This window comes from Emydura macquarii, unplaced genomic scaffold (genome assembly GCF_026122565.2).
Source record: "Emydura macquarii macquarii isolate MOO-44397 ecotype Brisbane River unplaced genomic scaffold, CSIRO-AGI_Emac_v2 contig_2661, whole genome shotgun sequence".
Classification (NCBI taxonomy): domain Eukaryota; kingdom Metazoa; phylum Chordata; order Testudines; family Chelidae; genus Emydura; species Emydura macquarii.
This window is the reverse complement of record NW_027132798.1, coordinates 123104-239344: the sequence shown is the minus strand read 5'-3', so window position 1 is coordinate 239344 and position 116241 is coordinate 123104. Positions and strand designations below refer to the sequence as shown.

At 66.2% G+C, this 116241-nt stretch overlaps 5 protein-coding genes across 12 annotated transcripts; 3 read left to right on the top strand and 2 right to left on the bottom strand.

The window, feature by feature from the left end:
* Positions 1-8466: 8466 nt before the first annotated feature.
* TRIM3 (tripartite motif containing 3) lies at positions 8467-33109 on the top strand. 3 transcript variants are annotated; one of them, XM_067564623.1, is made up of 12 exons: positions 8467-8568; positions 9544-9715; positions 18316-18550; positions 19392-19543; positions 19748-19928; positions 21964-22687; positions 27720-27823; positions 27913-28080; positions 28457-28637; positions 29712-29782; positions 30191-30331; positions 30645-33109. In XM_067564623.1, the coding sequence occupies exons 2-12, from the start codon at positions 9585-9587 to the stop codon at positions 30795-30797; spliced, it is 2241 nt and encodes a 746-aa protein (XP_067420724.1). In that variant the 5' UTR covers positions 8467-8568; positions 9544-9584; the 3' UTR covers positions 30798-33109. The 3 variants fall into 3 exon arrangements, with proteins under 3 accessions (XP_067420724.1, XP_067420725.1, XP_067420726.1); XM_067564624.1 differs by having other exon boundaries at positions 28457-28625; positions 30645-33064; XM_067564625.1 differs by lacking the exon at positions 8467-8568 and having other exon boundaries at positions 9580-9715; positions 18377-18550; positions 30645-33064.
* A 3472-nt stretch (positions 33110-36581) lies between these two features.
* HPX (hemopexin) lies at positions 36582-42431 on the top strand. 4 transcript variants are annotated; one of them, XM_067564627.1, is made up of 10 exons: positions 36582-36656; positions 37033-37103; positions 37695-37775; positions 38066-38208; positions 38475-38628; positions 38899-39111; positions 39505-39621; positions 40280-40410; positions 40819-40963; positions 41365-42431. In XM_067564627.1, exons 1-10 carry the CDS (start codon positions 36592-36594, stop codon positions 41589-41591), a joined length of 1347 nt encoding a protein of 448 aa, XP_067420728.1. In that variant the 5' UTR covers positions 36582-36591; the 3' UTR covers positions 41592-42431. The 4 variants fall into 4 exon arrangements, with proteins under 4 accessions (XP_067420728.1, XP_067420730.1, XP_067420731.1 ...); XM_067564629.1 differs by having other exon boundaries at positions 36589-36656; positions 37036-37103; XM_067564626.1 differs by lacking the exons at positions 36582-36656; positions 37033-37103 and having other exon boundaries at positions 37174-37775.
* Positions 42432-50263: 7832 nt separating this feature from the next.
* APBB1 (amyloid beta precursor protein binding family B member 1) lies at positions 50264-77355 on the top strand. Of its 3 annotated transcripts, XM_067564619.1 has the most exons (16): positions 50269-50291; positions 51935-52027; positions 53281-53435; positions 55872-56400; positions 63149-63354; positions 63872-63928; positions 70556-70641; positions 71139-71193; positions 71832-71969; positions 72246-72373; positions 73314-73428; positions 74365-74449; positions 74863-74946; positions 75131-75246; positions 76213-76389; positions 77188-77355. In XM_067564619.1, the coding sequence occupies exons 3-16, from the start codon at positions 53391-53393 to the stop codon at positions 77353-77355; spliced, it is 1989 nt and encodes a 662-aa protein (XP_067420720.1). In that variant the 5' UTR covers positions 50269-50291; positions 51935-52027; positions 53281-53390. The 3 variants fall into 3 exon arrangements, with proteins under 3 accessions (XP_067420722.1, XP_067420720.1, XP_067420721.1); XM_067564621.1 differs by lacking the exon at positions 53281-53435 and having other exon boundaries at positions 50264-50291; XM_067564620.1 differs by lacking the exon at positions 50269-50291 and having other exon boundaries at positions 51942-52044.
* On the bottom strand, positions 76391-82881 carry SMPD1 (sphingomyelin phosphodiesterase 1). The gene is given in 7 exon segments (XM_067564622.1): positions 76391-78498; positions 78599-78744; positions 79717-79793; positions 80178-80349; positions 80500-80888; positions 80891-81268; positions 82633-82881. Coding segments are annotated over 7 exon segments (1788 nt in total). The 5' UTR covers positions 82849-82881; the 3' UTR covers positions 76391-78088.
* Positions 82882-107892: 25011 nt separating this feature from the next.
* Positions 107893-114496, bottom strand: CCKBR (cholecystokinin B receptor). The gene is made up of 5 exons (XM_067564613.1): positions 114258-114496; positions 111202-111453; positions 110340-110607; positions 108737-108864; positions 107893-108396 (listed from the first exon to the last, which is right to left on the bottom strand). The coding sequence occupies exons 1-5, from the start codon at positions 114406-114408 to the stop codon at positions 107894-107896; spliced, it is 1302 nt and encodes a 433-aa protein (XP_067420714.1). The 5' UTR covers positions 114409-114496; the 3' UTR covers position 107893.
* Between the last annotated feature and the right edge of the window lie 1745 nt (positions 114497-116241).

Below are 116241 nucleotides of genomic sequence, written 5' to 3'. Positions count from 1 at the left end.
TGTCAGTACAGCCAGGCTGCATGGGCCCTGGAAGGTAGGTTTGCCCAAACACACCTCTTGTCTGTGTGGTTTTGGCAGGTTTCTGTGTGTCTGGGGTGAATTACCCGCCACCCCGCGCGCTTCCAATGGAGGAGCCCTGTCTGTGACCCACCAGGGGACACGTGCCCCAGCCACTGGCACAGGCAGTACAGGTGCTGTGCTGTGGGCTCCACACACCCCGCTCTGTGGGCCTGCAATATTCCCCTTCCTTGTTACACAGGCGTGCTCAGTCCCTGCTTCGTACACCGTGCCGCCGCCATGGAAACCGCGCACCCTGCTCACTGCTCCGCAGGCTGCTCACACAAGGCACATAGCCAGGTTGATAGTAACACGCCAGAGAAATTCATTTCCCAGAGCTTGAGAACAAGCGTCAACTGACAGCAGGGCTGCGGGCTTGGAAACGCGCGGTGAGGATGGAAAGAACCCCACAAAACACGATCTGCAGCCCGTGCGGATTAACACGGGCCTTTCCTGGCTAAGACGGCATTTCTCAGCCGCCGGTCCCGGCCAGAGAGCTGGGCTCCAGCGCTCGGACAGCGCTCTGTGCTGGAGCACCAGGAGGGGCAGTGCGTCTGCGCAGCCGGCATCCCAACCTGTTGTCTCAGCCCAGGGGCTGCTCTCCTAGGCTCTAGGCCCTGGATAATCACACAGGGGAGGGTGATCACAAGGCTGACGGAGGCTGATCGAGGGAACAAAAGGCTCAAACAGGTTGTGATGGGGCGTCGGCCCCACACTGGCCACTAAGGGGTTAATAGAGCCCTGGGCAGGCTGCGCAAAAAGCAGCCAATAGGAAGGGAGCTGTGAAGAGCAGCCAATCGGGGCCAGGCAGGCCCATATAAGAAGAGCTGCAGAGGGGCACTGGGCAGTCACTCCTGTCCCTGGAGCTCGAGGACTGGCAGGAGGCTAGGTGCATTGATGGCCATTAGGCAAGATGGCCAGGGATGCGACCCCTGCCCTGGGCGTTCCTAAACCTCTGACGGCCAGAGGCTGGGAGTGGACGACGGGCTGGATGACTTGATACATTGCCCTCTTCTGCTCATTCCTTCTGGAGTATCGGGCACGGGCCCCTTTCAGAAGACAGGCTGCTGGGCTAGATGGCCCCTGCTCTGTCCAGCTGTGGCAGTTCTCGTGCCGTGCCAGATCTCAGAACGTAGGTGTTAATAGGGAGACGTTGGCCGCTGTCGGGGACCCCCCGAGATCAGTGCTTGGTCCAGTGCTATTTAATGGTTTATCGCCCAGCTCAACGATGAAATACAGCCTTTGCTGGTCGTTTGCCACTGACACAGTTTGGTGGAACAGGAAACAATGAGGCAGACAGGATCCTGCTCCGGCGTTCTCTGACTCGCCCGGTCAATGGTCGTGATCCCACCCCAGGCACTGCAGTACAGCCCGATGCCAGGCTACGCGTCTGCCAGCCAAAGGGCAGGTTCTACCCCGAGGATGGCAGACGCTGTCTTGGCGCACAGAGATGCAGAGAGGGATTATGGGGTGATCCTAGATCAGCCCAGCCTGAGCCGCCATGCCATGCCAGGCCAGGGCAAGGCTGGCCTCCTGGTATAGAAGGGGATATCAAGTGGCTGGAGCGACGGAGGGGCTGGTCTCTGTAGGCTGCACTGGTAAGACGTACGGCTACTGGAATCCTGTGCCCCACTCTGGGGCCCACTCCTCAAGGATGAGGAAACACTGGAGGGAGTTCAAAGGAGGGAAAACCCCACAGCTGCAGATGAAGGAGCTCAGCCGAGTTCCCTGGCCGACGAGAAGCCGGAGGTGCCGTGATCACAATGGCTAGGCACTTACATGTGGGAAGGGATCGCACCCGGGGCAGTTCACAGCTGCCAAGGCCAGAAGGGCCCGAGTCTGTCTAGCCCAGGGGTCACAACCTGCCGCACGTTTGCCGAGAGTGGCAGGGGCACTGACTTTGAGCGGCACGCGGCGCCCTGGCCGGAGCCGCACCGCTCCACGCTCGCCGCCGACACAGCCGCTGGACGGGGCTGCAGACCGCCCCGCCGCCGCCACGGATTTAAACCGGTCCCTGATGGAGACGCCGGCCCCCTGTGGTTACCTGTGCCAGTGGCTGCCGTCCCGCGCTGGTAAACCTGGCTAAGTATTTCTAGGTTCAGCCTCGGCCCTGGGACGTGCGGGACCTGCTGCTGCAAGGCTGACGAGCCCCTTGTGGAAGCGCTGCTGCCCAGGTAGGTCCTTGAAGCTGGGGCCCGGTCACCCCTTCCCCGTCCCTTTGTTAAGCTGGATCGGCGCGTCGGCACTGCCCTGGAACACCCGCAGCTGCCTGGTGCGCGCGGGGCTGTGGAAGGTGGGGCAGACACTCGGCCTGGCGCTGGGGCCTGAGCTCGGGGACCCCACAGGCAGGGAGGGTCCGGCAGCTGCGGCTCCAGCCTGAGCCCAGCCGGCGCCCCCACTTGACAGCTGTGCCAGGGTCTCACGGCAGTGTGGACGTGCCCACGGAGCCCATCGCTATCGGGCGCTTCCCACACCTGGAGTCATTCTCTGAAGCTCCCCGGCTGAATGACTCGTGGGCAGCAGAGCCGGGCCCAGCACCCAGCAGGGCCGCCCCAGGTCCGGATCCGGCGGTGAACAGCCTCTGCTCCCACTGCACATTCCCGCTGGTGCACCCAGGGCCGCGTTGGCTCTCTTGGCAGCCGCGCAGCACCGAGCACTCGTGCTCTGCTGATTGCTCGCCACCCCCAAACCCTTCCCAGTGTCCCTGCTTCCAGGACAGAGGCCCTGGGCAGGAAGTCGTTGTTCCTACGGACGTGTGCGCAGTCACATTCCGCCTCCGTCACAGGCAGGTGGTTGGCTTGGCCCAGCGCATCGAGCAATCCAGCGTGCTCTGGATCAGTGACCTGGCCTCCTCGCTAGTTACCACTCCCCAGCCTCTGTGTCACCTGCAGACTTTGTCAGGGATCGTTTTACCTTTTCTTCCCGGTCACTGACACACTGTGAAATAGCCTGGGGCCAAGAGCAGAGCCTGTGGGACCCACTAGAAACACCCCTTCTAGCAGGGAAAGGAGTGAGATTTTAACAGCGCCAGCCTGGGACGCACAAACAGGGGAATCTTGAGTAGGAATAGGGGGATTCTCTCACCTCTGCATCGGCCCTGGGGCGACCATGGCTGGATCCTGCACCCAGCTCTGGGGCCCACAATTCAAGGAGGATGTGGCTACATTGAGAGGGTCCAGAGAGGAGCCACGAGGATGATGAATGGGTTAGAAACCTGCCTGAGCGTGACAGAGACGGGTAAGAGGTGCTTGCGCCCAGCGGTAAGTTCCTAGGTGCGCTCTTCAGCCTAGCAGAGAAAGACACAACCCGACCCAAGCCTTGGAAGTTGAAGCGAGACCGAGTCCGCCTGGAAATAAGGCCTACATTGTAACAGGGACTTTACCAGGGGTCACGGCTGTCAGGCTGGGTAGATGGGGGAGGAGAAGGGCATTTGTTATATTGTTTGACATCAGTGTGTCAGAATCATAACAACCCGTGTGAGACAGGTCATGTCAGGCACGGTTAGAGAGGCTGTCCTGTGCTAAGTCAGATGATGATACTTATGTTCATGTGTGATATGTGACATGGAAGTTGTAGATGTATTTGATGGATCTGTATTTCAAATTGTGCTGCCTGGGCAACACCCCAGACAGGATGGCGGCAGGACGATAGCCTGCATAATGGCCCATTGAGACACTCACGGATGCAAGGGACCCAGGAAGAAGCTAAAGGCAGACCTGAAGAGTTACCAGGATTGGCCCACGTGACTCCGGACTCTGTTTTAGTCCCTGTGACATTCCACAGGCTGCATGGCACAGGACAGAAGGTTTATAAAATCAAACCATGGAATCCATTTTGTCTTTGTTCCTGTCCAGCTGCAGACACACACCGACCTCTGGATCAATTCATCTTGCAACTGAACCAAAGGACTTAGACCCATCCATGTGTTGGACGTGTACCAGAGGAACTGTACAAGCCTGCAAGTCAGAGGGAACCTTTGTAGTAAAGAGCATAGAGAGTTTAAATAACTGGTCTCTTTGCTGGACCTAGTGCTGATCTGGGAGCCAGAGGCTGAAATGCAGTAAAGGGGCTGTGTGCATTTGTGTACTGGCTTCTGTGGGGATTCAGAAGTGCAGTTTGTGGCTGGTTGGGAAGTCTGGCTTCAGTGCCACCCACCAGTGCTGGGAGAATCTCCTCTCCGTCTGCAGCCAGCCCTGACCTTGGCATTCTCAGGTGGCTGCCCTGGGCACGGACGGGTCACAGCAGCGTGGTGGATTCTCCATCCCTGCCTCCAGACTGGCTGTTTTAACAGATCTGCCCTAGGCGTCACTGGGGGCAGGTCTCTGGCCGGTGCTATACAGAGGGTCAGACGAGATGATCACCGCGGGCCCCTCTAGCCCTAGAGTCTCTGGCTCTATGGGGCTGACCACTGCAGTCAGACAGACTCGGCCTGGAGGCTGCACCCAGGGTCCTTACACGGGGTGGTGACTCACCCACCCGCCGTCAGGGCTTGTAAAGTGAGATTGGAAATGGTTCTAAAAGCCGGGCTGTGACCCAGCTTCTGCTGGGACGGTCTGATTGGGCTAGAGAGGAAGTCAGAGGAGGCGATCGCCGTGGTTCCGGCTGGTCTTAGTCATCCATCTCCATGCCCGTCTTCCAGTCATCCCTCCTCCTCCACCTCCTGGCCATTCGCCCCCATCCTCAGACCTCTATCATGGAGCCAGGATCGGGGCTATGCCCCCCGCTCTGGAACACTCTGTTGGAGGGACCTTCTGTGGGCCAGACCCCCAGGCTCCTGTGCCCAGACCCCCAGGGTCCCACTCTCCCTCCAGGGCAGGCCACATGGTCTCACCAGCTCCTAGACGCAAGCCCTGGACTCCAGCCCTCCTGGGGCCCCCTGAGCTCTGCCCAGTGTGTCCAGCTGAGACGACGGACGGACCCTGGGAGAGACGGGGCCTTCTGCAGGGACCCACACACCCAGCTGGGAGCTGCAGCCAGCCAGGCTGTTTTCAAAACAGGCAGCTGGCCCAGCCCGGGACGACCACAGGGCAGCCCAGGGAAATGAAGGTTAAAGCCCTGTCCAAAGCACCAGCCAAGCTGCAGTGAGCGCCGTTTTCCGCTGCCCTTCCTCCAGCCATGCCCAGGCAGGAGCTCCTGGCCGCCGCCCAGGCCAAGCCTTTATTCCACCACCTCCCACCGCTGAGTGCTTGGCTCTCCAGCTGGGCTCTCTGCTCAGCCTCCCCTGGGTGCTGGGTGTCCGTGTCCGCATGACTGCGTTTGCCATTGTCTTCGCCGATTCCCCACTGAAATGGGGTGGGCCTCGGCCAGTCCTTTCCCGTGCCCCCTCCGGGCTCAGCCAGCTGGGTGACACCGCACGCACCTTTTCTCTTAGCCTGCCTGAGAGCAAACACAGTCCTTTTCCCCTGCACTGGGTAGCCATGCAATGTACGGGGGAAACTGAGGCACACATAGAAGTCATGAAAAGTATTACCCAAAACTCCCTCTTCGTCACACATCCATCCTCATGCGCGCCCCTCCAGCCACCCCCCTCCCTTCCCCATCGTACGCACCCTCCGGCCACTCCGCCGCCCCCCATCTGTCTCTGCACCCACGCAAGGTAGCCCATGGCTCCTGCGGCTGGTGCCCATCCCCTGGGCTGTGCCGCTCCCCATCTCCCCCGCTCTGACGGTTCAAGCCTCTCTGGCCCTTTGCCTGGGGGAGGCAGGTTTTGGCAGGTGGCTCAGGGCATGGCTGCTGCCAGGTGACCTGGGGACTCCCCACGGCAGCCGCCGCCCCGCTGCTCTCAGCCCAGGGCCCTGCTGCTCCCCTGAGGAATCGCTTGCATCCCACTCCCGGTTCTGCAGCCCCGTGGGCTGAGTCCACGTGCTTGGGGCACGAGCAGCAGCAGGAGGAGCAGGGCCCCGGGGGGAGCAGCTCCCTCCCCATCCCACGCTCCAGGGCCGTGGCCTGCAGCCAGGCCGGGACTGTGCCCGGGGCCGGGGGCAGCTGGGCGTGGGGGAGTCAGCCGTGGGGCTGCATCTCTGTGGGACGCCCTGAGTCGGGTGTAACCCAGCCAGCCCCGCGTAGGGGTTTCGCTGAGCCCCACCTGGCTGCCCAGCTCAGTTCGCGGTGGGACGGTCCCTGGCACCGCCATGAATCTGCACTCACAGCTGGGGCCTGCCGGAGCTGGGCTGGCTACCGGAGGGAGGGGACTGGCTCTCTGGGGAGGGAGCAGCGAGGACCCTGCGTTCTAGTCCAGCTTTGTCTGCGTCCCTTTCTTGCTCAGTGCCTCAGTGGGCGCTTGCTGTTGGGGGGCGAGCCCTGGCTGAGGGGGTGGGGGTGGGGCTGGGCAGGTGTGGGGCTGGGCGCTCACTGAGGGGCTGGTGTGGGGCTGGGCGCTCACGGCGAGGCTGGGTGGGTGTGGGGCTGGGCGCTCACGGCGAGGCTGGTGTGGCGCTTGGTGGGTGTGGGGCTGGGCACTCACGGAGGGGCTGGGTGTGGGGCTGGGCAGGTGTGGGGCTGGGTGCTCACTGAGGGGGATGGATGTGGGGCCAGGCGGGGGTGAGGCTGGGCTCTCACTGAGGGGATGGATGTGGGGCTGGGTGCTCGGGGCGATGGATGTAGCGGGTGGGTGTGGGGCTGGTGGTTGCTGAGGGCGGAGTGGGGCTGGATGTGGGGCTGGGCGTTCACGGAGGGACTGGGCAGTGGGTGAGGGGGATGGATGGGGGGGTGGGTGTGGGGCTGGATGCTGGGTGAGGGGCTGGTGTGGGGTCTGGACAGGTGTGGGGCTCGGTGTGGGGCTGGGTGCTTGCGGAGGGGCTGGGTGTGGGGCTGGGCTCTCACTGAGGGGATGGATGTGGGGCTGGGTGCTCGCGGCGAGGCTGGGTGGGTGTGGGTCTCGGTGTGGGGCTGGCGCTCCCCTCGGGGCCGGGCCGGGCGGTGCCTCCCGCTCCCAGGGCGCAGCCCACGGCCCCCGGCCCCGATCCGGCCCGGCCCGGCCCCTCCTTGCGCGCCCCGGGCCGGCCGGGGGCTGCGGGCGGTGCCAGCCTGGCGCGTCCCTCCGCTGCCGCCGCCGGGTCCGCGGGCTGCAGCCAGGGTGAGCGGGGCGCGCAGCATCCCCGGCCCGGCCCGGCCCGCGCGGGAGGCACCGGCAGCCGCAGGGCGAGGCCAGAGCAGCGCGGCAGGGATCGGGCCCCAGCCAGAGCCGGGGGGCTGGCACCGCCGGGGGGAGGGGATGGCACTGATCACCCTGCACTGGCGACCGGGGGGGTGACGCTTGGGAGCGGGGGGGGGCCGGCGGGGTGCGGGGCCTGGCACTGGATGTGGGGGGGGGCGCGGGGGGCGGGGCCTGGCGCTGGATGTGGGGGGTGCGGGGCCTGGCGCTGGATGTGGGGGGGTGGGGGGGCGGGGCCTGGCACTGGATGTGGGGGGCGGGGGGGCGGGGCCTGGCGCTGGATGTGGGGGGACCGGGGGGTGCGGGGCCTGGCGCTGGATGTGGGGGGCGGAGGGGGCGGGGCCTGGCGCTGGACGTGGGGGGACCGGGGGGTGCGGGGCCTGGCGCTCCGCGGTAGGGACAAGCCCGGCTCGGCGCTGGCCCGCCGTTCCCGGCGCTGGTGCCGTTGCTGCCCGGCCTGGCCCGGCCCGGCCCGTGGGTGCCCCCCGGGGGTGCACGTGCCCACCGCGATGGGGTCCCCAGCCGCGCCCTGGCCGTGCAGGCAGCTCCGCCCTGCCGGGACCCCGGGGCCGGCCCCGAGGGCCGTGAGTGGCAGCCCGTGTGGGTCCGGCGCCGGCCTCCGACCCGCTGTCCTGGGGGGAACGGCCTGGCTGCCCCCCCCCCGGCACCGCGCCCCCCATGGCCGTGGGGCGGGGCACAGGGGCGTTACACCCATGAGCCTCCTCAGCCAGATCCCGGCCCCACAGCTCCCCACCCCCCACAGCCAGATCCCGGCCCCACAGCTCCCCGCCCCCCACAGCCAGATCCCGGCCCCACAGCTCCCCGCCCCCCTCAGCCAGATCCCCGCTCCCCAGCCAGATCCTCCCCGCCCCCCTCAGCCAGATCCCGGCCCCCCACAGCTCCCCGCCCCCACAGCCAGATCCCCGCGCCCCACAGCTCCCCGCCCCCCTCAGCCAGCTGACCCCGCAGCCAAATGGTCCCCCACTGCTGGCCCCCACAGATCCCCGCCCCCCTCAGCCGGATCCCGGCCCCCCACTCCCCCCCCCTCAGCCAGATCCCGCCCCCCACCAGGCATCACCCCACTCGGCCCCCTGCTAGCCCCCCGCCACCTCCACTCGCCCCCCCGCTGGCCCCCCAGGCACCACCCAACCCCGCAAGGCCCCCCCCTCCACTCGCCCCCCCGCTGGCCCCCGGCGGCTCGCGGCGCGCACAGCGCCCCCTGGCGGACCGGCGGGGCGGGGCGGGCGGCGGCGGGGCGGGGCCGGCGCTGACGTCGGTCTCAGCTGCTGCCCGCACAATGGCCGGTCGGGCGGGGCGGCGGCTGGCCCGGGGAGCCTGCGGCGCGCGGAGCCTCTAGCGTGAGCGGGGGTGCGGGGCCGGGGCCGGGGCCGGGCCCGGCCGGGGGGGTAGGGTGTCCCGGGGGGGGGCGGGGTGCTCGGCCGGGGGGCGCGGGGCGGGGTCTGCGGAGGCAGCGCAGCGGGGTACGGGGGGCAGAGCTGGCCGTGGGGCGGGCGGCGCGGGGCAGGACGGTCCCTGGCCCCGGTCCCATCCCCGGCGCGGTCCCCGGGCTCCTGCCTCCTTCTGCGCTGCCCGTGCCCGAGCCCGTGCCCATCCCCGTGGTGTCTGGCCGCCCCCGGCCGGCAGCCCATCTCCCGCCCCGCCCCGCCCCGGCCCGGGTCCCATCCCCGGCGGGGTGGTGCTGAGCGGGCAGCGGGCCGTGCCGTGCCGGGCCGGGCCGGCCGTGCAGCAGCTACTGCGGTCTGCCCGGCGGGGGTGCGGTCTGCGCTGTGCCCCGGCTCCCCCCTGCCCCCGGCTCGGGACCGGCACTGGGACTGGGGGTGTCAGCGCTCGATGTCGGGTGACCCAGCGCGGGGTGCCGGCCGGGCCCGGCTGCCCCGTCAGCCCCTGGCTCTGCCAGCTCGGTGCTGGCCTCCTTGGGCTGGGCGTGGGCAGGCCCCATGGAGCCCGGGCCAGTCCGAGCCGTTTCTGGGTCCCCCCGGCCCCCGCTCTCGGACACAGCTGGAAGCAGGGCCCAGCAGGGCGAGGTGGACGGATGCTCCTGGCCCAGAGGACAGAGCTCTGCCTCCGGCACGCCCGGCCTGGCAGCGGCCCGGGAGGGGGGCCAGCTCCTGTGCCCCCCGGTGGTGGGGGGCGGGTGCTGGGGGCGCTCGGGGTGCCCCACGGCGAGGGGGCTCAGGGCAGGTGCTCAGTGCGGGGGCCTGGCCTGGCTAGTGCGCGCCCAGGGCAAGTGCTGGCAGTGGCTGTTTGCGGGGCCCGGCCCTGGGCTGGGGGGCCCTGGCTGGGGGGCCTGGCTCACCCCGCTCTGTCTGCAGGTCAGTCGCAGGCGGCCCGGCCTCGCTGCCCAGCTGGTGCCATGGCGAAGCGCGAGTCCAGCGCCAGCCCCGTGGTGCGGCAGATCGACAAGCAGTTCCTGGTCTGCAGCATCTGCCTGGACCGGTACCACAACCCCAAGGTGCTGCCCTGCCTGCACACCTTCTGTGAGAGGTGAGTGCTCCCGCCTGCCCCCCCCGGCCTGCCAGCCCCCCGTGCCCGCGCCCCCGCCTGCACACCTTCTGTGAGAGGTGAGTGCTCCCGCCTGCCCCCCCCCGGCCTGCCAGCCCCCCGTGCCCTCCCCCCCGCCTGCACACCTTCTGTGAGAGGTGAGTGCTCCCGCCTGCCCCCCCGGCCTGCCAGCCCCCGTGCCCTCCCCCCGCCTGCACACCTTCTGTGAGAGGTGAGTGCTCCCGCTCCCCCCCCGCCTGCCACCCCCCTGTGCCCCCCCCCCCTGCGTGCACACCTTCTGTGAGAGGTGAGGGCCCCCCCCCCCCCCCGGCCTGCCCCCCCCCCCCCCCCCCCCCCCCCTGCGTGCACACCTTCTGTGAGAGGTGAGTGCTCCCGCCTGCCCCCCCGGCCTGCCAGCCCCCCGTGCCCCCCCCCGCCTGCACACCTTCTGTGAGAGGTGAGCCCCCCCCGCCGGCCAGCCCCCCCCCGGCCTGCCAGCCCCCCGTGCCCCCCCCCTGCCTGCACACCTTCTGTGAGAGGTGAGCCCCCCCGCCTGCCCCCCCCCGGCCTGCCAGCCCCCCTGTGCTCCCCCGGCCTGCCGCCCCCCCCCCCGGCCTGCCACCCCCCCGTGCTCCCCCTGCCTGCACACCTTCTGTGAGAGGTGAGTGCTCCCCGCCTGCTGCCCCCCCCCACTCCCTGGCCTGCCATCCCCCACCCGGCCTGCCGCCCCATGTTCCCCCTGCCTGCACACCTTCTGTGAGAGGTGAGCCCCCCGGCCTGCCACCCCCCCCCCATGCTCCGCCCTGGCCTGCCGCCTCCCCGTGCTCCCCCTGCCTGCACACCCTCTGTGAGAGGTGAGCCCCCGGCCTGCCGACCTCCCATGCTTCCCCCCGCCTGCCTCCCCTCCCCCCAGATCCTGCCCCTCCTGCCGCCCCCCGTGTTCCCCCTGCCTGCACGCCTGTGAGAGGACAGTGCTTGACCTGCTGCTTTCCCCGAAGCTGCTGAAAAAGGGGTGTCGGGGCTGAACGCCCCCAGGCGGGGGCAGCACTGAGGCGGGGCAGCCACTCGGTTACTGGGATGCGGTTCCCCATCCGTAAACTGTCCAGGCCAGGCCAAGGGGCTGGAGGAGGCCAGAGGCCCTGGAGAGCGTCTGTCTGGAGTCAGAGCCCTGGGCTGAGCGGGAGGGTCCCCGGAGAGCAGCAGGGTGAGGGCCAGGAGGGCAGGGACGGGCCCTGCCTGCACCCGGTGCTGTGTCCCACTGGGGGGCTGGGGGGGGCAGGACGGGACCTGCCTGCACCCCGGTGCTGTGGCCCGGAGGTGCCATTCCTCCCCCGAGCTCCGGGTTCTGGTGCATTCTCCACTCAGCCCCGTGGAGCCCGCGGCTGCTGAGCGAGAGCTGAGCCCACGTGATGGTGCCCACCAGGTAGTTCGGGGCAGGGAACAGGGAGGCTGGCAGAGGAGTTGGGGGGGGCTGCTGGGATGGGAGCACCGGGGGCAGGGCCCTGCCCCATGCCTGGGACCCGGGCCACGAGAGCCACGATCCCACAGAGCCTGGTGGCGCGAAGGCAGGGCAGCGGGGCCGTGCTGAGACCAGCTCTGGCGCCCGGGGGTGCGGGCTGGACCTTGCTGATTGGCACTGGGCTCCTGGAGGCCGAGAAGCCAGGCGCGCCCTGCTCGCCGGCGCCATTTGTTCCTGGCGGTGAGCACCACGGCCAGCTGGGCTGGAAAAGGCCCCAGAACTGGCTCTGGTCCCCGCCGGGCAGCCACACCTGGTGACTGGCCTGCGCCGTCACCGCAGCTCTGCTCAGGACCGGCCCCTTGGCGCCTGCAAAAGGAGCCCGCCATGCCCGCCTCTAGCGTGGCAGCAGGCGAGGGGGGACGGGGAGACCCCGCCGTGCTGCTTTGGGGTGCTGTCCTGTGGCCGCTGCGCTAGCCCAGAGCCTTGGGGCCCCTTTCATGGCTGCAGCCTCTGTGCCACGAGCCAGCCAGACCCCCGGGGGTCCCGCTCTCCCTCCAGGCCTGGCCACGCGGCCTCTGAGACGCCTCCTGCTTCCCGCCCTGAGCTCTGTTCGCCAGTCCAGCTGAGACGGCCCCGGCTCAGAGCCGTGTCCCCGCACTCAGCTGTATTGCAGCGATGTCAGAGGAGAGCCGGCCGGCACGCGGCACAGGCAGTCCCGTTGTTCAGGCTCCGTCTCCCTTCGTCAGAGCCCGTGGGGGAGCCCCGACTCCGTCTAGCCCCCAACTCTTACCCCACCTCCCCCTTCCAGTCCTTGCTCCTCCGGCTGGGGTCTTGGCGGAGAGGTGGCGAATCCCTCTCCCGCTGGGGCGCTGGGTGCCGGTGTCCATGTGCTGGTGACTGGATTTGCCCTGCTCTTCTCTGGCTCTCCATTGATATGATCGTAAAGACCCATCCTGGCTCATACAACTGGGGGATGTTTGTACCCACGTCGCTGAGGCCACGTCTACACTGCAGAGTTTTGCAGATCCAAGTTATGTCGGCACCAGCACGTTGCCTGTGGATCCTTGCGCTGGCGCTGCACGTGCTCCCCAGGGTGCTGGTTTGATGCCCAGGGCTGTGTGCAGGGAGCCCACCGGCCGGCGCCGGGTCTTTAGGGAAACTTGGGCTATGCCCGGTGAGGCAGAAACGAGTCGTGCATGGATGACTGGGAGCAAGACATCAACTTCCCATAATGCAACCTTCTCCAGCCCATAATTTCATCTCCAGCCCCTGCTTTTTGCACCTGTTCTCGATTTCCCATGGTCCTGTGCCGCTGTCCGCCGTCTCACCGACGCACACGGCCTGCACGTCTCTGCGCAGTCCTCGGGTGGGTGCAGAGCTGCGGGGACGTGAGGGTGCCTCGGGGACGGGTGCCTGCAGGAGGTGGTGAGCGCCAGTTCCAGTGGCTGGCAGCACTCACGGAGCAGCTGCAGCTGGCGGAGCGGGCCCGAGAAGTGAGCAGTGGCTGGGGGGAGCGCCGAGCTCGGCCTGCAGGTTAGGGATGACGCGCGGCGGCTGCAGAGGGTTGGGATGCGGAAGGCCCCGTTTCTGGGTCTGCGCCAAGCCTGCGCCCGTGCAGGGACACCAGAGGGAGAGCTGCGCAGCCAGCGGAGAAGCGAGTGGCCATCGCAGGGCGGAAACTTGCAGCGCCGGATTGCTGCCGCTCAGTGGGAAATGGTTCAGGAGTTGGGACGATCCAGCCCGGGGGCTGTAGCCTGGCACGTGTGCAGGGCCATGGATGCAGGCTGTGGCTCTTGCCCGTGGGCAGGACATCGCGGATGGGTTTGCAGCTCGGGGGTTCCTACCCACGGCACGCACATCCCTGTTTTGGCACCCGCCCACCTTGCCACCGAGTACATCGGCGGAATGGGCTGCTTTCCTGTGGTTCTGCGAGCGCTGGAGCATCACCAGGGACGCTTCGCTGACGTCCGTGTGGGCTGGGCAGGGAAGATGCGTGGCCCTTGCCTCTCTAAGAACACCGGATTGGTCCGAAAGCTGCAAGCAGGGACCTCCTTTCCCGCCCGGCAGATTCCCATCGGCGGTGTTGAGATGCCAGTAGAGACCCTGGGGGACCAGGCCGCCCTCGACCCCCGGCTCACAAAGCTGTACACCGGCTGCCTCGAGAGTGCCGAGGAAAGGTGCAGCTGCCGGCTCAGCAGGTGCCGCATGCCGGTGGAGTGCGCTTTGGGAGATGCAAGGGGTGCTGGTGGTGTCTGCTCCCCAGATTAGGTCTCAGTGGAAGAAACTGTGACCCGTCCTTGCCCAGGGTAGCCAACTGATAATGCCAAGGTCAGGGCAGGCTGCAAAAGGAGAGCGGATTCTCCCCACGCTGGTGGGTGACACTGAAGCCTGGCTTCCCAACCAGCCACAAACTGCTTCTGATTTCCCCACACTGGATATCAAGAAGCCAGTCCACAAATGCCCACAGCCCCCTTCACTGCATTCCAGTTCCAGGCTCCCAAATCAGCACTAGGTCCAGTAAAGAGACCAGTTATTTAAACTCTCTGCTCTTTGCTAAAAAGGTTCCCTCTGACCCCAAGGGGTCAGCCACAGCACCAGATCAATATAAGTTTGGATCTTACCTAGAATACCACGCTGGCAGCCAATCCTTTAGTAACTAAAACTAAAGGTTTATTGTAAAAAGAAAGAAATAAACCATGAGGGAAATGTTAAAGGATTAGAGCAATCACATACATACAGAAGATTAAAAGTCCATACACATCAGGTTTCTGGAAGAATTGTGGATTTGCAGGCTTGTATAGTCCCCTCTGGTTCACATCCAGTACCTGGATGGATCTGAGTCCTTCGGTTCAGTTGCAAGATGAATTGATCCAGAGGTAGGTGTGTGTCTGCAGCTGGACAGGAGCAAAGACAAAATGGATTCTGATGGATTCTGTGGTTTGATCTTATAAACCCCTGTTGTCCCTGGCCATGCGGCCTGGGGAAAGTCACAAGAGTTAAAATGGAGTCCAGAGTCACGTGGGCCAATCCTGGTAACTCTTCAGGTCTGCCTGGGGTTTCTTCCTGGGCCCCTTGCCTCTGTGAGTGTCTTAATGGGCCATTAAGTGGGCTATTGTCTTGCCGCCATCCTGTCTGAGATGTTGCCCAGGCAGCACACTTTGAAATACAGAGGTCTCAGATATATCCAGCTTCCTCTTCACCCATCACACATGAACATAAGTATCATCATCTGACTTAGCACAGCGCAGCCTTCCTAACCGTGCCCGACATGGCGCATCTTAGGCGAAGATTTGTGATTTAGACACACTGATGTTAACCCACGTGACAAACGCTCCCCCTCCCCCCCACATGCCCAGCACGACAGAAACGTCCCAGTGGTTGGCGCCGCCTGCTGCAGCCTGCGCGGTAGGACCCAGCCCCTCCCCTGTGTAGCAGCTGTGGTGAGCAGCACACCTGCACTGAGCGCTGGCACCTCTCGCAGGGGTCGACGTGACCCTCCCGCCAGCGGCTCCAGGCCCCTCTCCGGGGGTGGGAGCCAGGCTCGGTCAGCCACGAAAGCTCCGGAACTGGGGGCGCTGGTACCAGCCTCGGTGCTGAGATTCGCCTGGCACTGACTAGTCAGCGGTGAGCCCTTCCTGCTGCCAGGCTGTGCCTTCACGGAGCCTCCTTCCTCTTGGCACTGGACCCGGCACCAGCGCCAGCAGCATCAGCACCAGCATCGCCTCCCCAGTGCTGCCGTTCCCGCTAGGCTCTGGTGGTGCGCTAGGCTGCGCTAGGCTCTGGTGGTGGACGAGCCACCCGCGGGTCTGGTCCGTCCCTCTCCAGTCGCACAGCATGGCCATCGTGGGGCCCGCCGGCCCTGGAGTGGAAGGGACCTCTGTCGCCATCGGCCTCGGGACCCGGCCTGCTGGAGCTGGGGGGAAATCCTGGCGAAGCGGCAGAGGTGATTCGGGGGATGCGCTTTCCACCATCAGCGACCTTCCCAGGCTGCTCTCGAGAACAGCTGGCGCCTCGGACGATCCAGGAGGGGACGCGCGAGCTGTCCAGTGCCCTCTGCTTCCCTGCGCCCGTGAGAATCAACCTCCCGCTCCAAGGACATGCTGGAGCCAGCAAAGGGCCCGAGGCAGCCCCGCCTGACTTCCCCACTCGGAGTCCTGCCCCGGGGGAGAACATTTCCACGCGTGTCCGAGCAGGCCCCTCCAGGAGAGTCGAAAGATGGGGCCCCCCTTGGGCGAAGGAGCGATGGCTCGCCCCTGCCACGTCGCATTGAAATCCTCCAGCCATGCTCCTGAAGAGTCACATCCGTCTCTCCTGCGGCGTGGCGAGGAGCTGAGACCACCGGGGAGGGGCAGATGGCAGCCGAGACAGCGTAGCGAGCGCCCGTGGCCAGTCGGAGCCGTACCCAGCGTCCCCGATCAGGCTCCCACACTTGGTCCCACAAGAGCAGGGTCCGGTTCTGTGGGTCGCTGCCCCGGCGGGTGGCTGGCTGAGCCCCATGGAGAGGGATTGCGCCACGCACGTTCAGGGGAGCCTGGCCAAGCACCAGGAGAACGTGCCCCTCTCACCTCGTCCTGGCCACGGACCCGGGACCAGACATCCAGCAGGGATATCGGCGTGTCGCCCGTGGCTGTCCTCCTCGGCGGGGCGTCCCTGCGGCTGCTCCTTAGCCTTGAGCCGAGATTTCGAGCTCGCTGGGTCTGTTCGGGCCGCGCGTGTACCCCGTGCGTCCTTGGGCGACCTGTACTTGGCTCGTCCATGCTGCCTCGGCCTGAGACACCCCGCCCGGCGTGTCCCCCCTCGCGGGCGCAGCTTCCTCCCTGCGTCCGCGCTGCGGCGTCTGGAGGATGTTGATGTGAGCTGGGTCAGGGAGATGTTGTTTTCCCTCTCTTCCCCCGGAGCCTTGTCTTCGCCTGGCGGGGAGACATCGAACGCTGCTCCCCTGCGGAGCGGCTCCACCCCGTCTGTGCCGTTGCGGGGGGAGTCCCACGTCTCCCAGAAGTCACCTCCTGTCTGCTCCTTACAGCCAGGGACCAGGGAGATGTGGCCGTGGAACGCGCCCGGCAGCCGCCCTCTGGGCCAGGGGTGAGGGTCAGGATTTTCTGGACGTCGTTTGTATGAATATGGGCCGGAGCCCCCTGGGCCGGGCTCTGCAACCCCTCGGGCGCAGCCAGGCAGGATCTACTGCGCGGAGTCTGCCCCCCCCCCGGGTCTCCCCACACCCGTGCAGCTGCCTCCTGACTCTGCCCCACAGGGTTCAGCTCCCTGCTCTGCCTGAGCTCCCCTGTGGGTCCCCCTGGACGGGACCCTGAGGAGCCCTACACGCCCCCAAAGGGGCCGGGCACCCGCCTGCAGCCAGGAGCGATTCCCGGCCAGCGCGGAGCCGGGGGTTATTCGATCCCAGGTCACAGCGTGGACGGACTTTGTCAGCAGCGTAGCTAGGAGTTACAGCAGCGACCTCCCGCAGAGTTTGAGCCCCACTCTCGGCCCTTCCTGCCCCCCAGCACCCCACAGAGGACTGGCCTCCTCCAGCCAGTCACCCCCCAGACCCGTCCTCTTGCCCCTCCCTCATCCTTTGTCTCCTGCCTGGGCAAGGTGGCCGCCACTCTTGGTCTCCACCTGCCACAACTGTCATAGCTGGTTGGGCCAGGGCAGGGGGTCCTGGCCAGGTCTGTGTACGTGTGGCTGGGGGGGCCGTCTGCCCTCCAGTGGCCTCTGCGATGATCACACCCCCGGGTCCCATCGCCGACACACAGGAGTAACATGGGGAAACTGAGGCACGCACCCAGCATTCAGAGAGAAGCCCAAGAATATCGTCACGTCATCACAGAATACCGTGCGTGCCTCAGTTTCCCTGTATGCAGTGTTATTAACGAGGCGGTGGGAGAGGGCTGTTTACTCTCTGCAGAGGCCCAGAGAGGCAGATGTGGCGGGTGCCCGGCTCTCGGGTTTGGAGCCCAGGTCAGTGGGGAGTCCCCGAAGGCAAAGCAAATCCCATCACTGGCCTCGGGCCCTCGGGGGCGTGTAGCCAGCAGTGCCCGTTCGGCCGGGCCGCCTCGTGGCCAGCTGCGGGGGTGTGCAGGCGAACTGCCCTCCGGGCCTTCTCCGGCCGGGCTTCCTGCGGGCTCAGCCCCAGCAGAGGGGAGCAGGACGCGTCTCAAAGTCCAGCTGTGGCCCGGGGTGAGTAACTCACCTCCTCCAAGCCGGGTCCCTGGGCTCCACTCAGGCGGCTCCGGGGCAGCGCCCGGGGGAGGTTGGAAGAGGGGCCGACCTGCAGCCAGCACCGCGGAGCCGGGCGCGCAGCCAGACCTGAGGCTTCGGTAGCGCCTGGGTGGCAAACAGCGGCTGGGCAGCGCTCCGGGCCGGGGCAGATGCTGCCTGCGATCGGGCTGGCGGCATCTCCCCCTGCGGCCTCCGCAGGGCAGGCAGCCGCTCTCCCGTTCGTTCGTTCGTTCGAAAACCTGGCAGGAGCCCAGAGACCGGCCCACCGAGGGCACGAGGGGTCCGGCGATCCCCTGCGCTGCCCAGTGGGGTCTGCTCCCCCCAGGCATTACACTGGGTCTGCTCCCCCCAGGCATTACACTGGTTCTGCTCCCCCGGTCTGCTCCCCCCGGGCATCGCACTGGGTCTGCTCCCCCGGTCTGCTCCCCCCGGGCAGTCCTGCCTGGGCACCCAGGGCCGGGGCGGGGCAGTCCTGCCTGGGCCGGGCTGGGGCGGGGGAGGGAATAGGGCCGGGCACAGAGGGGGGTCAGGTGCCAGCTGGGGGGCAGTCGCTGGGGGGTGACCGAAGACGATTGCCCTTGTAGTGATGTTCACTTTGTCTCCCTCTGCCTCGCCTGCCCCCCGCTCACGTGTCTGTCCGTCCGTCCGTCTGTCCCACGCCATTCACAGGCTGATGTCAGGCTCCTCTGTGGGAGCCCCCCACTGCCTGGCATGTCTGGATCCGCTCCCCACATCTGTCTGTCTGTCCTCATTCCCCCCCCCCCCCCGTCTGTCTGTCTGTCTGATCCACCCGGACTTCTCCCCATCCTCCAGAGCCTCTGCTTGTCCCGGTGCCAGCGATGGCCCCGCCGGCTCCCTGGCCCGGCCCGTGCCTCCCCAGCGCTCCAGGCGTCCTGACCCTCTCGCTGTCCCCGTTCTGCCCCAGGTGTCTCCAGAACTATATCCCACCCCAGAGCCTGACCCTCTCCTGCCCCGTGTGCCGCCAGACCTCCATCCTGCCCGAGCAGGGCGTGGCCGCGCTGCAGAACAACTTCTTCATCACCAACCTCATGGAGGTGCTGCAGCGCAACGGCGAGAGCAGCGGCCGCCCGGACGCCGCGCTGGACTCGGTCGGGGCCGTCACCGGCCAGCCGCTCTCCTGCCCCAACCACGAGGGCAAGGTGGGTTCCCGCTGGCGGGGGAGGGGGCCCGGGCGGGGGCCCTGGGGTGGAAGGGGACAGGGTGGCTGCGCTGGAGCTCCCCAGGGACCGGGCCCTTGAACCCCTCGGGGCGCAGCCAGGCAGGATCTAGCGCTCGGCGTCTGCCCCCCCCCCCGGGTCTCCCCACATCCCTGCCACCGCCTCCTGACTCTGCCCCACAGGGTCCAGCCCCCACGCTCCACCCGAGCTCCCCCTGCGGGACCCCCATGGATGGGTCCCGGGCAGTCCCTCCGGAGCTGGCACCTGCAGCCAGGCGCGATTCCCAGCCAGCAGAGCCGGGGTTATTAGCTCCCAGCTCACACGCGGCAGGACTTCACCAGCAGCGTAACTAGGAGTTACAGCAGCGACCCCGCAGAGCCCCGTTCTCGGGGGAACTCCTGCCGGGCCCCACCGGGACTGGCCCCTTCCCCCAGCCACCCCCAGCCCCGTCCCCCAGCCCCTCCCAGTCCTTCCTCTCCTTCCTGGGCCAGGTGGCCTCTGCTCCTCTGTCACAGCCTGTCACAACTGGTTGGCTGAGGCAGGGGTCCTGGCCAGGTCTCTGTACATGTGGCTGGGGGGGCCCGTCCGCCCTCCAGTGGCCTCTGCGATGATCACACCCCCGGGTCCCATCGTCCACACACACCGAGTAACGTGGGGAAACTGAGGCACAGCCAGAGAGAACCCCCGGAACATCTCCACTTCCTCCCCATGGCTCCACTTCCCGGGGGGCGTGGTGCCAGCCTGGCCGGACTCAGAGCGCGGGGGGCTCTCTGGCCCGGCGCCAGCCTGACCGTCCCTCCCCCCCCGGTCCCCCCGCCCCCAGGTGATGGAGTTCTACTGCGAGTCGTGCGAGACGGCCATGTGCCACGAGTGCACGGAGGGCGAGCACCGGGAGCACGTCACCGTGCCGCTGCGCAGCGTGGTGGAGCAGCACAAGGGCTCGCTGCAGCAGCAGCTCGACGCCATCAAGAGCAGGTACGGGGGGGGGGCACTTCTTGGAGTGGGGCTGGGGCAGGGTGAGAACCCCCTCGAGCCCCCCTCATTGGGGGGAAGGCGGGGCTGGGGGTTCCCAGCTGGGGGCCCCGGCAGCCTGTGGTGGTGGGGAGCTGCCCCCCTGACTCCTGGGGGGAGCTCTGGGGAGGGGCTGCCCCCCAGCTGACCGTCCCCCCTCCCCCCCAGGCTGCCCCAGCTGACGGCTGCCATGGGGCTGGTGACGGAGATCAGCAAACAGCTGGTGGAGCGCAAGAACGAGGCGGTGGGCGAGATCGGCAGCAGCTTCGCGGCGCTGGAGCAGGCCCTGCAGCAGCGCAAGGGGCTGCTCGTGCGCGACCTGGAGGCCGCCTGCGGCGCCAAGCAGAAGGTAACGCGGCCCCCGCCCCGCCCCGCCCTGCCCTGCCCCCCATGGCCCCTCACAGCCCCGTCCCACCCATCCAGCTCCCCATGGGCCCCCGGGGCCCCTGCATTTACACCCCATAGCCCCACCCCCGCAGAACACCTAGGGTCCATCCCGCCAGCTCCGCGGTGCTTCCTCGGCAGCGTTTCTCCACCTTCCTTGTTAGCGAGTCCCCCCGACTCCCCTCCCGGCCCTGCCCTGCCGGGTCAGCACCACCCTGCCCCCTCCCGGCCCTGCCAGAGTCCCACAGGGACGGTACCTAGAACCCCTGGGGGCGAAGCCCGGCAGGGCTCCAGTGGGGCGGCTCTCCCGAATCTGGCCCTGCAGCGTTCAGCCCCACTGCTCTGACTGAGCCCCCCTGTGGGTCCCCCTGGACGGGACCCTGGGGAGCCCTGAACACCCCCAGGAGCCAGGCACCCGCCTGCAGCCAGGCGTGATTCCCAGCCAGCGGGAGCCGGGGGTTATTAGCTCCCAGGAGCGGGGCAGACAGAACTTGGCAGCAGAGTCGAAAGAAGTGACACGGTCGATGGACCATCTGGGGCAGCCGCAGAGCCCCATTCCTGGGCTCCCCCAGGGACTGACTCCTCCCGCCAGCTGCCCCAGACACCCCTGCTGCCCCTCGCCCTCCTTTGTTCCTTTCCCACCTGGCCAGCTGCTCTTCGGCGCCTGGGGCTGGCCCGTGTGGGGCTGGGTGTAGCCACTGTCCGTGTGCAGGCGGCTAGAGTCAGCTACACCTGCCCTCTCGTGGCCACCACGCAGACCACACGCCCAAAACCCGGCCCCCAGTGCTTGAATAGTACCTAGGGAAACTGAGGCACATACCTCCACTTAGGAAGGAAGAATCCCATGCACAGCTGTAGACTGGGGACCGACGAGCTGGGCAGCAGTTTTGCAGAAAAGGACCTGGGGGTAACAGTGGATAAAAAGCTGGATATGAGTCAGCAGTGTGCCCTGGTTGTCAAGAAGGCTAATGGCATATTGGGCTGCATTAGTAGGAGCATTGCCAGCAGGTCACGGGAAGTGATTATTCCCCTCTATTCGGCATTGGTGAGGCCAGATTTGGAGTATTGTGTCCAGTTTTGGGCCCCCCACTACAACAAGGATGTGGACAAGTTGGAGAGAGTCCAGCGGAGGGCAACAAAAATGATGAGGGGGCTGGAGCACAGGACTTATGAGGAGAGGCTGAGGGAACTGGGCTTGTTTAGTCTGCAAAAGAGAAGAGTGAGGGGGGATTTGATAGCGGCCTTTAACTACCTGAAAGGGGGTTCTAGGGAGGATGGGGCTAGGCTGTTCTCAGTGGTGGCAGATGACAGAACAAGGAGCAACGGTCTCAAGTTGCAGGGCGGGAGGTCTAGGTTGGACATTAGGAAAAAGTTTTTCACTAGTAGGGTGTGAAGCACTGGAATGGGTTACCTAGGGAGGTGGTGGAATCTCCATCCTTAGAGATTTTTAAGCTGAGGCTTGACAAAGCCCTGGCTGGGATGATATAGCTGAGGTTAGTCCTGCTTTGAGCAGGGGGTTGGACTAGATGACCTCCTGAGGTCCCTTCCAACTCTAATCTTCTATGATTCTATGATTCTATACCGTATTAATTAACAACATTCCCACTTCATCACAGAGGCCGGGTCAGCGCCCCCCAAATTCCCTCAGCCCTGCGACACCGGGTCAATTCCCGCCCCTGTGGTGCCAGGTCAGACCTCCCCCCAGCCCCAATTCCCCTCCCCCCCAACCCCAGCCTTGCAACGCTGAGTCAGCGCCCCCCGCAGGTTCAGGCCCCGCCCCCGTGAGGCTGGGTCACTGGAGCAGCATTATCCCCCTGAGCAGCTTGTCATGGGGCATCCCCCGGCCTGGTCCGGCCCCCCCCAATCCTGGCTGTCTGCCCCCCGCCCTCCCTTCTGCACTGGGAGACTCCGCCCCCCCTGGTCCAGCCCCGCCCCCTCCTGGCCCCGCTGTCTGAGCTGTGCCCAGCCCCGCCCCGCCCTGCCCTGCCGCCCCCTCCCAGGTGCTGCAGGCCCAGCTGGATGCCCTGCGCCAGGGCCAGGAGAACATCCTGAGCAGCTGCAGCTTCACGGAGCAGGCGCTGCACCACGGCACAGAGACGGAGGTGTTGCTGGTGAAGAAGCAGATGAGCGAGCGGCTGAGCGCCCTGGCCAGCCAGGAGTTCCCCGAGCAGCCGCAGGAGAACCAGCAGCTGGACTACGTGGTGGAGACGGACGGCGTCCGCAAGTCCATCCTCAACCTGGGCGTGCTCATCACCACCAGCGCCATCGCCCACAAGACGGTGGCCACGGGCGAGGGGCTGCGGCACGCGGTGGTGGGGCAGCCCTCCTCCCTCACCATCACCACCAAGGACAAGGACGGGGAGCTGGTGCGCAGCGGCAGCGCCCAGCTGCAGGCCCAGGTGCGGGCGCCCGACGGCAGCCTGGCCACGGTGGAGGTGCTGGACAACAAGAACGGCACCTACGAGCTGCTCTACACCCCGCGGCAGGAGGGCGACTTCCTGCTCTCCATCCTGCTCTACGGCCAGCCCGTCCGGGGCAGCCCCTTCCGCGCCAAGGCCCTCAAGGCCTGCGACGTGCCCCCCTCGCCCGAGGACGTCAAGCGCCGCGTCAAGTCCCCCGGCGGCGGGCACGTGCGGCAGAAGGCCGTGCGCCGCCCCTCCAGCATGTACAGCAGCAGCAAGAAGAAGGAGAACCCCGTGGAGGACGAGCTCATCTTCCGCGTGGGTGAGCGCGGGGCTGGGGCTGGGGCGCGGGAGGAAGCGGGGGGCTGGGGCCGTGGGGAGGAGGGCGTTGCTGGGGGGCACCAACATGGGCGGGCGCGTGGGCCTCCTCTGCTCCCTTGAGGCAGCCCCGGAGTCAGCCCCGGCCCGCGCAGGGAGGGACAAACGCAGCACGGCCAAGGCAGGGAAGGAGGTGGGAGCGGCTGGGCCGTAGCGGAGCAGCCAGCAGCCGCCGTCCCACGAGTAACGCCCCGACGGCCGGTGTCGAGGGGGCCGGGGCCGGGGCTCCAGCAGGGAAGCACAAGTGAAGAATCACGTCGGCAGGTGTCAGGCGTTCGCGCCGACGCTTGCTGCACCCAGTGGGTGCCGGGGGGTGCGGGGGGGACACGTGACTGGTCACGTCTCCTCCCACGCCCAGCCTGCTGCTGCCGCGTTACCTGCGGGGGGCTCTGTCCTGCTGCCCCTGCTCTCCCTGCTCTGCAGCTGGGCCCAGGCGGGGAGCAGGAGGGAGCCGCTTCTAAGCCCAGCTGAAGCTGGCCCCTCCCGCCCGCTGCTCTGCAGCACAGTACTGCCGGCGAGAGAGCCTGGCTGGGCAGCCGAGGCCGAGTGAGCTGAGGAGTGGGGGGGGCTCGAGTTCTTTGCATCGGTCTTCACGGCTGAAGGTGTGCGGGAGATTTCAGGTGACGGATCTGAGGCACTGTCCCAGAGGGAGGTGTCAGTAGAGGAGGTTGTGGAACAAATGGATACATTAACCAGTGATAAGTCATCAGGGCCGGATGGTTCCACCCAAGAGTTCTGAAGGAACTCAGATGTGAAATTGCAGAGCTACCAACTGTGGGATGTAACCAGTCATTTAAATCAGCTTCTGCACCAGGTGACAGGTGGGTAGCTGATGTGACGCCAGTTTTTATAAACGGCTGCACAGGCGATCCTGGCAATTACAGGCCGGTGAGCTTCTAACTTCAGTACCAGGCAAATTGGTTGAAACTATCGTACAGAACAGAATGATCAGACACAGAGATAAACACGATTTGTTGGGGAAGAGTCCACATGGATGTTGTAAAGGAAATCATGCCTCACCAATCTACTAGAATTCTTTGAGGGGGTCAACAAGCATGTGGGCAAGGGTGATCCAGTGGACATAGTGTACTTAGATTTTCAGAAAGCCTTTGATGAGATCCCACACCAGAGGTTCTTAAGCAAAGTAAGCTGTCATAGGGTAAGAGGGAAGGTCTCTCCTGGATCAGTAACTGGTTAAAAGATAGGAAACAAAAGGCGGGAATAAATGGTCAGTGTTCAGAATGGAGAGGTAAATAGTGGTGTCCCCCGGGGTCTGTCCTGGGACCAGTGCTGTTCAACATATTCATCAATGATCTGGAAAAGGAGATAAACAGTGAGGTGGCAAAATTTGCAGATGATACAAAACTACTCAAGATGGTTAAGGCCAAAGCAGACTGCGAAGATGTACTGGGGGGATCTCAGAAAACTGGGTAACAAAATGGCAGATGCATTTCAATGTTGCTAAATGCAAAGTAATGCACTTTGGAAAACAGAATCCCAGCTACACGTATAAACGGATGGGGTCTGAGTTAGCTGTTACCACTCAAGAAAGATCTTGGAGTCAGTGTGGATAGTTCTCTGAAAACATCTACTTAATGTGCAGCGACAGTCAAAAAAGCTCACAGACTGTTGGGAATCATTAGGAAAGGGTTACATAATAAGACAGAAAATATCGTAATGCAGCTTTATAAATCCATGGCACGCCCACCTTGAATACTGCGTGCAGATCTGGTCGCCCCATCTCAAAAAAGATGTATTGGAATTGGAAAAGGTACAGAAAAGGGCAACAAAAATGATCAGGGGTCTGGAAAAGCTTCCCTATGAGGAGAGATTAATAACACTCGGACTTTTCTATAAAATCATGACTGGTGTAGAGAAAGTAAACAAGACAGTGTTATTTACTCCTTCTCATAACACAAGAACTAGGGGTCACCCACTGAAATGAATAGGCAGCAGGTTTAAAACAAACTAAAGGAAGTACAGTATTTCTTCACACAGTCAACCTGTGGAACTCCTTGCCAGAGGATGTTGTCAAGGCCAAGACTAGAGCAGGGTTCAGAAAAGAGCTAGATCAGTTCCTGGAGGACAGGTCCATCAATGGCTGTTAGCTCGGATAGGCAGGGGTGCAAAACCATGCTCTGAAGTGTCCTAGCCTCTGTTTGCAGAAGCTGGGAACAGCTGATGGGATGGGTCACTGCTGATCGCCCCGTTCTGTTTGTTCCCTGAGGCACCTGGCACTGGCCACGGCTGGCAGACGGATCCTGGGCGAGGTGGACCGTTGGTCTGCCCGCTCTCATGTTCTTCATGTGTGTTAGATGTCTGGACACAGCGTAGAGAGTCCTTAGCTACCCCAGAGAACAGAAAGTCACAGCAATGTCTGGTCAGCCAGAGCCCAGAGCGCCCTGACCCCTCTTTACTCCCAGTCCCAGCTTCTCCTGCCTCCCACACTTCACAGCCCCTCGCTCGCTCGCTCGCTCCTCCCTCCTCCGTCCACGTTCCCGGGCACACGCTGCACCTGCCCCTCCTCAGCCCTTCGTCCTCCAGCTGCTCACACCTGCTGGCTCCCTGCCCAGGTGGGCCGTGGTCGTTAGTTGCCAGGTGCCAAATGGCCGGGCAGTTGTCTTCTCGGACCCTCCATGGACACGGGGCCAGGCCCCAGACAGCCGGCGTCAGTCACACCTGTCAACCGCTGTGCCCCCCGCCTAATTAACCATGCAGCACATAGGGGAAACTGAGGCGCACACAGCATTCGTCCAGAATATTCTGACAGACTCCCACCCCGTCACATCTCTTCTCCCTTTGACACCGAGCCGCGCGGGGTCACATCAGCCGGTGAGCTGGGGACGTTCCCGCCCCCCCCCCCTGTCTTACCCACAGCTGGCCCCGCATCCTTCCCGGCCCTTGGCAGCTGTTCCACCCAGCACTTTCAAGGTCCCTGTAGCCTGACCGCTCCGGTCACCAGGCCGGGCACACACGGGGCGTTTTCGTGGGCCTGGCCCTTCGTTCACCCCAAAAGGTCTGGGTTTGAACGGGCCGGGACCTGCTGCTCCCTGCCCCCCTGGGCTGTCGGAGGGGGCAGGCCGTGAGCCCACATTCTGCCGTGGGGTGGCCGTCGGGGCCACAGCCTGGGGTGTTCTGATCCTTTGAGCGTTTGGTCCTAACCCAGCCCTGTGTGTGGGGCTCTGGTTTCCCTGGGGCTGGGGCCCTGCACCCAGCCTCACCACGTCCAGCCCCACTGCAGCTGGCCCACCCCAGGGCTGTGTGTGGCCCGGGAGCCCATCTCCCCTCTGGAGGTCAGCCAGCTGCCTTGCCCCCGGCCCGGCCTGTCCCGGTCTCCCCCGGGCTTCGGGCCCTCTAGGTGAAGAGACTCCACCAGGGCCACAGCCAGCCTCCGACCGGGCGTCTGGCACCAGCCGCTTTCCCCTTTCCCGGCGCCTCGCACCCTGTGTGAGGTAAAGCTGCCCTGCCGGTGTCTGCCGGCGCTCCTGGGTCCCAGCCGCACCGTGCTCGGCTCTGCCTCTGCTCCCCGGGGTAGGCAGCGTGCTCGCTGCCCTGGCTGTGTCACCACGTCCGAGCCGCTGTGGGGCTGGGCGGGGACCGTCCCTCGGGCCACTCGCAGGGCAGCCAGGGCTCCGGAGACAGCCAGGCAGGTGGCTTCAGCTCAGCCCTGCCTCTGTGTTACCAGCCGGGGGGGAGAGGGTTCCCCGCCTCCCGCCAGCCCCCGAAGGACCAGCCCCAGCATTAGCTCAGAGCGACGGGCTGCCCCACGGCGCACGGGCTGCGGCAGCCCCTTTGTCCCGGCCATTGGCCACGTTAACCCTTCGCAGGTCTGCGTGGCCCCGTTTCCTTACCCTTGGGGCATTGCGCCCACGGCCTCCCCCTGTGCCCGCGGCAATTACACCTCAGATCTTGGAGGGGTCTTGGGGGAGCTCTGCCCCTCGGCCACTCGCCCAGCTCGGGGTTTGCCTGAGCCCTGCTTCTGGGGCGCCTCCGGGGGTCCTCTGTCCGCAGACCCAGGCTCAGGCAGTCCCCTCGGGTCTGTCCGTCCCTGGGCCTACTGTCCAGAGAGTCACCGGCCACCCGCCTGCCCTGCCCATCTGGGGGCTCCTGCCCCATGCCGCGCTCTGAGCCGGGAGGGATGCCAGAGCTGTGGAGGATAGGTTTACATTCCGAATAATGCTGGGAGGTGTGAGCCGCGTTTCGATACCGGGGCCCGGCTTCCTGCAGCGGCAGGAGATCTCAGGGAGCGGCGCCGGGCCGTGGCCGGGGAGATGGGGTGACATCCACTAAGGACGAGTGCAAAGCAGGGACAGCCAGTCGCACCCGTACACGGTGGGAGCGCTCGCAAAGGGAGCTGGGTCGGCGTGGATCACAAGCCAGGTCCGAGCCGGCAGGGTCGCAGCAGTGCAGACAGGCAGGCGTCGCTCCGGGCTGCGTTAGCGGGCGAGTTGGACGCAAGACACGAGCCGTCCTCCGTCCGCTCTGTGCCGCGGGTGGGGCCGCACGGAGAGCTGTGCCCGCTGCCGGGCGCCACGGTTCAGGAAAGCCGTGACACGCTGCGGCAGGGCCAGAGAAGAGCAGCCCACGGATAACGTCTGGAGCGCGGGGCGGGATTGCAGAGCGGGATTGCAGAGCGGCTGCGATTAGCCGGGGGCGGGGGCGGGATAACAGCCAGAGGAGGGTGATGAATTGTTCTGCCCCGCTGGAGAGCGGACGAGCCGCAGCGGGTGTGAACTGCAGCCGGGCGGGATGGGCTGCGCGTTCGGAACACGGCCTGGCCGGCTGGGCACCGGGTTAACGGCCGAGGCCGGCTGTGGAGTCTCCGGCACTGGAGGGTTTCGAGGGCCGGGGCTGGGCTGGGTAACGCTTGGCCCTGCGTCAGCGCAGCGGGCTGGGCTCGACGGCCTCTCGAGGCCCTTCCAGTCCTAGGGGCTGTGCTGCTGGGCCGACGCCCCTCACCTGTGCTCTGCCTGCAGGGAGCCGAGGCCGGGAGAAGGGGGAATTCACCAACCTGCAGGGCATCGCCACCTCCAGCGCCGGGCGCATCGTGGTGGCCGACAGCAATAACCAGTGTGTGCAGGTAGGCGCCGGCCGGCCCCTGGCCCCTCCTGTGCCCAGCGTGTCCCCCACTGACGCCTTTGCTCTGCTCTGCTCCGCTCCGCCCGCCAGGTCTTCTCCAATGAGGGGCAGTTCCGGCTGCGCTTCGGCGTGCGGGGCCGCTCCCCCGGGCAGCTGCAGCGCCCCACCGGCGTGACGGTCGACATGAACGGCGACATCATCGTCGCGGATTATGACAACCGCTGGGTCAGCATCTTCTCCCCCGAGGGCAAGTTCAAGGTGAGAGGGCGGGGCCAGGGGCGGGGCCAAGGCAGAGATGTGAGGGGGCGGAGCCACTGGGTTCTCCCTGCCCCCCCCGGAACGAAGGGAGGAGACGGACAGAGCAGAGCAGATTTATCCCGGGGCAAAGAAACACTTGTAACGCTGCTCCCCAAGTGGCCTGTGGAACTCCTTGCCACCGGCTCCCCGGGGCAGCAGCTGAGCAGGACCCAGGCAGCCCCGCAGTGAGCTGGCAGGGGCCAGCTGTGGGGCAGGTTAGCGCTGGCACGCCAGCCTGGGGATGGAGGCGGCGTCCCCGTGCCAGAGGCGGGGGGCAGGGCTTGCCCAGGGTCCGGCCCGGGCCGCGCGCTCTAATGTCCCGCCCCTGTCGCTGCAGACGAAGATCGGGGCCGGGCGGCTGATGGGCCCCAAGGGCGTGGCCGTGGACCGCAACGGCCACATCATCGTGGTGGACAACAAGGCCTGCTGCGTCTTCATCTTCCAGGCCAGTGGCAAGCTGGTCACCAGGTTCGGCAGCCGCGGCGCGGCCGAGCGGCAGTTTGCAGGTACACTCGATGGTAATGCACGACCCGCAGGTCCTTACGTACTGCATGCCTTGGCTTCCTGCTGCGCCGGGCTGGCGCGGGCGGGCACCGCCCGGCCCTCGGCTGGGCTGCAGGGGCTGGAGCGACTGGCACGGGGCCGGAGCATCAGACCGGGGGCCAGGACTGCTGGGCGCTATCCCCGGCTGTGGGGCGGGGTGGTGGGGTGTAGTGGTTAGAGCAGGGGGGGCTGGGAGCCAGGACTGCTGGGCTCTATCCCCAGCTTGGGGGCAGTGGGGTGTAGTGGTTAGATGGGGGCTGGGAGCCAGGACTGCTGGGTTCTATCCCCAGACTGGGGGGCAGTGGGGTGTAGTGGTTTGAGCAGGGGGAGCAGGAGGGTGTAGTGGTTAGAGCAGGGGGCTGGGAGCCAGGACTGCTGGGCTCTATCCCCAGCTTGGGGGCAGTGGGGTGTAGTGGTTAGAGCAGGGGGGCAGTGGGGTGTAGTGGTTAGAGCAGGGGGGCAGTGGGGTGTAGTGGTTAGAGCAGGGGGGGCAGGGGGGTGTAGTGGTTAGATGGGGGCTGGGAGCCAGGACTGCTGGGTTCTATCCCCAGACTGGGGGGCAGTGGGGTGTAGTGGTTTGAGCAGGGGGAGCAGGGGGTGTAGTGGTTGAGCAGGGGGCTGGGAGCCAGGACTGCTGGGTTCTATCCCCAGACTGGGGGGCAGTGGGGTGCAGTGGTTTGAGCAGGGGGAGCAGGGGGGTGTAGTGGTTAGAGCAGGGGGCTGGGAGCCAGGACTGCTGGGTTCTATCCCCAGACTGGGGGGCAGTGGGGTGCAGTGGTTTGAGCAGGGGGAGCAGGGGGGTGTAGTGGTTAGAGCAGGGGGCTGGGAGCCAGGACTGCTGGGTTCTTTTCTCTCTGGGAATGGCCTGCTGCCCTCTGCTGTGCTCCGCAGCTGCCCCTCCTCCCACACCCACGCCAAGGCCGGGCTCTGTGTCCATCCAGCTTCCCTGGGCCTGCCTTGGGCACCCTGTGGCCAGGAGCGCAGGTGCTGGATGGGGGCCGGACCCGCCCCTGTGCTGACGCAGACCCCGGCTTTGCTTCTCCCCCCAGGGCCACACTTTGTCGCCGTGAACAACAAGAACGAGATCGTGGTGACCGACTTCCACAACCACTCGGTGAAGGTGAGAATGGGGCTGTGCCCCCCGGTCTGCCCCCGCCGGCCAGCCCCCCAGCCCCGCTCTCCCTCCTGCGCCTGGGCTCTGCCCCGCGCCGCAGCCAGGCCGGGCCCCTCTGCGGGGACCCACGCGCCCAGCCGGGCCCTGCCCTGCCTGCCGAAGCTTTTGCGGGGCGTCTGTGGGGCGTCGCCTCCCCTCTGCGTCCGTCCCTGGGAGAGCCCTGCCCTTACCCCAGCCGCCCGCCCGTCCGAGGCCCGCCGGGAGGTGCCTGTCCCTTGCTCCTGGGGGCCTGGCGGCCCTCCCGGTTCCAGCCCTGCCCCACAGCGGCTCTTGGCCCCTCTGCGCCCAGGGGCAGGGTGTGCAGGCGGAGCAGCGCCCCGGGCCGGCCGGGCTGACGAGCCCCGTCTCCCGCAGGTGTACAGCGCGGACGGCGAGTTTCTCTTCAAGTTTGGCTCGCACGGGGAGGGCAACGGCCAGTTCAACGCCCCCACCGGCGTGGCCGTCGACGGGACCGGCAACATCATCGTGGCCGACTGGGGCAACAGCCGAATCCAGGTAGGGAGCGAGGGCCCCAGCCGGCCCCGCAGCGGTGCCAGGGAGGGGGCAGGGACCCTGCAGGGCTGGCGGGGGGCTCGTGCCCCACGGCCGGTGTCCCCCCGCCCCGCACGCAGTGGCATTCCTGCGGCAGCGCCAGAGCAAGGCCCCGTCCGTCCCTGCCGCTGAGCTCCCCGCCTGCGTGTCTGGTGGCAGGGAGTTCCCCAGGCCCCGCCCCGCGGTGCCCAGCCCCGGGGCTGCTCGGCTGGTGTGGTTTTCTGGCGAGTGGCGCGGGCGGGCCCAGTCCTCGCTCTGCAGTGCCCTCTCTCCGCAGGTCTTCGACAGCGCCGGCTCCTTCCTGTCCTACATCAACACGCTGGCCGACCCGCTGTACGGGCCGCAGGGCCTGGCGCTCACCTCGGACGGACACGTGGTGGTGGCCGACTCCGGCAATCACTGTTTCAAGGCCTATCGCTACCTGCAGTAGCCGAGGGCAGGGGGGGACCCGGCCCAGAGACTGGCGCTGAGCGCTGGGCCCCCCAGGCTGCGGGGCGGGGGGTGGGTGACCCGCCCGTGGGGAAGGGCTGCCCAGCGAGGGCCAGCAGGGCCCCTGTTCTTGGGGGAGGCTGGGGGCCGCCTGCCCCCCGGGTCCCTTGCTGCAGCTTTCCAGGCGAGCCGCTCCAGGGGAATGGGGGGCTGGGGGCATTGTTCCACCTGCCTGAGCGCGGCCCCTTCCGCCCCTGCCCCGTCTCCCCCACAGCACCCGCCCGCTGCCTCTGTGCCCCCAGCGATGGCCCCCATATCCCACCAACGCCTGCCCCCCCAAGCCCGCCTGCTGCGCCCTGTGCCCCGCAACGCCCCCCACCCGTCCCCCTGTGCCCCACAACAATACCCACTGCCTGCTGTGCCCCCTGGGCCAGCCCCCCCAGGCCAGCCCTCCCCATGGCCTCCAGCAGCTCCTCCCCCCTGCGCCCCCCGACTCGTGCCTGCTCGCGTGGGTCGATCTGCACTTTATTTCTGGCTGGGGCCGGGCACCTGAGCTCAGCGCTGGGGGCCCGGGGAGGGGTTGTGCCCCCCCCGTCCACCCTCCCGGGGCTGCCTCCTCACCTGGGGGCCTGCAGGGCCCAGAGCAGTGGGCTGGCATGGGGCTGGGGCGTGGGGAGGGGACCAATGCCCGGGTCTTGGCCGGGACCTGCGCTGTCTGCTTGTTCTACGTGGGCGGGACGCGCCCCCCAGCCCTGCCCGCCGCGGCTGGCTGCCTGGCCTGGTGCTGTGCCCGGGACGTGGGGCGGGAGCCGGGGGCTGCCAGGCTCTGGTGTGTCGCGGGGGGGGCGTACCCCAGTCCCGCCGGGGCGCAAGGGGCCTTTGGCAGTGCCAGGGACAGCTCGGCTTCAGTGGGATCCCCCAATCCTGGCCAGCGCCAGCTGCACCCCAGCCTGTTCTGCTGGGAGGGGAGGCTGCCCCCCATCCAGGGAGCCCCATAGCAATATTCCAAGCAGGGCCCCCCCCCCCCCAAGAACCAGCCCCTCCCCTCCTGCCCCCAGCGCAGCGCTGCTCATCCAGCCTGGCCCCAATCTAAGCCCCCCAGCTTTCAGCCCCCCGCCCCAGGGGCCCAGCCAGCACCCCCAGGGGCCCGGGCGGGGCTGCTGTGCGCTAACGAACCATATGTACAAAATAAAGTATTCTGAAAATAACCGGGCCTGTCCCTGGGGGGCACAACCCCCATCAGCCGGGCGCAAGGGGGGGCTGAGGGCTCAGTGGGGCCCTAGGCTGCCACGAGTGGGGCAGGGGCTGGCCCTTAGCCCCCCAGGCTCATGGCCTCCCTGCCGCACCTGGCCTGGGCTGCCCCATCCATGGGGATGTGGACGCTGGGGGGGGCCCAATGACCTGCCGGGAGCTGAGTCACAGGAAGGACCGGACATGCGCTGCCTGGGCCGTGACCAGCTGGGTGGGACAGCCAGCACGGACCTTCTGCTGCGACCAGCCGGCTCCACAGCTGGGCCCCGCCTGGCTGCGTGGGCAGGGGCCGGGCACCTGGCGTGGGACAGGCTGGGAACGGCCCCCACAGTGGCTAGGGAACGCCTGAGCACTGGGGGGGTCACCACCCCTCCCCCCACTCCCATTCAGCCCCTGGCTCAATGCTGTCACCCCACTAGCTCCTGTGCCCCCACCCAGGCTGCCCCCCACTAGCCCTTCTGAACCCAGGCTGTCACCCTGCAGCAGCCCCGGTCTGTCCGTCTCCCCAGATCTCATCTCCCTGCCCGGCCCCGCAGGTGGGGCACTGTGAGACGCAGCCTCCGCCCCCTGCTCCGGCCCAGAGCCAGCTGCCCTCGTCTGGTGCCACAGCGACCCCTGGTGGGCGACAGGTGCAATTGCAGCGCGACCCCCTCACGGCGTCTCTTTGCTGCCCGGTTCTGAGCTGGACATGAATTCTGCACTTGTTCCCTGCCACAACGGGCTCAGCTACCCAAATACCACCACACACGGACCCGAGGTTGCTACCCCTGCATCGGGCTGCCAGGACGGGCTGGGCTGCAGCGAAGTCTCAAACAGGTGCTGGCTCGTGGCACAGCTGGACCCCCCGTCGCATGCCCCCATATTCCTCCACCCTCTTGTCCTCGTGTGCCCCCACCTCCTCGCGGTTCATGGCAGGGCCTGTGGCTCGGTTCCTCGGCGGTATCCATGGTGGCCTGCAGAGCGGCACAGGGGTCTCCGCCGAGGGCGGCACGAGCTCTGCGACAGCGACAGGTCTGCGGCTCTGCACTGGCCCCGTTGTTAGCCTCCCTGGACGCCTGGCGCAGCACCTCGGCTCCCCGCGGCGCTGCTGCTGGGTGCTGCTGGCCCTGTTCTCCGGCGTCCCCTGAGCACCCTGCGCGTAGAGGTTGCGGTTTCCACGGCGGGGCCGGAGCTGGGCCTGCACAGCCTTGTCTGCCCCCGGCCCAGGGACCCAGCATCGCCCGCCTGGCAGCAGCTGAAGCGAAGGTTACAGCAGCAACCAGCTGGGGACCCCCCGAGCCCCCTTCTTGGTCTCTCCTCTCAGGGATCCCCCACAGGGCCCTGACCCTCTCCCAGTCACCCCCAGATGCCCCCTGGCCCTTGTCTCTTCCCGGGCAAGGTGGCCTCCGGCCCCCCCCCCCCCCACCTGCTCTCCAGCATTGTGCATGGGTCTGGGCCTGGCCATTGTCTGGTGCAGCTGTGAGGAGGTGGGGATGTGCTTAATGATTCCTCTGAGTGCTGGGTGTGTGCCTCAGTTTCCCCATCTGTGTTGGTGATGGGACCCGGGGGTGTGATCATCGCAGAGGCCACTAGAGAGTGATTCCCCTCCCCCCCCAGCCACACGTCCGCAGACCTGGCCAGGACCCCCCGCCCTGGGACGGGGTGACAGGCTGCGGCAGGCAGAGACCAAGCAGGAGTGGTCATCTCGCCCAGGAAAGAGACAAAGGATGGGGGAGGGGCACAGGAGGTGTGTCTGGGGGTGGCTGGCTGGGGCCAGTCCCCTGTGAGGGGTCGGGGGGGCAGGGCCTGAGAATGGGGCTCGGGGGCTCCCCGGGTGTGGCTGCTGCAACCTTCGCTTCATCTGCTGCCAGCGTCTGTCTGCGGGTGACCCCGAGAACCAGTAACACCCCCCTCCTCCCCCGGCTCCTGCGCTGGCTGCCAATCGCTCCTGGCGGCAGGCGGGCGCCCGGCCCCTTTGGGGGCGTGTAGGGTCCCCAGGGTCCTGGCCAGGGGGACCCGCAGGGGGAGCTCGGGCAGAGCAGGGCGCTGAACACTGGGGGCCAGGCAGGAGGCGGCGGCACGGGTGTGTGCAGACCGGGGGGGCGGGAGGGCCCGACTCCGCAGGCTAGATCCTGCCTGGCTAGATCCCAGTTCCTGGGGACCCCGGCACAGCAGGGCGCTACAGGCAGCCGCACCGGCCCACGAGTGGTCGCTACAGAGATCAAATACCCCGACACCGAGCTACATGCGTAACACACCGGGGAAACTGAGGCACATCCGGACGCTCCAGAGACGACATTAAGAATTTCTCCCTCCGGCACCGACGTGAGCAGGGAGGAGAAGTGGCAGGTTCTGTACTGAGACCAGGCCTTCCCGAGACACGGCCAGGACTGACAGACTGACAGACGGACAGACAGCCAGGCCGGGGGCGCGTCCTGCCTCGTGCCGTGCTGATAACCACGCACCCGGCTCCCGACCCCAGCCTGCACCCGGCCGTGGCAGGGCCCAGGAATGTGAGCGCCCAAAGTCAACCCATGGAGCAGCCGGGGCGGGGGGCGGGGGGACATTCGGTCCCGGGCCAGGCCTGTTACCCCACCCGCCCTGGGGGGGGACGGGCCGGTCGCCGCGGTGAGGGGTGAGCCGGAACGGGCGGCAGCAGACGGCGGGAGCCCGAACGCAGCCCGGGGGCAGGAGGGCTGCGTGGCTGCCCGGGGGGGGGTGCTCCAGAGCGGGGGGGGATGCTCCGGTGGCTCCGGAACCCCCCCTCGCCCCCCCCGAGAAGAGCGGGGCTGTCGGTGAGCGATGCCGGGGGACGTTGGCGCTGCCGCCGCTCAGCGCGTTTGCGAAGGTGCGGGGCCGCGAAGTGCCGCCGGAGCCGCTGCCCGCGTCCGTCCGTCGCCAGCGGAGCCGAGCCCGGCCCGTGCCATGGCCCCGGCCCCGGCCCCCGCGGCCCGGCGGCGCACGCAGGCACCCAGCCCCTGGACGCGCCGCGGGAGCTCGCAGCCCTCGGGCGCTGTCTGGAGCTGGGGACCCGGCCCGGCCCGGCAGCTTGGCTCGGCGCCTGGCCCCACTCGCCAGCGGCTCGCCCGGCTCGCCCCAGGTCCGCCCAGGTCCGCCTCCCCGAGCGCCTGACTCCGGCCCGCGAGGGGTGAAAGCGGCCCCCGGCAGCCCCCCGCCGAAGGCAGAGCCTGGCACGTGGCACCTCCGGGCCCGTGTGCGCCCCGCGTCTAGACACCGGCACCGCGGGCAGCTACGGCTGCGGCTGCGTGGGTCAGAGCCTGCTGCCCCGGCGGTACCGGGCCCGGGCTCGTGCCGGGGAGCCCTGCGGCTCGTAGCCGGGACACGGGAGAGGGCTGTGCCGGTGACCCCGGCCGCCAGCACAAACGCAGCGCCGCTGCGCTCTGCGCCGGCCCGGCGCCGGGACTGCCCGCGGACAGCCGGTGGGCGAAGCACGAAGCCGCCCTGCCGCCGCCTGCCTCGGCCCGCGGGCCCCGCCACGGCGCACAGCCAGGCCGGGTGTGTCTCGCAGAGCTCCGGCCACCCCGCGGCGCCTGGCTGCCGTGAGGAAGCGGGCAGTCCTGTGGCCCCTGGGTGTGCCTCAGTTTCCCCGTATGTTGCATTGTTACCCGGGGGGGGGGGGACTGAGTTTGCTCTCAGGGCAGGTGAAGAGACACGGGGGGGGGGGGGGGCGGCACGTGCCTGTGTGGGTGCTGTGACGAGTCACTCCGCACCGGCCGGGCCGCAGGGCCAGGGCAGACGCCGGGTCCGGTCTCAGCAGGGGCGGAGCGAAGGCCCCGCTGACTCTGCCGCGGCGGGCGCTGACCCTGGGGCCGGGCTGCACTTTAGCCCCGGTCCATCCCCGCCCGGCCGTGGCCCTGAGCTGAGCAAACAGGAGCTGGGCCAGGGTCACTCCCCCGCCACGGGGCGCCCCCGGGGGAGCTGCTGGGAAAGAGACACGGCGCAGCCGGGAAAGTGCCCCCGCCCCTGCCCCCGCTCTGGTGCCCCTGCCCCCGCTCTGGTGCCCCTGCCCCCCGCTCTGCCCCTCTCCCCAGTGCCGCCCCCGATCCGGCTCGGGCCGCAGCTCCTCGGACCGGGGCCCTGCCCCCTGCACGATGTGCGCAACCCCCAGCCCTGGCCGGTGCCGCGGGGCATCTGCCCAGCAGGGACCCCGGGGCAGCCCTGGAGGGGGGGGGGAGTGACTGGGGTGCGGGGAGCCCCCCCGGCCCTGTAATCAGCCCTGCCCCCCGTCCCAGCGAGGCCCAGGGGCCAAGTCCTGGGACAGGCCGAGCTCGACCCCGGCCTGCGCGGCTCCGGGGGGCAGAGTCTCCCTAGCCTGCCGGGGGGAGGGGGGGGGGGGCAGGAGGCCTCGGTGCCTGGCTGTGGCGGCTGGATTGTGGGGTGTCTCTCGGCAGGGCAGGGCAGGGGGGTCCCGGTGTGCAGGGGTTAATGGGAGCTGTTCCCGGGCGGGGGGCGGGGGGCTGTGCGGTGGGTTGTGCAATGGCCCTGCCCCCGCCCTATATACGGGCAGGCTTGGCAGACACCGCCCAGAGCCCAGAACCGGCAGCATGCGCGGTACCGTCGCCGCCCTGGCCCTGTCCTGGGCACTGGCCCTGGGGCTCACCCGCCCCCTGTGAGTGCGGCCGCCGGGACACTGCGCACGGGCGCAGCTCGTGGGGGCGTGCCAGGCGCTGTGCACTCAGGGGCACTGCAGGGGGGCTGCGCGAGTGGGGCGGTGTGAGACGGGCACGCGTGCGGGTGGGGCTGGCACAAGCACTTGTGCGAGCAACGGGGCTGCTGGTGCACAGCAGGAGGGCGTTGGTGCGAGGGGCACGGGTGCCGGTGCAAGGGGCACGGGTGCCGGCGCACAGCAGAGGGCACGGGCGTTGGTGTGAGCAGCCGCCCAGCCGCCCCGTGTGGCTCCCGCCGGCAGTGGGGGGGGGGGGGGGACCGTGCTTCGCCCCACCCCAGCACCCCGCGGCCGGGAACCAAACCGCTTCTCTCCGCAGCAGCCATGGCGAGCCGGGGCAGGCCGGAGCGCGGGTGCACCACGGGGCTGAGCCCCAGCTGAACGACACGGGTGAGACGCCGCTGGGGGGCAGCGTGCGGCCGGGGTCGGGATGCGGGGGGGGGGGGGGTCAGGGACCCGCAGGCCCGGTGCCCTCGCCCGGCTCCGGACCAGCCCCGGGAAGCCCCCCCAGTGCGCCAGCCCCCTGGGGTCACTCTCTCGCTGGGGGCAGCCCCTCAGCTCCACCCCGCCCGGGACCGACCCCCAGAGCCCCCCCGTCGCGCTGGGCGCTCCCGGCAGCGAGTGCGCCTGGGGGGGCCCCGAGGGAGCCGCGCCCCCCCTGGACTGGCGCCGCCAGCGGGATTATCGCTGCCCCCGCAGCGGGGAAAGGCCGGGCTAGCGCCGGGGCCGGGACGCCACGGCAAAGCCCAGCTGGGTCGGTCCCGAGCCCAGAGCCCCCGACCCCGGCGACCGTGCCGCACATGGGGAAACTGAGGCACACGCAGCCTGATAAAAACTCCCACCCTGTAACGGGGGGATTCGGGTCCGTTCCTGGCTGTCGGTGGTCGGTGGCCGTGGCCGGGGATAGTTCCCGGGGGCCAGGATGGGGGGGGGGCTTCCTCCCCGCCCCCCATGTTGGGCCGGACTCTCTCTCCTCCCCAGAGGTGCTGCGCCGGTGCGCGGACGAGGGGGGCTTTGATGCCGTCACGCTGGACGAGCAGGGCCTGATGCTCTTCTTCAGAGGTAGGGGGGTCCCCGGCTCAGGGCTGGGGGGTGGGGCGGGGGTCCCCGGCTCAGGGCTGCGGGGGGGTGGGGCGGGGGTCCCCTCCCAGGCCCAGCCCGAGGAACCCAGCTCGGCGGGGATGGGGTGAGCGCAGGGCAGCTCCTGCAGCCGGGGCTCTGTGCTGAGGGGGGGGGGGCTGCAGGCTCAGCCCCGCATCTTCCCTCCCCCGACCCTGCACGTTCCCCGCCTCCCCCCACGCTGCCCCCCCCCCCCACCGCCCCCGCTCACGCTCCCTCGGCCTCGCCGGCAGGTGACCACGTCTGGAAGGGCTTCCACGGCCCGGCCCAGCCCATCAACGCCACCTGGCCCGAGATCCAGGGCCCCGTGGACGCCGCGCTCCGCATGCACCGCGAGAAGCAGCCCGACGCCCACCACAGCGTCTACCTCTTCCAGGTCCCAGCCCGCGGGCAGGGCAGGGCAGGGCGGGGCGGGGGGCCGCGGTAGGGGGCTGGCCGGGGAGCTCGGTGGGGCACGGGCTGCAGAGGGCAGTGGGGGGCTCCGTGGGGTGCTGTGGTCCGAGCGGGGCTGGGGCAGAGTCTCGGTCAGGGCGGGCCGGTGCCCGGGGTCCCCCCAGCTCTGGGGGCCAGGCCAGGCCTGTCTCCAGGCACCGCCTACGGGCGCCGGCCCCGGGGCCCGGGCTGAGCTGCGTGTGCCCACAGGGTGCCAGGGTCTGGGCATACGCGGGGGGCCGCCTGCGGCCCGGCTACCCCCGGCTCATCGGGGAGGAGTTCAAGGGGGTCCCTGAGGAGCTGGACGGCGCCCTGGAGTGTCACCCCGAGGATTGCCAGGGCGAGAGCCTGCTCTTCTTCAAGGGTAAGGGGCCGGGCTGGGGCAGAGGGGCAGCGGGGAGCTGGGCGGTCCGTGCGGGTGCCCAGGGGGCCGGGCTGGACATGTGACTGCGTGGTCGCTGAGCCGGGCCGTGCGGGGGCCGCGGGCGCTGAGCCGGGCCGTGCGGGGGCCGCGGGCGCTGAGCCGGGCCGTGCGGTGCTGGTCGCTGAGCCGGGCCGTGTGCGGGCTGCGGGCGCTGAGCCGGGCCGTGTGCGGGGGCCGCGGGCGCTGAGCGTCTGCGGTCTCTCCGCGCAGGGCAGGACGTGTTCTCCTACAACCTGGAGCTGGGGGTGGTGAAGCGGCGCTCCTGGCCCGAGGTCGCCAACTGCTCGGCGGCCGTGCACTGGCTGGGGCGTTACTACTGCTTCCGCGGCGCCCGCTTCCTGCGCTTCCAGCCCGCCACGGGCCAGGTGCCGCCCGGCTACCCCCGCGACGCCCGCGACTACTTCATGCGCTGCCCCGGGAGAGGTGAGCCCCCGCCACAGCCCCCGGCCGCCCCACAACCCCCGGCCAACCTGTGACCTGACCTCCTCCAGAACCCCCGGCCCACACACTGCCCCGGCCACCGCCCCCAGCCACCCTGTGACCCCCAAGTGCCCCGGCCCCCATGACCCCCAAGTGCCCGGGCCCCCATGACCCCCCAGCCACCCTGTGACCCCCAAGTGCCCGGGCCCCCATGACCCCCCAGCCATCCTGTGACCCCGAAACGCCCCGGCCCCCAGAGCCACTGACCACCCTGGGACCCCAACGGCCCCTGGTCCCCCCCAGCCAACTTGTGACCCCAGCAGTCCCCGACCCACCTGCCCGGCTGCCTGCCGCCTCCTGACTCCGGCTCTCTCCCCGCTCGCTCGGGGGCGGCAGGGCACGGGCACGAGACCCGCAGAAACGCCTCCCTCGTGGCCCTCAGGGACCCCTGCAGCGGCCTCCCCTTCCAGGCCTTCAGCACAGACGACGCCGGCCGCACCTACGCCTTCCGGGGTGAGTGGGAGCGACCGCGCCGGGGGGCAGAGGGCTCCCCGACCTGCTGCCCTTGGCCCCCCCACCTGCTGCCCTTGGCCCCCCCCCGGGGTCCCCGTGGCCCGTCCTCTGGGGTCGCCCTCCAGGGCCTCCCAGGGCCGGGTGCCCCGGGTCTGCAGGGGGGGAACTTGTCGGGCGTCCCCGCGGCTGGACGCTCCCCGGAGGCTGTCCCGGGTGCACAGGCTCCGGCCGTGCCCGGCCTGGGCCAGGCCCTCGGGGTGGCCCCTTTGGTGGCCGGGCCCCAGGACCCCACAGCTCACAGGGGCCGGCGACCCATCTCTCCCCGGCGCTCCCGGCCGCGAGTCCGGCGCAGCCAGGCGCGCTGGGGGGGCCTGTCCCGCACGGTGCGCTGCCCCCCCCCCCGGCAGCATTTGCAGCGAGCGGCTCCCGTGCAGACAGGGCCGGTCACCGGCTGCAGGCAGAGCTAGCAGCCTGGCCGGCCCCGGGCCATCGCCGATCCCCGGCCCGACCTCCCAGCCTCCCGCGCCCTGCCGGTGCATTGCCCCTGGCCGGCGCGGAGCCACGGCCCAGCCTGCCCGCCCCCCGCCGGCCCCTTTCCCCTGGCCCCCGCCCGCGCCGGGACAGCCCCTCACCCGGCCCGCTCCGCTCCGCTCCCCAGGGGGGCAGTACTTCCGCGTGGACGCCGGGCTGGACGGCTGGCACTCGTGGCCGCTCAACCACAGCTGGCCGGAGCTGCAGGGGGAGGTGGACAGCGCCTTCAGCTGGGACAAGAAGATCTACCTGATCCAGGTGACGGGCCGGGCGGGGCGGGGCCCGGGCCAGCCCAGCTGTGCTCAGCGCCCACGGGCCCGGCTCCGGGGCTGCTCGGCTGGCTCGGGGCTCCCCGGGGGGCTGAGCCTTGTCCCGGGGGGCGGGGTGCTCCCTGGGGGTGCTTGTCCCGGGGGGGGGGCTGTGTGCTCCCCAGGGTGAGGGCGGGGTGCCTGTCCCTGGGGGGGGGTGCTCCCGGGTGGGGCGGGGTGCTCCCTGGGGGGGCTCCCCAGGTTGGGGGTGGGGTGCCTGTCCCCGGGGGGGGTGGGTGCTCCCCGGGTGGGGCGGGGTGCTCCCTGGGGGGGCTCCCCAGGGTGGGGCTGGGTGCCTGCCCCGGGAGGGGCGGGGGGCTCGCGGGGGCTGAGGACCAGGTGTGTGCGCTGCCCGCAGGGCTCCCAGGTCTACATCTACCGGGCGGGGCAGGGCTACGCGCTGGTGCAGGGCTACCCCCGGCCGCTGCGGGACGAGCTGGGCGTCGAGGGCGCGGACGCCGCCTTCACCTGCCCCGGCTCCGCCGAGCTCTACGTCATCCGAGGTGCGGGCGGGGCGGGCCGGGGGCTGTGTCTGGGGGCAGGACGCCTGGGTCCCGGGGCGGGCGGGCCGGGGGTCCAGCGGTGGGGGGGGCAGGACGCCTGGGTCCCCCCGGCGCGGGGCGGGGTTGGGGGCTGTGGGGCTGTGTCTGGAGCGGGGGCAGGACGCCTGGGTCCCGGGGCGGGCGGGCCGGGGGTCCAGCGGTGGGGTGGGGGTGGGGGGGGGGCAGGACGCCGGGGTCCCCCCGGCGCGGGGCGGGGTTGGGGGCTGTGGGGCTGTGTCTGGAGCGGGGGCAGGACGCCGGGGTCCCGGGGCGGGCGGGCCGGGGGTCCCGCGGTGGGGTGGGGGCGTGGCGGTGGGCGTGGCTCCGCCGTGACGTAGCTCCCCGGCCCCCCCCCCCCGCAGGCAGCCAGATGCAGCGCGTGGACCTGCGGCAGAGCCCGCGGCGGCCCGAGCCGGCCCGGCCCATCCCCCACGCGCGGGTGGACAGCGCCACCTGCGGCGCCGACGGGGTGCGGCTGCTGCGCGGAGACACCTTCCACCACTACGTCAGCGCGGCCGAGCTGAGCGCGAGCAGCCGCCCCGCCCCCGCGCACAACGTCACCGCCGGACTCCTCGGCTGCCCCCACTGACGGGCCGGGCTCCGCCCCCGCCCCCGCCGAGATGGGACCGCCCAGCCGCCGCGCGCCCAGCCCTCACCCCCGGGAGAGAATCGGACCTTCCAGTCGCCACCACCCCGCCGTGCTCCGCGACCCCCCTCCGGGAACAAATGGCACCGTCAAGCTCCCCAACACCCCCTGGGAATTAATGGGACTTTCCAGCCGCCGCTCTCCCCGACCCCCCCGTGAATTAATGGAATCTGCTGCTGCCACCATGCTCCCGGAACACCCCCCCGAGAACCAATGGGACCTTCCAGCCCTCACGCTCCCCGAGTTCCCCCGGAAAAACAAATGGTACCGTCCAGCTGACATCTTCCCCAACCCCCCTCCGCCCATCATGAGATGGTCCCTCCCGCCCCGCCCCGCCCCGCGGGGTCTGGAGCCAATAAAGGCTGGTGACAGCGAGAGAGCCCCGCCCCCCGTGTGTGTGTGCTGTGACTGGGGGGGGGTGTTCCGGTACTGTTGGTGCGACGGCTGTGCGTGCCTCAGTTTCCCGCAGTGCCGGGCAGGATCTAGCGCTCGGCATCGGCCCCCCCCGGGTCTCCCCACACCCGCGCCGCCGCCCCTGGCTCTGCCGGCAGGGCCCAGCCCCCCGCTCCGCCCGCGCTCCCCCCGCGGACCCGCATGGATGGGTCCGGGCAGTCCCGCGAGCGGCACCTGCCGCCAGGCGCGATGCGCAGCCCGCGCGGAGCGGGTTATCGGAGCGGGGCTAGCGGCGCACCCGGGGCAGCACTGCGCCTGCGCCGTGTCCGGGAGTGACCGCAGCGACCCGCCGGGCCCCGCCCCCCGGGACTGGCCCCGCCCCCAGCCCAGCTGTGCCGTGCGGTGCGGTGCTGGCCGCGCCCTGGGGCGGGGCAGGAGCCCTGCGGGACAGCTCCCGCCCTCCCTCCCGCCCTCCGTGGCTGGCTGGGCCGCTGACCCGGCCCCGGCCCCGGCCCCGGCCCCGCTTGGTGGGGGCTGCGGGCAGACGGGCGCTCTGCAGCGACTGCCCTCGGGGCCCGGGTCACCTCGGCATCCGACCCCCCTGCTCCGTCGGGAGCCCCCCGCCCCGCGTCCCGGGATGGGACGCCTGGGCAGCCTCCTGCCCCCAAAGGGGTCCTGCCCCCCCCCGCAGTCAGCAGTGACTTCCCCGCGCGGTGCAGCCGGCCCAGAGCAGCTTCCTAGAGCCCTGGGCTCCCCCGTCCCGACCCCGGAGCCTGACGGGCTTCCAGCCGCCCCCTGCCCCCCACCCCCCTGCCCCCGTGTCGCTCCCGGGCAAGCCGGGCACCTGGCTGCAAGGTCCGAGGCCTTGTTCTGGGCGAAGCAGCAGCAGCGTACGCTAGGTGGCAGGTGTCACATGGGCACATGCCTGACATCCCTTCCAGACAGTGTCACGGCAGGCCTGCCCAGGGGCTGCTGTCCTGCCAGCCCCCGCCTCCGCCAGGCAGACGCAGAGCGGACGCTGCTTGGATTGCCAGCGCTGGGTCTGGCCAGGAATCGCTGAGCCACCGCCGGGGTGGTACCATCTACGTGGAGGGTTTTGTCGTCATGGCCCCACGGCTCTGCGGTTTGGCTGGGGGAGTTCTGTCTGCTGCGTGAGTGTTTGTCTGTCCATGGCTAAGCGGGCACCGCTGAAACCCATGAAGGCGCTGGGCTGGGCTGGGAGCGGTTACCGGGCCAGGATGGGGATTGCAGGACGGTGGTTTAAATGACTGGTCACGGTCCAGCTACGCAGGACCCGAGTTTTAACTCGATAAACAGTCCAAGGGGCAGGGCACCGAACTCCAGGCCACAGCCCAGGAGCGCAGGCCGGGCCAGCCACCCTGTGCAGAAGCTGGAGTCCCCAGATGATCTAACCCTGGCTGGCCACCAGGAGACGCGTCTGCCTTGCTGGGAGCGGAGCATCGGCTGCGCAGCATGGGCCTGTGCCGGGCACGGCAATAAACAGAGAACAAGGGGATTCCTGGGTAAGGTTCCTTGAGTGGTAAAAGATGCTGCAAACCCGCCGAGGATTGCACCCGGAGCCCTGCGGGCTGGGAAAGGGTGGGGCTGTCTTGCCCAGGTCATGCCTTGAGCCCTATGGCCTGGGGTAAAGCGGGGTGCCCTTGCGTGTGGGTAACACGGCCTCCCCCCCCCCTCTGGCCGGCTCCGTGCCAGGGATGGGCCCAGCCCGCAGGCGCCAGGCACAGAGTCGGCTGTTGGCGGGGCCCAGGCGGCCGTCCCCCTGCCCGCTAGGGGTCTCCGCGACATCACACGCCCTTGTCCCACCACTAGATACTTCTGTTACTCATAGGGGAAACTGAGGCACGAAGTATTCAGACGTAACATTTAGAACATCCCCACTCTGCCACACTGGGTCTGCGCAATGGTCCAGCTAGCCCAGGGTCCTGTCTTCTGTCAGGGCAACGCCAGAGGCTGGGGAGGGCATGAACAGAGCAGGGCAATTAATGAGGTTTCGGGACGCCCAGGGAGGGGCTGTGTCCCTGGCTCATAGCCGGTGCTGAACCTCCAGAACTGATCCAGCTCTTTCTTGAACCCGGCTATAGCTTTGGCCCTCACAACCTCCCCAGGCACCGAGCTTCCCGGGGTGACTGTGGTGGGTGCAGACGTACGCCCTTGTGTGCGGGTTTATCGTGAAGGGGAGGGGACCTGGGGGCCTGGCACACTGAAGGGGGCGCCCCAGGCGGCTCTTTGAAAGCTAAGGTGTAGCACTGGCCCTGTGGCTCCTTGTCGGGGCTTTGGAAATGCCTAGGACTAAAGCAAAGCCAAGGGGGCCGAGTGCCCAGGCCGGGAGGCGACGCGACATGACGGGAGGGGCAGAGAGGTGCCCGTGGGCAGATGCCTGAAGGGTCTGGGGCAGAGGATGCACGCCCGATGCCTCTTAGTAGCATGAGGCTTTATTGCCTCAGCCCAGAGGGTGGGAGGGTGCCCCCCAGACCAGGCCCCCCATCCCCACGCAGCCCCAGGGGTGCCACCCTTGCATTTTAGATGTTACCGACATGAAGAGCGGCTGCTGATTTTTTACTGCCGTAGCCGGCACAGCAACGGCACAGAGCGTGTCCTCGCCCGCATCGCTGCACCCGGGCCTGGGGAACTCCGCGTTGCTTTAGCTGCCGGTCACTGCTCAGCCGGGTTCCCGGGGCGCGGCACTAGCAGAGAACAGCCATGGCCAGCGGCGCGGGCCGTGCAGGTTTGTGGGACACGCGGTGGGTGTGAACGGCGCCAATCAGTGTCAAAGCACAAGAGGTTTTACTTCCACCCCATCTCATGGACATTTTCCTTTATTGGCGAGTCCCGGCCAGTGGCCGGCCGCACGTTTCTGCGCCCGTCCGTAGTCGCGCGGACTCAGCCGAAGATGCAGACGGTGCCGGAGGCCAGGCGGTGCCGGTACTCATGGAGCAGGCAGGCAGCCGGGGGGAAGTTGCTCCTCATCTCCAGCTTGCTGGGCACCACGTGGATGGTGACGCCTGGCCCGAGCCCCTCCCCCAGCTTCTGCAGCATGCGCTGGGCGAGGTAGCTGCGGGCCCGGTCTGGCTCGGCCTCCAGGCTGGCATAGACCTCGGGCGGGGGGTTGGGCAGCTTCCACTCCAGGTCCGCGATCAGCTGGTGGGTGCGGCCCTTGTCCAGCGAGGAGGGGCTCTCGCTGTAGCAGGCCACAACCTGGAGCCCGGAGGCCGCCTGGCCCGTGATGTAGCTGCCCTGGGCCAGCACCTCGTCCCCATCCGGGCCGCCCTGCGGCTCCCCGCCCCAGGCCATCACCGCCCAGCGCAGCCAGTCGTAGTTCTTCTCCAGCTTCCTGAGGATGCTGCCGGCCACCTCGGCCGGGCCGGGCAGCGCGGCCTGGGCCAGGACGCCGGCCACGTCCTCCCGCGCCTGCTCCTGGAAGTAGGCGGCGCACTGGCCCACGGCCTCCTTCATGCGCTGCTGCAGCGGCCCCAGGCGGGCGGCCCAGCGGCCCAGCAGCAGGGCCCCGTCGCGCCCGCTCAGCCCGGCCTGGCTCAGCAGGCACAGCAGCCCCGCGCCCACCACCAGGTTGAGCTTCTGGCAGAACTGCGTCATCTGCCGGCGGCGGGGCCGGTGCGCCTGCACGGCCTGCTCCAGCAGCGCCGGCCGCGCCGCCAGCAGCGAGACGCCCAGCACCCGCCGGCACAGCCCCTGCAGCTGCCGCTCCAGCTCATACTGGCTGCAGCAGTGCAGGAAGAGCTCCTTCTCGCGCGGGGCGTGGGCCGGGCCGGCCCGCACGGCTGCCCCCAGCTGCCCGTACACGGCGGCCACGCTGTCCTCGTAGCGCCCCACCTCCTCGTCGTCCAGCAGCCCCGGGCCCCCCGCCAGCTCCCGGTCCAGGAGCTCCAGCTCCCGCTGCACGAAGGCCAGCTCCTCGGGCGTGGCCGTGCCCTGCAGGTGCGCCACCACGCCCAGCACCAGCGAGCGAAGCGACTGCAGGTAGCCGTGGGGCTCCAGGAGCTGCCCAAAGAGAGCCATGCCGCGGTCCTGCGGGAGAGGGGCGCGGTCACGCACGGCCCGGGAGCCCCGCCTCCCAGGCGCCCCCGAGGGCAGGGCACGGGCTTGGGGGGAAGGTGGCAAGCAGCGGGGTGCGGTCTCCATCCTCAGAGGTGTTTAAGGCCCGGCTTGACCACGCCCTGGCGGGGATGGTTTAGTCGGGGCTGGCCCTGCTCTGAGCCGGGGCTGGACTAGATGAGCCGCCAAGGTCCCGTCCAACCCTCATCTTAGGAGTCTATGGCCCGGGGGTGCTGCGGGGAGGGCGTGGGAGGTGGGGCACGGGGACGCAGCAGGGAGCCCCGGGGTGGAGGAGGGGGGCCGTGTGCAATCCGGTGGTGCCAAGGGACCATGGGGGGAGGTGGTAGGTTGCAGCAGGGACCCTGAGGGACGGAGTGGGGCAGGAGGGGCTCTCACAGCACCCAGGGCCTGCTGGCTGAGCAGGGCTCTCTGGGGGGGGCTGCCCCCCGCCAGGCTACCCTGCTCGTCAGTGCTGCGACCCACAACCTCGCGCCAACCCCACGTTCGCTCCCACTGGGGCTGCTGGTTCGGGGGGGAGGGGCGCCTGGATCTCAGTCAGGCTGTGTGCAGGGCCCAGGACGCCGGGCCCCGATCTAGGGGTGCTGCAGAGCCTCTGCCTCGGCCGCCAGCCCCGCAAGAAGGCAGGACGTGGAGCCCGGGCGGCTCTTTGCCAGGCGCCCCCAGCCCCGGGGCAGGCGCTGGCTCCTGGGAGGCGCGAAGGGCCGGTCACAGGGAGCTGGTGCTGAAGGTGACCTCGGCCGAAGGCGCGTCCCTGTGCAAGGGGGGGGGGGGGGGGGGCAGCAGCGATGGTGAGGGCGTGGCGCTGGGATGGGTTTGCAAACAGCCCCAGGGAGCGGCCGCAGCGCGGACAGGCAAGGCAACGCTCACTGGGGCTCTGGGGGTCCCACAGGGCCTGGGGCTCCCCTTCTCCCTGTGCCCCCCAGCCCCACCTTGGGCAGAGCTTGCCCTGCTGGGACCAGGGAGCCCCCAGCCCCATGCCCGCATCCAGAGGGGGTCTCTGCCTCTGGGGGTACATGGGGGATGCAGCCTGTTCCCACCACTGCCGGGCCAGGGGGCAAGGGGCTGGGCTGGGCCGGGCCAGGGTCCCCAGGCTGCGAGCCTGCCGTCTCCTACCTGTTCCTGGTGCCCACGGGTGACGCTGCCTCTGGCTCCAGCGGCTGGACTGAGCAGCGGGCACCTTCACCGCTGATATCCCGGCCTTATCTACTGCGAGCTCACGTGGCGGGCACGGGGCAGGGCTGCCGAGACGAAGGGTAAATCCCAGCCCCTGGCTAGACGGTGCGGCTCCTGTCCCAGGGCGAGGGCTGCATGGAGCAGAGCGGAGCCGTCTCTGGCTCTCTCCCGGCTGGTCCCGGCTCCGCCTGGGGCTCCCTCCCTCAGCGAGCCATTGTGATCAGCCAGGCCGAGCGCAGCGTCTGCAGGCCTGAGACCTGCCCCCACGTTGCCAGCACCAGCTGTCCCCAGGGCAGTACCAGACGTGCCCCGCGCCGCACCGCGCTCCCGCCGGAGCTGGTCCCGGACGGATCTGGCCCTCCTGGGCCTGACACAGCTACCGCAAGACTGCCAGCAGCAGCGTCCCGGCCGGGTGGCCTGGCCCGGGGCTGCATTAAATGGGCTGTGTGGGACCAGACCCAGATTTCCCAGCGACCCGTCGGGACAGGCCCCACTTCAGTCCCAGCCACAGAAGCGGGGCCAGGCCTTTCGCAGCCACAGTCAGAGAGCTGCTCCCTGGAGAGGCACCGGCCAGCTGTGCCTGGGCCCCGAAACGGCTCTTTGGGAAACAGACCAACCTGACCCGCCTTCTGTGAAGAGGTGACTGGCTCTGTGGATGTGGGGAAAGCGGTGGATGTGATATACCTGGACTTTAGCAAAGCTTTTGATACGGTCTCTCACAGTATTCTTATCAGCAAGTTAAAGAAGTATGGGTTGGATGAATGGACTATAAAATGGATAGAGAACTGGCTAGAGCATAGGGCTCAACAAGTAGTGATCAATGGCTCCATGTCTAGCTGGCAGCCGGTCACAAGCGGAGTGCCCCAGGGGTCGGTCCTGGGGCTGGTTTTGTTCAACATCTTCATCAATGATCTGGAGGATGGGGTAGATTGCACCCTCAGCAAGTTTGCGGATGACACTAAGCTAGGAGGAGTGGTAGATACCCTGGAAGGTAGGGATAGGATACAGAGTGACCTAAACAAACTGGAGGATTGGGCCAAAAGAAATCTGATGAGGTTCAACAAGGACAAGTGCAGAGTCCTGCACTTAGGACAGAAGAATCCCATGCACAGCTACAGACTGGGGTCCGACGAGCTGGGCAGCAGCTCTGCAGAAAAGGACCTGGGGGTAACAGTGGATAAGAAGCTGGATATGAGTCAGCAGTGTGCCCTGGTTGCCAAGAAGGCTGATGGCATATTGGGCTGCATTAGTAGGAGCATTGCCAGCAGATCACGGGAAGTGATTATTTCCCTCTATTCAGCATTGGTGAGGCTGCATTTTGAGTATTGTGTCCAGTTTTGGGCCCCCCACTACAAAAAGGATGTGGAGAAGTTGGAGAGAGTCCAGCGGAGGGCAACAAAAATGATGAGGGGGCTGGAGCACAAGATTTATGAGGAGAGGCTGAGGGAACTAGGCTTGTTCAGTCTGCAGAAGAGAAGAATGAGGGGGGATTTGATAGCAGCCTTTAACTACCTGAAAGGGGGTTCCAGGGAGGATGGAGCTAGGCTGTTCTCAGTGGTGGCAGATGACAGAACAAGGAGCAACGGTCTCAAGTTGCAGGGGGGAGGTCTAGGTTGGATATTAGGAAAAAGTTTTTCCCTAGGAGGGTGGTGAAGCACTGGAATGGGTTACCTAGGGAGGTGGTGGAATCTCCATCCTTAGAGGTTTTTAAGGCCCAGCTTGACCAAGCCCTGGCTGGGATGGTTTAGTTGGGGCTGGTCCTGCTTTGAGCAGGGGTTGGACTAGACACCTCCTGGGTCCCTTCCAATCCTCATCTTCTAGGATTCTAAGTTCCTTCACGAGTCTCGGGAAGCAGGCGCTATCGGCCCCTCTGGTCCAAGCTCCAGGCCTGGGGTGCAGAGCCCAGGAAAGGGTTAACCGGGTTGCAGGAGCCATGTCAGCCACGGTGCCGGTGCCCGGCTGGGCGGTAGGGTTCAAGGGGGGAGCCCAGCCAGTTGGCCGGGAAGGGGAGCAGCTGGCCAGACGCTGCCAGGGCTGGGCAGGGCCCAGTAGCCCTGGCGGTAGCGCTCCCTCCCTCTGCCTGGCCATGCTTGGTCCCGAGCCCGGGAGCCCCCAGGTGCTGCCTCCCGGGCGCTGCAGGCCACTGAGCTGCCCCGGTGCCCGTGCTGAGCTGAACTCGCTACCCCGAAGCCACCTGGTGCGTGGCCGACCCCAGTGCTGAGCCCAGCCATGCACCTGCCGGGCACCTTGGGGCCGTCTGGTTTCTGGCTGGGCGGGGGAGGCTCTTTGGGGTGGGTTTGGCCTTCGTGCTTGTGTGACGGAGTGGGAAACGGCTGTGCCTCAGTTTCCCCACATGCTGCCTGGTTAAGTAGGGGTGCGGAAAGGCGCCTACGCTGGGGTGGGCTCTGACGGGTGACAGACCAGCACATGCCAGCACTGAGCCCGCTGGTGCCCATCTGCCCGGGGACCTCGTGGGGGGCTGGGGCACGGCCTGCCCTGGGGTGCCCCACGGCGCTGAGCCCCCTGCCCCTGACTCTCCTGCCCCCCGGCCACAGGGATGCCCCAGCGAGGGGCCTTGGGGCAGCGTCGGGGCCTGGCCAGGCGTGGGGAGCCCTGGGCCCCGGCACCCCCAAGGTCTGAGCCGGCAGCACCCCCCCAGAGAGCAAACTCCCCCCCGTCCCCGGCCCCCCCGATCCCCAGCCCCACCGCCCCCCAACTGCCCCATCCCCCCACCTGCCCCCCACTCCCTGCCCCCCCAAACTCTCCCTGGCCCCTGCCCCCACACCTGCCTCCCCTCCCAGCGCCCCCCAAACTTCCCCCTGCCCCACGGCCCCCCAACTGCCCCACATCCCCCCACCTAGCGCCCCCCAAACTCCCCCGGCCCCTCCCCCACCTGCCCGCGGGCGGGGCGAGTCTCTCGGAAACGGAAGCGGAAGTGGCGGCTCCTCCCCCCCCCCCCGCAGCCGAGCGGAGCCGCGGCAGGTACCGGCGGGGGGGGGCTGTGGGAGCCGGGCAGGGCCCCGTGACCCCCCCGTACGGCACCGCCGGGTCATGGGGGCCGGGCCGGGCCGGGCCACGCCACGCCACAAAGGACCCGACCCCAAACCCTGATCCCGGCCCAGCGGGGGGGCCCAGGCCGGGCTGGCGGGGGCTGTGGGTCGGGGCTGGGGGGCACTGGTAGGGCCGGGCTGGGCCGGGCTGGCGGGGGCTGTGGGTCGGGGCTGGGGGGCACTGGTAGGGCTGGGGGGCTCAGGGCCGGGCTGGCAGGCGCTGTGGGTCGGGGGTGGAGGGCACTGGCAGGGCTGGACTGGGCCAGGCTGGCAGGGGCTGTGGGTCGGGGGTGGGGGGCACTGGTAGGGCTGGGGAGCTCAGGGCCGGGCTGGCAGGCGCTGTGGGTCGGGGGTGGGGGCACTGGTAGGGCTGAGCTGGCAGGGGCTGTGGGTCGGGGGTGGGGGGCACTGGTAGGGCTGGGGAGCTCAGGGCCGGGCTGGCAGGGGCTGTGGGTCGGGGGTGGGGGCACTGGTAGGGCTGGGCTGGGCCGGGCTGGCAGGCGCTGGGGGTCGGGGGCGGGGGCACTGGTAGGGCTGGGGGCTCAGGGCCGGGCTGGCGCGGGTGGTAGGTCGGGGGCGGGGGGCACTGGTAGGGCTGGGCTGGGCTGGCAGGGGCTGTGGGTCGGGGGCGGGGGGCACTGGTAGGGCTGGGGGGCTCAGGGCCGGGCTGGCGCGGGCGGTAGGTCGGGGGCGGGGGGCACCGGCAGCAGCTGCCCGCAGCTGGCTCTGCAGTGAGCTCTCTGCGGAGCCGTGGTGCCCGTAGGCCGGGTGCAGACGGGCTGGCGAGGCCAGGCCAGGCCAGGCCAGGCGAGGGGAGGCCAGGCGGGCGCAGTCAGCGCGGTGCTGAGACTCGCCCGCTGCGGTGCAGTGCGGGGCAGTGCGGGGCGGGGGGACGCTGGTGCGTCGCTGGTTGTTGATGCTCAAACGTACACAGCCCAGAACAGGGCGAGCGAGAGGCGCAGAGTCTCCGCGTGGGATGGAGACTGTCGCCAGCACAGCCTGCCAAGGAGCCGGCAACCCCCAGGAAACGGGCAGCATTCGCAGCCCAGGGGTCCTGAGCGCCCATGGGGGGCAGGTCCCATCCCGGGGCTGCTGCGTAGGGCGGAGAGGGGACGGCTCCAGAGAGTTCCACTGCCCCAGTCCAGGATACAGTGTCTGCAGGGACCCCTAACCCAGCCTGGCGCTGAGACGCGGCCCCTCTGGGGCAGGGCGCGGGGACTGCCGATCACTGGAGGGGAAGCCCTGTGCCCCAGTGGCGGTGTGGGGCTGGGGATCACAGTCTGTAGGTATTTCTATGGGGAACAGAGATTTACTGATGGGCCCTGCAGCCGGCAGAGGAAGGTTTGAGCCGACACGTTCAGATGTGACAAGGGCGCCCATTGTCCCAGCGAGGAGAACTAACCACTGGGGTCGGGCTGGATTCTCCGCCTGACAAGCTGTGCATGAAGCCGGCAGGGATGTTTTCCAGAGGTCGGCTCAGCAACGCTGCTCACCACACTCCTGGGAATCTCAGCCCCGGGGTCTGTGGCTCCCCCTGAGTGACTCCCTGCCTCTCGCCCATTCCTCTGTCTCCAGGTCCTGGGATTTGGCCCCCAGCAACCCCCACGTGGACACGGATGTCTGGCTGCGCAGGGGTACATAGGATCCACCCCGGCCTCCAGCCATTGGGTAAGGGCACCGCCTGGGTGAGTGCTGTCGGCCTGCAGAGCGTGCATGGGGAGCCAGCGCGTCCCAGGAGGGCGGACGGGACGCCGGGTACATCCTAGAATCATAGAAGATGAGGGATGAAAGGGACCCAGGAGGTGTCTAGACCAACCCCCTGCTCAGAGCAGGACCAACCCCAATTAACCATCTCGGCCAGGGCTTGGTCAAGCCAGGCCTTAAAAACCTGTAAGGATGGAGATTCCACCACCTCCCCAGTAACCCATTCCAGTGCTTCACCACCCTAATGTCCAACCTAGCCCTCCCCCACTGCAACTTGAGACCATTGCTCCTTGTTCTGTCATCTGCCACCACTGAGAACAGCCTAGCTCCATCCTCCCTGGAACCCCCTTTCAGGTAGTTAAAGGCTGCTGTCAAATCCCCCCTCACTCTGCTCTTTTGCAGACTAAACAAGCCCAGTTCCCTCAGCCTCTCCTCATAAGTCCTGTGCTCCAGCCCCCTCATCATTTTGGTTGCTCTCCGCTGGACTCTCTCCAACTTGTCTACATCCTTTTTGTAGTGGGGGGCCCAAAACTGGACACAATACTCCAAACGCGGCCTCACCAATGCCGAATAGAGGGGAATAATCACTTCCCGTGACCTGCTGGCAATGCCCCTCCTAATGCAGCCCAATATTCCATTAGCCTTCTTGACAACCAGGGCACACTGCTGACTCATATCCAGCTTTTTATCCACTGTTACCCCCAGGTCCTTTTCTGCAGAACTGCTGCCCAGCTCGTCGGTCCCCAGTCTGTAGCTGTGCATGGGATTCTTCCGTCCAAAGTGCAGGACTCTGCACTTGTCCTTGTTGAACCTCATTAGATTTCTTTTGGCCCAATCCTCTAGTTTGTTTAGGTCACTCTGTATCCTATCCCTACCTTGCAGGGTATCTACCACTCCCCCCAGCTTAGTGTCGTCTGCAAACTTGCTGAGGGTGCAATCTACCCCATCCTCCAGATCATTAATGAAGATGTTGAACAAAACCGGCCCCAGGACCGACCCCTGGGGAACTCCGCTTGTGACCGGTTGTCAGCTAGACATGGAGCCATTGATCACTACTCGTTGAGCCCTATGCTCTAGCCAGTTCTCTATCCATTTTATAGTCAATTCATCCAACCCATACTTCTGTAACTTGCTGATAAGAATACTGTGAGAGACAGTATCAAAAGCTTTGCTAAAGTCAAGGTATATCACATCCACCGCCTTCCCTACATCCACAGAGCCAATCACCTCATCATAGAAAGCAATCAGGTCGGTCAGGCATGACTTGCCCTTGGAGAATCCGTGTTGACTGTTCCTGATCACCTTCCTCTCTTCCAAGTGCCTTGAAATGGATTCCTTGAGGACCTGTTCCATGATATTTCCAGGGATTGAGGTGAGGCTGAGCGGTCTGTAGTTCCCTGGATCCGTTTTCTTCCCTTGTTTGAAGATGGGCGCTAGATTTGCCTTTTTCCCTGGTAGGCCTGTGGGTCTGATCCAGCAGGGGTGGATGGGACACGGCTAGATGCTCATGGCTCTGACCCAGGAATGATGGGCTGTGAATGGAGTGATGTCAGATCAGAGGGAGGTCTCCAGTGGGTTCCCCAGGGATCTGTTCTGGGTGGGTTGTTTAACATGGTTATTAATGAGCCAGCTGTCAGAGCGCACACTGATCGAGTTTGCAGATGAGACAGAGCTGGGGGGGTTGCCAACGCTTTGGAGGGCAGAGTTAAAATTCAGAAGGATCTTGATCAATTGGAGAACAGGGCTGTAGAGAACACAATGAAATCCGACGAAGACCAATGGAAGGTGCGTCACTTGGGGAAGAAACACTGAACGCACAAATCCAGAGTGGGGGGAACTGGCTGGGCAGCGGCACAGCTGGGAGGGATCTGGGAGTTGTGGTGGATCAGCACCAGTCAGCAGTGTGCTGCTGTTGCGAAAAAAGCCAGTGCGGTTTTGGTTGCATGAAGAGAGGCAGAGCATGCCAGTCACGGGAGGGTTCGAAGTGCCGCAGAGCGGGTACAGAAGAAATCTCAGGGAGAACAGCGGCGCACTGGCACCGACGGCCTCGGGCGGTCAGGGAAGCTCCTTCACTGGAGGTGTGCAAAGCAGGCTGGACAGGCGGCTGTCCCGGGTGGTTTAGGCACACCGAACCCTGCCTCTTGGTGGGGTTAGACTAGCTGGCCCCTGTGGTCCCTTCTCACCCTGAGGGTCGGTGGTTCCAGGACGGGATGCCAGGCTAGATGGGCCCGTTGCCCAAGCTGAGACAGCGCTTCCAGGGTCCCTAGCAGGCTCAGGTCTCAGAGGTGCCTCTCATTGTGCACAGAGCCCGCAGGGCGAGCACCGGCAGAGTCGTCTGCGCCATGGTGACTGGCCCCCTGCACCGGCCCCTTGGCCTGGCTGTGGCTGCATTCAGCAGCTCCCCCATGGCTGGGTGTGTCTCCCAACTCCGTCGCAGCCCCCTCCCCTCGCCCAGGGAGCTGGGGTGGTCTGTGGCCCGGGAGGTGAGGAGCTGCCCCGAGGGGCTGTAGATGCCGTGGCGGCTGGCTGGCTGCGCCCCACCCCGGGATGGGACGGGAGTGGATGGGAGCCAGAGCCAGCCACGTTGCCCATGCCGGTGTTACCCAAATAACAAATATTACAGGATCTTATTAGGGGATAAGGCAACAAGCTGCATTTATTGTGAACACAGAAACTTCTGTAGATAGTTTCAAAGAAAAGAAAAGTATCAACACTGTAATAACATTAATATTGTGCTCTACTTAGTGAAATAGCATTAATAATAATGTAAACATAGGAAAACAGTATTAACATTATATCAATACTACAAATTACAGACACGTTTCAATTGATGCTTCCATTCACATTCACACACACTGACAGGCACACACAGATAGACACAGACAGACATACATAGGGATCTTCCAGATGTCATAGTTACCAGCCTTTTGGTGCTCATGATAGTCACTGGCCAGGTGACTAGAGCATGAGGATGAGGAGCAAGGTTCTGCCGATGCGCATCGGTACTCCTGGCTGATGTGATGTTGTAGATCCGAACCTCCAGCCTTCATCTTCTTGTCCCATTTTATAGGGAAAGGACCCCATGTCAGTCTGTGGGTTTTACATTGTCATGCTGCAACTGCATTCTTGGTGTGATCCTCAATCACCCACATTGTTGCAAGCCTGATCAGATTTTGTCCTTTGAAATGGGCTGGCTCCAAAGTCATCAGGGTGGGCTCCTCTTCGGCCATTTGATCATCTTTGCTTCTTTCTTTTTCCCTCAAGCGTTTTAGGTGAGGCTGGTGTTTTCTTCATGTCTGTTTCGATATCCCTTACTCAGACCAATTGTTCAATCACTCTTTTTGTCTACACCCAACTCAATTGCTCGGCCATTCACACTTCAGTCACTCAGGGCCAACTCCTAGCTGAAGAACTTACATATTATTTTTAGAGCAAACCTTATTTCATTTTTGACAGTGTCTTTCACAATTAGATAGATACATTACATTGCAGTGTGGCTTTTGTACTTAGAATAGGATTTTTACAAATATATTGGAAGCAGGTAAAATTAACAGATAAACTGGCCAGTGGACATAGTACAGACATTTACAAACAATCTTAAAATTATACAAAGTGCAGACAGACTTGAATTAACATTGAAAAGGGTAGAACAGCAAGAGTCAGTTTGAGGTTTTAGCTTTTGATTCAGACTGATGTACCTTCTGGTAGGAAGGGGGGCGTGTTTGTGGCTCTGTTCTTGCATATATTTCAAAAACAAGATTTTGGCCAACACCGGGTCTGCTTTCATGCTGGCATCTCTCCTTCCCAGGGTCCCCAGGCCATGTCGGGGGCACTGAGCGAGAGGCGCGACCTGGCCAATGACAACAGCTGCCTGGGTCTGAGCTTGGCGCTGCGGGCGCCCCACAACGAGCTGCTGCGTGGCAGCAGTCCCTGCGCCTGCCCCGCCCTGCAGAGCACCCCGCCTGGCCAGGAGCCCGCCAACGCCAAGTGGGTGAAGGACGGGCGGAACCAGCTGCGCAAGGCGGCTGAGCGGGACCAGAACCGCAACGAGCTCGGCCCGCCGGCCCTGGCGCAGGAGGTGTCGGTTGGCGACTCGCTCGGCAGGGGGTGCGGCGGGGCCCTGCTCGCTGAGGGCGCAGGCCAGGAGGAGGAGGAGGAGGACGCGGACGGTGACCCCGTCACGGCCGAGTCAGAGCAGAGCTCAGAGCATGCGCCTCGCGAGCACGGCAAGAGTGCCAGCCTGCTCTTTGGCACGCGCGCCAGCGCCAGCGACGAGGACTCCAGCTGGGCCACGCTGAGCCAGGGCAGCCCGGCCTGCAGCTCCCCCGACGACACAGGTAGGGCGGGGCCGGGGGCCACCCACTCTTCTCCGGGGCTGTCCCAGGGTGGACAGATGGGGGCGGAGCTTGGGGCGGAGCTCTGCATGAAGGGGCGGAGCTTTGCATGGATGGAGGGCATGGGGGTGTCTCGGATCCACAGGGTCTGGCTGTGTCCAGCCTGGGCCAGGCCCTTGGGGTGGCCCCTTTGGTGGCCGGGCCCCAGGACCCCACAGCTCACAAGGGCCAGCGACCCATCTCTCCCCGGGGCTCCCTGCCGCGAGTCCAGCCCAGCCAGGCGCGGCGGGGGGGCCTGTCCCACATGGTGCACTGCCCTCCCCCCTCCCCCCGGCAGCATTTGCAGTGACCGGCTCCTGTGCAGACAGGGCCCCATGGTCTAGTCACCAGGCTACAGGCTCGAGAGGCCGTGGCCAGGCCGGGGGAGGCCAGAGCTAACAGCGTGGCCAGGCCAGGGCTCTGGAGGGCGCTGGCGTAACAGGCTGAGAGGCCGGGGGGTGTTTGACTTGGTAGCACAGATGTTCAGACTGAGAACGAGAACAACCAAAAGTTACTGTGGCCACATGAAAGGGATTCAAGCCTGGCCCGCGGCAGGCCCGGACCGTGATTGTGCCAGGGAATTGCTATCCTGGCCTCTGCCGCCAGCGGGGTCCCGCAGGGCTCGGCTCTTGTACAGTGGAGAGTCGACGCGCACGTCTGCCAGCAAAGAGCGTCAGCCGCGCCGACAGGAGGGGGCCTCTCCTGGGAAGCCGGGGCTCCACGAAAGCGTTGGGGGTCGGGGGATAATCATGCTGCGGCCGGAAGGGCTAATGCCAGCCTGGGCGGTGCGACGGGAAGCGTGAGCAGGAGCAGGGAGGTGGGTCAGCTCCGTGCTGGGCGCCGGGTGCCGGGTCTAGGTCCCGGGCTCACAGTTCACGGAAATCGGGGTGGGCGGAGACGCGCCCGAGGCTGATGAGCGGGTTAGAAACCTGCCTTGGCGCAGGCTGCAGGGCGCACTCGCAGAGGAGCAAAGCGAAGCCGACGGGCCGGGGTGACGGACGTGGGAACACGCACGCTCAGCAGGGCTGAGACGAGCCAGCGGCTGGCAGAGAACTCGACAGACACAGCTTGGCAGTGGGGCACGTTAGTACTGGGAGGGCAATTAGCCGCCGGGCCAGGTTCCCGGGTCGCGCTGGACCCTCTGCCCTCTCGGGCTGTGCTCCAGAAACTGCCCTGGGCACTGGTGGGGGCCGGGCTCCGGCCTGTGACACCGGCTCAGCTTGGAGGGTCCCAATGATCCCATCTGACCTTGGCGTCTATGGATCTAGGGCACTTTGCCGCCTGCCCCCTTGGTTCTCCAGCTCGGGGCCTGGCTCTGTTGCCCTGCAGGGGCCTCCTGTGTGGCTGCTGGTTGCTGGGTGTGAACCTCCCGGCCGTGGGGTCCCACTGTCTGTGCGGACGCACCTGAGATCTGGGGCGGTTTTGGCCAGTCCTTAACACCCCCCTTATCCCACCCCGAACAGTGACGTGACCCCTCCCCCCGGTCCCTGCTCTGCCCCAGAGCAGCTTTTCACCCTCTGCACTCCCTGCCTAGCAGTGCAAAGCACAGGGGGAAACTGAGGCACACATCAACCTATTACTGTACCAGACTTCCCACGTCATCCCTGGGGGCCGAACTCTGGGCGTATGGACAGCGGGGGAGGGGGGTGCTGGGTGTGTGGGGGTTACACGCCCCGCTTACCGGGGTCATGCTGGCGCACCCAAGGCCAAGTGCCTGTAGTGGGATTGTTCCCAGGTTTGCAGACAGTGGCCAGGGCCCCCCAGCCCCGAGAGGCAGCGAGGTCCCTCTCCCCACTGCACATGGGGGGACAGTGTCAGGATTCCCAGGCTGCTCGGCGCCCTTCCTCGCCGGTGCGCTCTCTCTGGCCAGGGTTCGGCCCTTCGGCCCTGCTGCCTCCCGGCACCTCTGTGCTTTCTGCACGTCTCTCCGTGGGCCCCCTCAGGGAGTTCACTCGCTCTGGATCCCCGGGACCCCACACCCAGAGGGTGCAGGGCTGCCCCGCTCTCTGGCTGCAGGCCTCTCTGCCAGCGTAAAATGGGAGGTTATTGGCTGTGAACACAGCACAGGACGTTCGCAGGGGCCTCGGCCCTCAGCACCAGCCAGCTGGGTCTATCCCCAGCCGGGCGGCTCCAGCTTCTCGTGTCCCAGGCCAGCGCCCCTCCTTCCAGCCGACCCTCCGGGGTCACCGTCCCCAGCAGCCCCTCCTCCGGCTGTTGTCTCCTGTCCCAGGCACCAGCTCACCTGGCCCGGCCCTCCCCCCCGCTGAAACCAGCTGCTCAGCTCGCTGGGGTCCCGGCGGCTAGGCGAGGTCACACCTGGTCCTCGCACAAGAAAGCCCCTCTCCCTCCACCACGGTAAACATGCCGCACAGGGGGAAACTGAGGCACACACCCAGCGCTGGTGCAAATCATTAAGACAGTCCCCCCGCTGCGTGACAGGCAGGCCCAAGGCAGGGAGCGACTCGCCCAGTGTGGCCCAGTCTGTGTGGAGCCAGGAGAGAACCCAGGAGTCCTGGCTCCCAGTCCCCCAGCCGGGAGAGAACCCCCTGTGTGTCCCATCCCTCCCACCCGGAGAGAGAACCCAGGAGTCCTGGCTCCCAGCGCCCCAGCCGGGAGAGAACCCAGGCAGTCCCGTGGGGCGGGGGTTGGGGGGCAGCCGGGAGAGAACCCAGCGAGTGACCTGTGGGGTCCCAGTCCCCCAGCCCCCCGGAGAGAACCCGGAGCCGGCTCCCAGGGGCCCCCGCCGCCCCACGCCGGGAGAGAACCCAGGAGTCCTGGCTCCTTCGGCCTGCCCTGCGCAGCTCTGCCTGGCCCAGCACGACCCCGGCAGCCCGTGGGGCGGGGGTTGGGGGGCAGCGGGGGCTGTGAGCGCAGCGCGTGACCTTGTGGGGTGGGGCCGCCCCCCGCCCCCCGCGATGCTGCCTGGGGCGGAGCCGGCTCTGGGGGCCCCACGGGCTGCCCCACGTGACCACACAGCCCCAGCCTGTTGCTTAGCGACTGTCTGTGCTGGAAACAGCCCCCCCGCAGAGCGCCCCGGGTCGATGTCTAGGGCCCCCCACCGGGGGGCCCGCCCGTGCAGCAGCCTGCGCTGGAGAAGCCGGAGCCGGGGACCGGGCCGCGCAGAGACTGACGAGGTGCGGGGGGCTCGGGGCGGGGGGGCTGTGATGGGGGGCTCGGGGCCGTGGGTCGGCGTGGGGGTCCCGGGGGTCGATGTCTGGCGCAGCCGGAGCCCGGGGGCGCCGCGGGGGCAGCGGGTCGATGTCTAGGCTCCCGGGCCCGCACCGGGGGCAGGGTTGGGGGGCGGGTCGATGTCTAGGGCTCAGGGAGCACCGGGGGGCAGGGTTGGGGGGCGGGTCGATGTCTAGGGCTCAGGGAGCACCGGGGGGCAGGGTTGGGGGGCGGGTCGATGTCTAGGGCTCAGGGAGCACCGGGGGCAGGGTTGGGGGGCGGGTCGATGTCTAGGGCTCAGGGAGCACCGGGGGGCAGGGTTGGGGGGCGGGTCGATGTCTAGGGCTCAGGGAGCACCGGGGGGCAGGGTTGGGGGGCGGGTCGATGTCTAGGGCTCAGGGAGCACCGGGGGGCAGGGTTGGGGGGCGGGTCGATGTCTAGGGCTCAGGGAGCACCGGGGGGCAGGGTTGGGGGGCGGGTCGATGTCTAGGGCTCAGGGAGCACCGGGGGGCAGGGTTGGGGGGCGGGTCGATGTCTAGGGCTCAGGGAGCACCGGGGGGCAGGGTTGGGGGGCGGGTCGATGTCTAGGGCTCAGGGAGCACCGGGGGGCAGGGTTGGGGGGCGGGTCGATGTCTAGGGCTCAGGGAGCACCGGGGGGCAGGGTTGGGGGGCGGGTCGATGTCTAGGGCTCAGGCGCCGCGAGCTCCGGGGCCAGGGGCGGGCTGGGCGCAGCTGGCCGGGCTGTCGGCGGCTGTCCCCGCAGCTGTGCCCACGGGCGGTGCCGGTGCCAGGCGCAGCTCGCTTCGGCCCCGGCCCCGGCCCCGGCTGTGCTGGCTGCTGGCCCGGGCCGGAGCTGGCCGCCGCTCGGGGTGCCCAGGGAGCTGCCCCGGCAGGGGAGGCAGGCCAGGGGCTGGTCCCACCGCCCCCTCATGGGGGGCCCCGCGCCGGGCGGGCGTGGGCACAGCACACGGGCCGCGGCCTGGCCTGCGCTGCGTGTGCCGGCTGGGCTGGGGTCAGGGCCGGGCTCTGCCGGGGGCGCCCTGCGTGATCCTGGGGGCTGGGCTGGCTCCCCTCACCCCAGCCCCCCACCTCTGGCTGGCTGTGTAGACGGGGGAGGGGGCTCTGGACCAGCCCTGGGAGGCCCCCCCCAGAGCCCCAGCCCCCTCACTGGGGTCAGCCCCTCAGCTCCACCCCTCCGGGACCGACCCTCGGCGCTGTCAGCCCCCCCAGGTCACAGCGGGAGCTCCCGGCAGCGAGTGCACCCCCCGGCCTGTCTCTGGGCGCACTCGAGGGCCCCCACCTTTACCCTCCGTGGGCTCCAGGTGTAACCTGGTTCATTTAGGGCCCCCCTCCCCCCCACCCTTCTCGGTTCCTGGGGCTGGGGGCGTAACCTGGGTAAGTTAAGTGCCCAATTTAAGTACCTTGCTTGTAATATTTGTATGGCCCCTTGCGTGCCTCAGTTTCCCGGTGTGCTGCATTGTTTCCCAGTGGGGGAAGGGCGTGTTTGCTCTCAGGGCAGGCGAGGAGACCTCGGTGGGTGTCACCCCGTGTGGGTGGGATGAAAAGTTGTTGAAGAACCGGTCGGAACTGACCCAGATCAAGACGGGGCAGAGAGACCAAGCAGGTCCAGCGGCGCGGAGAACAGGGGCCTGGCAGGGGCAGGGGGGCTGCGCTGGCTGCTGGGGGGACAGACAGAAAAGGGGGTTCACGCTGGCCTGTCTCTGGGCTCACTGAAGGGCCCCTGTGCCGTCTGGGCGTCGTGGCAGAGCCCGCTGGGCGTGTGGGGACCCGTCTCTGCCGCAGCGCTGGGCAGAGCTCACGGAGGGACGCAGGGGCTGGGTCTCAGGAGGACGTGTGGCCTGCCCCGGAGGAAGGGAGGGACCCTTGGGGGTCTGGCCCACCAAAGGGGTCTCCCAGGGCCTGTTCCCAAGCTGGGGTGAGCCCTGGGCCCCCTCTGGCCTGTGCAACTCGCCGCCACCCCGGCACCCTCGGCCAGGAGCTGAGGAGGACCCAGGAAAGCCCTGGCATCTCTGCCACGCCGGCGAGGGCTTAGTAGCAGGGTCTGACCCCTGCCCAGGGCACTGGCCCCCCACCCCCCTGCCAGGCTCTGCGGGGTCCGAGATGGGAGCCCATGCAGGACCAGCCCGTGGGCCAACGCTGCTTTGTGTCTGCGCTGGCCCTGGGAGCAAGGCTGGGGGCTGGGCGGGCCATGGGGCAGAGGGAGGCAGCAAGACACACCCATGGCAGCCAGGCCCAGCGGGGGGCCAGTGGGTCAAAGCCGAGCAGCCCTGGCCCTGGCCTGTCCCCGTGGGCGGCAGGGAGCTGGTTGGGCCGTGCTGGGAAGGAGCCGGTGGCTGCGCCCCCTGCCCGAGGGACCCAGGGGGTCTGCTCCAGGTCCAGCTGCCAGTCTGCAGGGCGGGTAGCTGGGCGGGGCTGGCGGGCGGGCTGGGCGCCCTGCGGTGCAGATGTGGCAGGTCGTGGTGTCCCAGAGGGCTGGGGAGAAGCCGGTAGTTACCGAGGTAGCCGGAGCCGCTGCCCCTCTGGTCTTTGAGGGCAGCCCTCTGGCGTCAGGCCTTGCGCCCGCTCTCCTCCCTGGGGGCGCTGGGAGCGGATGGCTAGTGACCAGCCGGCAGCTTAGACCAAAGCAGGGGGCACGTTAGCCACGGGACCAAAGAGCCAGTCCACGGGCGTCCCAGCCGCTGGGCCGGTGCCCCGGCAGGCCCTGACTCAGCCAGCAGCAGGGCCTGGCTTCCCGGGCGCCCGCTCTCGGGACGGTGCCTTGGGCTGTGTCCGGTCCCGCCCGTGGCGTGGGCTCCACAACGAGGAGCCGGGTCCTGGAGCCAGCGGCTCAGCTGTCGCCCCCTAACGACCCTGGCCAGTTTGCATGGGGGAGACGGGGGCTTGGCTTGCCTTGTCCTGTGACCCCTCGCCCCAGCCCAGGGCAGGGCCAGACAGGCCGGCCCAGGAGCTGGGGGCGTGTGGAGGGCCAAGCGGGGACTGGGTTGTCCTGCGGCCGGATCGGGCTGGCACCCAGGGCTGCCCGCGGGGCTGTGCGGCAGGAACAGGCTCTGAGGCGTCTGACTCGGTGCCGCCCGACGCTCTGGTCACTGTAGCAGTCACTGAAATGGGGACCCGGGCCGGCCGGGCCCAGCGCTGGCTGACCGCTGTTCTCTGCGGGCCCCGCAGGGCAGGTCCCAGCCCAGAGCTAGCCGCAGCGCCGGCCATGGGCTGGGAACTCAGCGGGGGGAGGGGTCCCCAGGTGAGCTGGGCGCTGGGGAAGGCGGGCACCCCTCAGCATCGGGGGGCTCAGTCCAGCCAGACCCAGCTGGGAAGCCCGGGCCCGGCCCCCGGGGAGCAGCAACTCTGGAAAGGTCGGGGGGGGGCTGGGGGAAGCTCCCGGCCCCACTGCAGCACGGGGGTGCGATGGACGGGACGGGGTCGGCACCGCGGTGCAGCCTTAGCGAGACCATCCCCGGTCCAGGGCTGGTGCCTGGGCCTTGTCCTGCCCCGTCTCATCCTGACATCCCCTCGCCCCCCCACACAGACGCCATCTGGACCCACAAGGCCTTCGAGACGGACTCGGACCTGCCTGCCGGATGGGTGAGGGTGCAGGACGCCTCGGGCACCTACTACTGGCACATCCCCACGGGCACCACGCAGTGGGCGCCGCCCTCAGACCTGCGCCAGGGCGAGGGGGGCCGCGGACTGGACCGTGACTCCCAGGGGAACACGCCCTCCGAGGAGCAGCAGGTGAATGCCCCAGGACGCCCCCCCTCGGGGGACAGATGCTGCCGGCACCCCAGGCGGAGCCGTCCCTAGGATAGGGCGAATCAGGGTGACTGCCCCGGGCTGCACGCTTTGGGGGTGCGCTGGACCCAGTTGTGCGCTGGACCAGGCGGGAGGTGGGTGGGGCTCTCACACAGTGTGGTTTGCTCCGGGTCCCGCACCCTCATAGGGCTGGCCCTGCCCCAGGGATGCCCCCCTTCGGGGGTAGATGCTGCCAGTGCCCCAGGGACAACCCCTGCGTTGGGGGACAGAGATGCTGCCAGTGCCTGGTGGAGCCCCCCCAGCCCCCACACAGCAGAGAGAGATGCCCCTGGGAACCCTCCACTCTTTGGGGGCAGAGAGACACTCCTGGTGCTTGGGGATTCCCCTCCTCCTGGGGTGCAGAGAGAGAGGTCTCTGGGGGGCAGAGAGACACCCCAGGTCCCCCGGGGACAGGCCACTGCCCCTCCACTGGGTGGTTTCTCACTTGCTGTCTCTGCAGCTGACCTGGACGGGTTTCGTGGAGGCCGAGCGCTTTGAGGATCGCGACTGCTGGAAGGTAAGAGCCTGGTGCTGTCTGGAGCCCCAGGCCGGCCCTGTCCCAAAGAGGAGCTGCATGAGGCAGCCCTAGAACAAATACCAGGCCTGGTGCTGCCGGGGTGGAAGCTACCCGGCCACTGGCAAATACGGCAATACCCAGCCTCCAGAGAGTTCTGGGGATGTGCTGGGACGATGTTGTCTCAGGAGGTGACGGGGCAGCCTGTGTCCAAGTGGGGATTTTCTGCTTTTAAGGACAGGCTTTTTTCCAACCTGCCCTTAAAAACCTCCAGTGACGGAGACGGCCCAGCCTGCCTCGGCCATTTACTGCAGTGCTCAGCCACCCGGCCAGCCAGGACGTGTTTCCCACCCCGCCCTCGCGACAATGGAAGCCCGGTGCTTCATGTCCTGTCCTCAGAGGTTCGGAAGAGCTCCTCCTTGTAACAACCTTTTCTGTACTTGGAAACCATGGCCATGGCCCCTCTCAGGCTTCTCTTCTCCAGGCTAAACAAACCTAGGTCTCAGTCTTGCCTCATAGCTCCGCTTTTCTAGACCTTTCATTGTTCGTGTTGCTCTTCTCTGGACTGCCTGCAATTTGTCCACATGCTTCCGGAAATGTGGCACCCAGCACTGGACACAATTCTCCAGCTGAGGCCTAATCAGCACAGAGCAGAGCGGAAGAATTACAACTCGTGTCTTACTTACAAGACGCCGGCTAATCCACCCCAGAGGGAGGTTTGGTTTTTGGAGCAGTCTGACACTTTTGATTCATATTTAGCTTGTGATCCGCTCTGACCCTCAGATCCCTTTCTGCAGTGCTCCCTCCTAGGCAGCCATTGCCCATCGTGTACGTGTGCGACTGAGTGTCCGAGAATCCGAGAAGATGAGGGTTGGAAGGGACCCAGGCGGTATCTAGTCCAACCCCTGCTCAGAGAAGGACCATCCCCAACTAAACCATCCCAGCCAGGGCTTTCTCCAGCCGCAGCTTAAAAACTTCTAAAGATGGAGATTCCACCACCTCCCTAGTAACCCATTGCAGTGCTTCACCACCCTAATATTCACCCTAGACCTCCCCCCCTGCAACTTGAGACTGTTGCTCCTTGTTCTGACATCTGCCACCACTGAGAACAGCCTAGCTCCATCCTCCCTGGAACCCCCTTTCAGGTAGTTGAAGGCTGCTATCAAATCCCCCCTCATTCTTCTCTTCTGCAGACTAAACTAGCCCAGTTTCCTCAGCCTCTCCTCGTAAGTCCTGTGCTCCAGCCCCCTCATCATTTTTGTTGCCCTCCGCTGCACTCTCTCCAACTTGTCCACATCCTTGTTGTAGTGGGGGGCCCAAAACTGGACACAATATTCTAAATGCGGCCTCACCAATGCCGAATAGAGGGGAATAATCACTTCCTGCGATCTGCTGGCAATGCTCCTCCTAATGCAGCCCAATATGCCATTAGCCTTCTTGGCAACCAGGGCACACTGCTGACTCATATCCAGCTTCTTATCCACTGTAACCCCCAGGTCCTTTTCTGCAGAACTGCTGCCCAGCCTCGTCGGTCCCCAGTCTGTAGCTGTGCATGGGATTCTTCCGTCCTAAGTGCAGGACTCTGCACTTGTCCTTGCTGAACCTCATCAGATTTCTTTTGGCCCAATCCTCCAGTTTGTTTAGGTCCTTCTGTATCCTATCCCTACCTTCCAGGGTATCTACCACTCCCCCCATTTTAGTGTCATCTGCAAACTGGCTGAGGGTGCAATCTACCCCATCCTCCAGATCATTGATGAAGATGTTGAACAAAACCGGCCCCAGGACTGACCCCTGGGGCACTCTGCTTGTTACTGGCTGCCAGCTAGACATGGAGCTATTGATCACTGTCCTCCAAAGGTCTTGCATCACCTCCCAGCTTGGTGCCATGTTTTTAATGAAACTGCTGTATTGGCTAGTGCGGGAAACTGTGGGACGTCGGGACATTTGCCCTCCCAGGATGCAGTGATCTGCTCTTGGAATAGGTTGTGCAACCACCTTTCAGTGTCTGCGTCTAGCCCACGGTTCCCTAGTTTGCTCAGCAGAACGTCGCGTAGGACAGTGTCAAACACTGAACTAAAATCAAAAGATAGCACGTCCACCGCTAGCCCAGTAACCCTGTCAGAAGGGAATTAGGCTGGTCTGGCATGATTTGTTCTTGACCAGTCCATGCTGGCTGTTCCTCATTATTCTCTAGGTGCTCACAAGTGGGTTGATGAATAATTGGTTTCCAGGTGCCGAAGGTTGGCTGACTGGTCTCTTATTTCCCAGTTATTTCCCTCTTTGTCCCCCTCCCTAAAGAGGGCTACCGTGTTTGCCCTTCTCCAGTCCTCAGAGACCTCACCCTCCTCCGGGAATTCTAACGTTCCGAGATGCCTTCAGCCACTTCCTTAGGGGCCTCAGGCGACATCTAACACACCTAAATATTCTCCAACCAGTTCTTTCCTGATTTTGGCTTGTGTTCCTTCCTCCGGCTGGCCCCATTTACCCTTTTAGTGAAGACTGAAGCAAAAAAGGTGTTAAACACCCAGCCTCCTGGCTGTCAGTCACTTGGACTAATTTGGACTAAAGTCAAAACATGCAACAACCTGCTCGGAAAATTGGCCGGATCGACATGGGGCACCAACGCCCGAACGTTACAGCCGTCAGCTGGGCTGCAGTCACTCAGTGGCGGAGCACGATTCTCTCCCACGAAGACAAGCAACGTACAACTAAATCCCACCCGGTGTGTTACGAGCTGTCAGTACAGGAGGTTGTGGAACAAATGGATACATTAACCAGTAATCAGTCACCAGGACCAGATGGTTCCACCCAAGAGTTCTGAAGGAACTCAAATGTGAAATTGCAGAGCTACTAATGGGGGATGTAACCAGTCATTTAAATCAGCTTCTGCACCAGGTGACAGGTGGGTAGCTGATGTGATGCCTGTTTTTATAAACAGCTCCAGAGATGATCTCGGCAGTTGCAAGCCAGTGAGCCTAACTTCAGTACCAGGCAAATTGGTTGAAACTATCGTACAGAACAGAATTATCAGATACAGAGATGAACACGGTTTGTGGGGGAAGAGTCCACATGGATTTTGTAAGGGAAATCATGCCTCACCAATCTACTAGAATTCTTTGAGGGGGTCAACAAGCATGTGGACAAGGGAGATCCAGTGGACATAGTTGTGACCTGTCCCATGCCCAGGGCAGCCACCTGAAAATGCCAAGGTCAGGGCAGGCTGTAAAAGGGGAGCAGATTCTCCCAGCACTGGTGCGTGGCACTGAAGCCAGACTTCCCAACCCACCACAAACTGCGCTTCTGAATCCCCACAGAAGCCAGTACACAAATACACACAACCCCTTTACTGCATTTCAGCCTCTGGCTCCCAAATCAGCACTAGGTCCAGCAAAGAGACCAGTTATTTAAACTCTCTGATCTTTACTACAAAGGTTCCCTCTGACCCCCAGGGGTCAGCCACAGCACCAGAGCAATACAAGTTTGGATCTTACCTAAAACACCACGCTGGCAGCCAATCCTTTAGTAACTAAAACTAAAGGTTTATTGTAAACAGAAAGAAATAAACCATGAGAGAAATGTTAAAGAGTCAAAGCAAATCAGATACATACAGATGATTGAAAGTCCATACACATCAGGTTTCTAGAAGAGTTGTGGAGTTGCAGCTTGTACAGTCCCTCTGGCGTACCTCCAGCGTCTCAATGGGTCTTAGTCCTTCGGTTCAGTTGCAAGTGAATTGATCCAGAGGTAGGTGTGTGTCTGTAGCTGAACAGGAACAAAAGGCAAAATGGTTTCCCAGGCCTCTGCCTTATACACCTTCTGTCCTGGCCATGCTGTCTGTGGAATTTCACAGGAACCAAAATGGAGTCCAGAGTCACATGGGGAAGTCCTGGTGACTCATCAGGTGTATTTCCGGCTTCTCCCCCTGGGCCCCTTGCACCTGGGAATGTCTTAATGGGCCATTAAGCAGGCTATTGTTCTGCAGCCTTCCTATCTGAGTCGTTACCCAGACAGCACCATTTGAAATACAGATACATCAAATACATCTATAACTTCCATTTCACACCTCACACATGAACATAAGTGTTATCATCTGACTTAGCACAGTACAGCCTTTCTAACAGTTCCTGACATGGCCTGTCTCACACGGATTGTTATGATTTTGACATATCGATGTTAAACCATATAACAAATGCCCCCCCTCAAGCCAGCAGCGTGACAATAGTGTACGTAGATTTTCAGAAAGCCTTTGAGGAGATCCCTCACCAGAGGCACTTAAGCACAGTAAGCTGTCATGGGCTAAGAGGGAAGGTGTCTCCTGGGTCAGTAACTGGTTATAAGAGAGGAAACAAAGGGTAGGAATAAATGGTCAGTGTTCAGAATAGAGAGAGGAAAATGGCGTTCCTCAGGGGCCTCTCCTGGGACCAGTGCTGTTCAACATAGTCATAGATGATCTGGAAAAAAGGGGGTAAACAGTGAGATGGCAAAATTTGCAGATGATACAAAACTACTCCAGATAGTTAAGTCCAAAGCAGACTGCGAAGACATACTGGGGGGATCTCAGAAATCTGGGTGACTAGGTCACAAAATGGCAGATGCATTTCAATGTTGATAAATGCAAAGTAATGCACATTGGAAAACAGAATCCCAGCTACACATATAAACGGATGGGGTCTGAGTTAGCTGTTACCACTCAAGAAAGATCTTGGAGTCAGTGTGGATAGTTCTCTGAAAACATCTACTCAATGTGCAGCGACAGTCAAAAAAGCTCACAGACTGTTGGGAATCATTGGGAAAGGGATACATAATAAGACAGAAAATATCGTAATGCATCTTTATAAATCCATGGCATGCCCACCTTGAATACTGCGTGCAGATCTGGTCGCCCCATCTCAAAAAAGATGTATTGGAATTGGAAAAGGTACAGAAAAGGGTAACAAAAATGATCAGGGGTCTGGAAAAGCTTCCCTATGAGGAGAGATTAATAAAACTGGGACTTTTCAGCTTGGAAAAGAGATGACTAAGAGGGGATATGACAGTGATCTATAAAATCATGACTGGTGTAGAGAAAGTAAATAAGGAAGTGTTATTTACTCCTTCTCATAACACAAGAACTAGGGGTCACCCAATGAAATGAATAGGCAGCAGGTTTAAAAGGAACAAAAGGAAGTACAGTATTTCTTCACACAATGCACAGTCAACCTGTGGAACTCCTTGCCAGAGGATGTTGTGAAGGCCAAGACTATAAGGGGGCTCAGAAAAGAACTAGATCGGTTCAGGAGAACTGGTCCATCAATGGCTATTAGCCAGGATAGGCAGGCATTGCTGTTTGCCAGAGGCTGGGAGTGGTTGACGGGATGGATCACTTAATGCTTTCCTGTTCTGTTTATTCCCGCTGAAGAACCTGATCTGGAGGATGGGGTAGATTGCACCCTCAGGAAGTTTGCAGATGACACTAAGCTGGGGGGGCGGGGGGGGGGGGGGGTTGGTAGATATCCTGGAAGGTAGGGATAGGATACAGAGTGACCTCGAGAAATTGGCCAAAAGAAATCTGATGAGGTTCAAGGCAAGTGCAGAGTCCTGCACTTAGGACGGAAGAATCCCATGCACAGCTACAGACTGGGGACCGACGAGCTAGGCAGCAGTTCTGCAGAAAAGGACCTGGGGGTAACAGTGTATAAAAAGCTGGATATGAGTCAGCAGTGTGCCCTGGTTGCCAAGAAGGCTAATGGCATATTGGGCTGTATTAGTAGGAGCATTGCCAGCAGGTCACGGGAAGTGATTATTCCCCTCTATTCGGCATTGGTAAGGCCGCATTTAGAGTATTGTGTCCAGTTTTGGGCCCCCCCACTACAAAAAGGATGTGGAGAAGTTGGAGAGAGTCCAGCAGAGGGCAACAAAGATGATTAGGGGGCTGGAGCACAGGACTTATGAGGAGAGGCTGAGGGAACTGGGCTTGTTTAGTCTGCAGAAGAGAAGAATGAGGGGGGGGGGGATTTGATAGCAGCCTTTAACTACCTGAAAGGGGGTTCCAGGGAGGAAGGGGCTAGGCTGTTCTCAGTGGTGGCAGATGACGGAACAAGGAGCAACGGTCTCAAGTTGCAGGGCGGGAGGTCTAGGTTGGACATTAGGAAAACGTTTTTCACTAGGAGGGTGGTGAAGCACTGGGATGGGTTACCTAGGGAGGTGGGGAAATCTCCATCCTTAGAGGTTTTGAAGGCCTGGCGGGTTGGTTTAGTTGGGGTTGGCCCTGCTCTGAGCAGGGGGCTGGACTAGACGCCTCCTGGGTCCCTTCCAGCCCTGACGTTCTCGGTGTCTGTGATTCTATGACAGGATTAGAATCGAAAATGACCTTGTCAAATTGGAGAATTGGTCTGAAATCAAGAAGCTGACATTCAGTAAAGAGAAGCGCAATGAACTGCACCCTGAGAAAACCAAATGCCCAGCCACAAGCTGGGGGGCCCTGGCGAGGTGGTCGCAGTGCTGACAAGGATCTGGGGTGTAGCTGTGTAGGAGGCTCCCCAGGCAGGCTGTTCGGTCCCTGTCCGGGGAGGATTTTCCAGACCAGGCTGGTCATGGCTGGCCTAGGGTCTCCCCGCCCCACATTGCTGTCACTTTGTGTCCCTCGCCCAGGATGTCCCATCGGAGGAAGGGACCCCGGAGCCCAGGCAGCAGGAGTCGGAGCAGTCCACGTTGCACCTGGCATTGCTGAGCCTCAGGTGAGTAGGATGGGCTGCACGGAGCCACGTGTGGGACGCTGGGCCATGCCCCCCCCCCCCCGCCGTGGTCACTGGCACCCCCCAACACAGTGCTGCCTCTGCCTGGCGAGGCCTGGAGCAGCTGGGAGCGTGGGCTGGACCGTTATCCCCAGGGCCACGACAGAGCTGGCCTGGGCTGTGCCCAGTCGGTGTAGGGCTGGGAGCTGGGACTTCTGGGCTCCAGCCCCAAGGAGGGCAGCAGGGCCTAGTGGGCAGAGCAGGGGGGCTGGGAGCCAGCACTTGACTCTGGGGGTGTCAGGTGGCAGCCAAGGAGCTGGGGGCATCCCGACAGGTTTCCCCTTGTGAGGCTTTGCCCCTGTGAGAGCAGCAGTGGGGCGGGTTGAGGCACATGGGCTGGGAGTGATGGGCCCTGGCCGTGGGTCCAGACCCAGTCCTGCCCCGGGGCTGGGCACTGGGCACTGCCTGGGGCGTCACCAGCCTGCTTTGCTCTTCCCCAGCGTGCCGAAAGCCGAGGAACCGACGCTGCCGCTGGGCTCCCCCCTGGGCTCCAAGGTACGGCTGCCGGGTTACTGTCGTCATGGCGCCCGGGGCAGCAGGGGCTGCCGGGTAACTGTCGTCATGGTTCCTGGGGCAGGAGGGGCTGCCGGGTAACTGTCGTCATGGTTCCTGGGGCAGGAGGTGTTGCTGGGTTACTGTCGTCATGGCGCCCGGGGCAGCAGGGGCTGCCGGGTAACTGTCGTCATGGCGCTGGGAGGAGCCACCAGCTTAGTACATGGGCAAATGAGCCCATCTAGCCCGGTACCATTCATCCCCGGTCACACCCTGGGCCCCCCCAGCCTCGTGCCCCCCCAGTCACACCCTGGGCCCCGCCAGCCTCGTGTCCCCCCGATCACACCCTGGGCCCCCCCCAGCCTCGTGCCCCCGCCAGTCAGACCCTGGGCCCCGCCAGCCTCGTGCCCCCCGGTCACACCCTGGGCCCCCCCAGCCTCGTGCCCCCCCAGTCAGACCCTGGGCCCCGCCAGCCTCGTGCCCCCCCCCGGGTCACACCCTGGGCCCCCCCCCAGTCTCGTGCCCCCCCAGTCAGACCCTGGGCCCCACCAGCCTGTGACCCCCTGGTTGCTGGTGATGGTGGCTCTCTGCCAGGGGGTGGGGGGAGCTGGCAGTGCCCCACGGCGTGTGTGTCCCCCTAGTGCTTCCCCGTGCGCTCGCTGGGCTGGGTGGAGATGACCGAGGAGGAGCTGGCTCCAGGCAAGAGCAGCGCGGCCGTGAACCACTGCATCCGCCAGCTGGCCTGCCGTGGCCCCCTCCCGGCGGGGGGCTGGGGCGAGGTGAGCTGGGGCAGCTGGGGCTCTGGGAAGGGGCTGAGGGTGGGACTGCCAGAGGCTGGGGGGGAGCGCTGGGGGAGGGGAGAGGCCTCTGGGGAGGGGGCCTGGGCAGGGCTGTGAGCTGCGGGGAACGGACCCCCCCCCCGGACCCCCAAAGCATGACATGCCCTAAAAATGGGTCCCCGTGGGGCTGATCCTCCGCCAGCCCCTTGGCACCCCACTGCTGCGGCCCTGCCACAGACCTGACCTCTGACCCCCCCCTCCCCCCGCCCTCCCCAGGGCAGGCCCCTGCTGCTGCTCCTGGACGGGGAGATGCTGCGGCTGGCGGAGCCGGTGGAGCAGACGCTGCTGCATGCCCAGCCCGTGGCCGGCATCCGCGTCTGGGGCGTTGGCCGGGACGACAGCAGGTAGGGGGGGCCCCGGGCACCACGTCCTGCCCTGTACATCCTCCGCCCAGCACCGCGCTGGGCCTGGGCAAGGGGCACCGCGGAGCCGTGGGGTGCCAGGCCTCAGGGAGCGGGCGTGGGGGGGTGCAGCTCGTGGGCCCCCCTCATAGCCCTCAACTGCCCCAGCCTGCCTGATGCTTCCTGCCACGACACAGGGAGCCCCCATCAACCCCCCCGCCCCCTCCATGCCATCACCCCGCCTGCCCCCCCATCAACTCCCATCCGCCTCCCCGTGCCATCGCCCCTGATGCCCCCCCATCAGCCCCTGCCACCCCCCCATACCACCACCCCACCCGCCCCCCCTGTGCCATTGGCCGTCACCCCATGTTGCCGTTGCCCCTCCTGCATCCCTCACCCCCCATTGCCGCTGTGCGTCCTGGGGAAGCCAGATGGAAACGCCCCCAACTCTCCAAGAGGCCCCCACGCCCACGGACCTGAGATGAAGGCAGCTCCATCCCTGAAGTTTTGGGGTGGGTGGAGGAAACAGTTTGGAATTTGAAAAGGCTGGGCGGGGATGAGCCAGGGGGCTGGGCTCTGCACCCCGGGGCTGTCGTGGGTGTGGGGGCCTGGGCTCTGCACCCTGGAGCTGTCATGGGGGCGGGGCTCTGCACCCCGGGGCTGTCATGGGGGGGGGGGGGGGAAGGGGCTGGACTCAGGGTGCCGTGGGTCCAGCTCTGCCGTTTGGGTGGGAAGATTCTGTGCGGCTCAGTGGGGCAGTTGGGGAGGGGGGTCGGGCAGGGTCGGGGGCGTGAGCGGGGCGAGCGGGCGGCACAGAGCAGTGAGCCATGAACCCCCCGGCTGAGGGACCCTGCCCCTGGGCACTGGGGTGAGATGCAGCCCCAGGGAGAGGGGCCAGGTGGGCGCCAGGCCGGCTTGGACCCTTGGGGTCTCTCCCCCGCAGGGACTTTGCCTACGTGGCCCGGGACCGGCTGACACAGATGCTGAAATGCCACGTGTTCCGGTGCGAGACGCCGGCCAAGAGCATCGCCACCAGCCTGCAAGAGACCTGCTCCAAGGTGAGACCCGGGACCCTGTGTGACGCCCTTTGGGGTCACCCAGGGCCTGGGGGAATCGCCACCCCCTGCTCGCGCCTGTCTGTACCCACCCAGAGCTGGCTGCTCGCGTTCACCCACCCCCCCCCCCCGTCCCTTGGCGGCTGGACGCCCGCAGTCCCCTCCGTGCCGCAGCCCTGCCCGCTCGCTGGCACTGCTCGGCTCAACCCGTGCAGCACCGGGTGTAGCCGGGGCGCTGGTGAGCCCAGCTGCGGCTCTTGGCAAAGGTTCACACCAAGGCCAGGCGAAGGTTGGGAGCTGGAGGTGAGCAGCGCCCGCACGCCTTGCAGCGTCCCTGTCGGCTGCTGCAGGCTGAGTGCTGGGCCAGGCCGAGCTGGGATCTGCGCCGCTGGCCGTGCCGGCTCTGCAGCACCGGCACACGCAGCCCCATGCTTCCACCTGTCACGGCGCCAGCTCCAGACCGGTCTGCGGCTGCTGAGGACTGCAGCGTCTGTGCTGGGGCCGGCCCAACTGGGACCCAGGGCGGGGGGCAGTCCTGGCTGGGCAGCAGAGACCTGCCCCAGGTGCCTAGCGCCAGCGGCTGGACCCCACGCTCAGCATCCCCGTACGAGCACCTGCCGCAGCCGGCTGGGCCCTGGCGCACACACAGGCCCCCCGGCACAGCAATGAGTCTGGCCAGACGCAGGTGTAACATGTCGAGGGTCCCCTCCGGGACCCCCACCCCACCCCATCGCCACCAGCCTACATGGGCCCTGGGAGGGTTGGCGGGTGGGACCCAGGGGTGGCGTGGGGCAGAGCCTTGGGCAATGGGTCGCCAGGAGGAGGCTGGGCCTGGCGCCACCTGTGATGTATGTCGGGGACCGGGGGGGCCCAAGGGTGCGGTGCCTGGGGGGCGGGTGCCTATAGCTGGGCACCTGGTGACCCCCTGGGCTCCCCTAGATCATGGTGGAGCGGCGGAGCACGCGGGGCCTGGCGAACGGCCTGGCGCTGGATCATGCCAAGATGGTGGAGATTCCCTTCCAAGGTAGAGTCAGGGGCACGGCGGGCACGGGGAGTGTTGGGGGGCGGGGGGTCCTGGTGACAGGGCAGGGACATGGGCACTGGAGTCGGGGTGCTGGGTGCGGCAGGGTCAGGGCCAGGCAGGGGGACAGGAGGCGTGGGGTTGCTGGGAGGGGGGGGCCATGGGGGGGCATCTGCCCCATGGCACTTGGAGCTGGAGCAGAGGCAACAAACCCCCCTTGGGGCCAGAGGGGGGGCTGGCCAGTGGGGGGGTGACCAGCTGTCAGCAGATGGGAGGCCAAGAGTTGGCCAAGCCCAACTGTGCTGGGCAATGAGGGGCAGGGCTGGGCTGGGCTGGGCTGGGGGACATGCGGCTTTGCCAGCCCAGACTCAGGGCCCCCGTCTGCCCCCCCTGTCTCTCTCCCCCCCTCTCTGCAGTGGAGTTCCCGGCCCCCAAGACTGAGCTGGTGCAGAAGTTCCAGGTCTCCTACCTGGGCAGCGTGCCCGTCGCCAGGCCTGTGGGTACGGCCCGTGGGGGGCGGGGGGCACACTGCCTGCAAGGGGTTAACGCCGGGTAGCTGGGGTGCTGGACGGTGCCCTGAGCCCGGGGCGCCCGGTGGCAGGGCTCCTGGGGCTGGGCTCCCCTGAGCGGCCCCACATGCTTGGGGCAGGCTCTGACGGCCGCTGCGCTTTGTCCGTTCCACAGGCATGGACGTGATCAATGCGGCCCTGGACGCAGCCTTGGCAGCCACCAGCCGGGAGCACTGGACCCCCAGCCACGTCCACGTGGCGCCCGCCACGCTCAGCGTCACCCACGCACAGGTGAGCCCCCAGCCCCCCGCCACGTGTCCTGGGGCCCAGGCTTACCTCGGGGCTGCGACCCCCCTGCTCCGCCGGGAGCTCCCCGCCGCGCGTCCTGGGATGGGATGCCTGGGGAGCCTCACACGCCCCCAAAGGGGTCCTGCCCCCCCCCGCAGTCAGCAGTGACTCTCCCAGCGTGGTGCAACCGGCCTAGAACAGCTTCCTAGAGCCCTGGGCTCCCCCGTCCCGACCCCGTCCCCCAGGCACCTGCCCCACCAGTCTCTAGCCCCCCTGGCCGGCTCCGTGGCTGGGGGTGGGCCCGGGCTGCAGGTGCCAGGCACAGAGTCGGCTGCTGTGGGGGCCCAGGCAGCCATCCCCCTGCCCCTGGGGTCTCCGCGACATCACAGCCCTCGTCCCACCACTAGATACTTGTGCAACTCAGAGCGGAAACTGAGGCACAAACAGGATTCAGCCGTAACAGGAAGAACATCCCCTGCCCTCCCCCGAGCACAGTCAGTATCACCCATGCGCAGGGGAGGCCCAGCTGCACCCCACCTGCCCTCAGGGGCCCATCACCCCATGGTCTCCCCTGGACCCAAGGGGGCCCCCAGCTGGGGGGTCCTGACCCATGCAGTCCTCTTTGTCCCTGGCCAACACCAGCCCCATTCACGCCCCTCAGGCCGGCTCAGCCGCTCCTGCCCCCCATGGCTCTGGGGTCCGGGGCTCCCTGGTGTCGGGGACAGGCTCCTTCCCCCGTGCAGCTGCCCCGTCTCTGGGGTCCCAGGCCCAGGGGGGCCATGGCAGGGGTCTCCCGCCGTCCCTCTGGGGCCGTATGACTGCCGGGGGGAAAGGGGGGGTACCGCGCTCTCACCTGGCAGCCGTGCCGGGGGGAGGGGGGGTGCTCTGGCCGCCCCGCTGGGAGGGTTGTCCCTGCCCCCAGGAGCTGTGTGGCAGGGGGTGTCCAGCCCTGACCCTGCTGTCCCGCAGACGGAGGCCGTGCTGTGTGAGTGCCGCGTGCGCTTTCTCTCCTTCATGGGCGTGGGCCGGGACGTGCGTTCCTTCGCCTTCATCACCGCCAGCGCGCCGGGCACCTTCCGCTGCCACATGGTCTGGTGCCAGCCCAACGCCGCGGGGCTGAGCGAGGCCGTGCAGGCCGCCTGCATGGTGAGTGCCCCCCGCCGCCCCTCAGAGCCAGGGGCTGGGCCCCGCCTGGGGGCTGGGCTGGAGTCCCACGGGGACATGGGGCTGGAACCAGCCAGGCAGGGCTCCAGGGGGGCGGGTCACCCCCAGAGCCCCTCGCACCCGGGCAGCCGCCGCCCGAATCCAGCCTCAGGGTCCAGCCCGCCAGCTCCCCCCAAACGCTGGGGACCCTACACGTCCCCAAAGGGGCCGGGCGCCCGCCTGCCGTCAGAAGCGATTCACAGCCAGGCTGGGAGGCAGGGGGGTTTATTGGTTCTCGGGGTCACGCGCAGACAGACGCTGGCAGCAGATGAAGAGAAGGTTGCAGGAGCGACACCCAGGGAGCCCCCGAGCCCCCTTCTTGGGCTCTCCTCCCAGGGATCCCCACAGTGCCCTGACCCTCTCCCAGATGCCCCTTCCCGGGCAAGGTGGCCACCTGCCCCCCTCCTGCTCCCGCATGGTGCACGGGGCTGGGCCTGGCCATTGTCTGTGTACGTGCGGCTGGGGGGCCGTCTGTCCTCCAGTGGCCCCTGCACGGATCACCCCCCCCGCTCCCATCACTGACATACCTGAGTAACATATGGGGAAACTGAGGCACCCACCCAGCGCTCAGAGAAACCCCAAGAATATCTCCCCTTCCTCACAGTGGTGCCCCCGGGGACCCACAGTACCATTCGCCTGCCTGGAGGGGCTGCCCCCATCCCTCCCCCCCCAACCTGCATGGTGGGGGAGGGGAGTTTGTTTTGCAGGGCTGCTGCCCCCTAACCTCCCGTCTCCCCCCAGCTGCGCTATCAGAAGTGCTTGGATGCCCGGCCCCAGGCCCCCAGCTCCTGCCTGCCAGCGCCGCCCGCAGACTCGGTGGCCCGGCGCGTGGGCTCCAGCGTGCGCAAGGGCGTCCAGAGCCTGCTGGGCAGCTTCAAGGCCAAACGCCTGGGGGCACAGACGCCGTGAGGGGCCCCTGGGGCCGGCCCCCCCCCCCCCCACCCCGCTCCAGGGAATGCTGGCCCGGCACTGCCCTGCCCAGCCATGGGGCACGGCCCAGCTGGGGCCCTGGTGCGCCGACCCCGCAACTGGTCCACGGCCGCCAGGACGCAGGCTTTGCCGGGGGCGAAAGCACAGCCGGCCCTGCCCCCCAGCCTGGCTCCCGTCTCGGGGGGGGGGGATCGGGGCCCTGCCCCCTGTGCATGTGATCCCCCGGTTAGCACTGGGGGGCCGTGGCTGCTCTTGCGCGGTCACTGTTGTACTAACTAACTCGTCAATAAACCATCCTGCCAGGCTGGCCGGCTCGCTCGCTCTCTGCAGCGCCACGGGGGCTACGCAGGAGGGGGCTGCCCCGGGGGGGAGGGAGATCGGCCAGTGCAGCCTGGCTCCAGGGCGGAGAGCAGCAGGGCGAGTCCCAGGCTGGTGCTGGCACCTGCGGCTGCCCTGAGCGCTGGCCTGTGTGCACCTCACTGCCCCCATCCCAGGGGCTGTAGGACCCCCCAACCCCGAGGCTGTAGGACCCCCCAACCCCGGCTTAGCTGGCCAAGGGGCTCTGGTGCTGGCATGGGAGGGAGCCAGGGAGTTCGGGCAGCCCCCGGCCACGCAGCGTCAGGTGACACGTCTTCGACGGCCAGGCGGCTGTCTGTGGGGTACGATGGCCGGGTCCCCCCTTGGGCCCAGAACCTCCCTGCCAGGGCCTGGCTCAGCACATCTGCCACTGCCTCCACAGAGCCTGGATGTGGCGGAAGGGCAGGCGGGCGCTGAGCTGGCGGCAGAGGCCGGGGTCGGCGGAGCGGCCGGTGCGCAGGGCGCAGAGCAGGGCCGTCTTGCAGGCCTCGCGGCAGGGCTCCCGCGGGGGGTGGCCCTTGTGGAACAGGTACCAGAAGTGCTGGAAGAGGCGCTCGTCGCCTTGGAAGCGCCGGATCAGCCCGTCCCAGTCGGCCGGGAAGACGCTGGGCAGCCCGTAGGCCTGGCGGGCCCCGTACAGCCGCTGCCAGCGCGGCACGGCCCCCGGCACGTTGGCCTCCGTCAGGTTCAGGATGAAGGTCTCGTGGTCCAGGACCATGTGGGAGCTGGCGGGGTGGTCGCCGTCCAGCTGGTAGACGCGGTATCCTGGGGGGAGCAGAGCGTCACCCCACACACGGAAGAGCTGCCCCGCGCCAGCTGCCGCACGCCGCCCCGCGGCCCCGGGGGACCACAGGGCAGGACTCACCTGGGTTGAGGTCGATGTAGGTGGTGACGCTGGGGGCTACGAAGGCCACGGAGACGGGGCGCGACAGGGTCTCCTCGTCGTAGAACATCTCAAACTCGTCCACGTGCGTGTGCCCGAAGAACTGGGCGGCGATGGTGCCCTCGAACCTGCCGGCGGGCGCGGAGACGGCGTCACCACAGGGCTCCTGACCCAACTGGCAGCGCCTCACAGGCCCCCAGCGCAGCTCGCACCCGCCCACGGGCCCATCAACCTAACGTGGGGGCTGCCTGTGTGGGGCTGAGTCGGCCCCCAGCCCTGCCCGCACAGGCTGGGCCCGCCTGCCACGCTCCAGAAGCTGTGTCCTCCGACCCAGGGGCACCGCCAGCCCCCCACCCGCGCAGGGAGCGTACAGCTGCCCCGGGCCCCTGAACCCGGCTCCCGTGGGACCAGGGCAGGACGGGGGCCCCTGGCCGGCACGGATGCCAGCCTGCGCTCCCCGTTCTGCTGCTGCAAGTCCAGCCTGGGCGCCTGGTTCAGAGGGGCCCCGGGCCGGCACCCGAGCTGCTGGGCCCAGCCTGCCCGCAGAGACGCAGCCCTGCAAGCCTGTGCGGGGGGCGGGGCCCGGCCCCTGGGCGGGGAGGAGGGAACAGGGACGCTGGGTGTGACGAATGGGGCAGTCCTCATAACATGCTTGGTCCTGGGTGTGCCTCAGTTTCTCTCTGCTTTGCACACGTTCCCAGCTAGCCACACCGGGCACAAGGGAGGTGATTCTCCCTCCCGCCCCCCCAGGGAACAGCGCCGAGGGGAAGGTGCTGGTTCGAGGGGGTTACGATGGGAGACGCAGCAACGCCCCCGGGGGAGCTACCGGAGCCTGTGCTGGGTCTGGGCACCGACAACCCGGCTGCGTTGCCGGCGCTGGCTGGGCGCGTGGGTCCCTGCAGAGGGGACGCGTCTCCCCCAGAACCCCCTCGGCTGGACGGAGGGGGAGCAGGATCCCCGGGGACCCAGGACACGACGGGTCCCTCCCCGGCCTGTGGAGAAGCAGGGGGCGGGGGATGGGGCTGGCGGCTCCCCTGGCAGGAGGGGAGGTGCCGAGCCCTGGCGCGCAGGGAGAGGACCCAGGCGTCCGGGGGGCTCACCTGTTGATGATGCGGTAGTAGTTCCAGCTCCAGCTCCTCATGCAGTGGGCGGGGGGGATGTGCCCGATGATGTGCACCTGTGACGGCAGGCTGGGGTGAGCAGGGCCAGCCCCCGAAACGGGAACCCCCCCGGGGGACAGACGCCCCTCCCCTGAAACAGCAAAGCGCCCGGCCAGCTACCCCTGTCCCCCGCCGGCCACTGGCCCCCCAGGGAAGGGAGGGGCACCGCTGCTGGGGTGCTGCGGGGCCGGCAGCAAGGGGGGTGCAGCCCTGTGCGGGGCCCGGCTGTGACAGCGCCGTGCGGACCCACCCGCGCCCCGGTGCAGGCGTTTGGGGGGGCCCAGCAGCAGCCCCCCAGGGAAGAGCAGCTCTGGGAAGGGAGCCCTGCCCCGCCCGCAGGCACAGCCACGCCGGGCACCGGGGGCAGCCAGGTCCCGTGGTCCCGCCCCGGCCCCCCTCACCTTCTCCCGCCGCTCCTCAGCTGCCCGCAGGACGCCCACCAGCCACTGCAGCTGCCCGGCCGGGTCGGTGGCATTGATGAGCAGCCAGAAGTTGGCCTCGGAGCAGAAGTTCATGTTGAGGGAGACGAGGCGCAGGCCCGGGCGCAGCCGCAGGGTGTAGAAGCCGCTGACTCTGCGGGGGGAGGGAGCCGTGAGCGAGCGAGGAGACCCCAGCCCTGGCCGCCCCCGCGCCCTGCCCAGCCACGCTCCGGGCGGCCCCCTACCTCCCCGCGCCCCCGGCCAGGCCCCACCCGGCTCATCCCGCCCCGGCCCCCGGCCCCACCTGAGGGTCTCCAGCGCCTGGGGCGGCAGCCAGTCCCGCCAGGCCTCGGCCATGGCGCCGTAGAGCCAGGCGGAGGACTGGTTGCCGTGCACGTAGGGCGGCGGGAAGCTGTTGACGGGCACGGCCTCGTGGTTGCCCACGGCGGGGTAGACGGGCAGGGGCGCCAGGTACTTGCGCAGCAGGGCGCTGAGCGTGCGCAGGGCCAGCAGCTGGTCGGCGCGGCTCTGCTGCCAGATGTTGTGGGCGGGCAGGTCGCCCGTCCAGTAGACCAGCTGCACGGGGGCGGCGCGCGCCAGGTGCTGTAGCAGGTTCTCGATGGTGTGCAGCGGCAGGTCGCACTTGCTGTACTCGCCCCAGTAGCCGGCGCCCGCGTGGGGGGGGCCCGCACCGGGTCCCCCCGGCAGCAGAGCGGGTCCTTGCAGGCCGGGTCGCTGCCCGGCGCGTAGGCCCGGTCCCAGTGCAGGTCGGTGAGGAAGAGCAGGCGGGCGGTGGGGGCGCCGGGCGGGGGCGGCGTGGGCGGCGCGGGCGGGGGCTTGGGCGCGTGGGGCAGCGTCACGTTCCAGTCGGAGAAGATGTCCCAGTGCCCGCAGCGGGCGCCCACCAGCAGGCCGCAGATCTCCGCCGGGCGCAGGACGGAGCGCGCCCAGACCGACACCACGTCCTTGCCGAAGAGCTGCACCGCGTCCTGGCATACCTGCGCCCGCGCCAGCTTCAGCTCCGTGCAGACGCTCACCGCCAGCCGCCGGATGCGGGCCTCGTTCGTCTCCGTCTGCAACGCAGGCCGGCGTGAGCGGGGGACAGGCCGGGCCCCAGCACCCCCCACTGACCCCGGGCTGGGGAGACTCGTCCTCTCACGGCTTCTCCACCCAGCCACTCGCCTCTGGCTGGGACAGCACAGGGGTCCGGCCCAGCCCATGCCCAGCCCCACGGCACTGCCCCTCCCCAGCACCCTGGCCAGACTCGACCCGCACTGCTGCACCCACAGCCTGGTCCCCAGGGTCCTGCTGCATCCCCCTCTGGAGCCTGGTCCCCCCAGACATCAGGGCCGCGTGGTGGGGACTGCAGGGCAGTGGGGCAGGCCCTGCTGGAGATCCGGCCCCGACAAGGACCATGGGGCAGGCAGATCCCCCCCCCCCCGCAGCACGGCAGCACCGGGGCCAGCCATGGGCAGCCAGCGCACGCCATGGAGACGCGGGCAGGACGGCGGGTGCCGAGTGACATCCGCCCCCCGGCGTCGGCTGAGCGGGGAGGCTGAGCCGGGTCCTGCCCCACTCACGTGCGTGCCCCATGCCCTGGACCAGAGCTGGGGCAGGCGGGGCGGGGCGGGAGCAGCCGTGGGGCAGGCGGGGCGGATGGGTGGGTAACGCCCCAGCCAGGGCGAGGGGCAGCCAGCCGGGCAGACACCCTTAACTCTGCCCCGCCCGCCCCAGTGACACCCCACACCCCACAGCGCAGGCAGCTCGGGGGGGCGGATCCAGGCCTGGCCCTGCCACGCACCCCGGAGCGGCCTGGCCCGTCACGTGCCGCCTGCAGCCTCAGTTTCCCCCTGCGATGCACGGGCCGCGCATGGACACCCCGGCCGTGGCGGGGCAGCGACTCCGGGCCCGCGACACTGCCCCCCCGGCACTGGGCCCCCCCCGGCTCAGCGATGCAGCGGCGGGGCCCCCAGACCCGCCACCCGGCCCGGCCCGGCCCCGTCGGGACCCGAGCCGCAGCGGGACCGGCAGGTCGGGCAGCGCAGCCCGCGCCCCCCGCCGGGCAGAGAACCCAGGCGTCCGGGCGCCCCCCGCCGGGCAGAGAACCCAGGCGTCCGGGCGCCCCCCGCCGGGCAGAGAACCCAGGCGTCCGGGGCCCCCCGCCGGGCAGAGAACCCAGGCGTCCGGGCGCCCCCCGCCGGGCAGAGAACCCAGGCGTCCGGGCGCCCCCCGCCGGGCAGAGAACCCAGGCGTCCGGGCCCCCCCGCCGGGCAGAGAACCCAGGCGTCCGGGCGCCCCCCGCCGGGCAGAGAACCCAGGCGTCCGGGCGCCCCCCGCCGGCAGAGAACCCAGGCGTCCGGGCGCCCCCCGCCGGGCAGAGAACCCAGGCGTCCGGGCGCCCCCCGCCGGGCAGAGAACCCAGGCGTCCGGGCCCCACCTGCAGCGCCGTGTCCAGCAGCGCGAAGAGGACGCGGCAGGCCGGGCAGCTCAGCTCCCGCCAGCCGAAGCGCGCCCCCGCCGCCGCCAGCTGCTCCTCCAGCCGCGCCGGGCCCCGGGCGGGCCGAGCCGGGCCGAGCCGCGCCAGCAGCAGCAGCAGCAGCAGCCGCCGGCCGGCCCCGATCCGGGCCCCGATCCCGATCCCGAGCCGCGCCATGGAGCGCAGCGCCGCGAACAGACCCGGCACCGCCGGCCGGAAACGCGCGAGCAGGGCATTGTGGGAGCGGAAGGGCACCGCGGGGCATTGTGGGAGCTGTGGTGGGGGGGGGGAGCCGCAGGGCATTGTGGGAGCGGTGGGTTTGGGGGGGGGGGTGGGGTTGGGGGGGTGCTGCAGGGCATTGTGGGAGCTGCAGTGCATTGTGGGAGTGGTGGGGTTGGGGGGGGTGCTGCAGGGCATTGTGGGAGCGGGGGCGCCGCAGGGCATTGTGGGAGCGGTGGGGTGGGGGGGCGCTGCAGTGCATTGTGGGAGCGGTGGGGTGGGGGGCGCTGCAGTGCATTGTGGGAGCGGTGCTCTGGGGGTCGGGGGTCGCTGGGGCAGGCAGGCCCCAGGCTGGGGAACGGGTCCAGCTTGACGCCAAGAGCTGCCCTGGGATGAGCATGGAAACGATCAGCCAAGGTGTGGACTGTGTCCATCTGCCTGTCCATCCCCCGTCCCCCCGCCCTCCGTCCGTCCGTCCGTCGGTCCCACAACCCCGCCTCTGCCGCCCACCCCCTCCCCCGCCAGCCACGTTCCCCGGGCGCCCGTGTGGATGTGGGGGGGGGGGGAGTTACTCCTCTCTGCAGGGCCAGCGCCCGGGCCGGGGCCATCACTGCTCAGGCCGGCCGCGAGGGGGGCGCAGAGCCGGGAGCCCCACAGCCAGTCCAGGCTGGGCTGGGAAGCAGGGTCCGTGCTGACTGGCCGCGGGCGTCCAGAGCGGTGCACGGCGCAGCCCTGGAGCAGCGTGTCCTGCCGCCCGGCCTGGAGCCTGGGCCCCGCTCCCGGAGCGTAGCCGAGCGCTCGCTGCCAGCGGCCACGCTCTCATTCCATGACCCGTCCCAGGGGAGCCCGCCGAGTGTAAATTCCCGTTCCACAGCCGGGGTGTCACCTTGTCTTTCTGCCAGGCCCACGTGTGCTGGTCCGGGGAGCACGTTGCTGCGTTCTCCTCGGTCTGTACCCCACGGCGTGGATCCTTGCCTGCCCCGGCTAGCAGGTGATCGTACGAAGCACTGACTAATCCCCACCAGGGCTCATTCTTCCTCCGCTACACGGGCCGAATCGAGTGGATGCCCCCATGGGAATGTGTCCCGCCGAGTTATTCCCACGCTTACGTTCTGCGTGAGAGCCTGAGCTTGCCCACACGCTGAACCCATGAGACGTTATTTGGAGGGACTGTTCCCAGACATCATTAACCCTTCATCTCATTCTAGGCGTCCGTCCCGCCCAGGCAATGCTTTACTCGTTAACTGCTGCTCCGCACTTCACTGTGTCAAAGACGCTGTTCCTGGGGTTCCCATTGCCCGATGTTTCCGGGGGCGCAGGACAGTTTATTAGCCAGAACTTCTATATTTGCAGCATCAGTTAAAGAAATTCCTGCTCCCACAGGAGCAATCCAAGCACTTCACACCCTTTTTACTCTGTTTACATGGGTGGCCCCTTGCCACAGCTTTACCCATTCCTCCCAAGCCTTATGGCTAGTTCCAATCAAGGGAGCACACGCAGGTGCAACGTGAGAGAGATTCATGCCTTGTAAGTGGATCTGAACCTGCTTCAGGGACGTCTGAGCTTGAAGAACCACTTGTTCTTGTTGATCCAGTTTTAATACATGGGGTCCCGAAATTGGGGCTCTTAAAGGTTTGTGATCAGGGGGTCGAAATTTAAAACTGTTTTTTGTTCTTGGCCCAGTGCCACCCTGTACCGTCCGGGCTCCTGGACTCCCTCCGACATGGCAACGTGCCCATGGAATGTAAACCACATCGTTGGCCTGAGCTAGTCACAGCGTGTGCCCGTTAGTGGAACTACCCAGTCTGGGGGACCTTGCTCAGCAGGTCATGTCCGGTCCAGTCCAGTCCAGTGGTTCCCAGTTCACGAGGACCCGTGTGATATTTTTGCCGGCTGGCGTGATCCGGGACAGCTGCAGTTCATCTCCTGGCAGCGGGGGCGTCTGGGTTCTGACAACACTGGTGACACGTAGGGGTAGCCTGCACCCTCCGCTGCGTCTGTCCCCGTGTGCTTTCGCTGGTGTCCGTCCCTCCCACGTCCACACTGGTTTACAGAAGAAGGGGGATGGAATCTGGGCTGGCCGTAGTGTCATAACAAAACCTGAGCGGCTCCGCGGTGGCCCTCTGTGTGCAGCTGGCAACACTGTGCCGGGGCAGCCCGCGGAGCTGTCAGCAGCGCAGAACTGGTAGTGACGCTGCAGGCCCAGGACTGCTCCCATCCCCATAGAGTCCGTGCGTCTGGCACAGCAGTGTGACCTTCTGGCTCCGGCTGGCAAACACCTCCAGAGGTGCAGAGCGGTCACTGGTTCAGCACAGAGCCTGGACAGCATCAGACCCAGACACCTATGGACAGCAGGGCTTTGGTGCAGCAGTGGGATGGCATGGCTCGTACCTGGGACCTGTGAGGGGCAGAGACGAGAGAGACAAGCCCCCACACTCCCCCCGTATATACTGGGAGAATCTGGGCCCAGCCGTGCAGGACATAAGTGGAGCAGTGGCTACGAGAGGGTGGCCCTCGTAAGTCAAGGACGTTTCTGGCCTTTTCCTGCCGCAACATCGGGGTAGGCACTGCCAAGCCCATCCGACACGTATTTTCCAAGGGCCCAAAGCTGCTCCTTCCAGGCCCCTGCGCTGGGAGACGGCGATATAGGCCTGAAGCCAAGCAAGCCTGAACCATGGACACCATGTGACGCTTCGGGGTTAATTCTTACACTGAGGAAAAGAATGAGAGGCTCCTGCCTAAACCCTCCGTGATTTAACGTTTCCGACACATTGGGCCCTGCTGTTTGTCACCTCCCTGAGTGAGTGTGGACACTTCCTTGTGGTGATTTGCAAGTGAAGGGACGTGCTCGGTGCCTGTCAGGGATGTGTCAATCGTGGGGCAGGGAGAGGGCAGGGCAGATTCCTTATGTTTTCCTTTCGTAAAGTGGTGTTCATAGAACGGATGCATGGCTGAGGTACGAGGAGCTGATGCGGTTGTAAGTACGCACCAGGTGATGTGCTGATGCACTGAATCAGAATGCAGTGATTCTTAGTAAGCAGGGGTGAGGGATGAATGCAGGGTGAGTGCTGAGAGGAGACAGTGAGAGAAACAATTGCTGCTTCAAGGACCAGGGGGAGAGAAGAAGCGTCTATTTAAAAAAAAACTTTTCTGCCCCAGCTGGCCGAAGACCAAGATAAGGAACCCCAGAAAAGAGGGGAGTTTACAGCCCCAGAACAGGGACAAGATCAGGTGTAAAACAGGAATGACAGAACGGTGGGAAAGTTGTCACCCCTGCAGCCTCAAAGTAAGTGATGAGTACATCAAACAAGACCATCTGAGAGGACAAATCCATAGACCCGGATGGGGATGGATACAGTATAAAAGTGGAGAGAGGAAACCTGGACTTTGGGCTCATTCTGCACCCCCCAAAGAGCATCGTGTCGCAACCAACAGAGCCCGGCTCCAACCTCGTGCCTGAACCAAGGGATTGGTAACTATGCCCCTCCTGCAGAACTTGTGTGTGTGTGTGTGTGTGTGTGTGAATGAGTGTGTTTTAGGTACCGGCTTTTTCAAATATGTTTTTGTGTTCACAATAAACACGGCGTACTGCCTTATCCCCGGAACAAGATCCTGCTGTTTAGTTCTTCGTATAACATCTTGCTCGTCAAGACGGGTGGCTGGCAGGATGGAGAAGACCATCTATAACGTTCCTTGAGGGTCGGCTGGTTTCCCCTTCCATTCTTTACGCCGTGATGAATAAAACCATTTTCGCCAAGGTTTCCCACCTTTCCATTCAGGATTTCAACCTGATAAACACTGGGGCCGGCCCGGTTCATGATACTGCAGGAGCCGTCCCAGGTGTGTGTCAGAGAGTGCTCCTTTGCCGAAAACTCCCTGTAGTGACCCGTCCGCCTTAAGGACTGGCCATGGGGTGATCTGCAAATGCTTTGCATAGGTACAAGCAGCCCTTGCTCCCAGAGACAGTCCATAGTATCTTTAATGCCTTCCTCCGCTGCGGCTGGGTTCTTACATTGTCTTTGAGGAGGGGGATCTTTTCCTTCAATCAAAACCTCAGCGCTAATTTTCCCACACTCTGCCCTATTGTTCGCCCATACACTGGGAAATTCTTGCACCCAGGGATCATCACCAGAGGTTCGGGTGGCTGTGGTGCCTGTATAGCGGCACAGCGATGCACAGCCGAGATCTCTGCCGGCCCCCCTCTAATTTCCAGAACACCCCGTTAGCTAGATCCAGAGCTGGCTGAACTGCTCGGGGGACGGGAACTCCCAGGATTCCCTTTTCATTTCCCTGGTGAGCGCAGCATTGCACTCGGCTCTGCGGTCTGTCAACTTGCAAGGGCACATCCTGCCGAACTGGGGCTCCCTGGATTTCTCCCCCACACCCGCCGAGCTGAACCTGTTAGTGGTGGGTCTCCCTCCAGAGATCCACTGGGACTTAGAATATCTACAGATGCTCCAGTGTCCACTAACAGCTGGGCTACAATCCCTGGGTTCCCCACGGTAGCCCTCGCAGTGGGTCCCCCCAAACGTCGCAATGAAGTCTTGCAATCAGCTGGGGAGGCCCGTGGGGAATCAGGCATCCCTACTGATCGGCAGATTCTCTTGGGAGCCTCAGTGCAGGAGAAGAGGCGGGCTCTGGCATTGACAGGCAGTGGGCGTGGGCCGGGGGGGTGGCCCCCTGCATTAACTCAGTTCTTCGCATGGCCTGAGACAACGCATTAATCAGGACACTAAGGGACTGGCGATCGTATTTCCCCATATCCACCCCTAAGTTTACCAGCTCCTTCCAAACGATATGTCTGAGGGTTCCCTTGGGTGGGCGTGGCCCAGGGTTGTGAGAGGTGGGGGGGGCTAGAGTGGGGAGTGCGATTGGCAGAGTGAGGTGTGATAGGACCCGTGCCCAGGGTAGCCAACTGATAATGCCAAGGTCAGGGCAGGCTGCAAAAGGAGAGCAGATTCTCCCCACGCTGGTGAGTGACACTGAAGTCTGGCTTCCCAACCAGCCACAAATTGCTTCTGATTTCCCCACACTGGATATCACGAAGCCAGTCCACGAATGCCCACAGCCCCCTTCACTGCATCTCAGCTCCAGGCTCCCAAATCAGCACCAGGTCCAGCAAAGAGACCAGTTACTAGAACTCTCTGCTCTTTACTAAAAAGGTTCCCTCTGACCCCAAGGGGTCAGCCACAGCACCAGTTCAGTATAAGTTTGGATCTTACCTAAAATACCACACTGCCAGCCAATCCTTTAGTGTCTAAAACTAAAGGTTTATTGTAAAAAGAAAGAAATAAACCATGAGAGAAATGTTAAAGGGTTAAAGTAAATCACAGATATACAAATGGTTAAAAGTCCATATACATCAGGTGTCTGGAAGAAATGTGGATTTGCAGTCTTGTGTAGTTCTCTCTGGTTCACATCCAGTACCTGGATGGGTCTGAGTCCTTCGGTTCAGTTGCAAGATGAATTGGTCCAGAGATAGGTGTGTGTCTGCAGCTGGACAGGAACAAAGACCAAATGGTTCACTTCATCTGGTGACTCAGTGATGATGCTGGCTTCTCCCTCAGGGCCCCTTGCACCTGGGAATGCCTTAATGTGCAGGCCATTGTTCTGCAAGCTTAATGGACCATTATGCAGGCCTGTGGCCCAGGCAGAACAATTTGAAATACAGAAATCTCAAATCATAGAATCATAGGATGGGTCCTGAGGGCTCCTTCCTCTAAGGATGGAGATTCCACCACCTCCCTAGGTAACCCATTCCAGTTGCAAGCAACTGAATAGATCCAGAGGTAGGTGTGTGTCTGCAGCTGGACAGGAACAAAGACACTTCCCTCCATCTGCTGGCAAAATGGTTTCTCTCGGGCACACTTGATCTTATATCCACTGTTACCTCTTTTCTGCAGAGCTGCTTTTGGCCCCAGTCTGTAGCTGTCATGGGATTCTTCCTGTGAGGACTCTGCATTTAACCTCAGGATTTCTTTTGGCCCAATCCTCCAGTTTGTTTAGGTGTATCCTATCCCTACCCTCCAGAGTCCTTGCTGAGGGTGCAGTCAAAACCATGGGCCAAGACACAGAGCCATTGATCACTACTCGGTGAGCCAGTTCTCTGTCCATTTTATAGTCCATTCATCCAACCCATACTTCTTTAACTTGGTGTGAGAGACAGTATCAAAAGCTTTGCTAAAGTCAAGATATATCACATCCACCGGAGCCAGTCCATCATAGAAAGTCAGGTAATCAGGTGCTGGTGACTCAGTGGTGATGCTGGCTTCCCTTTTTTGAAGCTGGGCACTAGATTTGCTTTTTTCCAGTCCTCAGGGACCTCCCCCTGTTGCAGGGATAATAGCCCCTTGCACCTGGGAATGCCTCCTTCTAAATAGTCTTGGACCCGTTCCTTCAGGTGCCACCCAGTGCAGCAGTCTGAGAGCGAGTACCTGGCCACGTTGTTCTGCAGCGAGCAGTTTTATATACCCTATCTCTGACCAAGGGTGTTGCCCAGGCAGCACTTTCTGCACATCGGGAATTCTCTCGGAAACACAGATATCTCAAAAAGTACATCTGTAACTTCCATGTCACATATCACACATGAACACAAGTATTATTATCTTACTTAGCACATTATAACCTTCCAAACAGTACCTGACATGGCCTATCCCACACACATTATCATGATTCTGCCATGCTGATGTCACCCAATATACTAACTGCCCCCCCCCAAGCCAGCCCGCATGACATGAAGGCCATTATTTGCACAGGTGATCGCCTGCACAGGCTCTGAGATAGTCCTTGTGCTGGGGGGTCTTTTTAAAGCCCCAGTCTCCCTCAGCAGATCTCCTGCCTGTTTGATTTTTGGCACTAGTTCAGGCCAGGTGAGGTGCTCTAAATTCACTGCCCCCTTGGTCATTTTGGTCTGAGAATTTAATCCTGCATAGCTGTTCTGCACCAACTCAGGTCCCTGACAATGGAAAGAGAGAACCCCCCCTCTTCTGTCTGGGGTAAAGAATCAGAGAGAGAGGTGCCAGCATTTTTTCCAAATGAGGGAAGCTTCTGGGGCCTCTCCTAGTTTCTGCTCTTCCAGTATATACAGGTCCTTAAGGAAAGAAGCAGGCAGTAATATTCTCAGAGCACTTCTCATCCATTCCCGGGGTCCGGTGGCAGTCCGCTCCCAAGAACCTATGCCTGTGTCCAGAGCATCTGCATCACAAGGGGAGGCGCATCACGGAGCCAGTTGGGTTAAGTCCATGCCATCAGCAGTGGGGTACATTTACCACACATGAGCCAGCCACGCAACGGCAGTGTCACGGTTCAATGGTCCCATCTCTCAGCAATAGCCTGGGCTTGACTGGAGACCATCTCACCACGTCTGTGACCATCTCTGTGGTGGGGAGATCGGCTCCTGCCACCAGGTGTTTAACCTCCCTTGTGGACACAGGGCCACATTATGTACGTGGGGCCAATCGGGGTTAAATGGGCCTGTGGGGACAGCATCAGGGGGTATTTCTACTTTCCCAGGGTGCCCAAAGTCACAGTCCTCTCTTATCCTTACACAGCTACCACCCCCCGTGGGCGCTGAGCTGGGCACGCAGGTTACTGATCTCTGCCTCACACCCGGTGTCCTGCTGCTGCCTTGGCTGCCTGGTTCTCATCTGCCAAGAAGCGAGTTGCCGCTCTGGCTTCTTCTAACAACATTGTTGTGTGTGTTAACTCTTTCCTGCACTGCTCTGCATTCCTGTTTGCCTTGTCTCTCTCCTCTTGCAGATCTCTGAGCATAGTCCAGTTTACGCATTTCTGCTAGGAATTCACACCCATCTGCCTCACCTTTGTCCAGATGCTGTGGTAACTGCTTTGTCTCAGGCTCCAGTTCCTGCCTTCCCGTTACCGTTTCAACCAAGTCCAGACATGCATAAAATAATGCCCAGGCTGCAGCTGCACCCTTTGCACTACCACGTGGCTTAATGGCCGTGCAGAACTCTTCAGAGCATAGACCTGCCTCAATCAGGGGATTCTCACCCTGGAAGCACCCCCTTTCCCAGGGACATTTCCCCGTCACCATTACCCATCTCTCTAACCTGCTGGTTTTCTCCTGTCTCAAGCAAACAGTCACAGGAGTTTTTCCAGCCATCTCTACTTTCCTTCTCACACTAAGGATCACTGCCAAAACGTACCAAAAGCACCTTTCACGGCCACGTACATTGCTAACGGTATTGCTCTAAAATCTTACTTTTAATGCACAGTTCTTAAGGTAACAGTTACAGGAGGTTACCAAGTATGTTATGACAGCGAGACCTCGCTAAAGGAGCTTGGTCTGAGAGGAAAAAAAGGAAGAAAAAGCTTGCTTAGATCTGTGCCTCAGTTTCCCCACTCTGCAGCAACTACTCAACAATTACCACGGGATTAGGGTCACGTGCTGCCCGCGTTCTCCACCAGTTTGTTACCAGATTTGCCCGTCACCTTGGGGTGTGCTCATTTATTAGGGCTACCTTCCTGGAAGGGGGTGTGTGTGAGATTCTACTAATGCACTGCTTCTGTTACCTGTGTGTTCATAGGGGTACAAATCCCCTCCCAGTGGAGCTATCCTGCAGGAGCTAAGGTTGTCAGGGCTGGGGTCCTCCAGCCCCAGATTCAGATAAACCCCCCACAGATACACACACACATTCCAGGTTAACCGAGTGTGTCTGAGCGGAGCGGGCTATCAGCACTGTCAGCTGATCCCTTTATGTGTCCCTGAACTCAGCAGGCCGGTGACACAACATGTTCAGTGGCCAGCCTTATATGCCCCTTTGCCACGCACCAGAACAGAGCGCACTTCTGCGCAGGCTGGGTCCACACAGCACTTTGAGCCGCACCCTTACCTGCCCCTGGACCCCGCAGGCGAGGCAGAGCAGCACTTCTCAGCTGCCTCCCCCACTCTACAACTGTTCTAGCAGGAACCCCCGGACAAGCAAAGCCCACAGCATGGTTGGGCGCTCCAGGGATCTTGGGCTGAGGTAAAGAAGCGTGGCTGCAGCGCGAGACAGGGGCCAAGAACACAAAGGAGTAAATGGAGTCTGGAGAGAGAAAGTGGCACCAGCGTGATTAGAACCGTTAGTGTATTGCCGGGTGTATAAAACGTGTGATACCAACAGTGCTACCAGACAAGGAGAGACAACAGTCACACGCTCACAATGCTACACAGTGACGGGGGGATTGGAGACGCTAGCCCAGGTTTGATTACACAAGTAGGAAGTTATACCTGGACTGAGAGAGAGAGCTGGGGGAAGATGGGGGCGGGGGTGTCTCACCACTCCGCGCAGCTCAGAGGTTCCTAGCAGACAGGCTGGTCAGCTGAGGGGCTGGGGCGCTTTAGACAGGCAGAGCCCCCCGCACGGTCAGTCAGGGAGAGGGGACGTTCCCGTGGAGCTGATGCAGATTTTGGATCCAGGCATCAGACCAGGGGTTTGAACGTGGGTCGGGTTTTGTAGACCCCAGGGTTGTTTATGGGTAAAGAATGTCTCCAGGACGTGTCCCAGAGGGTTTTCTGTGTGCTGGACAATAGGCGCTGCTCACCCCCGGCTCTGGGCCGTGTTCCTGGGGGCGCTCACAGTGCAGCCCGGCAGAGTCAGTGTCTGGAGATCAGTGACTAGAACGGGCTGAGCTCTGCGGAGCTGGGTGTGCGCAGGCTGGGTTCATTTACATCAGAGCAGAGATGTCCCAACATGCCGTGCTCCCTGCTTTGCCGGTCCCAAAGTTCAGTGCGGTCCCTGCGTTGGAGGTTTGTTGGGAGGCTTTAGGCGTGTCTCCCGCTGCCTTTTCATATTGAGATGCCTTTGGTTTCTGGTTCCAGCAGGCTGGGGGTGGGGGGGGTTCAGGTGAGCCGGAGAGAGTCGGGGTTTGGCGCCCGGGTTCCCCAAGAACACAGAGCCGCCAGGTAACACCTGCACCCTCCAGCCGGCGCCAGCTGCCACTTCAGGCAGCCAGACCCTGCCTCTCTCCTGCCCCGGGGCCGGCCGGGGACACAGGATCTGTCATGTAGCTGGGCCAGCTGCGCAGCATGTGTCTGAGCCAGGGGCAAACCAGCTCCCGTGTGTCTAAGTCACGCTGCGCATGTGTTACCCAAATAACAAAGGTCACAGGGGCTTCGTCAGGGGACAAGGCGACAAGCCACGTGTATTGTGCAGGCAGAAACTTGGTCAATAGCCTCAGTAAAAGGAAAAGTATCGGCGTCAGTAGCCTGCTTTACCTGGTGAAAGAGTCTCAGGAATGTCACCACCAGGAACAGCATCAACATGTATCAAAGCTGCAGTTCCAGAGCTTCTCCTTCACGAGCTGTGCTTCCCTGGCGCCTTTCAACCGGCGCCGTCATTCACACTCACACTCACACACGCTGACAGGCGCACACAGGGTCTCAGATGTTATAGTCACCAGCCAGTGACTGCGCTGGCCAGTGGCCGCACCACGTACAGCCAGAGGTGGATTATCGTGCAGGAGCCGGGGATGTGAGAAAGGCGGAGGGAGCATTTCCCAGGGTAGAACACTAGGAGTCAGCTGCGGCTTTCGCTTGTGCTCACAGTTCCCACAGTTCCGGTGTGTCAGGCTGACGTGCCTCAGGGTAGGAAGGGGGGCGGGGGGCTTGTGGCTCTGTTCTTCCACGAAAACAGGATTGGGCCAGCACACGCTGAGCAAGTGGGTTCACAGCATTAAGCTCTGCCATGCGCTTAGCAATCTCAGCAGTGCGTGAGCCAGGCCTTGTCCACTGCGGGGGGCACGGGCTGTCCCCAGGGTAAATGAAGCCGTCCAGACCGATGCCTGTAAGGTGCCACATGCCCTGGCCAGGCAGGCGTTGCTGGTGTGAACCCCCACGCACTGGGGGGCCAGAGCAGGACAGAGCCCTGCACAGCCAGGACCTTGCCAAGAGATTCCACCAGGACTTGTACCTGCTCTGCCCCAGGCACGGGGGGCTCCGGCAGGGCCATGCCCCAGCCGTCCTGAGCTGGACGCCGGCTGCCGGGGGGTTGTGGGGGTGGTGACGACAGCACCCAGGGCACCCGGAGCATCCACAGCGACCCTGGCTGGGTCTGCCCGGAGACTGGGCGGGGGTCGTGCTGGGTGCCCCCCGGGGCCCCGCTCGTCCTGTGATGGCAGACACGCAGCACGGCTGGGGCGGGTTCTCCCAACAGGTCTATGGCTGGGGGTGCTGGGAGCCAGGACTCCTGGGTTCTCTCCTGGCTCTGGGGGGGCAGTGGGGCTAGTGGGTTCGAGTGGGAGTGGGGTGGCTCTGCTCACCCACTGCCGGGCATCGGAGGGTGCCCCACCGGCTCTGCCCCCTGCAATGGCCAACGGCGCCGCCCGGGGGCGTTGGAGCAAGACTGGCTAGTGGCTGGTTTCCGCGGTGGCATTTCCCAGCTCAGCAGCGTTGGGATCTGCCCTGCCTGCCCGGCCAGAGACCTGCGCAGCCCCCAAGCACGGCCCAGAGCAGCTTTCCGGAAACCAGCCAATCCTGCTGGAGCAAATCCCCCGCCCCCGGGTCAGTCACCCTCCGGTAAACATTTTACAGCTTCTTCCCAGGCTGCATTTGTCTCGCTGGACTTCCAGCCGCTGGCTCCTGTCCAACCTTCTCCGCCAGCGGCAGAGCCCGGCTGGCCCAGCTCTGCGCCTCCGCTGCCTGCGGTGGTGGGGACGGGCCTGGGAGGGCAGAGCCTGGCAGGCGCCGGGACGCTGGGCACAGGGCCGAGGGAGGATCCGGGGGCGAGGGGCCTTGGCTCGTGGCAGGAGCTGGGTGGCTGTGAGCAGGTCACCCCTGAACCATCCCCTTGGTCACTAGATCGCTGGGGCTCCGGGAGTCTCGCTGTGAGGCAGCTTTGCCAACCCTTTAATCATCCTCGCAGCCCTTCTCCGACCCCTGCCCAGTTTATCCACATCCAGCTGGGCCTGGACCTGGACCTGGACCTGGACCCGGAGGGCAGCCGCGGGCGCCCCGGCACCGGTCCTGAGGTAATGCCCATGTGTGCAGCCCAGGATTGCAGCTCACTCGGGAGCTCGTGACCCTCAGATCTCGTCCGAGTCCCTGCTGCCCAGACAGAGCCGCCGTCCCGGACGTGCAGCCGGCCCACGGGCTGTTGCTAGGTGCTGGCTGTATTAAACACAGGTGGTGCTGCCCTGATCCGGCAAGCGACCAGCCCGCTCTGTAGCAGCGACCTGGCCTCTTCATTATCACAGAACCGGGCCGGTGGGGGTCGGAAGGGACCTCGAGCCATCTAGCCCAGCCTCTGCCCATGATTTACCGCAGCCCGACGTCTGTGTGCTCTGCAGACTCCGGCAGGGATGATTTTCTGTTTTCTAATCAAGATGTTGAGCAGCGTCCGGCCAGGAACCAGCCCCGGCAGAGCCCCACACGCGCCCTGGGGATTATTGTGCGCCACCTTCCTTTGATATCTTCCTAGTTCTTCCATCCAACTGGCGGGCAGGGCCGAGCCCAGAGCCTGACCGAGCCTAAACCTCCTACGGCCGCTTAGCCACTAGGGATGTAAACATTCGTTTAATTTAAAACCCGTTTAAACGTCCTAAAAACCGAGCGTTTCCCGGTTAAACGCTGGGGGTGCCGGTGCCGGCAGCTGTCGCTCGTGGGGCGCTGAGCTGAGCTATGGCAACCCCCCCGCCCCGCGCGCTGGGCTCTGCACTTCCCCACCAGCGTCCGCTCCCCTCCCCCCAGTTTAAATGGTGACCAGCTGTGTAAAGAGCTGATTGTCATTTCAACCGTAGCCTTTTACGTCGCTGGCAGCTCGCACAGCTGTATGGACAAGCAGCGTCTAGGTCACTGTGGCAGGCTCGGTTCCATGCACGGCCCAGCTGTCATGCGGGGTCGATTCTCAGAGGCTGCCCTGGGCATGGGGCGGGTCACACCGGGCACTGAGTACTTCGCTCTCCGTTCATTCTTTTCTGGTTGGGCCCCGCAGCAGCTGCTCCGGTCTCTGCCCAGCATCGATGTCAGGCTGGCAGGCCTGGGTCGCGCCCTTTGCCCTTTTTAAATATTGGCACAACTTTAGCTTTCAGCCAGGCTGCGGGAACTCCCCCGCTCCCCCAAGCCTGACTGAAAATCAACATTCACCGTCCGGGCAGCGCTCTGAAAACTCCTGCAGGCAGCCTCTGGGCCTGCTGGTTTAAACCTCGCCAACTTTAGCGGCTTCCTCCCTAGACAGGAGGGGAACGGGACGGGACAGCGTCCTCTGCTTTCATCTGCAGACGCAGAGCCTGCTCCTGGGCATTGTCAGCAATGCTCCAGCCCTTCCAGCCAGCAACGACCAACCCCACCCGCAGGGCCTTTCCTTTCCAATGCACTTAGAAACTTCCTCTTCTTGTGCTCAGCCCTCCTGGCCTTACAGGCCTCCTCGTCCCCCTTTGCTTCCTCTTTCCGTGCGCTACAAGGCCTAGCTCCTGGTTTACATCTGTTACAAGCGTCCTGCCCTTTCTTCCAGACAGATGGGTCCAGGTCTGGGCTTCCAGGGCAGGATTCTTAAACCCTTCCCAGTCACCGCTCACGTTTTCTGGTTCAGCTCTGCCTCCCAGCTCACGTGGCTCATCGTTATTTTCCGCTTTGTGAAACTGGCCCCGTTCAAGCACTTTATTGATCTGGACTTTCCTGTGTTTGCTCATGACAAACGCGATCATGAGCACTTGGACGGGAGCGCCCATTAGCGCTGTGACCCGTTAAGAGGCGGTCTGATGCAGCGTTCTCCGGGGCTGGGCGCAGCACTCCTGGAGTTACTGTTCCAGGCTGTTTTCACGCTGGCAGCGCGTGTCTCCCTCAGTGAAGGCCCCTCATGATCACAGGCGGGCACGCACAGGAACACAAATCTGGCTGCTTTCCGGAGGAGCTGGCCCGCCACGGCCCCGGGGCCGGAGGAATTCTGTGCCCTCGCGGAGCGGGGTGGCCCCTGCCCCTGCATGCCCCCGTGCGCATGCCCGATCGCAGGGTTTCCTGCACGTTGCAGACAACGCGGAAGGGGCGGTTCCCCTGGTCCCTGGGGGGATTTGAAGGTCTGCGGCAGGGGCTGACGAAGCGGTGGCGCTGGTAGGATGTGTCGATGATCTGGTCTGACAACGGATGTATCTGGGCAATTCGCTGCAGCCGTGGGAAGCCAGGCAAGGCTTGCCCTGAGGACCTGGAGCCTGGACCCCAGTAGGTGACTCAGAGAGACCCTGGGCCTGGAAGAAAGGGCGCCTGTTCTCAGCCTGACCCACACCGAACCTCACCGAACAGCCCACGCCGGACGCTGAGGAAATCGAGGGCCAGTGGACAGCAGCTCACAGCCACCCGGGGACTCGGGATAAAAAGCACGGGAGAAGAGCGAGCGTCCGGGCCCCAACGCCCGGCGGTCGCTACCTTCGTGCAGACTTCAGGAACGTGACGGGGATTTCAAAAGCTGACGCCTGCCCTGTGTGGCAGGCAGATGCGCTCCAGCTGGGCCGGCGGGAGCAGGCACATCCCCGCCCAGCATTGGGAAGGGGTCCCGGCAGATCCCCTCGGCCCTGACTCTCACCCGGGCTGTTTCACGTTGGGGCGGCGCGGCTGGCCTGGCTGCTCCGAGCTGCGTATCGTGGCCGCGTAGCCATGGCTAGCACAACCGGGGCTCACCCCGGCACAGTGGCCACAGCCCCCTGGTCCCGGAGAGAGGCAGGGCTAACGGCCAAGCACGCCCGATGCGCCGGGGGCGTCAAGAGGCGAGCCGCGGGCCAAATCCAGAGCACCAGAGGCTTTGCAACAGACCCCGAAAGATCATCGAGATATTTACTGTCCTCCTCGCTGTGCTCCTTTCTTCAGGGACGGTCGCTGGACGCTGGCCCTCGGCAGGACTGTTACCTGGCAGCTCTGTGTCCGTGGGGAACCCGGGTGCAAATCCCCGACTCTCCTGAATCGCCCCCAGCCTCTGCTTGAACCAGAAACCAAAGCCACGAGACACACCTAAACCCTCCAACCAAGGGTGCTAGGGTGACGGCAACGCCCCCAGCCTCAGCTACGTGGCAGATGGTGTCGCGCTGGTTAGATGGGGGGCGGGGGGGGGGGGGGCGTTTAACATATGGGTTAACATCAGCGTGTCAAAATAATGTAACCCTTCTGCCAGACCGAGTCAGCAGCACAGGGCCGGGTTCTGTGTCTAGGGGTCCCTGTCAATGACACAACACCAAACCGGCTCCAGCCCCCACCCAGTCACCTGGAAATCACACCCTGTCCCCTGGGCGCCCCAAAGGGCAACACGTCCCCTGTCGCCAGCACAGAGTCTGAGTGTAGAAAGAAACCTTTGAATAGCACAAGAGAGGTAACACAGCACTGGTTTGGGAACAGTGCAAACAGCGTTCATGAACTCACTGAACTGAGCCAAACCCAGCCCAGAGCACGGGGCCTGTCCTTCGCCTCGCCCTTCCTTCTTCTCCTGCACTGACCGGCGTGGTTGCAATGTCCACCTCTCGGGTGTGGCTCCAGCCCCTATGCCGCGCCTGTCCGACACGGGCTTGACCAGGCCCCCTCTGCTGCTTCTCCTCCCGCCTTCGGGCCTCGCTGAGTCCCCGACCGCTGGTAGTGACCACGCCTGTTTCCCACCAACCGCTGGCACCGACCGCGCCTGGCTCCCGGCGACCAGGCTGGCACCGACTGTGCCAGCCCCTCTGCCAACCGCACCGGGCTGGCACCGACTGTGCCAGCCTCCCACCAGAGTAGCCTGGTGCTCACTCTGCTCTGTTAGTTGTCAGGCAAGGTTTCCCAGATCCTCTACTGGTTCAGCTCTTAGTGATTTCAGCTTACGGGTAAACCTTCTGCTGACACACAGACAATGTCCCTGCCTTCAGGAAACAAAAGACTCCCAGAGGAGTCATTAATTCTACCTTTTCACAATGGGAGGAGAGAGTCACTCCATGCCAGGGGAGGGCAGCCCTTCGCCAGGGCCACTGCAATCCCCAGAGAAGACTGCTCCGCCTTTTCCAGGCTGGAACATCTCTGCCACCCTTGTGCAGCTCTGTGTAGTTTAGGTGCCGATTTCATCCTAACAGCCTGAGCACAGTTCTGCTGCCATCTGGTCGTACAACTGAAGGAGACATTTCATTACCCCAGCAGTTAACACAGATGTGGTTCGTAGCCCACAGCCAGCCCTGCCACCCATTTCCCATTGTGCTCAGCACCTCGCTAAGTTGTGCTACATACGCACTTGTAGTCATGCAGATACAACGCCCATGCCAATAAAGTGCCCCCTTTCAGCTGCTGAGCAGGGAGAGCGCCACGCAGACACGCAGACCTGGCTTACACTCATACTAATCCATGTGGGACAGGCCATGTCAGGCACCGTTAGAGAGGCTGTACTGTGCTAAGTCAGATGTCGATGCTTATGTTCATGTGTGAGGTGTGACATGGAAGTTATAGATGTATTTGAGCTATCTGTGTTTCAAATTGTGCTGCCTGGGTAACGACTCAGACAGGATAGATGCAGGACAATAGCCTGCTTAATGGCCCATCGAAACCTTCACAGAGGCAAGGGGCCCAGCAAGAAGCTAAAGGCAGACCTGAGGCGTTCCCAGCATTGGCCCATGTGACTCTGGACTCCATCTTAGTTCCTGTAAGTTTCTGCAGGCTGCCTGGCCAGGGACAGAGGGTTTATAAGATCAAACCACAGCAACCATTTTGTCTCTGTTCATGGCCAGCTGCAGATACACACCTGCCTCCGACACAAACCTGGGGTCTACAAAAACCCCTACCCAAGTTCAAACCCCTGTTCTGATGCCAGGATCCAAATTTTGCATCAGCTCCACGGGAACTTCCCCTTTTCCTGACTGATCGTGCTGGGGGCTCTGCCTGTCTAAAGCGCCCCAGACCCTCAGCTGACCAGCCTGTCTGCTGGGAACCTCTGAGCTGCACGGCGTGGTGAGACCCCTGTGATACATCAGTGCCCAGGGCAGCCAACGGATAATGCCGAGGTCAGGGCAGGCTGCAAAAGGAGAGCAGATTCTCCCAGCACTGGTGGGTGACACTGAAGTCAGACTTCCCAACCAGCCACAAACTGCGCTTCTGAATCCCCACAGAAGCCAGTACACAAATGCACACAGCCCACCCATACTGCATTTCAGCTCCTGGCTCCCAAATCAGCACCAGGTCCAGCAAAGAGACCAGTTATTTAAACTCTCTGCTCTTTGCTAAAAAGGTTCCCTCTGACCCCAAGGGGTCAGCCACAGCACCAGTTCAGTATAAGTTTGGATCTTACTTAAAATACCACACTGCCAGCCAATCCTTTAGTATCTAAACTAAAGGTTTATTGTACAAAGAAAGAAATAAACCATCAGAGAAATGTTAAAGGGTCAAAGCAAATCAGATACATACAAATGATTGAAAGTCCATATACATCAGGTTTCTGGAAGAAATGTGGAGTTGCAGGCTTGTATAGTTCCCTCTTGTACACATCCAGTACCTGGATGGGTCTAAGTCCTTTGGTCAGTTGCACAATGAATTGATCCAGAGGTAGGTGTGTGTCTGCAGCTGGACAGGAACAAAGACAAAATGGATTCTGTGGTTTGTTCTTATAAACCCTCTGTCCTGGGCCATGCGGCCAGGGGAAAGTCACAAGAACTAAAATGAAGTCCAGAGTCACATGGGCCAATCCTGGTAACTCTTCATGTCTGCCTTTAGCTTCTTCCTCGGCCCCTTGCCTCTGTGAGTGTCTTAGTGGGCCATTAAGTGGGCTATTGTCCTGCCGCCTCTCTGTCTGGGGTGTGTCCCAGCCAGCGCAAACTGACATACAGAAACAGCAATATATCCATGACTTTCATTTCACATAGACTACATGAACACAAGTATTAGTATCTCATCAGCACGGTACATTCCTTCTAACGGTACCTGACATGATGTGCCTCAGACGCATGATCATGATTCTGCCATACTGATGTCACACAATTACCAAATGCCCCCCCCCAAGCCAGCCCGCGTGACACCCCCACAGATACACACGCACATTCCAGGTTAACCGAGTGTGTCTGAGCGGAGCGGGCTATCAGCACTGTCAGCTGATCCCTTTATGCGTCCCTGAACTCAGCAGGCCGGTGACACAGCACGTTCAGTGGCCAGCTTTATATGCCCCTTTGCCACGCACCAGAACAGAGCGCACTTCTGCGCAGGCTGGGTCCACACAGCACTTTGAGCCGCACCCTTACCTGCCCCTGGACCCCGCAGGCGAGGCAGAGCAGCACTTCTCAGCTGCCTCCCCCCACTCTACAACTGTTCTAGCAGGAACCCCCGGACGAGCAAAGCCCACAGCATGGTTGGGCGCTCCAGGGATCTTGGGCTGAGGTAAAGAAGCGTGGCTGCAGCGCGAGACAGGGGCCAAGAACACAATGGAGTAAATGGAGTCTGGAGAGAGAAAGTGGCACCAGCGTGATTAGAACCGTTAGTGTATTGCCGGGTGTACAAAACGTGTGATACCAACAGTGCTACCAGACAAAGAGAGACAACAATCACACGCTCACAATGCTACACAGTGACGGGGGGATTGGAGACGCTAGCCCAGGTCTGATTACACAAGTAGGAAGTTATACCTGGACTGAGAGAGAGAGAGAGAGAATTGGGGGAAGATGGGAGCGGGGGTTTGTCATGCGGGCTGGCTGGAGTGGGGGGGCAGTTAGTATATTGGGTGACATCAGCATGGCAGAATCATAATAATCCATGTGGGATATGCCATGTCAGGTACTGTTAGGAAGGTTGTAATGTGCTACGTAAGATAATAATACTTGTGTTCATGTGTAATATGTGAAATGGAAGTTATAGATGTATTTGAGATGTCTGTGTTTCAAATTGTTCTGCCTGGGCCACACCCCAGATAGGAAGGCTGCAGAACAATGGCCTGCATAATGGCCCATTAAGGCCTTCCCAGGTGCAAGGGGCCCTGAGGGAGAGGCCAGCATCACCACTGAGTCACCAGCACCTGCTGACCTGACTCTGGACTCCATTGCAGGCAGCCAACCTGATGAAGCATCAGGACTGTCCCATGTGACTCTGGACCCCAGGCGCACCGGAGGAGTCACCAGGATTGGCCCATGTGACTCTGGACTCCATTTTAGCTCCTGTAAGTTTCACGGGCCGCATGGCCAAAAAATAAGCTCAAGCCAGAGAAACCATTGGCCTTTGTTCCTGTTCAGCGGTGGACTCACACCTACCTCTGGGTCAATTCATCTTGCAACTGACCCGAACTAGTCCATGGGGCCGGTCGCTGCAAATACTGCCGGGGAAGAGGGGGGGGCAGTGCGCTGTGCAGGACAGACCCCCCCACCAGGCCTGGCTGGGCTGGATTCGTGGCAGGGAGCCCTGGGGAGAGATGGGTCGCTGGCCCGTGAGCTGTGGGGTCCTGGGGCCCGGCCACCAAAGGGGCCACCCCAAGGGCCTGGCCCAGGCTGGACACAGCCAGACTCGGGACCCTCCCCCCGGCTGCAGGGACCACCCTGTCACTGACCTGGCCGTTGCAGTACCGCCCGGCCCCAGCAGATGGCGCCCTGGTACCGGCCTTGTGGGGCACTGGGCCCCTGTCGGGCTGGACTGCCCGGGCCGGGGGGGGGAGAGGCTGCCAAAGCCAGGCTGGGGATGGCACAACCCCCCCAGTGACATCGCCTGGGTCTGCTGCTTCTGCCCCTCCCCAGTCACCCCCAGACCCAGCCTGTCCCCACCCGGCCTAGCCTGAGCCCACTCCCCTGCCCCTCCTGTGACCCACTGGGCCTAGCCTGCCCCCCATCTCCCCATCCCCTTCCAGTCCCACATACCTCCCTTCCCCCACCCCAGGCACCCCCTAGGCCCAGCCTGCCCCACCTCCAATAAAGGGCCCGTCGCCTTCTGTGTGTCTGTACAGCCCCTGGCGCCGCGGGGTCCCGGGCCGGCCCAGGGCAGGGCTGGACAGGTGCCCTGGGCACAGGGCAGGCGCGGCCACGGGCTGAGCCCTGGGGAGCGGGGTGGCATTGGCTGTGCCCCCCCCCCGAGCCGGCCCAGCTCAGCATAGGGCAGGGGCTGCTGGGGCAGGCCCTGCAGAGGGGCGCAGCACCGTTGCCCCACGGGGAGGCTGGCACCCCACAGCTCCCACTCAGCCCTTTGCCGTCACGCGGCTGCCCCAGAACGGGGCACTGGCTGGGGGCGGCCCGGGGTCCCCCCAGTGCAGGGAGGCAGGGGCTGGGCACAGCAAACACCCTGGGACTCCATGCCAAGGAGTAAGCGGGGGTCACGGGGCCACCCAGCCCCACCCAGCCCCACCCAGCCCCACGGCCCTGCCCTGCCCTGCAAGCGGTCACCAGCTGCGTCTGCGCTGCCCTGCACGTGGCTCCCCCACGTCCGCCTCTGGCTCCCCAAAGCCTGTCCCTGGCTCAGCCGTGAGAACGAGCCGGGCCAGGGGCTGCGCCGGCGCCTCTAGAAATAGACCCTAAAAGAATCTGCCCCCAGCCCCCCCGTTCTGCCCTGACCCCCAGCCCCACTGGTGCCCCCCCACGCCCGACCCACAGCCCCTGCGTGAGGGGCCTTGCATGCGCCCGGCAGGGAGAGCCGGGGGGGGGGGGGTCTCTCTGCCGCCAGGCTCTCGGCTGGGCCTGGGGGGGACGCTGAGCCCCCCACTGGGACAGAGCCGAGCCCAGGCCTCTGAGGGGCGGGTGATGTGGTGGGGGGGAATGGGGCAGCCACCCCTCAGGAGGGAAGCGGAGGCTCCTGGGGGGAGAACCCAGGCGTCCTGGCTCTCCCCGCCCCCGCTCCAGCCACCAGCCGCCCCTCCCGCCCCGGCGCCGTGCTGGCCCCCCCAGGGCCGGTGCTGAGCAGTGACAGGCGATGCCGGGGGGGGGGGGGGGGGGGGGTGCTGCCGGCGCAGCTCAGAGACACCAAGGTCAGTGCCTGATGCCATGGATACCGGCCCATCACCATGGCAACCAGGGCCACCCATGAGCATCTCACAAAGGGGGGGGGGCACATTGGTCCCCCCCCACATCAACCTGCGCACGACCCATCCCCCTGCCCCCCCCCCCCCCCATCCTGGGGCTCAGCCCCATTCCCAGCCCCCACCCGCTGGCCCCCAGCCGGAGCACAGCCGCCTGCCGGAGACCCCACAAGCGCAGCTGGTGGGGGGAGCAGGAGGGTTTGGGGGGGCTCAGGGGGGCAGTGCTGGAGGGAGCAGGTGGGGGGGCTCAGCTCCCTCCCTCTCCGCCCCCCCCCGGCTCCCTAGCGCTTGCTGGGCCCCCAGGTGCTGTGGGGCCCAGCCGTGGTGGGGGGGTGGGGGTTATGGGCGTGGCAGCTCCCCAGGGCCGTGGCGGCGTCTCTGGTGATGCCCCCCCCCACCGGGGCCATCCCGAGGGGCCGTTCTGGCCTTGGGGGCGCGGTGTGGGCTCAGCCCCCGGCTCTGGGGCATCGGGCCTGGCCAGCAGCCCCGGGGGCCGGCCAGAGCCATGGCACCCCCCCAAGGCCCAGCCTGGGGTCCCTGGGGGCGTGGCCCGCTGCCCCCCATGGCCTGCTGTGGGCCCCGGCCCCACGAATGGGCAGGAGCTGCTGAGGCCCGGGAGCGGGTGCCAGCCCCACGCCTGCCCCGCTGTGTGGCTGAGCTGTCCTGTCACACGCACTGGGGCACCCCCTTCCCAGGCCGTAGGGCTCAAGGCAGGACCCGCTTACGGCAGCCCCCCTTCCTTAGGCCATGGGGCGCCGGGCGGCTTTACCCGGAGCCGGAGCCTCACACAGGAACAGCCCCAGTCTCGGCTGGTCCCGATGCCCAGCCAGGACACGCTGCAGCCCGCTCGGCTCGGCTCAGCTCGGCTCGGCACGGCTCGGCTCGGCTCGGCTCGGAGGGAGGAGGACCCAGCTATACAGTGAAAATTTGGGTCCCACTTAGCTGTACCTCGACCCCACAATTTCCAACATATGCCCCCTCCCCCCCGGCCCAGCCCAGCATGAACCAGCTCCCGCCCCCTCCTCCCCCGGGTGCAGCGGCCTGGCGGCTGGACGTCATGCACCAGATGCGCCCGGCAGGCAGCGCCAGGCAGGCGCCAGCGGCTCAACGCACCGCGGAGCTGGTGCGGCCCCACGGCTGAGCTGCCTGGCTGCGTTTCCGCTGGACACTGCCGGGGGCGCCAGGCGCTGCAGGCCCCGGGCCAGCCCCACGTTCCAGTGGCCCAGCTCCTGCCTGCACCTGCCTGATACGGCCTCAGACCTCACAGCCCCCCTCTGCCCTGGGCACTGGGCCCCACGCCCCGGGCCATGCGTGTGCAGGGCCGTGTGTCTGCATGGCATGGGGGGCGTGGGTCTCCGCTCCCACTCGGGGATCCTGTCTCTGGGGTAGGGAGCCTGGGGCTCCAGGGGAGCCCCGTGTTTTCAGGGCTGAGCTGGGGGAGGGAGCGCAGGGTCTGAGCTGGAGCCACCCTCGCGGCCCCCCCAGAGCAGTGCCAGGTGAACACCAGAGGCCAACGCCCGTGGCAGGAGCCTGGCGCCCGGGGCCTGGGCTGAGGGCAGCAAGAGGCGGCCGCTGCTGAACCGCAGCTGTTCCGAGGCAGCGCCAGGCCCCGCGGCGTCGTGTACCCACGGCCCAGCAGCCATCACCGCACCCGCCCCACGGCCACACTGGGGCGACCCAACCAGCCCCGGCCAGCGGCCCGGCCTGCCGGACGCTGCCGGGCGGGTCGACGTGGCCCCAGACACAGCCGGGGCGGGGGGAGCCCGGGAAAAGGCCTGGCCAGGCCAATGCCGTCTCAGCAGTGGACAATCAGGAAGGTGCTGGCAAGGCCACGCAGCCGGCCACGGGCACCAGCAGGCGGAGGAGCCCCCGCCTCTCCTGGGGTCCCCCCCCCAGACCTGTTTAGAAGCTGAGGGTGGCACCGATCCTGTGGCTCCGTGACACACGGTGACCCGGGGTGCTGTGAGCGTCTGACAGCGCTGGGGACCCCCCCCCCACACCCAGCACTGGTCAGACAGGTTCCCTGGCAGCGGGGGACCCCCCAGACCCAGTAGCTGGTGCCGTGCAGTGGGGGGTCCCTGCGCCCAGGGGTGCAGGGCATGGGCATCACCCCACAGCAGCAGGGGGATGACGCAGGGGCTCAGTGTGGCCCTCTCCCAAATCCAGGCCCCCCAGGGTGGTGTGTCGAGACCCCCCAGCCCCTTTCACCAGGGCTGCCAGCTCTGGGAGGGCAGCGAGGGCCAGGGCCCAGAGCAGGGGGCTGGGACTCAGGACTCCTGGGTTCCAGCCCAGGGGCCCGTGGGGGGAGCACAACTAGCTCCCGGCTGGCTCCAGTCAGCCCCCCGCTCCCTGGCACGGACACCCCAGGGCCTGGGGCCGCCCTGCCTGGGGTCTCGTCTCAGGCTGGCTCCTCGGCCGGGTGGGAGCGGAGCAGCGGGGCCGTGGCCGGCCTGTGACCCGCAGCCTGCGTCAGAGCCGGACGTTTCCCGGCCAGCTGGGCCAGCTGGGCTAATTGGATCCGGCCCCCCCGGCTCATCTGCGGCGCGAGAGCCGAGCGGAGCCGGCCTGGCCTTTACAGCCCGGCTCTGTGCCCGGGGGGGGGCCTTCCTGCCCCATGGCTGGGGGGAGGGAACCCTGCGTGCCGGGCGCGTCTTGTGACGCCTTGTGTAAATCTGTTTGTGCACGAGAGCTTGTGCCGGGGGGTGTGTGTGTGTCAATGGGCTCACGGCTGGGCTGGGCGAGCAGGGGCTGCGGGTCGGGGGGGCACAGGCTGAACTCCCCCACTCCCCACCCAGTGCTGGGGAGGGTGGGGGCAGCGAGCCGGGGTGGGTGGGGGCTGGCTACACAGGGGCCCAGTGTGCCCGGGTCAGGGCAGCGCCCCACACAGGCCCCCCCCCACTCAGCAACTGGGGGGCCCAGACCAGCTTCACCCCGTGAGACAGGGACAGGCTGGGGCAGGGGAATGGGACACGGGGTCCCGTCTGTGGGGCACCAGTCCCCAACTGGCCCTGGGGGCCATGGGCTGGGGGGGATGGGCCACGGGGCCGGTCCCGTCTCCGGGGCACTGGCCCTGATCCGACCCCGGGCAGGACCCGTGGGCTCTGTGTACCCGTCACAGCCGGTGCCCAGCCCCCGCCCAGGCTGAGCAGAGGGGCTCAGCCCCAGGCTGGCCCATGGGGGGCCGGGCGCCTGGGTGCAGGGTCCCGCGGGCGGAAGCAGAGTCGGAGCCGGGCAGTTCCAAGGTGTTTATTGTCTGCAGGCCACGCACAGCACGGAAAGCAGCGGAGACGCCGGGCACAGGCTGGGCAGGGCTCTGCCAGCGCAGCGCAGCGCAGCGCAGCACCCAGATCCCCCGTGCCCACGGCTCGGGGCCAGCGCCCGGCTCGGGGGACAGGCCAGCGCGGGCCGGAACCGGCCTCTGGCCGAGTCAGAGGCAGCGCTGGGGGCCGGGCTGGGTGGGGGGGATGGGATGTGGGGGCGCCAGCTCTGAACCATCCCCCCCCGTCTGCTGCAGGAGGGGCTGGGTCCAGGCACCATGGGGGGCCCACACTCGGCTCCGCCAGCACACAGGGCTCCCCGCCGGCGCCGCAGTGAACCCTCCGGGAGCCAGGGCCCACGGCTTCCCGCGAGCCGGCCCAGTGCGGGTGACTCTTCCCCATGAGCTTGGCCCTGGGGGGGCCCAGGGTGCTGATGGAGGGTGGGAGGAGTCTGGGGGGGCAGGGTGCTGACGGAGGGCGGGGGCCCTAGGGGGGTTCAGCGTGCTGATGGCGGGGAGGTCCTAGGGGGGTTCAGCGTGCTGATGGCGGGGAGGTCCTAGGGGGGGTTCAGCGTGCTGACGGCGGGGAGGTCCTGGGGGGGTTCAGCGTGCTGATGGCGGGGAGGTCCTAGGGGGGACCAGCGTGCTGATGGCGGGGAGGTCCTGGGGGGGTTCAGCGTGCTGATGGCGGGGAGGTCCTAGGGGGGGTTCAGCGTGCTGACGGCGGGGAGGTCCTCGGGGGGACCAGCGTGCTGATGGCGGGGAGGTCCTAGGGGGGACCAGCGTGCTGATGGCGGGGAGGTCCTGGGGGGGTTTAGCGTGCTGACGGCAGGGCGCCCTAGGTGGGGGCCAGCGTGCTGACGGTGGTGTAGCTGAACTTGGAGAGGGAGGCGCCGGTGGCGGGCAGGTCGTCGTCGCGGGGCGGGCGGGGCGGGCGGCAGCGGGCGCAGGTGGCGGCCAGGGCCGTGCGGAAGCGGCGGTTCATGAAGCAGTAGATGAGGGGGTTGGCGCAGGCCGAGACGTAGGAGAGCAGGTGGATGAAGGAGATGGGGGTGCCCGAGAGCGCCCGGTGGGCCGCGTCCGGGTCGAAGGCGCGCCAGGTGTTGGCGGCGAAGATGGGCAGCCAGCAGAGGAAGAACATGGCCACGATGACGACCAGCATGCGGATCACCCGCCTCTTGGCCAGCAGCGTGGCCTCCGAGCTGTTGACGCGGGCGCGGTCCTGGGGCGCCCGGCCCAGCGTGCTCAGCTCCAGCGCCCCGCCCGGCTTCGCCAGCTGCACGTAGCAGCCGTCGCTCTCCTCGCACGGCGCCAGGGGCTCCGCGCCGCCGTTCTGCTGACCTGCGAGAGAGCAGAGCCGCGGGGCCGCCCGTGTCAGAGCCGCGGGAACTCCCCTGCCGGAGCCGCGGGAACTCCCCTGCCGGAGCTGCCGGCTGGGCCGGTACCGCTCGCGTCAGCCGTGCCCAGCCAGGTTTCCGGCCCCGCGCACCCTCTGGGCACCAAGCACCCAGGTGATCTTGTGGGAGGAAGAGAAGGGCCCCCAGGAGGGGCCGGGCGGGCGGGTCGCCCGGGTGGGGGGACAGACAGGGCCAAGAGGGGTCTGGGGGGGGCCGATGGGGGCCTGGGAGGTGGAGGCGGGGGGCCCGATGGGGGCCCGGGGACCCCTCGGCCTCGCACTCACCTGCGGCCTCGCTCTTCACGCGCAGGTCGAAGCGGCTGCTCCGGCAGAGCTCCCGGCTGATGAGCCCGTAGGCCACGCTCATCACCACGCCCGGGATGAAGAAGAGGATGAGCAGCAGCAGGATGTACCTGTGGGCAGGCGCAGCCCGTCACACCCCCTCTGCCCGGCCTGGCCCCTGGGCGTCACCGGCTGCCAGTGGGGCCCTGCCCTGTCTGGCCCCCCAGCCGTTCGCCCTGCCTGCTGCGCCTGGGGCTCCCCGTGGAGCCGGCGGAGCCCCCTTGGCCCGGAGCCGCCCCCGTCAGGCAGGCCATGGCCCATGCCACCCATTCCGGCTGCCCCGTCCTGACTGGGACCTGGCTCCCAGCACCCCCCCCCCCGGGGGGCGAGCGCAGCACCTGCTGCCTGCCTGGCTAGGAGCCGCTGCAGCCGAGGGGGAGGCAGGGGTATTGTGTCAAAGAGGGGATTTCCTGTGTGCCTCAGTTTCCCCTGGGTTTTCAAGGCTCCCCAGTGCGGGACAGGACGTCTGCTCTCAGGCAGACACACAAACGGCGCCGGGCTGGCAGAGCCGGGCCGGCTGGTCAGTGGGGCAGCAGACGGCGCCGGCACCCGGAGGGGGAACCCCTGCCTCGCCGCAGGCCGGCTCAGCTGACTGCCTGGCTGGGCAGCTCCGGTCTGCCGGGGGAGGAGCGGGACCCCTGGGGGGGCTGCCACGCTGAAGGGGCCCCCTAGGACCATGGGGATCTGTGGCAGGGCCTTGGGCGGGTTCCCCTGGGGCACCCCCAACCTGCTCCCCCCAGCACCCGGTTGGCCCAAGCGCTGCCCCACCCCCCAGCGCCACGCGGCTCCAGAGACCGGGCAGCCCTGCCCTTGGGCCGGGACCCACAGGGACAGGGGCCGGGGAGTGAGAAAGAAGGGGGCTGGGGGGTTCGTGGAAGGCCCTTAGTGGCTGGGTGAGGTGGGGCAGGACGGGGGGCAGGGTGGGGGCGTGGTGGGGATGGGGCCCCGGGGGGGGGCGCAAGCGGGGGGCACTGGGGAGGCACCGGGGGGCGCAGTGGGGCGGAGGGGCAGCGGAGGGCGCAGTGGGGGGCGCAGTGGGGGCAGAGGGGCAGCGGGGGTGCAGTGGGGGGGGCGGAGGGGCAGCGAGGGGTGCAGTGGGGGGGGCAGTGGGGGGCGCAGTGGGGGCGGAGGGGCAGCAGGGGGCGCAGTGGGGGGTGCAGTGGGGGCGGAGGGGCAGTGGGGGGCGCAGTGTGGGCGGAGGGGCAGTGGGGGGCGCAGTGGGGGGCGCAGCGGGCGCGGAGGGGCAGCGGGAGGGGGGCAGGGGGGGCGGAGGGGCAGCGGGGGGTGCAGGGGGGGTGGAGGGGCAGTGGGGGGGCGCACCGGGGGCGGAGGGGCAGCAGGGGGGTGCAGGGGGGGGCGCATCAGGGCAGAGGGGCAGCGGGGGGATGCAGGGGGGGGCAGAGGGGCAGCGGGGGGCGCAGTGGGGGGCGCAGCGGAGGCGGAGGGGCAGCGGGGGGTGCAGTGGGGGGCAGAGGGGGGCGCAGTGGGGGGCGCAGCGGAGGCGGAGGGGCAGCGGGGGGCCGGCGGCTCCGAGGGGGCGACTCACCAGGCCTGGCTGAAGGCGTGGCTGGGCCAGCGGTGCCGGCACTGGCAGAGGGGGCTGCAGGCGGGCGGGGGCCGGGGCAGGGGCACGGTGCTGCTGTAGACGGCGTAGGGCAGCATGAGCAGCAGGGCGAGCAGCCAGGTGCCGGCGATGACCCGGCAGGCGTGCGAGCGGGTCTGCCAGACGCGGGAGTGCAGCGGCTTGCAGATGGCGCTGTACCGCTCGATGGCGATGGCCACCAGGCTGGAGATGGAGACGCTGACGGACACACCTGGACGGGGCAGAGGCAGGCGCCCATGAGCCGCCCCCTCCCTCGCGCCCCCCGCGGCCCACACCCAGCACCGCCCTCCGCGGGCATCACCGGGCGCCCGGGCCTCGGGAGAACAGCCCGGCCCGGCCCTGATTGCCCCGTGTCTGCCCCCCTGCCCAGCGGCACCGGCGTCTCCGCGGGCACCCCCTTGCCATGGCTGGGCCGTGGGGCTCGGCCACGGGCTGCTGCGCCCTGGGAAACGGGGCCCCACACGCTCCCCGGCCCGGCCTGGCCCTGCCCTGCCAGCCCCCCACGGGCCCTGGTCCCGCCAGCCCCCCCAGCCCTGCCCTGCCAGCCCCCCAGCCTGGCCCTGCCCTGCCAGCCCCCCACGGGCCCTGGTCCCGCCACCCCCCCAGCCCAGCCCCTGGCCTGCCCTGCCAGCCCCCCGCAGCCCCCAGTTCCGCCAGCCCCCCATCCTGGACCCCGTCCCTGCCAGCCCCCCGCCTCCCATGGCCCTGCCAGCCCCCCACGGCCCCTGGTCCCGCCAGCCTCCCGCAGCCCTCAGTCCCGCCAGCCCCCCCGGGCCGGCCCCAGCCCCCCGCCGGCCGCACTCACCCATGAGGTAGGCCATGATCTTGCAGACGGCCTGGCCGAAGACGAAGGTGCCCATCAGGCTGGGCAGCAGGGTGAAGGGCATGCAGCACAGCGCCAGCATGAGGTCGCTGAGCGCCAGCGAGAGCAGGAAGGAGTTGGTGACCGTGCGGAGGCGCCGGTTCAGCGCCAGCACCAGCGCGACCAGCGAGTTCCCCACCACGCTGAGCAGGAAGATCAGCGAGTACAGCAGGATGCGCACCGTCAGGTCCAGCTCTGCGGAGACAGGGCAGCGCGGGGTCACCCCCGCCGGGCGGGCGGGCGAGCGAGCCGGGGGCCAGGACTCCTGGGTTCCAGCCGCTGGGGGGGGGCGGGGTTAGAGCGGGGGCTGGTGCCGGGAGATGGGGGTCCCCACCCGCGCTCTGTGCTGGCAGCGCTGGCCACTCGGCCCCCGGCACTCGCCCTTCCCTGCCGGGCGCGGCCTCCCCGGCGCGGGGCAGGAGCTGGGCTGACAGCCGGGCACGACACCCCGCGAGGACCAGCGCGGCACGACCCACAGCCCGGGCTCCGCCAGCCTGAGCACCGCGCTGCGCCTGCCCCCCCCCGCCGGGTCTGCCCCTGGGCTCTGCGCTGCGCCTGTCCCCCCGCCGGGTCTGCCCCTGGGCTCTGCGCTACGGCTGCCCCCCGCCGGGTCTGCCCCTGAGCACCGTGCTGCGCCTGTCCCCCCGCCGGGTCTGCCCCTGGGCTCTGCGCTACGTCTGCCCCCCGCCGGGTCTGCCCCTGAGCACCGTGCTGCGCCTGCCCCCCCGCCGGGTCTGCCCCTGGGCTCTGCGCTACGTCTGCCCCCTCTCTGCCCCCCCCCCCGGGTCTGCCCCTGGGCTCTGCGCTGCGTCGGCCCCCCGCCGGGTCTGCCCCTGGGCTCTGCGCTGCGTCTGCCCCCCGCCGGGTTTGCCCCTGGGCTCTGTGCTACGTCTGCCCCCTCTCTGCCCCCCCCGCCGGGTCTGCCCCTGGGCTGTGCGCTGCGTCTGCCCCCTCTGTGCCCCCGCCCCCCGCCGGGTCTGCCCCTGGGCTCTGTGCTACGTCTGCCCCCTCTCTGCCCCCCCCGCCGGGTCTGCCCCTGGGCTCTGCGCTGCGTCTGCCCCCCCAGCACGGCGCTGGGCAAGGGAAGCCCTGCATTGCTGGGCGCTGGGCGCGTGTGGTCTGTGTCTGGAACAGAAAATCCAATAAAAGATCATCCCCCCCCCCCTGTCTCTGTGACATCCTGGGACCGACAAACCCAGCTCCGCTCTGCGCAGCGCGCCAGGCGGGCAGCGTGGACGGGCTCTGACGCACCCAAGGCCTCCGCACAGCTCCCGGGGTCAGCCCAGGGCCCAGCCAGCCCAGCCTCTGGCCTGGCCTGCCGGCGGCTGGCGCCAGGGGCTGTGGCAGGAACGGCCAGGAGGTCTGGGGGCACCCGGGCCAGGGCAGCAGGAGGCGGTGGGGAGGGCGCGTGCCCTGCCCTGCCCTGCCCTGGCGGGTCTGCCCAGGGCCTGCTGTAAAGCGGGTGGTGCCGAGCCGGTGGCTCCGCGACGCTGGGTAGCCGCAGGCTGGAGCCCAGGCAGCACGAAGGGCTGAGGCAGGATTCGATTGCTAAGGGGCGAAAGGGGGGCCCAGGCCTGGCTTCCCTCTCCCAGGAGGAGATTTCCCACCGCACACGGCTCCAAGAACCAGCGGGACGCGGCGAAGGCTCCAGGGTGACCCCCAGGAGCTCCCGCGCCACGCGGGGGCAGACACAGCCCAGGCTGGAGGAAATGGCGCCCGGCGAGAGGGGCCGGGATCTCGGCGCGTCCGGCCCCGGGCGAGACGGCTGCGGGCCAGGCAGGACGAAGCCGGGCACATTCCAGGGGAACCAGGCGACAGACATTGCCACGGCCTGGGCGAGCGACTCCCGCCCTGGACAGGACAGGACGGGACGGGACGGGACGGGACGGGACGGGGCGCCTGGGCCAGCGCGGCGCCGGACAGGAGCTGGGAGCCTCTCCCTCCCTGCTGCGGACCCGTGCCCAGCGAGGCCGGGGCAGAACCCAGGCGTCCTGGGCCAGAGCAGCGAGCCGGGCTGTCTGCCGCTGTCGAGAGCCGGCGGCTGGATCGAGGGGTGGACAGACACTGCCCTGGACAGACACTGGGATGCCCAGCCCGCTCCCGGAATGAGGGGTTCCCAGCACCAGCTACGAGGGGGTTGCAGTTGGGGGGGGGGCTGCGGGGGGCTGCGGGTCGGGAGTGGGGGGCACCGGCACCGCTGGGGCAGGGCTGGGACAGTCTCTCACGTTCAAGCCCCGGGTATGATAAACGCCCGAGCCCTGGACACAGAGCCGGAGGGTCCCTGCCCCAGACCTAGGGGGTGCGGGCGGGAGCCGCGGTGCCAGGGCCCTTGGGATTCACCCTCTGCCCAGCCACCACCCTGCATGGAGTGAATGCAGAATCCCCCGGAGCTGGTGGCAGTACAGGGCGTATGACACATGGGGCAGCCAGGCACAGGACGGCGTGGCCCCGGGGGACAGGACCCAGGGTCTGGCCTGAACGCCAGCAGGGAGCATCGCGGGCGCCTCGTCCTTGGGGCTCAGCCTGGGGGGTCCCTGCCCCCCAAGCCTGGAACCCGCCCGCTGCACATGGGGCACATGGTGGCCTGTTTGCCCCGCTCCTGCCCATCCCCCCTCGCTGTGTGGGTCACAGTGGCCAGGGCAGGGTGGGGGTGGTGGTCAGGAGATCGGGCCAGGATCAGGGCCGGCCCCACAGGTCCAGGCGGGCTGGGGGGTGTGTGTGTGGATCTAGCGTTAACCCTTCCAGCGCTGGTCCCAATGGCGGAACCCAGGAGTCCGGCCCCGCCGCTCAGTGACAGGCAGCCGGACGGGGGGGGGGAGGTGCAGATACCCCCATAGGGGGCCCCGATCCCGAGTGGGCCCGTGTCCCACCGGGTCCTGGGGGTCTGCCGGGCGCGGGGGGGGGGGCCGGTCTCACCTGGGCGCGGGGGGGCCGGTCTCACCTGGGCGCGGGGGGGGTCGGTCTCCCCGGGGGCGGGGGCGCGGGGGGGCCGGTCTCACCTGAGGGGCCGGGGGGGCTCCGCAGCGGGTCGCCGAGGCTCCGGTTCCAGCCCGAGGCGTTGCCGGGGGCCCCGCCGCAGGGCAGCTCCCGCGGGCCGGGCAGCGACTCGTTCAGGCGCCGCGGCGGCGCCATGGCTCCGGCCGCGCCCATCCCCGGTCCCGGTCCCAGTCCCGGTCCGCCTCCCGCGCCCGCTCGGCTCCGGCGCCGGGAGCGACTGAGCCGGAGCCGGAGCCGGAGCCGCCGCCGCGATCCGCGAGCGACCAGCGCCCCCTGCCCGGCCCCGGGCGCACGGCGGGTCGGAGCGCGGCGCACCGGCGCGGGGCTGGGGGTGCGGGCCTGGGGGTCGGAGTGTGGGGCACCGGCAGGGCTGGGGGTGCGGGGCTGGGGGTCGGAGTGTGGGGCACCGGCGCGGGGCTGGGGGTGCGGGGCTGGGGGTCGGAGTGTGGGGCACCGGCAGGGCTGGGGGTGCGGGGGGGCTGAGGCTGGGGGTGCAGGCTGGCATTGGCGGAGCGGGGGAGGGTGCCATGGGGCAGTAACAGCGGGGGCCGGCCGGCCGGGGGTGGGGAACGGGGTCCCACCCAGCCCCATGTTTAGAGAATTTCGGTCCTGGGCCGTCCGGGGTCCCACACGGGGTCCGTGGGTCTCCCCCCGGCCCTAGAGCCCAGCTGCACCGCAGCCCCAGGGGGAAGGGGGGGTTCTGGGCAGCTCCCCCTGCCCTGGCACTGGCCGTTCGTGGGGAGTCCAGGTTGGGGGCCTGTAATCTCCTGGCCCGGGGGGGGGGGGGGGAAGCAGGGCCCAGGGGTGGGGTGGGAGAAGCAGGACATGGGAGGCTGGGCCCCGTGGGGGGGGAGCAGGGCCCCCCAGCGCCCTTACATGCCATCCGGCTTGCACCCAGCGCCAGCCTGTGGCAGAGCCGGGGCCCAGCCCTGCATGGTCACGCTGGGTTGTGTAGACGGGACCCCCTGCCCAGGGCTGGGCCAGGCACATCCCAGGCTGAACGGGGCATTAGCCCCCCACACCAGCCAGCCAGCCAGGGCCCGGAGCAGAACCCAGGAATCTGGGCCCCCCGCCCGTGCTGGCCGCGGGAGGGCGCTGGGGGCAGACGCAGTATCCCAGCAGCGCCTGGCCCTGCAGGCATCCCGTGTTTGCCCAGCGCCGCGTGGCGCCGCGGGCACCTTTGTGCGGCCGGCGGGCGGGGCCGTGTTGACTCGCGGCTCCGAGCTCTGCCCTGTTTACCCGGCGGGGGGGCCTCGGAAACAGCTGCAGCTTTTCACCCCAGCCGCTCGCCCGTTGTCTGGGCATCAGCCCACGTGGCCTGCGATGGGGACACGGACCCCCCAGACGCCCCACGGAATGCACAGCCCCCCCATTCCTCCCCCAGATCCTGCACGACATGGTACAGCTCCCCAGTGCCCCCCAGATCAGCACCCCCATGACACCAGCTGAGGGGGCCCATTCACCCCTCAGCACTAGAGCTCTGGGCTCTGCTCCCCACCTGCAGTGACCCCCCTGCAGGGGGCTGGGGGAGGTGGGGCAGCCCCAGCTCTGGGGGAGCTGCCAGTCTGGGGCCCCTCTGCAGGAGAGAGCATGGCAGAGGCAGAGGCAGGGCACCCCCCCCCCCAGCCCCGGTGGCTGCTCTGCGTGCGCTCCCAGGCCGGCAGGGGGGCAAGACTCTGGAGTGTCCAGCGTGCCCAGCACGGCCCTGGGGCCGCCCCCCAGACAGCGACCGACGTGCCAAGGGAGCCAGGGCGCTGGGGGGGCCTGGCACTGCCACATGGAGCTGCCGCCCTGGGGCTGGATGGAAGGGGGCCACGAGCCATGGGGGGAGGGGGAGCCGTAGAGGCCAAGGGCAGAAGGGGCGGGGGCGGGGTCATCCCACGGCCCCCCAGCACCGCCAGGGCAGCCCGTGCTCAGCCTGTTCCCCATGTCACCGGGGGCTGTGCCCAGACCAAGCGGGGTGAGGAGTCGGCCAGGAGCCGGGGG

Coding starts and splice junctions, on each gene's coding strand:
- TRIM3 (XM_067564623.1), top strand. CDS start 9,585: ATGGCGAAGCGCGAGTCCAGCGCCAGCCCCGTGGTGCGGCAGATCGAC. Junction 22,688..27,719: donor CGAGCTCATCTTCCGCGTGG/GTGAGCGCGGGG, acceptor CTCTGCCTGCAG/GGAGCCGAGGCCGGGAGAAG. Junction 27,824..27,912: donor GCAATAACCAGTGTGTGCAG/GTAGGCGCCGGC, acceptor TCCGCCCGCCAG/GTCTTCTCCAATGAGGGGCA.
- HPX (XM_067564626.1), top strand. CDS start 37,514: ATGGGGAAACTGAGGCACACGCAGCCTGATAAAAACTCCCACCCTGTA. Junction 40,411..40,818: donor AGAAGATCTACCTGATCCAG/GTGACGGGCCGG, acceptor CGCTGCCCGCAG/GGCTCCCAGGTCTACATCTA. Junction 40,964..41,364: donor CGAGCTCTACGTCATCCGAG/GTGCGGGCGGGG, acceptor CCCCCCCCGCAG/GCAGCCAGATGCAGCGCGTG.
- APBB1 (XM_067564619.1), top strand. CDS start 53,391: ATGGATTCCTTGAGGACCTGTTCCATGATATTTCCAGGGATTGAG. Junction 63,355..63,871: donor CGCCCTCCGAGGAGCAGCAG/GTGAATGCCCCA, acceptor CTGTCTCTGCAG/CTGACCTGGACGGGTTTCGT. Junction 71,194..71,831: donor GCTCCCCCCTGGGCTCCAAG/GTACGGCTGCCG, acceptor GTGTCCCCCTAG/TGCTTCCCCGTGCGCTCGCT.
- CCKBR (XM_067564613.1), bottom strand. CDS start 114,408: ATGGGCGCGGCCGGAGCCATGGCGCCGCCGCGGCGCCTGAACGAGTCG. Junction 111,454..114,257: donor GAGCCCCCCCGGCCCCTCAG/GTGAGACCGGCC, acceptor CTGTCTCCGCAG/AGCTGGACCTGACGGTGCGC. Junction 110,608..111,201: donor GATCATGGCCTACCTCATGG/GTGAGTGCGGCC, acceptor TGCCCCGTCCAG/GTGTGTCCGTCAGCGTCTCC.